Genomic DNA, 144,179 nt, shown 5'->3' on the forward strand with positions numbered 1-144,179 from the left:
ACCAATGTTCACTTAGTGGAACTGCAGTTGTCCCCAGACAGGAGGCTGCTACTTTTCCAAAATCTATTATTGACAACAACAACAACAAAAAAGGTGGTTTGTTAAAATATACAAATAGCTAAACTTTATATAGCCACGACCCTCTTGCAGCACTGCTCTAAGCCTTTTCTTGCTCTGAAATAGCTTCTATTGTTACCACCATTGTAGAGAAAACAGATGCCAGACGTTGTTGTGGAAGGACCACGGAAACTGACTAGGAAATTGACTTGGAAGTTTAGGACTTAAAGGTTCTTCCTGTTTTGCTCCTTACATTGCCACATTTTAGTTAACATACCTCCTAAAATACTGGTCCTTTCTATATTTGGAGGGACTCGTGTTGCAGTTTGAAGTGTTTTCTTGCGCTAAGCATCTGGTCAGAAGATCATGCGCGTTTTATGTCAGTTTAAGTTGTTCAGTAAGGAATGTAAATATGAGCAAACAGTTATCTGATTAAATAGAAAACCTAGAAGAAAAATCACCTATGAGAAAGTCAAGAAAATGTGAACTCTGGATTTGTGGCTATTTTCAGAATATTAATTTTTTGGTATTTAATGGCATTGTGAATATATTTATTTTTAAAAATTCCTTGTCTTCTACAGATACATATACGGTAATTAAAAAATGATATGATGTATAGATTTTACTTCAAAATAATTCAGAGGAAGAAGGAATGTATATAAATGAAGTGGGAGTATAAATGAAACAAAACTGGCTGTGGCCAGGTGTGGTGGCTCATGCCTGTAATCCCAGCACTTTGGGAGACCGAGGCAGGTGGATCACCTGAGGTCAGGAGTTCAAGACCAGCCTGGCCAACGTGGTGAAACATCATCTCTACTAAAAATACAACAGTTAGCCGGATGTGGTGCCGGGTGCCTGTAATCCCAGCTACTTGGGAGGCTGAGGCAGGAGAATCGCTTGAACCTGAGAGGCAGAATTTGCAGTGAGCCAAGATCATGCCACTGCACTCCAGCCTGGGCGACTACAGCAAAATCCCACCTTTAAAAACAAACAAACAAAACAAAAACAAAAACAAAAAAACTGTCCATGCCATGAATGAAAAATTGTTGATGATGTGTATATGTAGGGCAATTATATTATTTTTCTCAACTTTTTTTACATCTGAAACTTTTTATTGAACACATGCACACGTCCCTTGATAAGTGGGGCTGCTTCCCCATTACTCTCTCAGTAGCCCTTCTGATTTTCACTTCATCTTCATTCTTAGAGACTCTGGATTTTTTTTTTTTTTTTTTTTTTTGGCAAGTTCAAGTATGTCTTGATCTATGCAAGGACTATCCAGCATGTCTACCTACTCAGCCATATTATCAGAAACAGAAAAAGTGTCCAGATTCTTGTCTTGTCCTGTTAAGATTTTTAAAATTCCAAGAACAATCACCTTCTACTAGACACTCTGATGTTGGAAGACAAAGCATATTTCGTAAGTGGCATGATTTCTGTGCTCAAGTTTAGAACAAAGCCACAGATTTCAACAACCCAAAAATAACTTAACTGGACTCACCAAATTTAGAAAGATGGAGATTATTTTTAAAAAAGAAAACCTTAATTTACTATGTGACCTCTAAGTATCTCAGCTGAAAATTGTAAAGATAGAAAGGTAAATCAAAAGATGCAGATAATCATGCACTTAATGAAGCGCTAAATCAAAGTATTTTTGGCATATGTGAAAGAGTTTCATTTTATCACATTTTTTACTGGTACTATAGCTATTTGCAAGTACATATAAAACTACAGTGTTACATATAAACTACCAAAAAGCAACTTTTAAAAAAAAATTATTATTATTATACTTTAAGTTTTAGGGTACATGTGCACAAAGTGCAGGTTAGTTCCATATGTATACATGTGCCATGTTGGTGTGCTGCACCCATTCACTCATCATTTAGCATTAGGTATATCTCCTAATGCTATCCCTCCCCCTCCCCCCACCCCACAACAGGCCCGGGTGTGTGATGTTCCCCTTCCTGTGTCCATGTGTTCTCATTCTTCAATTCCCACCTATGAGTGAGAACATGAGGTGTTTGTTTTTTTGTCCTTGTGATAGTTTGCTGAGAATGATGGTTTCCAGTTTCATCCATGTCCCTACAAAGAACGTGAACTCATCGTTTTTTATGGCTGCATAGTATTCCGTGGTGTATATGTGCCACATTTTCTTAATCCAGTCTATCATTGTTAGACATTTGGGTTGGTTCCAAGTCTTTGCTATTGTGAATAGTGCCACAATAAACATATGTGTGCATGTGTCTTTATAGCAGCATGATTTATAGTCCTTTGGGTATATACCCAGTAATGGGATGGCTGGGTCAAATGGTATTTCTAGTTCTAGATCCCTGAGGAATTGCCACACCGACTTCCACAATGGTTGAACTAGTTTACAATCCCACCAACAGTGTAAAAGTGTTCCTATTTCTCCACATCCTCTTCAGCACCTGTTGTTTCCTGACTTTTTAATGATCGCCATTCTAACTGGTGTGAGATGGTATCTCATTGTGGTTTTGATTTGCATTTCTCTGATGGCCAGTGATGATGAGCATTTTTTCATGTGCTTTTTGGCTGCATAAATGTCTTCTTTTGAGAAGTGTCTGTTCATATCCTTTGCCCACTTTTTGATGGGGTTGCTTGTATTTTTCTTGTAAATTTGTTGGAGTTCATTGTAGATTCTGGATATTAGCCCTTTGTGAGATGAGTAGGTCGCGAAAATTTTCTCCCATTTTGTCAAAAAACAGCTTTTTAAGAAATGAGACTAATCTAGCAACTTTATTGAGAGGACGTGAAGTGTTTGGTTAGGAATGGTGCAATTGGTGGTGGTTGTGGACATGTGAGATGTAAGATGCCTCAACTTCCAACGTTGTTCAGAAGCAATCCAGCTTTCTGAATTATTCTTATGAATTCTGGATTTGAAACAGTAACTTCCCAAATGGCAGGGGCTTTCAGCAGAGAGGAACCTGGAGGGACCCTGTCCCTGACACCTTCTGGGTTGTTAGCTCCAGATCAAAAGAACTCCTGATTTGGAAAAAGCTTCTTGAAAAGAAGAGGGGAGGTGACCTTGGTGAAGCCTCTGGGGACATGAGCTATTTTTGGGGCTTTTGGCAGGAAAAGAGCTTTTGAAAACGGAGATAAGGCATGGTATTAAAAAGGCTTACATTGGAGAAAGAAGTCATAAAACTCCATACAGTTAGGGCAATAGTTTTGTTTTTTACTAGGACAGCATCAGTTTATTGGATTATTTATATAACATAAGCAAGGTCTCTTTTTTAACAATTAACAACTGGATTTTGTTTTCTACTATAGGTGCAGTTTATCATTCTGAATCCAAAGCCAAGGAATATAAACATGTATGCAAACGAGCTTGTCAGAGGGTGTGAACACAATGTGTGTGATCTATGCTTTTCAGTTTTGAACATAAAGCAGTGGCTCTGAGCGCGACCCGGAGGGCGACGCCGCGGCCGCAGCCATGGGTGCTGGGCCTGCAGGGGCGCGGGGGGGAGGGGGGCGCTAGGACCTGCGGGGCCGGGCGGGAGAGAGGGCTGCCGGGACCGGCCCTAGACACTGAGCCGCGGTGGGATCCCCGCCGGCTCTGCGAGGCCCTGCGAGCGCCAGGGAGGCGCCTCGAGGGAGCCGGGCAGCCGCCGGCCACTTCAGGGGGGCCCGCCACTTCTGGGCGGTCGAAAGAGCCTTGGGGGCACATCTCGGGGTGCGGTGACCCGCCCGGCGCATTTCGGGGGTCGGGGCGCATTTGCCAGGGGACATCTGGAGCCCGGCCCTGCTTCTGTCGGGCTCCAGGGTACCCCTGGATGGCTGCGCTGTGCCCTCGCCGGCCGCCCGGGCGCCACAGCGGCTGAGTTCGCCGGGATCGCCGGGCCGCCGCCGCCCTTGCCACCCGCTGCATGCTCGGCGCCCGGGCCGCGCCCACCTGGACGCACTGGGCCCCCTGGTCCCCTACGTGCCGCCGCCGCCGCTGCCCTCTATGTTCTACGTGGGCCTGTTCTCCGGTACTACGCCTTCCTCATGGAGTACATCGTCCTCAACGTGGGCCGCGTCTTCCTGTCCGAGGACATGGACCAGGCGCTCGTGGACCTCGGCGTGCTCTCCGACCCCGGCTCGGGCCTTTACGATGCTGACTCGGAGCTCGACGTCTTTGATGGGTACTTGGAGTAGGGTCTCGACTGCCGTTCCCCTCTTCCCTCCACGATCCGCAACCCACGCCCTGGACCAGCCGCCCAGATCATGCCGCCGCAGCTGGTTGGGGGCACCATCTGGACGGGGATGGTTCCCTAGGAGGAGACCCTCCCCTGCCTCCGAGGCCTGCCTGCTCCCCTCAAAAGCTTCGTGCCAACAGAGAGGTTCCTGTTTGGACCCAGGAGAGTGGAAGAGAGATTGGGACTGAGTGCTGAGGTTGGGAAGGCACCTGCTCCCACAGAAGGGGGAACGCAAGGGGCGTCCCAAGACCTCATCTGCCTGCAGCGTCACACCGATGGCCTGGCCTTGGCTTCTGATTATTTGCAACTGCCATGGATGTTTACAGGAACCCAGCCAGAGTTTGCCTCCCTGCACTTCATCCCAGAGGCACCTGCTTCCCCCACTTCACCTTCGGAGAGGACACTTCAAACTGCGGACACACGCAGAAGCAACTCCCAGCTCCGTTTGATGTGAGTTGAGCCTTCAGGCCAGCTGGGTTTAGCCCGAGGCTGGTCTTAGATGCAGCGACTGTTTCAGGGAGTGACTCAGAAGAAAAAGAAGCTGAGGAAGCTGTTGGGGGGCTGAGGATGGGATTCTCGCTTCTTCATTTCAGGTTACTCGTTCTTCAGCAAGTTGGCAAAACAGATATCATGCTGGTGAGTGCCACGTTACTCCCCTGGCTGGAAATGCTTTTCTGAAAGTATGAGTGTTGTGCCTACTTAATTCTGATAAACCTGTTTAAGCAATACTTAGGAGGCTGACTTATTTGGATTAAAAAAAATGTATGCAACTCCAAAAAAAAAAAAATTCAACATTTAAAAGTTTCATTTCTAGGGCAGTCTTCCGGTTTGGACTACAAAATTATTTTGCTTGTTTTTGTAGGGGATCGTTTTGTGTTGTTTTGTGTCTTTCTCCACATGATGCTTAGCTCTTTCCCCAGTTCCCAGATTAAGGTCTGTATTTTTATAATTGTGGGCATACAATCGTATCTCTTTTAATCTTTGCAACGATGTTGAACTTCTGTAGACAGAAGGATAGAGAAAACAGCTTGAAGGCAGTCAGTGTGTTTTTCCATGAAAGGAAAAAAATAAATAAATAAATTAAAATGGGTGCTTTTTTAAGAGAGATTGTCCTATACTTTTTCATTCTGTTTTTCATCACGTAGTTTGTATCATAGCAAGTTCATTGTCATTCCAGAGTTCAGCTTTGCCCTTGTACTCAGTTGTGCTTTTTTCCCATTGGTTTTTGAGGTTTTGCTAAATTGTTGAATATTTAATGTGGGGACAGGAATGGACTCAGAAGAAATGTTTTTTATTTTGATTCTTACTAGTCTTGTAGGCAAACCTTCCATTACTTTTTATGCAAATACAATCTAGTTGAATATTGTATATCAAGTAAATATGCGTCTCTCTCTGCTCTTTTCATTGATATTTACATAACATTAAAGAGATTATACTTTATCAGAGATTCAAGCTTTTTCTTATGAATGAAGCCCTATAAATAAGAATATTTTGTTACAGGGATTTTGTTCTTTCGAAATTTATAATAATAAAGCTAAAGGTTCTCTAAGCTGTTTTATATTTTTTCTTATTTTTCAAAGTGAAATTTTTCTATCATCTGAAAATAAATTTTATATAACTATAGTCCTAGAAATCTAATACATTTGAATTGTATATTTAGCCTCTTTAATATTTCCAATGAATACACTTCTTAAAAGTTTAATTAGGAATACAGTTCTTAGTTTTTGAGCTTTCTCTTTGTTGACTAAATTGAAATGTTAATAATTCATTTATAAATGACTTTTCCTTCTCTCTCTTTTCCTCTCCTAATTTATGCTCAAGGCCAGGTGATTTTATAGACCTTTATTCTGTGTAGTTTATATTACAAAATAATATGTTACATCTTGATTTAGAATTTACATTATAGTATCCAAAATGTTTTTGTCAAATGTGTGCTTTTATCCTCAGATTCTGGCGCCCCTGTGACTCAGAGTCACTTCTTTTTAGGTATGGAGAGTATTAACTGGGGGAGGAGAAATGATTCGTTTGAGATTTAGTTATCTATATAAAAGACGAATTGTCAGGATATTTGAACCAAACTGGGTCATACAATTTCTGTGGCTATTTTGAATAGCCTTACAATGAATTAAGCTTACTAAATTCCTCGTACTTTTCATTTAATAGCTAGATGTTATTGTTTTAATTTGAAGAATATTAAGTGAGCCATATTACCAATTAACCTGAATATAAACACTTGCTTGTTTTTAATCTGAGTAGTTTATGTCTTAAAAGTATGGAATGGAACTAGGGGTCAATTTTTATTAATCTAAGTGTCTCCCATACTTCTTTAAGCTTTTGGAAAGTTTGGGAAGTTGTGATTTTGCAATGAATAATCTCTCCCCTTGGTTTCATAGGCAATTGAAAAGCTGCAGGCCGGTGCTCTTGCAACTGACGCGGTCACTGCAGCACTGGTGGAACTTGAGGTATTTCTTTAATCTGTTTTATTGAAAATATTTGTGAGTTTATCTTTATTGTTTTTAAATGACATGAAACTGTTGAGTTAGTCAACCATAAATTATATGACCAGTGTTGCCCACCAATATTAGCACAGTTATGAAGAAGCCTATGATATTGTTGTTTTCATTGGTGACTTTTCTGAGTAATATAAAAGTTGGTTAAATTCCTTTCTTTTCTTGATTTTTTTTTTTTGTGAGATTCATGAATACAAAAGTTAGTGATTGGATACTGAAGTTTCTTATTTTCAGTAGGAAAATCCTTGAAGTTAACCCCCAAAGAGTGATGTATGTTCTGTTGTTTAAAAATAAATTCCAACTGTCTATAAGTGCCTAAAGTAGAAGGGGAAGATTCTTCGCGAACCTAACAGTTAGATATATACCCAGAAATTGTGTGCTGTGAAGTGTGCCTTGTCCCAGTGTTACGGTTAGGTTTGTCCCCAGTTTACTGTGGACATCGAATAATTGAGTGGGGAGGCTCTCACGTTTGCCATAATTTTTTATACTCTAGAGTGAGGTCCTCTCAGTTCTCTTGATTTGGACCCTTGATGAATTTGTGCAGGGGATATTGAGGTCTTCAGAAGATTGACTTGCTGCTCAAACTTGGAGAAGATAGATTTGTATCTATCAGTTGAGAGGATTATCGTGAAAAATATTTTTCTGGTTGAGAATACTCCTTAGGGAATCAAGTAAGACATGATGACGAAACAATGATGAGTTTGAGGGAGGAGATGATAGTTAAAGGTGACATTTCCAGGTTGACTGGGTTGTGGCCCTTGTATGCAGGCTGTCATACCAAGGCACGCACCCTTTCATGCCTTTCCTTGTGAAAATTGCCCAGGTGTTTACCAAAAGTCCTAGCCGTGTTTTCTGTATATTCTCATGCTTAATTGTGGACCTGAGCTTTTGATCATGCTTTGTAGATTTTAATTTCTCTTGGTAATGTCAGATTGGTCCTAATGTAGTCAAGGAAGGTGAAAGTATATGGTGGGCACCTAGTTCTATTGAATCTTACATGGGGATGTGTGATGCCCTCCTAATATGACTGATACATTTCATGCCAGCTCTACCAGTCATTAGCCATGTGTCCATGGGTGTGGCACAGTCTGTCCTTGACTCAGTTTCCCTATTTATGAGGCTAATAATTCCCACTTCACAGAGTTGTGAAGATTAACTGAGTTCATATATGACTAATACAGGACAGTCTCTTAAAACAGTGTGTGGCACGTAGTAAGCACCCATAACTGTTAGCAATTATTACAGTTATGAGATGCTTTGGAAGTGGTATGTATGAGATGAATATTTATGGTAACTATTAATGACAAGTTTTACAGCATCAAAGAAAGGTTAATTATATGTTGAGGATCAGAGGAGAAAAATGACATAAGAAAGAAGATAGATGTATTTACCACCAAATGTTACCTTTACTCAAAACAGACACACAAAGAGGGCTTCATCTAACTTAACTAATTCCATTGTTAGTTGAAAATTACTTGCATGGAGTCAGCATAGGTTTGGGAAAGAAGGTTATTGAGTAGCTGGAGAATATACTAGAATGGCAACCATGAATGCAAAACTGAATAAAATTAAGTTTCTCTTTTTATCTTAGAATAACTTTAATTTTCCTAAGTCATACTTATATATCATGTTTAATATTTCATTCTATTTTCCCCTAGTGTTGAATCTGACTTTTAAGGGGTTTACTTATTTATACTTAAAAATGATAAGAATACATTCTGAAATAATGAGTTTCTCCTGAGTAAGTGGACTTATAGTTTTGGGTAACTTGTGTTTTTTTAAGAGTGTGGATATGAATTTAAAGGAAAAAAATTTCTTGTTCTATTATTTTTGATTGGAATAAGTCATAAGGATAATGGTAGCATAGAATTCTTCCCCAAGTGACTTTAGTGCATCCCACACCTCAACTTTTAGTTATTTTATTTTATATATATGTATATTTTTGAGATGGATTCTCACTCTGTAGCCCAAGCTGGAGTGCAGTGGTGCGATCTTGGCTCACTGCAACCTCTGCCTCCCAGGCTGAAGTGATTCTTGTGCCTCAGCTTCCCATGTAGCTGGGACTACAGGCATGCACCACCACACCCAGCTAATTTTTGTATTTTTTTTTTTTTTTTAGTAGAGATGGGGTTTCACCATGTTGACCAAGGTGGTCTTGAACTCCTGAGCTCAGGTGATCCACCTACCTCGGCCTCCCAAAGTGCTGCGATTACAGGTGTGAGCCACTGTGCCTGGCCTCAACTTTTGATTATTAAATTTGTGGAAGAATTTCAATTATCTTTAACAATTAACTTTTCTATGGACTCTTTGATTGAAATATATGTTAATAGTTTAAGGTTAAGCTTACACTAACAGGAAGAATTTTCCTAAATCTTAAGAATTATGTTGGAAATCATGCTTATACTGCCCCCTGCAGTTTCTCTCACCTTGAATAATTGTGATTCATTACCTTAAAACAGGATAGGTTTTCAGATGGACTTCAGTTGGGGAAGTATTGTAATAGCTTGGGTCAATGGAAAGATGTAAGAAGATTGGATTCTAATATTTCTGTACTTAGAGAAATGTAAGTAGCAGTACTGAGTCCTTTCAGAATACTGAAAAGTGCTGAGAAAAATTCTGTAGAGCCTTATTAATAATGCATTATGTTTAATTTGAGAATAAACACTTATCTTTAGTTTTGGTCAGTCTATTCAGTTAAGTCATGTCTGGATTATTGAACAGATGCAAACAGTCATTGTTCTTTTCTCTTTAGACTTCGGGATATACTTTTTGATTTAAAAAATGATGTTCTTGCCACTGAGCTTAAGGAAACAATACATAAACATATTTTTAAAACTTGCCCATTATATTATTACTGAGGCAGATATTGAAATTGATATGGATTCCTTAAATACCAATTGTGGATTGAAATGACTGAAATGTTTTAATGGTCTTTATTGCCTAGAAAGAGTATCTGGCTGTATATTTTAAAAATGTGATAATTTGTATTTTCCCAAATAGTGAAAAGTATACTGATCTTAACTCCATGCAGTGGAGGAGGAAGAGACAAGGCAAAAGAAATATGTGTGTGTGTGTATAGTAGTGTGTTCCACGCACACTAAAGGGAATTATGCAAACATATCATTTTTTAGCTTTTCTTAGAGACTGATAATTTTGTGTGGTTTTATTTTTCTTTACCACCACTACAGACAAGTGATGTCATCTTAAGACTGTCACTTCTGGACAACAGAATGAGGTGTTTTCTTCATTTAAGTAAAGGAGGGGCAGGTGCAAAAGTTCCTATCTATTAAATTGACCACCTTCTCTGTTTAGAGTTTTGGGAGGGAAGGTGGCTGCTTCTGTATGAGAGGTTTTCTGCAGTGTGGAAATGCAAATGATATTACTCCAAAGTATATTTTGTTTATCTTCAAAATGTAGGGAAGGAAATGGAAAGGTCAGTTTATAGATCATATTTTAATGATTTATTGGTAAGTTGATTCATTCCTGTTGTTTCATATAGCTTTTTTGAGATTATCTTAATAACTGATGAGAAAGTGAGTTCTGTTCACTGGATGGCATAACTCTGGTTTCACTCACAGCAGAGAAGATTAATATTGTGAAAGAATTTGGTCTTCATATTTGGGACTATACATTTGGATGCCAGTTGCTTTTTTGGCTGCTTTTGAAATAGTTTTGGATCAAGTAGTGACAGTGGATTTAAGATTCCAGACCATAATTTTGCATATTTCACATGGTAAAACTTCTAATGTGAATTTCTTTTTGAGAAAATTGGATATAGAACTGGGTGAGTCATGATGCTACCATTTTCTTAGGATTGTTTCTAAAGTAGAAAGTGTTTCATGGATTCTGATAGAAAATGAACTATTTATAAAATACTGCCTGAAGCTCCTTTTGCACAATGGTGTTTTTCTTAAAAAGTACAAAGACCTGGTTTAAAAAAGTCTAATGAGTAATAATAGGTGAAATATGAATGACAGACTTTTGGAAGGTAATTGATAATCTTTTGTGAGAAAACTGATGAATTTCGCAGAGGTTTCAAAGATCTTGTTGTAACCTTTGAGAAGTTTTGGTTAATTCATTCTGAAAACTGATTATTTTGGTAGGTAGAATACCGTGTATTAAGAATAGTGATAGGGGCCGGGCACAGTGGCTCACGCCTGTAATCCCAGCACTTTGGGAGACCGAAGCGGACGCATCACGAGGTCAGGAGATCAAGACCAGCCTGGCCAATATGGTGAAACCCCGTCTCTAATAAAAATACAAAAATTAGCCGGGCATGGTGGCGCGTTCCTGTAATCCCAGCTAGTTGGGAGGCTGAGGCAGAAGAATTGCTTGAACTGGGACCCAGGAGGCAGAGGTTGCAGTGAGCTGAGACTGCACTGAGACTGCGCCACTGCACTCCAGCCTGGGCTACGGACTGAGACTCCGTCTAAAAGAAAAAAAAAAAAAGAATAGTGATAGGAATAGCTTTTACGTTTTATGTAGTAAAAGGCAAATTATACAGGTTCCTTTGTTAAAAATCTTTTGTTGAACTTCTGTTATTAAAAATGGACTGTGAAGTTTTTTATTCACTTAATTCATGCTTTAAAGCTCCCTATGGTCAGGGGAGATGCTAATTCATGGTTAAAACTCGTTTCTTGTCCAAATGCTTTAGTGTTTATAAGGCAGATTATATTGGGCCAAGTTTTTAGTCATTCTGTTGAAAACAGTTCATCGTCTTTGGATCTCTGTGTAATACAAATATTGCTTGCTTGTAAACTCTAGGGAAGTCCTTTAAGAATAACTTGTTCAAATGACTGATATTTTGGTATGTAAGAGAAAGAAAGTAGGTATTTTCATTATATATTTATATTATTATATATAATACTGTTACACATTTGTCTGTATCTTTGTTGTTATTGTTGAGACAGATTCTTGCTCTGTCGCCCAGGCTGGAGTGCAGTGGTATGATCTCGGCTCACTGCAATCGCTACCTCCCAGGTTCAAACGATTTTCATGCCTCAGCCTCCTGAGTAGTTGGGACTACAGGTGTGCGCCACCACACCTGGCTAATTTTTTTGTGTTTTTAGTAGAGACGGGGTTTTGCCACGTTGCCCAGGCTGGCCTCAAGCTCCTGGCCTCAAGTGATCCATCTGCCTTGGCCTCCCAAAGTGCTGGGATGACAGGTGTGAGCCACCGTGCCCAGCCAGGTCTGCATTTCTTTAAGGCAGGGATCTCCAGAATGGGAATGTTGGTCACACTTGAGTAGTTCATTGTGAGTGGACCGCAGCCCAGGCCTCTTGTGCAGCTGCAGGAATAGGCCATATTCTCTTCCCTGGGCTTTATACTTCCGGCTGGAATTGTCTGTGTGCCTCGGGGATAGAAGAAACTTCTAAGGCCTGGCAGTCCTTGAAATGCCTAGTGGTCATGGAGATGGTGTGGCTTCCTGATGGCATATGGGCATACCTAGGATGGAAGGGGACATTGGAAAGAGCTGATACATTTCCCTTTTCCCTCACCAAACTTATAACAAGTTTTCTTGTGAGCAGATGCTTAACCACACCCTGCTCCCTACTGTACTTCAGTCATTTGGTTTTTATTGCAAAAAAGGAGGGGCATCTACTTTAAGGTCGTTTCTGTGATTTGGGAAGTTTAAAATTATTTAAATAAAGGAGCATCTCGTTTCCTGTACGTTTTTATTTTTGTAGAAATTATGTTTTCATAAGCAGAGTGGTCCCTTGCTCTTTCCCCAGCACCCCCTGCCCCCCAGTAGAGCTGACCACACTGGAAAGACAGCTTGATGCATTTAGCTCACATTTACGTAAGTGCTCATTAACTATAATGTGGCTGGTGAGTCTAATTTTAGACCTACCACCCTTGAAAATCTCATTTTTCTCTTCCATTGATAATATCTTTTATTCTCTGTAAGGGGAGTGGGATGTGTTTCTGTGTATGTGAAGTAGAAGATTTACCTTTTTTCTTTTGTAGTACTTACAATGTTTTCATTGCATGAAATTTGAGTTTTGACCTTAGGTGCTCTTTTTTCCTTTTTTTTTTTCTTAACTTGGTATTATTGATGATTTCAAAGATCCTATTTTGCCTGTCTGTTTAGCAGTATTCCCAGTGGTGCCTCAGTATTTCTGTGTATTCCAGCTGTTTATGGAGTCTTTATGTTTCTCTGCATTTTTTATTTTTTGAGGTGTACACACACAGTTATGCTTCATGGAGTTGCATCCAGCCAAGTATCCATGTTCTTCTTGTGAAGAGGCAGAGAAAATCACCTCTCCCAAGAATTTCCACCTTCTGAACAAGGGAAATGTATCCTGAAGAGCTGTACGTAGATGGGAGGCAACTTGTTTGCTTGTTCTGCTGCTAGAGCATTGATTTAATTAGAAGACAGGCTGTGGGTGGCCATGTGCAGACAAAGAAGCACCAGACAGAGCCCGTTTAGCCTGGGACAGTAAGAGTAAGTTAACTCTTTTTAAAACACTTTTTTGAGTACTGATGCTGATTCTTGCCTTCAGTACTAAGGGGCAACTTGTAACTTACTGTTTGTGTTTACACATAGATACATCTGTTCTTTTTCTGGGACCCTAGAAATGACACATGCTCTCTAGCACAAAGTACCTGCGCAATGGAAAAACAGTGATTTCTTCCCCAACCACCCTTTTTTTTTTTTAAGAATAAAAAGAAAATGGAATCAATGATTACATTCTAGATTAATTTTACACTGTAGCAAACCCAGTGTTAGCGTTTGACCAAGTCAAAACACTTAAGTATAGAGCTTGTCATGCTTTTACTTTGTAGTAATGGGAACATGAGAAACGATTTTAGCCTTTTCCAGCCATTTCTTGATAAGGTATTTGGGTCTCATCAGATATATTCATCCTGGCCGAACCTAGTAGAAGAGAGGGTCCAAGATCAGACCTAGCAGTTCCTGAGGAGCATGGAACTCTATATGTGTGCCCTTGTTTTTCTCTGGGAGTTGTTACTCTCAAAAATATACTTCATTTTGGAATTCAGTTTTGAGCTACCTAAAGCCACATATGGTAGTGTGGTGGAGTTAGTGGAAATCCTGTGTTTTTGACTATGTGGAAGCAATTTAGACTTTTGGATTTTTGAGTGTAAAATATCTTCTAGTCCTATATTAATAGGGATATTACACAAAAGGGATTTAATTAGATTCATTGGTCCTAGGATTTATAGTGTTGTGATTTTTGAATCTGTGTGTGTGTGTGTGTGTGTGTATTTGTGTTTGTTTGGATCTCTATCATTTGTGGCATCAGGTTTATACCTTAGCATCTACTGTTTTGGTTTGTTTTGCTCTTGGTAATGAAGGAAGTAGGCTAAAAAGATTTTTCTATGTTTGGAAAATCACAGGCTGGTATGATGGTGTTTAATTTCAAAGACTACCTTTTGATTTTAAGTTTTTTTCCATCTCTCAAACCCACCCCTTTATTCAGAATCTGGAAAAGAATGAGGAAGAAACTTAAGTTACATAATTTTTAAGATTCTCGGCCTGGCACGGTGGCTCACACCTGTAATCCCAGCACTTTGGGAGGCCGAGACGGGCAGATCACGAGGTTAGGAGATCGAGACCATCCTGGCTAACATGGTGAAACCCTGTCTCTATTAAAAGTACAAAAAATTAGCCAGGTGTGGTGGCGGGTGCCTGAAGTCCCAGCTACTTGGGAGGCTGAGGCAGGAGAATGGCATGAACCCAGGAGGTGGAGCTTGCAGTGAGCCGAGATCGCGCCACTGCATTCCAGCCTGGGCGACAGAGCGAGACTCCGTCTCAAAACAAAACAAAACAAAACAAACAAAAAACCAGATTCTCATCAAGATTCTAAATCTTGCTCTCCTCTCTTTCTTTCTCTTTCATGTGTTCATTACCTAAGTGTTAGAATAATGAAGGATTGTACCTCACTATAGAAATCAGCTTAAAGTTGAATCTTAGACATACCAATTGACAAAAGTTCTTTGGCCATTCCCATTGCCAGGCAGTTTTTACTGGCAGTCATTCTCACTCAGGGTCCAGCCTCCTGCATGGTGTACACATTTCCTGACAGCTCATGACACGCATGTACTGTAACACAGGACATCAACACTATAACACATTCATAGTGGGGAATTGATTTATGTTTCCTTTCTCTGGAGTATGTGCAAATGTAAGCATATTTTCTAGTGGGTTGGAAGTCTTTTTATTAAAAAAACCTTAGTAGAGGACTTAAAAGTTACTAGTATCCCTCTTTCCTCTCCAGTTCTGACCATGTCATTTGATAAAAGGATGGTTTAAATTATTATAATCCCATGGTCTGTTAGGTTCTTCTTGAGTGATATTTCCATATTATTGTCAATATGGTTAAAAGGTATAATTATTTAGGTTGAAGGGAAGTATACGTAGAGGTATACAGCAGATAGTAGCCTCTAGCTGAGATCCCAAGGAGAAAATTCTGTTACTGGGAAAGGGTGATTATGTGTTTATTTAGCAAACACAAAGTGTTTACCATGTGCCGGGCACTCTTTAAGCACTTTACAAATATTGGCTCATTAGTTTTCACAAGTGCCCTGAGATGGGTACTGTTGTTAGCCCTATTTGATGAGGATACTGATGCACGGAGTGGTTAAGTAATTTCCTCAAGGTCACATAGCTAGGAAGTGTTGGAGCCAGAAATGGAATCCTGCTGCCGTGACCCACTCAGTCAATTTTTTTTTTTTTTGAGACCGAGTCTTGCTCTATTGCCCAGGCTGCAGTGCAGTGGTGCAATCTCGGCTCACTGCAACCTCCGCCTCCTGGGTTCAGATGATTCTTCTGCCTCAGCCTCCCCAGTAGCTGGGACTACAGGCTCCTACCATTACACTGGCTAATTTTTGTATTTTTAGTAGAGATGGGGTTTCTCCAAGTTGGCCAGACTGGTCTTGAACTCCTGACCTCAGGTGAGCCGCCTGCCTCGGCCTCCCAAAGTGCTGGGATTACAGGCCTTAGCCACTGCTCCCGGCCCCTCATTCAGTTTAATCAACAAATGAACAGCGTCACTGAAGATCCCTCAAACTCAGTGATGAACACATCTGAAAAAGTTAAAGAAAATTAAGTTCAAAGAAGAAACTTTTCATTGTCACCATTGTCCGTGAATGTAGTGATCTAAAAATTCTCTTTATCATTGTGCTTTAAATAGTGATTTAGTTTTGATCTTTAAATGTCAATAGACTATTGATATTTTGATCTTTAAATATCAAATATGTATAGATATGTGAATATTGGAAAGAAAACATGAATAGTCACTTTTACAGTTCGGGTTTTTGTCTTAAAATTTTGTTGTAATTTCTCTTCCTAATCTTAGATCTGTTTGAGAAGATGGTGCCTGTGTCAGTACAGCAGTCTTTGGCTGCCTGTGATCAGAGGAAAGCCGATTTGTTAAGAGATCAATTGCTCAGATGAGAGAAGCCACCACTTTGGCAAATGGGTAGGTAGAGCTTAATTTTAGAGCCTAAAGTTTTCCGTTTGGTTGTTCTTTAGTTTATGAACATTTTAGTTTCTGAGCTTAGAGCTAAATGCCAAGAGTATATAAAATGGAAAATGTAGACACACACTTACAACTATTTTTGGTGGACACTGTATTTATGAAGCTCTAGCAAATATAGTTGGAAGAAATTATAGAAACAAGGTGAGGATATTTGACTAAAAATTTGTATTTTAAGAGATATTTATTTGGGGGAAATGAGAAGTAGAAATGAACTCAGATACATGGTACGTTTAGTGTTCTGAACCAATTTTTGTTTCTGATGGATTGAATACTAAGAAAATAATTCATTGGTTGAAAAAAATTTTAGGTATATTTTGCAGACACAAAATACACCTATTCTAAGTACACAGTTCAATTATTATTATATGTGTATATATATATGTGTGTGTGTGTATATATATATTTTTGTTGGTTTTGTTTTGTTTTTTGGGACAGGGTCTTATTGTCACCAGGCTGGAGTGCAGTGGTGTAAACATTAAACATGGCTCACTGCAGTCTCAACCTTCTGGGCTCAGGTGATCCTCCTGCCTCAGCCTCCTGTGTAGCTGAGGCCACAGGTGCAAGCCACCGCACCTGGCTAATTTTTTCATTTTTTTATAGAGACGAGATCTCGCTTTGTTGCCCAGGCTGGTCTTGAACTCCTGGGCTCCTAGTCTTGAACTCCTGGGGTCAAGTGATCCTCTTGCCTTGACCTCCCAAAGTGCTGGGATTACAGGCATGAGCCACCATGCCTGGCTATTTAGTTAGTTTTGATAAATGTATGTACCCATGTAACCGGCACTATGATTAAGATAGAGAACATTACTGTTACCCTAAAAAAATTCTCTCATGCCCCTTTCCCAGTCCTTCTTCTCCTGGCCCCTGGCCACTATTGATCTGCTCCCTGTCTTAAGTTTAGTTTTACTTTTTATACAATTTAAAATACATGTAATCATTCTAGCATATACATATACAGTACTTACAGTATGTACAGTATATACTTAGAATGTGTTTTGCTTTTTTTCACTTAGTTACTGTTTTTGAGATTCATCTATATTATGTGTATCAGTTTGAGTCTTTTCTATGGCTGAGCAGTATTCCATTTTATGGTTATGGAGTAGTATTCCATTTTATGGTTATAGAGCAGTTTGTTAACTCTTTCACCTGTTAATGGACGTTTCAGTTTCTATGAACATTCGTGTATAAATCTTCATGTGGACATATTTTAGTTCTCTTGGGTAAATACTTAGGAGTGGAATTGTTAGGTTGTGTGGTTAGCATATTTAATTTTACATGAAATTGCCAGGTTGTTTTCCAAAGTGGTTGTTCCATTTTATATCCTATCTGCACCGTTTGAGAAATACAGTTGTTCTGCATCCTCACCAATACTTGGTACCGTCAGTCTTTTTAGTTTTAGCTGCTTTAGTGTGTGTGTAGCAGAATCTCACTGTGATTTAATTTGCATTCTCCTAATTACTAATGATACTGAACAGCTTTTCATGTGCTTACTAGCCATTCATATCTTTTCTGTAAAGTGTCTATTGAAATCTTTTTCTCGGTTTTTAAAACTTGAGTTTTCTTAATATTTAAAGAGTTCTTTACATATTTTGGAGGCAAGTCCTTTGTCAGATACGTACAATTGAGAATATAGTTTACCCTGAACAACATAGGGGTTATGGGTGCTGACCCCCCTGCACAGTCAAATCTGCATATAACTTCTGAGTCCCCAAAACTTAACTACTAATAGCCTGCTGTTGACCAGAAGCCTTACCGATAACATAAACAGTCAATTAACACATATTTTGTATATGTATTGTATAGTATATTCTTATAATAAATAAGCTAGAGAAAAAATGCTATTAAGAAAATCATAAGGAAGAGAAAATATATTTACTGTGATTAAATGGAAGTGGATCGTCATAAAGGTCTTCGTCCTTGTCTATTTCATGTTTGAGTAGGCTGAGGAAGAGGAGGAAGGAGGGTTGGTCTTGCTGTCTTAGAGGTGGCAAAGGTGAAAGAGGTGAAAGTCCACATATACATGGACTCACGTAGCTCAAATCTGTGTTGTTCAGGGGCCAGCTGTATTTCTCTCGTGGTTGGCTTGCCTTTTCATGTTTTTAGTTTTGATTAATGCATGGATTTTACCATCATTTTTCTTGAACAAGAAAGGAATGTAAGTTTACTCTAGCATATGATAAACAGGCAGTCTGAGATTTTACAGAGCTTCTTTTCTGAGGAGTTCATTGTATTCCATCATTTCATTTACCTTTTTTCTTTACATAGTAGGTAGGGATATGTACCTCCCTTCCCCATCATGTAAATGAAATAACTGAGGAATCGTTATTGTGCTACAAAACCGAGAACAGATGAAGATTCTGTCATGAAGACTTAGATCATCTATCTTCTGTTGACATTTTGCCTAGATGATGTGAAATTATAATTATTGATTCTGTTGAAAGAGAGCAAAAAAGAAAAAAATAACTATTTTGTGTATTGTTTCTGACTCGTTAGAGATGCTGTAACAATCAAAAGTATAAAAGACTGCTTTTTTAGGATAGAATTTTTGACTTTTAATTACTTAGACTGAAAGAAGTTTGAACTGTAAGCCAACGATACCTAATATATTTTAATGCGGTCATAATTTTTCGGCTTTTTTTTTTTTTTTCCAGACGGAGTCTTACTCTGTCGCCCAGGCTGGAGTGCAGTGGTGAGATCTCGGCTCACTGCAACCTTCGTCTCCTGGCTTCAGGTGATTCTTGTGACTCAGCCTCCCAAGTAGCTGGGATTATAGGTGCTCACCACTACGCCTGACTAATTTTTGTATTTTTAGTAGAGATGGGGTTTCACTGTGTTGGCCAGGCTGGTCTCGAATTCCTGACCTCAGGTGATCCGCCCGCCTTGGCCTCCCAAGTGCTGGGATTACAGGTGTGAGCCACTGCACCAGCCTATTTTTTGGCTTTTAATTCTGAATTGTGAACTTAATTTTTTAATGATTTTGGTTTAATTGTATCAATCACTGATTTTTTTGTTTTTCTGTTAATCTTTGCTTTGTTTTTCATTGATAGGGCTTATCCAGTTTTTCTGGGTGCTAACTCCATTACTGTTGATTTGGTTATAGAAGATTAAATTAAATAAAATAAATATTGATGAGTTAAATTGTTTTAGACTTCAATATAACATAGTATCTCATTTTTTCAGGGTGCTAGCTTCCCTTAATCTTCCAGCAGCAATTGAAGATGTGTCTGGAGACACTGTACCTCAGTCTATATTGACTAAATCCAGATCTGTGATTGAACAGGGAGGCATCCAGACTGTTGATCAGTTGATTAAAGAACTGCCTGAATTGCTGCAATGAAATAGAGAAATCCTAGATGAGGTATGTTTTATAAGATTTGCTTTTCAAGTATAAACACTGTGATCCCTTGATGTCCAGCAGGGATTGGGAGTGGAGACTTCCTCATGCTAGTGCTCACAGTGTAGTTAGTATTCATCACTTTGGTGAATTTACTGTGGCCCAGAGCCTTCTCTTTAGCATAAGAGAAATTCTGGTTGAGTGAGAATGGGTTTCATTTTTATCTTAAGGGTAAGTAAGTACACGTTAATGAAACTCAAATGACCACTGTGTAAAACTAGTATACTATGAGAAATCAACTATCATACAAACTGTTCAGTCTTTGTAATTATTGATTTATTTTATACATAGCGTGTAGCAAGATTTTTCTTTTTAGTTTGTCTTAACCTGGAAGGTTAAACCCTTTAATTTATCCCTAATTTCTTGAAATATATTAAATATATTTATTTTCTATTATTTATCTTATAATTCCAATGTCTGTAGTTTCTGTGGGTTTGATTCTATGATTTGTAATTTTTGCTGATTCTTGCTTATGGTGGCTTGTTTTCTCTTGTGTTCAGTTTTTTTGTTACTGTTTTTTAAAACTTTAAAAAATAGTTTCAGATTTACAGAGACTTTGCAAATTTAGTGTAGAAAGTTCCTGTATATTTTTCACCTAGCTTCCCTGAAAGTTAAAATCTTACGTGGTCATGGCACATTTGTTAAAACTAGGAAATTGACATTGGTACAGTATTATTACTCCGATTTTACCAGTTATTCCACCAATGTTCCTCCTTCTGTTCCAAGATCCAGTACAGAATACTGAATTGCATTTAGTGTTCAGTGAGTTTTGATTGTGCATTCATATTTCCTGTAATTTATTTGTGGGAATTCATTGAGATCTGGGTTTAAGGTGAATTCTAGAAAGAATTTGTGTTTGCTTCTGCCATAAAAAGGCATTATATACCTGGCACCTCCTCAAACTTAAGGTTTTTTCCTTTCTTTTATAATCTTTTAATTATAGTAGTAATTTATCTTAGGACTTTGTGTCACACAAATAGTGTGGTTTCTAGTCCCAAGTTCAGGCTTTTGATCAGGAATCTCAGATAATACTTCTTTTTTTTTTCTTCTTTTTTCTTTAGAGCCAAGGTCCAGACAGGCATGTTTTCTTCTGTAGGGCAGTTTTCTGTTTTAAAAATTCATCCACTGAGAATCATCTATTTGGAAGTATACCAGTTTGAGTGTGGAGAGTGCTTTTGATCTGACCTCTCACCTTTTATTGTCCCTACCTATGTTTCTTGTTGACTTTTCATGTTCTAAATTCACAATGCAAGTCAATGGTGAACTACACAGCTGGTGAACTATGGATGGTGGGCCAGTGCTGGCTTGTGGCCTTCTTTTGTGTGGTTCACTAGTTAAGGATAATTTTAATTTTTTTTAGAGCATTGTCAAAAAGAAGAATTCTATGTGCCATAGACTGTGGCCCACAAAGCCTAAAATATTTACTTTGTGGTGTTTGACAGAAGTTTGCTATTCTTTGTCCTAAGCTATCAGGGATTGTCATATATTGTTGGTGCTAGCACTGTGTCTACTGGTAGATTAGTATTTTCTTGTGTTTCTGGCCCTCTACTATCCTGTCATCTTATCTACACATTAAAAGGCATTTAAAAATATATTAAACATAATTTTCTGTTTGTTGTATTGGAATGAAAGTCTAAATCTTTTATTTTTTAATGTAATTGATCAGTTTTTCCCCTTTGTTTATGGCTTCTATTTATCTATTTTAATCTTAAAACTTTCTTCAAATTGATATATGGATGTAAATAGTCTCTTATGTATTCTTCCTTTTTTTTTTTTTTTTTACTGAGAAAGGTGATAGCTAATTCAGCCTTAAATTTATAAGACTTTTTGTTAAATGCATTATAACTTAGATGTCTGCAAGAAAAAAGTCGATTTATATTCTAACCTAGTATTCCCATCTCACCAAATTCTCCCTTATATTGTGTATGAACATTTATTAAATGCATTAAATTTTTTAATCCAGAAATGACATTTCAGGGTTCTTTTTGCTTCCTTTTAAAGTCATTAAGGTTGTTGGATGAAGAAGAAGCAACCGATAATGATTTATGAGCAAAATTTAAGGAACGCTGGCAAAGGACATCATCCAATGAACTGTATAAGCCTTTAAGAGCAGGTAAAAATGTGTATAAATGACCTTCATTTGAATAAATTCCCAATTTGGACCCACATTTTTACTTGATTAAATTAGACTCGGTTGTAAATTCGTTTTTACTGAAACTGTTTTTCCTCAGTTTTAGTATAAAGATTAAAAAAGTTCACAAAAGTAATCTGCCAATTGTCAGAAGTACAGATTCTTAAGAACGGTATAAAGGGAAAAGTTAAAATGGTCCTCCAACTTTCATTCTATGTTCCAAGCTCTGTGCATATTTTATTTTATTTATTTTTTTTGAGACAAGGTTTCGCTCTGTCACTTAGGCTGGAGTGCAGTGGCAGGATCACAGCTCGCTGCAGCCCCAACCTCCAGGGCTCAGGCAGTCCTTCTACCTCAGCCTCCTGAGTAGCTGACACCGTAGACATGTGCCTACCACGCCTGGCTAATTTTTGTATTTTTTGCAGAGATGGGGTTTTACCATGTTGCCCTGGCTTGTCTTGAACTCCTGGGCTCAAGTGATCCACCTGCTTCCACTTCCCAAAGTGATGAGATTACAGGCTTGAATCACCATGCCTGGCCCCTGCGCATATTTTAAAAACATAAATGAGAGCATATTACATTTGTGGCTTTGTAATTTTTTTTTTCATTTAGTAGTGAATCCTGGGTGGTAAAAAAAAATGAGCTTTAAGTTATTTTGAGGCCAAATTTATGCTTCTTAAGACTTTGATTATGAAGATTTTGTGCTTGCTGAGATAAATGCTGTCTTCATGGTGGCTGGAGATTAGTTTTATTTGTCTTTGTAAAAAGTTTGTATATTATTGAGATTTTTCTAAAAATCTTTTTTTTTTTTTAAGTCACATTGCTCTTTTGAGAGAGGAATACTTTTTTTTTTTTTTTTTTGAGACGGAGTCTCGCTCTGTCGCCCAGGCTGGAGTGCAGTGGCGCGATCTCGGCTCACTGCAAGCTCCGCCTCCCGGGTTCACGCCATTCTCCTGCCTCAGCCTCCCGAGTAGCTGGGACTACAGGCGCCCGCTACCACGCCCGGCTAATTTTTTGTATTTTTAGTAGAGACGGGGTTTCACCGTGTTAGCCAAGATGGTCTCGATCTCCTGACCTCGTGATCCGCCCGCCTCGGCCTCCCAAAGTGCTGGGATTACAGGCGTGAGCCACCGCGCCCGGCCGAGAGAGGAATACTTTTAAAATAAATGGACCAATTTTTGGAGAGAATGATTTCTTCCTACATTCATGAGTTGTAGGAAAAGATTAATATTAATTAGCTTTTATTTGGCAGATAGTAACCACCAAATGTATTTTAAGGTATAGCTATGCTTTTGATTTTATAAGTGATTTTGTCATCTTTCCAAAAATGAGAACGCAAAGACTGTTAGGAGGTGTTTTTATAATTAAGTGAATTGGGGTCTAGAGAAGGGGAAGATAAGTAAAGTTGGAGACTAGAACTCAACATATAACCAGCCCATACACGTTGCTGTTAGAATCACTTCTGTGCTCTGCAAACTTTTATTTTCTCCCAGAGGGAACCAGCTTTAGAACAGTTTTAGATAAAGCTGTGCAAGCAGATGGACAAGTGAAAGAATGTTACCCATCTCATCGTGACCCCATCGTGCTTTTGTGTAAGCCAGAGCCTGAGCTGAATGCTGCCATCCCTTCTGCTAATCCAGCAAAGACCATGCAGGGCAGTGAGGTGAGAAGGGCACTTTGATGTGGGTTGTCATCTGCTTAAGAAAACCACATTCAAGCCATTTTATATAATGAACTGCCAATTCCTTATTGTCATCTTTAAAAAAATGCAGAAATAAATTGGGGTTGTTATATTTAAAGTAGTATATAGACTGTGTAATAGGAAATTATACTAATATTAACTATCCTGTAATAGTCACTTCCATTTATTGAATGCCCCTTTTTGAACTAAATTTTAGATACTTCATAGGTCAACAGTATTTAATTTGGGTTTTATAAAAGAGAGAAGCTTGGAAGTATAGAAATTTCCTGAAATGAAAGGACTGCGTATGGCCAGATACACAAATTCTTTATTTCTTCCATTGTTCTCTACTCCCTTCCACCTTGTTTCCCTGGGACGACCTTTGAAGGGAAGATTGGCAAGGCGTGCGTGTTAATAAATGGATAGCTCCGTCATGGTGTTTCTACTGATGCCAGGAAAGAGAAAATTGAATAGTAGGGCATCTGATTTGGAAAGTCCTAAGAGAAAGTGCAAGTCTAATTTAATGGCCTATCACGGGGAGGTAGGGTAAGTTAGTAGGAAAAGATAGAGGTCCCAAATCTCTGCACAGGAAAACAAGCCAAAGGGCAAGAAATACTGCTGAAAACTTCTTGAAAAAAGTGAATTTCCTGGGATAGTAAGTTCTGAAAAGTATGAGTTTTGTTTCTTATTTGTCTTTCCACAGAAGCATTTTATATATTTCATATATGTATTCCAAGACCTACTGGATATCTGCTCTGTGTAAGGCACTACGGTAGGTACATTGGAAAATTAACATACAAATTATACACAGGCTTTACCCTCAATTTATGATCCATTGTGGAATATTAGTCATGTACAAGGATGACTGTAATATAGGGAAGAAGTTTAAAAATGTCACAGGGAAAGTATAGAAGTATGTTATGAGGATTTAGATGAAGTACTTAAATTTCAATAATTTGGAGTAGTTCTCTTCAGAGGCTTCTTAAGAGATTGGCACATTATGAGAACAGAGTGGATAGGCAGAAAAAGTAAACGTGTAGGATCGGAGAAGGGCTGAGTAGTGGCTGTGTCTAGAGAGTTATCCGAGGCACAGAGGATCTGCAAACACAGCTTTACTCCTCATTTCTCATGACAGAAGGTTTATAGACATGTTGAGAATGGCTGGAATCTGCTTGTTTGTTTATTTATTCACCAAGTGTTTGAAGGCCTGCTATTCCAGAGCAGTGCTGAGTACCTTGGTCCCTAACATAAAGAGACAAAAAACTGCTGTGGGTTACCTTTAGTGTAGGGTAAATGCACAGGTACCAGGCACCTCTCAAAGGGAAGAGAAGGCTACGTAGTTGAATGTGCATTGAACCCGAATCTAACGGGGGAACCCAGTGGAACAGGGAATGTGAGTTGTTGCTTTGAGGACATAGCGGAGAAAAGGGAGGTGGTCAGAAGATTAACCTGCGAGCAACAAAGAACCCGAAGAAGAAACTGTAGACCCTTGGAAGAGCAATACATTCTGGTACCTTTTTTATTTTAGAAAAAGATCTCTGTTTAGTACTCTCTTTGTATTCTTTTTGGTGTCTTGTACATGACTCAGAATTATGTGGCTTTTGTCCTTTGATTCTTCTGCTTTCAGTAGAAAAGTAAAAATGGTTTGTGCTAAGCAAAATCTGCATTGGTATGCACTGATTTGTTGATATTTTATTCAGTTGTATCAGTTTTATTAATCCTTACTTGTGTTACACAGGAGAAAGGAACTTCTATAGTCAATATGAAGTAATTTTTTGGAAGCTAGATTTCTTGATGGGGTAACCACAAAAATTTCAGTACTCTCTATATATTCGGTTGTCATGTGCCTTAATCAAATAAGGCAAGCATCAGGTTTATCAGAGCTATGTCAGATGGTTGTCGTAATAGTTGATGACGCATTTTAGCCAGAATTTTTATGATAAAAACTCAGTTTTTTTATTGCTGATTAGAGTGATGCAATGTACATGTTTTATTAAAAAGTCCAAGTTTGATGGTAGGGCTGTTTTTTCTTTTATTGTGAAGTAGCCTACTTTCTAGTTACTTATTTTCAGTCTCTTTGGGCATCTGATTTTAGATATTGAGATACTCTGAAAAATTTTGCAGACTAGTGGTCATTTGTATTTAAAGATTTTTGTATTAAATACCTAGGATCACTGCTTGTGATTGGTTGCCTATGATCTACTGTGGCCTGAAGTCTGGTCTGTGGTTGGCTGGCCAAGCCTTGGCCCTAATGTATATGGGGCTGAGTCTAGCCAGGGGAAGGAACATCTATTTTTTTGCACAAGGATGATGTTCAATTATACTCAAAGTGTTACATCTGCTGGGAGTAGTGGAGGGGGTACCTTTGAAAAAAAAAAAGCCCTTTATCTCCTTAGAGGTAGAGCGTAAAGAGAACTGTTTAAAACTGTGTGCCCTCCCAGAGGAGTGCCTTTTTTGGATTCACAGACTAGTGGAGGATCTGCAAACACAGCTTTTACTCCTGATTTCTCATGACAGAAAGTTTATAGACATGTTGAGAATGGCTGGAATATGTTTATTTATTTACTCACCAAGTGTTTTTTGAAGGCCTACTATTCCAGAACTGTGCTGAGTACCGTGGTCCCTAACATAAAGAGACAAAAAACTGCTCTAGGTTACCTTTAGTGTAGGGTAAATGCATCAAGTTTCTGCATTCCTTGCTGTAGACATAGTTGCTTATTTGCCTTTTCTGAAAATAAAATGACAAGGTTATAAAAGTAAAATAGAAGATTTCGTTGAGGGCATTTCTTTCTTTCTTTCTTTCTTTTTTTTGAGACGGAGTCTCGCTCTGTCACCCAGGCTGGAGTGCAGTGGCGCAATCTTGGCTCACTGCAACCTCTGCCTCCTGGGTTCAAGCAATTCTCCTGCCTCAGCCTCCCGAGTAGCTGGGACTGTAGGCATGCGCTACTATGCCCAGCTAATTTTTGTATGTTTAGTAGAGACAGGGTTTCACCATGTTGCCCAGGATGGTCTCGATCTCTTGACCTCGTGATCCGCCTGCCTTGGCCTCCCAAAGTGCTGGGATTACAGGCATGAGCCACCGCGCCCGGCCCATTGAGGGCATTTCTTATGTCTCATATTGTACTTGGTGCTGTTAAATGCCACAGAGGGTTTTAAATCTAAAACTCGGGTCAGGAACCTGTGGCTTGTGGGCCGAATCCTCTGCCTCTTCTCTTTGTATGGCCTGGGAGCCAGGAATGAGTTTTACATTTTTTAAATATCAAACTCTGCTTTCTACTTCATTTTTTAAATGGCTAAAAAAAAGTCAAACGAATGTTTTAATATGTGGGCATTATATAAAATTCAGATTTCAGTGTTAATACATTTTTGTTGAAACATAGCTGCGCTCATTCATTTGCACATTGTCTTTCACACTGCAAAGCAGAGTTAAAGAGTTGCAACAGAGACTGTGGCCTACTGAGGCAAAAATATTTTCTGTTTGGTCCTTTACCAAAAAAGTTTGTAAGTTCCTGATCTGAAAGACAAAGTATTGACAACCTAGGTGATGCCGTTCCTGCCATTCTGTTTGACCTCATCTCCTGTTCTGCCTTTTGTTTACTATGCTTCAGCCAGAGTGGCCTTTTTTTCTTTCCTTTGATCCTGCCAAGCTTGTGCCTGCCACAGGACTGTTAGACATTTGCATTTCCTTCTGTGCAGGGCTTTCTTCTCATTTCCGTGGCTATTACCTCTTTTTCATTAGTCTCATGTCACCTCTTCTCCATCTTTGTCATTGTCTACCCACATTATTCTATTTTTGTGTATTTGTTTAATCCTCCCCTTTGCATATTTATTTAATCCTCTCTGGTCTGCAAATGAAGGAAAAGACTGTTTTTGTTAGTAGTTGTGTCCATAGCATCTAGAATGGTCCCAAAACAAAAAGCATTTGTTTGAATGATCATCGCTGGCAGCCTTAACTTAATAAAGGGACACATTTAATTGCAGTTGAAAGATAGCTGGAGCTGTGTATAAGAAATAAATACGCTAGGATTCTAATTATTTATATACTTTGATAACATGTTAAACCTCAAATTTGAATTTATAAGAAAATTTAGGCAGTGGTTTTCTTATTATCATGGTCATTCATTTGTGGAAGCAGTTTAATTCATTTTCTACTTCATTTACTCTGTTAAAATGAGGCGAGTGTCATATAATCTGAAATATGTTAAACTAGTGCACTGCATATGAATTTTTTAAAAAAGATGTTCGTAATATAAGGGATCTCTATCTTTGTGTGGTAGTCCACAAGTTTGTTCATAAATTCGTTGTTTGAAATGGCATTTTTTTCCCCAGAAAGTTAGAATTATTGCATTTTTGAATATCACAGGATTTGTTAACTATTTGGCCCTCTGTATCAGTCTGGTTAGAAAGCTTCTGTATCAGTCTGGTTGGATACCATGGAAGTTGCGGTTAGCTTTTCTTCCTAATCTAGGTAATATGATTGAATACTTACCCTTTGTTAGAAGTTATGTTGAGCACTTTATATAGGTTATCTCAGTCTTCACAACAGTCCTGAAATAGGTACTATTATGCCCATTTTGCAGCTGCGAAAATTGAGTTTTCTAAGTAGTAACCTGTCCTTGATTGCACAGTCACTAAGCCCATTATGGTCTCTAAGGGAGTATAGTCAGAGTTGAAGTGTTTTTAATTTTCTATGTAATTCCGTTTTTTCTGTGTAATTACGTTTCACTTTGATAGACCATTAGTTCATTTGTTTCCATATTCAAGTTTTGACTTAATCTTGTTTTCTGAGTGTGTAAAAAATGTTCATGATTCAAAAGGTACATGCAGAGTAAGCCTCATTCCTTTTCCCTCTACTTCTTTCCTGTATACTTCCTGTAAGTAACCAAATCCGTTAGTTTCTGGTTTGTCCTTACTGATTTTCTTTTTGCAAGAACAACAACAAACAAAAAACCCAACCCCCCCCAAAATTATGCATACATATGTATACATATGTACATATTATGTAAGTGTATATTTATTTTCTGATTTTCCTTCTGTCTTACTCAAATTGCAGCACACTATATATGCTTTTGTACCCTTTTTTTCTCATTGAATAATATGTCCTGGAAGTCACTTGGAAGGAAACTTTTATTCACATCGTCTGATATCAAGTTCTACTAGGTCTTTAAACAGACTTTGTCATATCCACCCACGTATGATTCTTTCTCCTCCTCCTTCCTTTTAGAGTTTCTGTGGTTTGATGCTTTCTAGACTCTAGGAATCATATTTCTTTCTCTTTCCACAGCCTTCTCCCCTGTACCCTCTTCTTTCTCTCCCTCCCTTTCTCCTTCCCTTCCCCCTTCCTTCCTCTCTTCTCCCCCTCCCCTTTCTCTTCCTTTCCTTTCCTTCCATTTTAAAATTAGGATGTTTAGAAGATATGGATGTAAACGAGGCCAAAAAGGAAATTCGCCTACATTTAGCAGAAACCTCGAGTCTCTGGTCTTCACAAAGGGATGTTACTTTGGACGTTCCTATCAAGGAGTTAACTAAGACTGTGGAAGAAAGAGTAGGGTAGGAATTTTTAGAAACAGGCAGTTGGTAGGGGGATCATGGGAACTGGAATTGCTGCTGGTAATGAGAAAGACAGGGGTGGAGACAGGGCTCATGATGTCCTCTTCTTCCTTTGTCTTTCCCCCAGTTTTCTTTCCATGAGCATCATTGGGGCAAGCAGAATAGGGAGATTGGGTTGATGTTCTTGGTGGTCCTGCAAAGTATGAAGAGATGAGTGAAAGGGGCAGCTTGAAAGTGCTCATTAGAAGGCACTTGAACACTATGAATATAAAGGGGTATTTATGAATCAGGTGGGTATAGGTCAGAGAGTGTCTTGACTGAATACAAGAGATAAATCTCTGTTTTGTTTTTGTATTTTGTTTTGAGACAGGGTTTCTCTCTGTCACCCAGGCTGGAGTGCAGTGGCGTGATCATGGCTCACTGCAGCCTTGACCCCCTGGGCTGAAGCAATCCTCCTGCCTCAGCCTCTGGAGTAGCTGTGACTGCAGGTGCACACCATTGCACCCAACTAATTTTTTTTAATGTAGAAATGGGGTCTCACTTTGTTGCCTAGGCTGGTCTCGAACTCCTAGGCTCAGGTGATCCTCCTAAAGTGCTGGGACTGCAGGCATGAACCTCTACATCTGGCCTAAAACTCTTAATGCTATGAAGAGAGGCACAAGAACCCTCTTTCCTTTTCCTCTCCCGGTGTATAAAATAAATGTGGTATATACCTTTATATCTGTGTCTTTCTCTATTTCTTTCTCCATCTACCATGCTTGCTTCATAACTATCTCTATTTCTATCTTCACCTCTATTTCTCTATATCTCTATCTCTCAGTCTCTCTAGGCAAAATAGGATATCTACTCACCTAGCAAAATCATACCTTCCCCTGCTTCACAGCCATGATTGGGAGGGAGTAGAGTGTAGAGTGGCTAAGAGATTGGTTTTGGAACTAGTCAGACTTAGGTCTCAAATTTCACCTCTGCCCCTTAGTAACTGTATAACCATGTCACTTAATTTTTTTGAGACTCGTTATCCCTATCTTTGGAAGAGAGGTCATAAATATATATACCCCATGGGGTATTGTAAGGAATACATAAAATTATATTTCTGAAGTGTTTAGCATGGTGCCTAACACATAAGAGTTCAGTAAATTGTAGCTGTTGGCTATTGTTATTAATGCTGCTTTTGTTTTAATATGAGTCAACTGAAGATACAATGTCTATCTATATAAACCTGACATTCAATTTATATTTGGCTCTCTGAGAACTCATCTCTCTCTCAGCCTGAATGAACCTTTATATATTATTTCCTTCTTGAAATTGGCTTTTTTTTTTCAGTTAAACTAAAGTGTCTTTTTTATTGTTTAGGTTGGAAATGTCTTAAAATCCTTGTCAAATCTTGATGAAGTAAAGAAGGAAAGAGAGGGTCGGAGAATGACTTGAAATCTGTGAATTTTGACATGACAAGCAGGTTTTTGACAGCCCTGGCTCAAGACGGTGTGATAAGTGAAGAAGCTCTTTCTGTTACTGAACTAGATCGAGTCTGTGGAGGTCTTACAACTAAAGTCCAAGAATCTCTAAAGAAACCGGAGGGACTTCTTAAAAATATTCAGGTGAAATTTATGTATTTAATAAGATCTATGTTTTAAAAATTACAGAAAAGATATGTCTGGACTAAACCTATATTCAATTAGGAAAATGACATTGGGGAATATCTGTAGTTGAGAGTAGAACTTAATACATGTATATTTTGTAAAATTAAACTTGGCACATCAGTTTTATTTGCATCTATGAAACCAAGTCACTCCATTTTTTTTTTTTTTTTTTTTTTTGAGATGGAGTCTCGCTCTGTCGTCCAGGCTGGAGTTCAGTGGTGCGATCTCGGCTCACTGCAAGCTCCACCTCCTGGGTTCACACCATTCTCCCGCCTCAGCCTCCCGAGTAGCTGGGACTACAGGCGCCCGCCACACGCCCGGCTAATTTTTTGTATTTTTAGTAGAGACGGGATTTCACCGTGTTAGCCAGGATGGTCTCGATCTCCTGACCTCCTTATCCTCCCTCCTTGGCCTCCCAAAGTGCTGGGATTACAGACGTGAGCCACCGCAGAAACAAAGTCATTTCTGTGGCTAAAATGTTGCATATTACTTAGGAGTGCTTGATACTTCTGATATTTTTCATGGTTTCAAGTTTTTAATAGCTTTGTTTTTTTTTCCATACGGGAGGAAAATCGAAATTAGTTGGAATTACTGATACCTTTAATTATACGGCTAACATACATACAGACTTCAGTCATTTTTAAAAAAAAAATGCAAACTAAATATGTTGAGAATTTTGAAGTTAGTTTTCGTGTTTACAGATAGGTAGTTTGGACTAACAAAGGTTTGAAAGTTTGCCCTTTTCATAGTTAATGTGCAAAATTAAACATATATTTCTACTCCTAAACATTGTATCTATATATGATATAAAATATTCCAAAAGGTAAAATAATTTTCATGTTATATTTTTTGCAAGTGTTATATACTAATAGAAATCTGTGATCATTATTGGTTGTTTTGACTCCTATTGGATTTTTGAAATTTTTACTTAAGAAAGATTGAAAGCATAATGAGGCTTCAAAAGAGTATACTAGGTATTTCTAGTAATTTTGCATATGTATTTAATTACATATGATTTTCATAATTGGAAAAGATCAATAAAAATGTTGTGAGCCATATTAATTTTATAAGTAAATGTAAATACATAAATCTTTATTTTAACAAGGTCTCACATCAGGAATTTTCGAAAATGAAGCAATCTAATAATGAAGCTAACTTAAGAGAAGAAGTTTTGAAGAATTTACTGCATGTGACAACTTTGTTGAACTTGTAGCTAATTCGAAGGAAGGCACAAAGGTATGAAGTACATGCAAAAGGAACCATAGCTAGCAAGTACAGACGTGAACATATAGGTTGGAAGTTAAATGGTATTTCCAGTTGAACCAAATTACTCTTTGCCTGGAATGTTAGCTTTAATGTCATTGCCTCTGCGAAGTTTGTTACAGGAGGGAGAAAGCTTAATGAAGGTGGCAACATTTCATGGGAACCTTGAAGAATGAATTGCATATTTCAACTGGCAGAAAAGGGGTACAAATATTCCAGGTAGCAGAATTAGCAGAGATGTCAATGACACCTTTTTAAGGGATAGGAAGTTGATTAATTTGATGAATTTTGAGGGGACAGGAGTAGTCAAAGCTGATTTGTGATGGAAAAGCTGGGGAGGCATGACTTTTATATTCTGTGTGGTGGTTTGCTGAGGACAGACTTGTGGCCTGCCCAAGTGTCAGAAGGCTTACTGAATATGTAAGTACTTTCTTGCCTTGTCCTTTAAAAAGTTTAGGGAATTCACTTATATTTATTTTTACCAATTTGTTTTTGAGGGAACAGTGATTTTTAAGTTTTTTCAGATGTGTAATTCCTTTTGGTACTTAACTTCATAATAATCACTGAATAAAGTTACCTTGATATAAATACAGTAGGTAAAATGTAAAACCCTCTGAAGAGAGGGTGAAAATACTGCAAAGCCTTCCAAATAGAGAGGATAGTAAAATGCCATTTTAACTTGGTTTAAAATGCTTTCTTCAAATAGATAAGCTGAGAAAACCCTCCAGAGAGCCTTTAGAAATTCTTTTAAGGGTTTCTGAAGTATGCTTGCATTTCTTTTTTTTTTTTTTATACTTTTAGGGTACATGTGCACAACGTGCAGGTTTGTTACATATGTATACATGTGCCATGTTGGTGTGCTGCACCCATTAACTCATCATTTAGCATTAGGTATATCTCCTAATGCTATCCCTCCCCCCTCCCCCCATCCCACAACAGTCCCCGGTGTGTGATGTTCCCCTTCCTGTGTCCATGTGTTCTCATTGTTCAATTCCCACCTATGAGTGAGAACGTGCGGTGTTTGGTTTTTTGTCCTTGCGATAGTTTGCTGAGAATGATGGTTTCCAGCTTCATCCATGTCCCTACAAAGGACATGAACTCATCCTTTTTTATGGCTGCATAGTATTCCATGGTGTATATGTGCCACATTTTCTTAATCCAGTCTATCATTGTTGGACATTTGGGTTGGTTCCAAGTCTTTGCTATTGTGAATAGTGCCGCAGTAAACATATGAGTGCATGTGTCTTTATAGCAGCATGATTTATAATCCTTTGGGTATATACCCAGTAATGGGATGGCTGGGTCAAATGGTATTTCTAGTTCTAGATCCCTGAGGAATCACCACACCGACTTCCACAATGGTTGAACTAGTTTACAGTCCCACCAACAGTGTAAAAGTGTTCCTATTTCTCCACATCCTCTCCAGCACCTGTTGTTTCCTGACTTTTTAATGATCGCCATTCTAACTGGTGTGAGATGGTATCTCACTGTGGTTTTGATTTGCATTTCTCTGATGGCCAGTGACGATGAGCATTTTTTCATGTGTTTTTTTGGCTGCATAAATGTCTTCTTTTGAGAAGTGTCTGTTCATATCCTTTGCCCACTTTTCGATGGGGAGTATGCTTGCATTTCTGTAGTGAATTTGAAAACCTAATCCTTCCACTTAAATAGGTTTCATGTTATTAAGCAATTGACTTTTCTCTAGGAATTAGGAAGATTTTCATGATCATGAAACTTTTAACTTGTTACATTTTTGATGATAATGTTCTGTAAAAATGATTTTATTATTTTTATTTTCTTTAGGAGTCTTAGATCATATTTAATATTAAGTTGTTGGGCCTAGTAAATTGTATGGATGTATCTCATGCAGATATCAGTTCTTCGGCTTTAACTGTCATTGACAAATTAGCTTTAGATCACATTACTCTCTGGATTAAAAAATTGTTCTTGTTCATTACTTGTATTTGTTCTTTGCTTATAGTTTTACAATGAGTTGACTGAAATCCTGGTCAGGTTCCAGAACAAATGCAGCGATATAGTTTTGGCATGGAAGACAGAAAGAGATGAACTCTTAAAGTAAGTCTGTTTTGTGTATCAAATTGTACTTAAAGAATTTTCTTTTAAAAAATCATGTGGAGACTTTTGGTGTGAACTTGGTAGTATGAGAGCAGTTTCCCTCCTTTTCTCATGGAAGAAGGAACTAGATAGAGTATTTTACAAAGCAACAAGTAGACAGCTGCAGTCTGGGAATGAAAGGATGAAAAGAAGCAGAAACTCTAGATGCAGGAAGTACAGTGAGGTCACAGAAATGATAAAACAGTTCAGGTGGCAGATCTCAGGAAGTGCCAGTAAATACAAGCAATTTATTTTGAAGTGGCAAATAGGTTCCTTACATAAAACTAGAGCTATAGAACATGGAGGAGACGGCGTGAATAGCTCAGAGAATACCAGCAAAATCACTTTCAGAGGAGGCTGCTGAGAAAGCAGGGCCGGTTAACATACGACTCATTTCCTGCTGAGTAGTCAATACGGAGTAGCACAGCGCTGATAAAAGGTGAAAAACATTAACAAAATTTAATAAAACTTCATAGATGAAGAACATTTACCAAAATAATATTGTCACAGAATAGGTGAAAATTATGAGCAAACGTCTGACCATGAACTAAACAAAAAGAACAACAACAACAAATGTAAGAAGGCAGTCATTCTAAGGCCGGGGTCCCCAGTCCTGGGGCCATGGACTGGTACTGGTTCGTGGCCTGTTAGGAACTGGGCTGCACAGCAGGAGGTGGGTGGCAGACAGGCCGGCGGCTGGGCGAGTATTACTGCCTGAGCCCCACCTCCTGTCAGGTCAGCCACAGCATTAGATTCTCATAGGAGCACAAACCCTATTGTGAACTGCCCGTGTAAGGGATCTAGGTTGTGCGTTGCTTATGAGACTCTAATGCCTGATGATCTGAGGTGGAACAGTTTCATCCTGAAATCATCTTCCGCTCCCCTGTGGAAAAATTGTCTTCCATGAGACCGGTCCCTGGTGCCAAAAAGGTTGGGGACTGCTCCTCTAAGGAACACTTGGAGCAGAAATTCCAGAACTGCAGGAATATGGTAAGAAAACAGGAAGTGGTAAGAGGTGAGGTGTCAGAATTGAGGAAAGAAGTAGAAGGAAGAATAAAACCACGACATGGGAAAGAGCACAAAGGGCGAGTAAACACCGAAGAACACACAGGAACACAGAGTAGAAATGACGAAATTAAAATGAAACCAAAGTCAAGAAAGAATGAGAAAGGATTAGACAGAAGATGGGCACAGAAGATCTAACATAGGCAAAACTGAATTTCTCTCAAAGAAGAAAAACCAGACAACAGTTATTTAACGTTCTGTAAACAGAACACTTATTTCATGATACGCAAGAACATTTTCTTAAAACAAGCGAAGGTTGTTGAAAGAGGATATCACATGGTAGGGGAAATTGATCAAGAACTGTCAGCATCAAGGCATATAAATTATTGGCCTTAAAAGGTAATGGCAGAATCCTTTAGGCAGTCAGGCAAAACAATCAAACCAGTATATAAAAAGGTGAAAAAAATTAGGCTGGCAGCTCTGTGTGCCAGAAGAGAGTGGAGTGATTGCTGTAATCTCAAGGATAGTAAATAAGAGCTAAAGAGTTTATATCATATAGTAAATACATGCTAAAGATTTTATATCCAAACTGTCCTTCGGGTACATAAAAAGCCATATATTCATTAGTAATAAATATAAAGAGCTGAAAGAGTCTTATACCGGTGACCCTTTCAGCCAACTAGATCTTTATTCATCTCTCTGTTCATGTTCATGTTCATTCACCTCTCTGCTCATGTTCATGAGAGAAGTTATTTTCTTCTACCTCTAAGAAAGAGCAGGTTAGTTGTTTTTAGAATATTTCTACTAAACCTATAAAAAGCAAATAATTAGAATGTTTTAAAAATGGTTCTAAATGTTTTAAAAAAGGTGATTTTTTTTAGATAGAGTTTTGCTCTGTCGCCCAGGCTGGAGTGCGCTGGTGCAATCTTGGCTCACTGCAACCTCCGCCTCCCGGGTTCAAGCAATTCTTCTGCCTCAGCTTCCCAAGTAGCTGGCATTACAGGTGTGCACCACCACGCCTGGCTAATTTTTGTATTTTTAGTAGAGACAGGGTTTCGCCATGTTGGCCAGGCTGGTCTCGAACTCCTGACCTCAGGTGATTGGAATTACAGGTGTGAGCCAGCCCCCGAGCCTAAAAAAAGATGAGTATTCTCCATATTAGTCTTAAAGATAAAAAAAACCTAACAAAGATTAATACAAAACAGTCTACAGACCAGTTTCAGTTATGAATATGGATGCAAAAGTCCTAAATAAAGTATTTGCCAGTAATAGTCACCAGGACGTTAAAAAATAATTATTGACCAAGGGGAGGGGGGCATTTATTCCAGTATTCAGTATTCAGTGTTTTCATGTCAAAGGAAAGATTACAGGCTTGTCTTAATAGATGAGGCAGAAGCATTTAAGAAAATGAGTGTTCTGATACTCAGTAAAATAAGAATAGATAGAAGATAGATGCTTCCGTAACATGAAAAAATATATATGTATGTGTGTGTATATATTTCTGCCCAAAACTCAGTATAGTGATTAATGGAGAAGCACTATAAGCAGTTCCCTCTGAAGTCAAGAACAGACAACAAATGTCACTGTCAGCACTATTTTTAAATACTATACTGCAGTACCAGCCAAGACAATCACATGAGAGAGAAATTTAAAAATTGGAAAGGAAGAAGTAAAACTAGCAGTATTTACAGACATTATGATTGTACAACTACTTGAAAACCCAAGAGAACCCCAAAACTCTGCAAATAATAAAATAATTATTACTGAAGTTGTTGATCATAAAAATAATTTGCAGAAATCAGTGGCTTTCATGTAAATAAACCTATAGAGGATAAGATGAAGAGACCCACTTACAGTAGCAACAAAAAGGATAAAATATATAAGTTTGTCATAATATGAGACCTATGTGAAGAAAACACTATTTCAAGGACACAAAAGAAGGCTTGAGCAAGTTAAAAAACATGTTCTTGGATAGGATGACTCAACTTCATCAAGATGTCAACTCTCAGTTAACTTATGTATCAACTGGGCGTGATGGCATGCACTTCTAGTCCCAGCTACTTGGGAGATTGAAGTGGGAGGATGGTTTGAGCCCTGGAATTCTAGGTTGTAGTGCGCTATGATTGTACCTATAAATAGCCACGGTACTCCAGTCTGGGCAACAGTGAGACCCTATCTCTAATAACAAACATAAATAAATAAACATATACGGCCGGGCGCGGTGGCTCACGCCTGTAATCCCAGCACTTTGGGAGGCCGAGGCAGGCGGATCACGAGGTCAGGAGATCGAGACCATCCTGGCTAACACGGTGAAACCCCGTCTCTACTAAAAATAAAAAAAATTAGCCGGGCGTGGTGGTGGGCGCCTGTAGTTCCAGCTACTCGGGAGGCTGAGACAGGAGAATGGTGCGAACCCGGGAGGCAGAGCTTGCAGTGAGCCAAGATGGTGCCACTGTACTCCAGCCTGGGCGACAGAGTGAGACTCCGTCTCAAAAAAAAAAAAAAAAAAAAAAAAAAAAAAAAGAAACATATGCATTCAACATGCTTTTGATTAAAAAAAATCAGCTTTTCATTTGGAATTAGACAAGTTGATCCTAAAGTTCAAGTAGAAAAAGAAACAAGGTCAGCCAGGAAAATAATAAAAAGAGTAGTGAAGGGATACTAGTTCTACCAGATACTAGTTCTACCATCTTTAATTAAAACACAGTGGTACTGGTACATGATTAGACAAAGACAGAATAGAAAATAGAAATAGATTCAAATACATATGTGAATTTAGTGTAAAAGATCTTCAACCAACCAGAAGAGGTTGTGGACAACTGCCCAGCCATTTAGAAAATAAAAGTTATCTTTATACCAGAGTAAGTTCTGAGTGGACCAAACTTGAAATTTGTAAATGAAATATAAAATGTAAAATAGAATGGAGGAGAATTCCTTAATAAAGCTGGGATGGGCAGGATCTAATAACTCCTACTTAAAATCCAGAAGCCATTAAAAAAAAGAAAAGAGTAAGTTTCTCATAGAAATATGATAAACAGAGTCAGGATATGACAAATTGGGGATCCAATATTTGAAACTTATTCGCAGGCAAAAGGCTAATTTACTTTATTTAGAAAAGAACTCCTAGAAATGAACAAGAAGAAAACCCAATAGACAACTGAGGAAAAGACGCAAACAGAATTTTGCAGACAAGGAAATACAAATAGCTCTTAAATAAATGAAAAGAAATGAATACCCTCATTCATTATAAAATACAAGTCAAAATTAGTCTGAAGTAATATTTTTCAGATTGGCAAGAATCTGAAAGTTTGTTTAAAGTCTGTTCTGGGTCTTCCACATTCATTATTCTCTACGGTCAATCACATTCCAAGGATTGTTGCCTCCAATGCATGCCTTTTTCTCAATTTTATTTTCTCCCATCAGAGTCATGCACAGATTAGCTACCAAGTGAGCTATTATAATGGCCTCCTAGCATCTAAACTCTCCTTTTTTCCAGTTGATAGTTCTGCCAGAGTTGTCTTCTTAAAGCGGAGGTTAGACCGCATTTCTCTAAGTAAATTCCAATGATACCAAAACAGTGATTCTTAATAAGAATTACAAGTAGGGAAATACAGATGGGAGAGTTTGCTTAGTAAATAAGTTCATAAAATCTAGGTTAAACAAAGTTAAATGGGGTTTGCTTTTTGCTGTTGCTTTGTTAATGTGCATTTGAAATTTCTAAAGTGGCATTACATATCCATAATCTCCCTTATCTATTTGACAAAGGAATCTGGTTTGTTTAGAAGCATTTTTTCAGAACTGTGATAGGTCAACCTTTCAGAAATTCCTCATTATCAACAGTCAAATCCAGATGTATTTTCTTTGGCTCTCACAACAGGCTTAGAGGAATTTCTAGTCTGTTCTCCTGATGTTTCATTATGTGCATCTTTTGCTTAGGCCTGTTAAACCTACTCAATGTGTGTATCTTCTACTCCATGTCTTTATTCCTACTGTTGTCTTAACAGGAAATCCTTGCAACCCAATTCATAGTTTTTGTTCTTTGGAAAAATCCAAATCATGTATCATGAATACATATTTTTTCTCTATTGAGATTTGCCTGTTTTTATGTATCACAGCCAGAAGTAATCACTGCATAGTGTATTTCTGTAGAAAGGTAGAAGAGTTCTATTTTAACACAATATTTACTATACACCCAGCAAAGGTCTAGGTATTTATACATACTATTTTATTTATTCATCTCATCAACGCAATGAAGAAATATTAATAAATCCATTATATATGTTAAAAGGTAGCGACACATATATGCTACATGTGCAGGTTTTCTCAGGTATTATTAGCTAGGGAAGCTGTGTTGTAACAATCTTCAAAAACTTCTTTCTATTGTTTACATGCTATTGCACATCATTTTGTTTTCATTTCTTTTGTAGTATCTAATGTATTCTACTAAAAAAAAAAGTAGAGTAGTTGGAAAACTTGTGAAAAAAACATATGTATTACATATATACCATTCTTCATGATTCTCAAAATTTTCATCATTATTAATGTTTTGTATATATATATATTGTGTGTGTATGTATGCATGTTAGATATATAATTTAAAAGAAAACAATAAGTTGGTGGCTTATGGCAAATTGTTCCTTAAGTCCTGCATTTGAAACATAGACACTGAGTGAATCAGCACATTTGATCATCTTTTAACTACAATAGATGATTATACATTAAAAATACATTAACCATCCAAATACATCTTTTTTCTTATTTATTTATTTATGTATGTATTTATTTATTTATTTTTATTTTTTTGAGATGGAGTCTCTTTCTGTCGCCCAGGCTGGAGTGCAGTGGCGCGATCTCAGCTCACTGCAAGCTCCACCTCCCAGGTTCCCGCCATTCTCCTGCCTCAGCCTCCCGAATAGCTGGGACTACAAGCGCCCGCCACCACGCCTAGCTAATTTTTTTGTACTTTTAGTAGAGACGGGTTTTCACCATGTTAGCCAGGATGGTCTCGATCTCCTGACCTCGTGATCCGCCTGCCTTGGCCTTCCAAAGTGCTGGGATTACAGGCCTGAGCCTCGGCGCCCGGCCCAAATGCATCTTTAGGAAAATTATATTTAAGCTCTTCATGGAGACATTAAAAAACCAAGCTGCAATAATGATAAATAATTATATCATTCATTAGTAAGGAGTAAATAGCTGTTTTCTATTTGAGAAGTATTAATTGGATTGTCCATCTGTATGCAGGAACATCTGTTTTCTGACATGCTTTAATCACCATTTGTTTTGTACTTGTACCATAATTACACTTGTTTGTAATATTGAACCGAGACAATGATTAAAATCAACTTATGAATATGATTCTTTTATGCTTTTGTATTTCATTAGAAAATGTGTAATTCTGGTATGACATTTATAAGTATATATAAAAGAAAGTATTGATTAACAAAATGCCTCAACAGATTATGTCAGTAAAATGAGTGTTACATTATGCAGTCTATGTTACTATTTTGGCATTTTTAAGGAAAGTTTATTGCTTCACGGAAGCTTTTTTTTAACTGACCATCTATGAATTTTCTGTATTCTTTATGTCATTGTGATCACATGGTCATAGAAGAGACATTTTTAGATCATCAGAAGTTGACAGTTTTCAGTGTAGTGTATGTGCTTAGTATAAGATGGAATTAAGTTTGGTGTATGGGTGATTGATGAATTTTTAATCATGGATAACTGCTGTTCTATTAATGACATTTCATCAATCAACTCTTTTGGATATGGTTTATCACAAAATGTTGCTGATTTAATGTTTGTGGATTAACTGAGGTGAAAGTGATACCTGGTAGAAGTTTCATTAATACAAATTTTCCTCTCTTAGGAGTAGGATGGATTATATTATTTGTCGAAATGCCTTTGCATGTAAGTTCTTAACTGTCAGCTTTCTTGTCCTGTGAATCATATCTTTTCTGTATTTGCTGAAATAGAGACTTAACATTGTTCAATGATTTGTCCATGTCATGGAAAATGTACGCCTCTAAATGTGCGTTCCTTCCTACAAATTACAAGTTCAACATGACTTTTTTTAAGAAACAAAAAAAAAGATGGATTTCTGGTATTTTGTGGCAGGATAAGCTCCCTGTAGCCTATCTTACATGTTGATTACAACTAAAACTATGAAAAGTACAATAAGCAACTGACTGAGGAATCTGAAAAGTAAATAAAAGTAGAATTATGAGTGATAGGCAAAATCTGGAGAAGCACCCTGCAGTAGTGTGAGCTTCCATTGTTGTATTTCTTTCAATCAAAACCAAAACAAACAAACAAAACAAATACAAACCAGAAAAGAACACCACCAACAAGAAAACACTCAAGGAAAATAGATATTGTGATAGAAACAGCAGAAATGTCGAGAAAACCAGAAGGTTAGAATTATTAGAGAAAATAATATAAAAAGTAATTTTAAAGTATCTAAACAAAATTTTAAAAAGGAATTTAAAAAAATAAGCAAGGAGAAGACAATAAAAATAGGTTGATAATTCATTTGTTAGCATTTATCTATTTGGTATTTGTTGAGCATTTTATTTTAAAAAAATTTGGCTCTATTTGATTTTGGTGTATTTCTTGTATATGTATTGTAAAATTTAGTATTTATTATTATTAAATATTTTATATTGTTAAATGATAATTTATTTTTATTGATAAGAAAGATGTAGTTTTCTGGTTGTTATTTTTGTAATTTTACCTGCATTTATATTTTTCTCCATTTACTTAGATAATACCTAATGGTTCCCCACAATGAGTTGCAATTAAATTAGACTCTATGCTATTTTCACTTTCTCAGCTTCTCCTGAACTATTTGATTTTTGTGGCAGGATATTTCTTAATATTTGCCTTTGTGCCACTTAATGTTTTCATACTATTATGGGCAAATTTTGAGATTTAAAATGAACCCATTACTCTCAGCTATTATAGACGAGGCAATCAGGGAGCTAATTCCTACTTTCCCCTTTCTTTTACTCTCTCCTCCTAGTTGTTACAGTTGAATCATTTGTACATTATCAGAATCATCAGTAAAATATCTTTTTACATTTTCTACACCATGTATCCCTTAAATCTATATATGACGCATTGAATGCTTACCTCTTGCCTTACTGGTAGTATTTTACCTACTCAGAACTAGGTTGATTGAACTTTGTCCTGTGGTAAATCTCTTAATAAGAACTTTCTGTAAACAGTGTTCCCTGCAATTATGGGTGCTTATAACTGTACACTTTATAGCTGATAGATATCTTGCAAGGATAAGGATAACCATTTGCTTCTCCCTTCTCTTCTTTCTCAATATTTCCCCCCATTTTCTGGTGTTAACTTTTGCTGTGGAAAACTCTGATGCCAAAATGATTTTCTTTTTCTCTAAGTTGACTATTTTTGCTTAAGCCCTCACATAATGCTTTCTTAATCTTTAAAGTCCTAGTCCCATACACAGATATATCTTGGTGTTGAACATTCTGATAACATATATAAGCATATACTACACGGTAATGTAAATATATGTGCTTATGATGATCTATCTTGGCTTAATATAGGCAATAACTTTTTTCTAATTCTATCCTATGTTTTACAGTTTTTGGATTTTTGGACGGGGAGAGGACTTATTACATATTCTTCTCTCACTTACACCCTTTACGACCCTTACATTATTTGGGGTTCAGTCTCCCTTGTTCTCTTTACAATTTAGTTTTTTTTTTTTTTTTCTACAATGATTTTGTTTTTAAATCCTATTTCTTTCATGGATTCTGCCAGTTGCTATTGCACTTTCTGGCTATCTCTTCCCCATGCTCTTGCATTTCACTTCATGGTCTCTTTATGTTTTATTACACCCTTAAAATTTATGTTGGAATGTATAAGTGTTCATTCCTTTTTTCATCTGTTTTGTAGCAACATGTTTCTAGTTATTACAAGAGTTGATATATTCCTTTTTTATCTTTATTCTTAGAGTATTTTTATGTGAATGCTGAGAAAATTCCTTTAGTATTTCTCATATGTGAAAGTTGAATTTCCTACAGGACAAAGGAAAGGGGCTGTAGAATGTGCCCCAGCCTGCTAGCTCAAGGGCCCTCTCATCATTTGCTACAGTGACAGACTGTTGCCTCATTTTGGGGACATTATGGAGTCACTGCTCGTTTTCCATAAGAGCATAAATGATTACCAGGTAGTTGTTAATGTTTTCTCTCCTTGATACTCATACATAACTCATAGCACATATGGAAGCAACCTTCTAAATAACCATGTTTTATCTTTAAAATGTTGTTTGTGTGTAGCTGCCCATTTGTTTTGTGCTAACTGACTGCCCCTATTACCTTCAGTTGTAACAACCCATTTAAGGTAGAAACGAAGGACACTCATCTCCATGTGTTTTCAGAATTTAAATGAAAAAATAAAAAGAGGCTGATGTCACTTCCCAGTTTAACGTAGGGGTTTTATTTATTTATGTACACTCAATCAAACTATGACTATTACAAATGGTTTTACCGCTACAATAAAGACAGTTAATTCATAGCTCAATAAAAATGAAGAGTGAAAGATTAAAAAAGGAAAGCAACAATTCTAAACTATAAAATCTACTTCAAAAAGCTACATACAGCAAAGCTCAATAAATAAATTATGAAAAAAATAATATGGGATACGTTTTATGGTTTAGGAGATACCTTCCTATAAGCCAAAAACCTAAAAAAAAAAAAAATGCTAAAGGTATAGCTTGCTATAGTACGTGGTAGGAGAAATTAACATGTATAAAATCAATAACACTCACATTATGTGATAGTCTACAGCCAAAGAATAATAGAAAGCAAGTGAAATGCTTAGCATAGCTATTTAGTCTACTAAGTTAGGTTTGTGAAAATGGGAATGCCAAATGCCTTAAGGCTTACGGCAGATGCAAAAGCAAAACATCAGAGGTCAACCTAAGGATATTTTTAATATAAAATTAATGTACCTGCATTGTAAGCATTTTTTTTTTGGTATGGTAGAAAAGAAAAAATTCTTGTATTATTCTACTATAAATGTGTATTCTTTGCTCTACTGAATTTGCATGTCATTGTCAGCCTTTCACTTTGTCTTCAGCTAACAAGAACCTCTTGGGTTCATCCTTTGGAGAACCTGATATCATGGAAAATGGACTGAACTAGGAGAAGAGCCTTTGTTTAGACCACATGCTGAGGTCTAGTGGCTTCAATTAAAAATATATAAATGTGGCCGGGCACAGTGGCTCACGCCTGTAACTCCAGCACTTTGGGATTCTGAGGTGGGCAGATCACGAGGTCAGGAGTTCAAGACCAGCCTGACCAACGTGATGAAATCCCGTCTCTACTAAAAATACAAAAATTAGCTAGGCATGGTGGCACGTGCCTGTAATCCCAGCTACTCAGGAGGCTGACGCAGGAGAATCGCTTGAATCCTGGAGGCGGAAGCTGTAGTGAGCCAAGATCATGCCATTGCACTCTAGCCTGGGACGACAGAGCGAGATTCCATCTCAAAAAAAAAAAAATTATGTGTATATATATATATATATATATATATGCTTAATCTCTAAGCTTTGGAAGGAACAGCCTATCTACAGAAAAATTTAAAACTTGGTCACGGCAGGTACAGAGCTGGGCCCCATTAATTTTGTTGACATTGGGGTCAGCAGATTCTGTAAATTTTCACTATACCTCTCATATGATCTGCCGCCACACCATTCATACTCTTAACTTTATTTCTCCTCACACCAGTAAATTACTAAAACTGCCAAGTTTTTTTTTCACAAATTAATATCTTTAGCATTCTCTTCCTTCAGCCTGCAATGAAATTCTCTACTCCCCTCCCTCCTCCTTCCTCCTTGACTCCCGCTAATGCACATTTGTGTTTTGGTTTCCACACCAAATGAGCTACCTTCAATAAGCATCCCACAACTCCACAGGGAACTTTTGTTTCTCTACCTTCTGTGCTGTCGAAGCGCTTGGCTCAGAATGAGAGATCTGTCTGCATTTCAGATCTACAAATTACTCATTGTGTGACCTTGGACATATCCCTAATATTTTTGAGCCTCAGTTTCTCAAAAATTAGAATAAAGATACCAAACTCCTGGGGTTTTGTGAGAGTAAAATGAGACGATGTGTGTAAGAGACTCAGTGCAGTGTCAGTATCTACCATGTGCTATGCACTCTGCGTTTTCTTTTTTTTTTTTTTGAGACGGAGTCTCGCTCTGTCACCCAGGCTGGAGTGCAGTGGCGTGATCTCGGCTCATTGCAACCTCTGCCTCCTGGGTTCAAGAGATTCTCCCGTCTCAGCCTTCGAGTAGCTGGGACTACAGGCCCTTGCCACCACGCTTGGCTAATTTTTGTATTTTTAGTAAAGACAGCGTTTCACCATATTGGTCAGGCTGGTCTTGAACTCCTGACCTCAGGTGATCCACCCACCTCGGCATCCGAAAGTGCTGGGATTACAGGTGTGAGCCACCATGCCCGGGCCAACCCATAGCCTTTTGGTCTTCTCTCAGCCAAGGCATCCAGTGAAAATGCAACTTATTTTTCAGATTCCTCTGGAGAATTAAAAAGTCTCTCTTGCGGCTGGACACAGCAACTCACTCCTGTAATCCCAGCACTTTGGGAGGCTGAGGCAGGCAGATCACAAGGTCAGGAGATCGAGACCATCCTGGCTATGGCCAAAATGGTGAAAACTGTCTCTACTAAAAATACAGAAATTAGCTGGGTGTGGTGGCACAGGCCTGTTGTCCCAGCTACGTGGGAGGCTGAGGCAGGAGAATTGCTTGAACCCAGGAGACGGAGGTTGCAGTGGGCCAAGATTGAGCCACTGCACTTGCTTTGGTGAAAGAGCAAGACTCCGTCTCAAAAAAAAAAAAAAAAAAAAAGTCTCTTTTGCATCAAATTGCCATACTCTCTGCTCTTGGTCCTCTTTTCCATGTACTCATTCTTCAAGCATTTATTTTCTCATTGCCTGATCCAGATCATTGCAATGACCAAAAAATGTTCGGATGCTATGATTTTTGTGACATTCTTTTAGCAAGTTAATCACGATGTTGCATTCTTGAGTGTGCAAGTGTGGTGGTAAGTCAGGATGCATCTTTAAGACAAAAAGATGGGTCACGGCAGTGCCACACCACTCACGGCCACACCAGGAGAGCTGAAAGGGCAGTCACCAACGAAGATGCCTGACCCAGAAGCTGGCTGCCAGGGAGCCAAGAGCCAAGTCACTCCACAGGTGGCCAATGCCCGGGGGTGGCCCTCCACCGCCCAAGCTTATTATTATTATTATTTTGAGATGGAGTCTGGCTCTGCCTCCCAGGCTGGAGTGCAGTAGCACGATCTCGGCTCACTGCAACCTCCGCCTCTGGGGTTCAAGCGATTCTCCTGCCTCAGCCTCCCGAGTAGCTGGGACCACAGGCACGTGCCACCTCACCTGGCTAATTTTATTTTTTGAATAGACAGGGTCTTGTTATGTTGCCCAGGCTGGTCTTGAACTCCCGGGCTCAAGCAATCCTCCCACTTCAGCCTCCCAAAGTGCCAAGACTACAGGTGTGAGCCACCACACCTGGCCAAGTTCTACTTTTCTTATATTTAAAATATGAAATAGGCCGGGCACGGTGGCTCACACCTGTAATCCCAGAACTTTGGGAGGCTGAGGCGGGCAGATCACCAGAGGTCAGGAGTTCGTGACCAGCCTGGCCAACATCATGAAACCCCGTCACTACTGAAAATACAAAAATTAGCCAGGTGTGGTAGCAGATGCCTGTAATCCCAGCTACTCGGAAGGCTGAGGCACCTAAACCCGGGAGGTGGAGGTTGTAGTGAGCCGCTACCATGCCACTGCACTCCAGTCTCGGCGACGCAATGAGACTCTGTCTCAAAAAAAAAAAAAAAAAATAGATGATCTCAGTGATTTCTATTACATGAGGTCTGGAAGCACTCTGTACCTGATTGCTCCACGTTTAGTGGTGCTAAGTTCAAATAATTCAGGTGGTGAGAAACTGACTTCCGTAGGAGTGCGGGTGTGCCTGCGTGCCGCGGAAATCCCGCCTTCTGGCGCCTGCGGTTGCCCCCTGGCCTCAGCCGGTGGGCTCCCAAGTAGGAAGATAAACCGCATTGCAGGAAGCGGGAGAGTCCGGAGGAGCGGCGAAGCGCTCCTCTTCCCCATTGGCTGCGCCCACGGAGCCGCCTTGCGATTGGCCCTAAGCGCGGGTGGCGGGGGTCGGGAGAGGCGTCAGGATCCCTGGCGCCGCCTGAGCCAGCGGCTGCTAGGAGGCTGTGTCCGCAAGCCAGCGGGGCAAGGCGGCTGGGCCCTGCGCGTCAGGTCCCGGCCTGGGGCACCGGGGCTGCCAGCGTCGGAGGAGGTGCGGGCGCTGGGTTGACGGGCGGCCGAACGGGGGCCTGCGCGGACCGCCCGCGGCGCAGCCTCGGGTCTGTCTCCATGTCTAAGTGGTGGTGGCTGTGGGTTTTTCTGCAGGTGATCCTTTTGAGTAATTTGTTTCACGCAGGCGCCCTGCTGTAGGGTAAAGCGGCAGATTCATGCTGCTGTCATTTGTCGTTCAAACTGTGGGCTTCTTGGCCAGGCGCGGTGGCTCAAGCCTGTAATCCCAGCACTTTGGGAGGCCGAGGCGGGCGGATCACGAGGTCAGGAGATCGAGATCATCCTGGCTAACACGGCAAAACCCTGTCTCTACTAAAAATACAAAAAATTAGCTGGGCGTGGTGGCGGGCGCCTGCAGTCCCAGCTACTCGGGAGGCTGAGGCAGGACAATGGTGTGAACCCGGGAGGTGGAGCTTGCAGTGAGCTGAGATTCCGCCACTGCACTCAAGCCTGGGTGACAGAGGGAGACTCCATCTCAAAACAAAACAAAAAACGATGGGCTTTCTGTCATGTGTGTGTGTACCTTTTGGATTTGAGGGCAGGGGGATGACATTGTGATCTGGCCTCCTGAGAAACCAGGCACACCCTGCCTACCTTGGAAGGAGGCTTTCCCTTCCCCACCTCCCTCTCCCTCCATCTGTTCCCTCTTTCCCTCTCTCCACTTCACTCCCGTCCCCCAGCTCTTCTCTCCCATCTTTTTGTTCTCTGTCTCTCTCTCTTTTTTTTTTTTTTTTTCTGCATTAAACCTTTCCGGAGTGTCTTTGTGAAATAGTAAAAAGCGTTAGGTCTTCAACATGTATGTTTACTTGCAGGCCTGAGAACTGGGAGGAAGCTGGAGAAAAGATGCCCTCTGAATCTTTGTGTTTGGCTGCCCAGGCTCGCCTTGACACCGAATGGTTGAAAACAGATATACAGGTGGGGTCTGACATGTCTTTTTCTTGGTGTATTTCTGCTTCCATGTTTAAATTTCTCGTGTAAGGCTTTTTTTTAGGGTATGTAAGGGGAAGTCAGTTGTTTCTTGCTATATTAGAGGATCAGGTTTGTTTCCTGTAACTTAAAATGTAACAGTCTTCATGGCTGTTTTTGTAGATTGTGCAGGGCTGCCTTTTAATTAGTTTCTTGCAAGTGCAGGAAACGAGATTTATTAATAGGCAAAATTTTTTTCTTAATTATTATTACTGGTTGAGAAATCTGCTACACTCCTAACCATATCATGGTGACTGTTGTTTGTTACTGATAGTTTTTGAGCTGTTGAGTTAACTGTGGAGGGGAAAATTGGAGAAGTAAGTTGCAGTAATTATGGCCGCTAGAAACTCACTCCTTTTATGAGGTCTTTTGTTTGTGTTTCTGGAGAGAAAAGAGTTAGTTCAGTTGAGCTGTTTGTTTTGTATTTGTAAACAATACAAGGACTAAGGACAATTATGTTGAAACTGAGGTCATAATGTTGGGATCTTAAGGGCTGAAGGTTCCAAATAAATGGTATATATAGAATTCTCTCTGACTTGAAATTTTCCCTTTCCGGACCTCCAGATGCTGAGGCTAGGAGTGTCCATATGACAGTGCCTTCCATGACAGGAGTCAGCAACCTTTTTTTTTTTATACGTATCAGTAATTCATTCTCTATATTTTGAAAAGTCTTAACCTCTTCTTCCTAGCCCTCCAGTATTTGTTAATAAATTAAAACGTTTCCCAAAGTGTTGTTTGTGAAACAATAATTCTAAAAGATGCTCTAAGAAAAGCTAAGTACATGGAAAAATCCAAAGTGTATATTTTATTTATTACATTTCATGAATTTTTGTTTTTGTTTTTTCCTCTTGAGAGGGAGTCTTGCTCTGTCTCTCAGGCTGGAGTGCAGTGGCATGATCTTGGCTCACTGCAACCTCCGCCTCCTGGGTTCAAGCAGTTCTCTGCCTTAGCCTCCAGAGTAGCTAGGATTACAGGTGCCCTCCACCACGGCCAGCTAATTTTTGTATTTTTAGTAGAGACAGAGTTTCACCATATTGGCCAGGCTGGTCTTGAACTCCTGACCTCATGATCCACCCTCCTTGGCCTCCCAAAGTGCTGGGATTACAGGTGTGAGCCACTGTGCCTGGACCACATTTGATGACTTTTTTTGTCCTTTGTTCTTTTAAAAATCATGGTTAGAAAGCAGAGCATAATTGTTCTTTACGTAGAACCCAACTGATTGGGGTTTTTAGGGAGACGTTTTGACATTCAGTAAATGTTTTTGTTTTCCATTATTAAGACTATGAATTTTTTATTTTACTTTCTGAGACAGGGTCTTGCTCTGTTGCCCAGGCTGGAGTGCAGTGGCGTGATCTTGGCTCACTGCAACCTCTGCCTCCCGGGTTCAAGCAGTTCTCCTGCCTCAGCCTCCCGAGTAGCTAGCATTACAGGTGCCCGCCACCACTACCCTCCGCCTTTCAGGTTCAAGCGATCCTCTGCCTCAGCCTCCTGAGTAGCTGGGATTACAGGTGCACGCCAGCATGCCCGGCTAATTTTTGAATTTTTAGTAGAGACGAGGTTTCACCATGTTGGTCAGACTGGTCTCGAATTCCTGACCTTGTGATCCACCCGCCTCGGTCTCCCAAAGTGCTGGGATTACAGGCGTGAGCCACATTTTTAGTAGAGATGGGGTATCACTATGTTGGCCAGGCTGCTCTGGAACTCCTGACCTCAAGTGATCCCCTCACCTCGGCTTCCCAAAGTGCTAGGATTACAGATGTGAGCTACCACGCCTAGCCGTATTTTGTATTTTTAGTAGAGATGGGGTTTTGCTGTGTTGGCCAAGCTGGTCTTGATCTCCTGGGTGCAAGTGATCCTCCCACACTGGCCTCTTAAAGTGCTGGGATTACAGGCGTGAGCCACCACACCTGGCCAATGGGAGGTCTTGCTTCCCTTCTCTGCAGCATTCCATAAGCAATGTGTTTGGGTAGTATGTGTTCGATTTTCTCTATGTATACTTTGAACCCTACAGTAGTGAAAGGAAGAGTAGACAACTTTGAAGTTGATGTGGTGTGGTCTTTGAGCTGGTGGTGCTAATTACTCTTGGTTGTTTTCATGGCCTCCAGTGACTTCATCCTGCTTTTGCTGTTGTAAAGTGTTGTAATTTATGCTCCTGAGAATAACTCTTGAGGTGTACTTAGGGTTCTTGTCTGCTTCCTGGTGACTGTCGAAGCTTTTCATCTTGAAGAAGGGAGATGAGCAGTGTTCCAGTATACTGAGTTTAAAATTAAGAATGTTGCATTTTTTTAATGTGTAAAATTTATAGCCAGCTGTAGGGTAGGGGTGGCCTACTTTCTCTAAAGGGCCAGAAAGTAAATATTTTAAGGTCTCAGTGGACCCTATGGTCTCTGTCATAGCCATGAGACCTTGCAGATTTAGTGCCAAAGTAGCCACAGACAATACCACGTCAGCGGGCAGGGGACGTTCATTCTGGAAAGTGTATTTATGGACACCAAAAGATGAAGTCCACAGAATGTTTGCAAGTCACAAAATACTGTTTTTCTTTTGATTGTTTTTCAGTTATTAAAAAATATAAAATACAGTGGCCGGGCGTGGTGGCTCACACCTGTAATCCCAGCACTTTTAGAGGCTGAGGCAGGCGGATCACCTGAGGTCAGGAGTTCGAGACCAGCCTGGCCAACATGGTGAAACCCCATCTCTACTAAAAACAAAAAATTAGCCGGGCATGGTGATGCACGCCTGTAATCCCAGCTCCTCGGAGGCTGAGGCAGGAGAATCACTTGAACCTGGGAGAATCGCTTGAGCCTGGGAGGCAGAGGTTGTGATGAGCCAAGACTCTGTCTCAAAAGAACAACAAAAGTAAAATACTTACTTCTGCGTTCAGACCATACACAAAGAGGCTGTGGGCTGGGTTTGGCCCCTGGGCTGTGGTTAGTGACCCCAAACACACACACACATACACACACGTAGGGCAGAGTCTGGCATTTAGAGCCAGCACCTGTGTTCTCACCTGAGCTGTGTTTCTGGCCGGGTTCTGCTGTGTATTCTGTGACCCAAGATGTCTATCTACCTTGGTAAACTGGAGACAACAAAGCCTGCCTCCTTCAAGGTTGTTTGTAAAGATTTAAAAGGGTAATGTATTGTTGTTAGGTCAGATGCTTTGCATAGTACATGTTAGGTTATTTTCACTTTTTTTTTTTTTTTTTTTTTTTTTTTTTTGAGACAGAGTCCTACTCTGTTGTACAGGCTGGAGTCCAGTGGCGAGATTCCAGCTCACTGCAACCTCTGCCTCCCAGGTTCAAGCAATTCTCCTGCCTCAGCCTCTCGAGCTGCTGGGATTACAGGTGGCTGCCACCATGCCGGGCCAATTTTGATATTTTTAGTAGAGATCAGGTTTCACCATGTTGGCCAGGCCGGTCTCAAACTCCTGACCTCAAGTGATCCGCCCACCTCGGCCTCCCAACGTGGTGGGATTACAGGCGTGAGCCACCGCATCTGGCCCATTTTCACTTTCCATTAGCTGCTTTTTTCCCCCATTCATTTCCTACCTTTCTGTGTATGATTTCTGAATTAAATGTATTTCATGTCTTAACCTTCTGAATTGTTTGTCCTCTCATTTTCCATGCTGTTAAGGAAAATAAGAGGCTAAGTGAGACGTATTAAATTTGCATGTAGTTTCTCAGATCAGGATAAATGCTCACCTGTTGCAGAACGGGACTCGGCTCTTGCTTCACCCAGGATGCCTTTCCTAGTTCCTTCCTAGAGTGGGGCTGCACCCTACTCCAGCCCTCCAGACCCAGCTCCCTGCTCTGACATGATTCCACCAGACTGTATTCCAGCTGTTCTCCCTGGACCTAGATAGTTTCCTTCTTCTTCTTTTTTTTTTTTTTTTTTTTTTTTCCCTGAGATGAAGTCTCACTCGGTGGTCCAGGCTGGAGTGCAATGGTGTGATCTCAGCTCACTGCAACCTCCGCCTTCCAGAGTCAAGCCATTCTCCTGCCTCAGCCTCCCAAGTAGCTGGGATTACAGGCATGTGCCACCAAGCCTGGGTAATTTTTGTATTTTTAGTAGAGACAGGGTTTCACCATGTTGGCCAGGCTGGTGTCGAACTCCTGACCTTGTGATCCACCCGCCTCGGCCTCCCAAAGTGCTGGGATTACAGGTGTGAGCCACCACACCCACCCAGCCAACATATTTTTATTAAAAAACTTATATGAAATTTATTTTATTGTGGTATGTAGTTCAGTAAATTTTGACCTCTATAGATTCATGTAACCCCCATCATCATCAGGATGGAGAATTTTCTTCACCCCAAAAGCTCCCTTGTGCTGCTCCTTTTTATCACGTGTTCCCTGGTCTCATACCATGGCAACCACGGATCTGTTCTCCATCAGTATAGAGTATTCTTTTTGAGAATGTCATGTGAGTGGAACCATATTTTAAGTAACGTTTTGAAACCATCTTCATTTACTCCCAGTTATATGTTTGAGATTTATCTGCTGTTCTGTGTATTAATAGTTGTTTTTATTGCTGATTAGTATTTCATCATTTGGATGTACCACATGGTGTTTATCCATTCTGCCATTGTAGGACCTTGTGGTTGTTTCCATTTTTCTTTCCCAATTGTAATCCTGCTGTGAGCATTTCTCTACAGATTTTATGTGAATATAGTTTCCATTTCCCTAGGATAAAGACCTAGTAGTGTGAAAGTTGGGTCATGCGCTGAACTGTTTTCCGAAGTGGCTGTTTTAGTTTGCATTCCCACTGGCAATCTGTGACGTTTCTGTTGCTCTGTGTCTTTGTTAGCACTTGGTGTTATCAGTGTTTTTTAGTTGAGCCATTCTAACAAGTCTAGTGGGATCTCATTGTGGTTTTAATTTGCACTTCCGTAATGGCTAAGAATGCTGAATATCATGTTCTTCTTTGCCACTCTTGTATCCTCTGTGAAGTTTCTGTTCAGATCTTTTGCACAGAAAAAGCTGTATCATGGAACCAGTAAAATAACCAAGGAGAGATTGATTAAAGTTCTGTTTATAACCCTAGAAGATTCCTTCCCTAGGGATATGGGATGGCTGAACATAGGACACTGACACTGGACAGATGAAATAGCAGTTTATTAGTCACGCATGCTCACAGCCCTGGGGTGGGGGACACCGCATGCCATTCAGTTAATGATGTGTGTTGTAACTTTTCGGGGAGGGACATTCGCAGAGACTAATGGTATGACATTCTGAAAAGCGGTGACAGATTTAAAAATTTTTTAATTCTGCAGATGATAGTGTCGAACCAAGTGGAACAAAGAAAGAAGATCTGAATGACAAAGAGAAAAAAGATGAAGACGAAACTCCTGCACCTGTATATAGGGCCAAGTCAATTCTGGAGACCTGGGTGTGGGTCAAGCAACCAGGTAATCTTCTGAGTTTTGACACTTTGGAAAGCTTGATCTGACGCTCCTTTTCTAAATAACTTGGATGGATTATTCGTATTTTTTGGTAACAATTTTAAAAAATGTAATTAAAAAAATTTAAATATCGTGGTAAAATATACATACCGTAAAACTTGCCATTTTAATCATTTTTATGTGTACAGTTCATTGGCATTAAGTATATTCACATTATTGCCCAGCCATCACCACCATCCATCTCTACAACTTTTGCCCTTTCTCTAACTGAAACTCCGTATCCATGAAACACTAACTCCTTCTGTCCCCAGGCAACCACCATTCTACTTTTGTCTCAGAATTTGACTACTCAAGGTGTCTCCTATAAGGGGAATCATACAGTATTTGTCCTTTTGTGACTGGGTTATTGAACTTCTTAGGTGTTTGGGGTTCATCCGCATGTGTCAGAATTTTCTTTTAAAGGCTCAATGCTATTCCATTATATATGTAAGCCACATGTTATCCCTTCATCAGTGGGCAATCAGGTTGCTTTCATCTCTTGACTGTTGTGAGTAATGCTGCTATGAACATTGGTTTATGAGTGTCTTGAGTGTCTGCTTTTAATTCTTTGTGTCTATACCTAGGAGTGGAATTGGTCAATAATGTGGAATGCTTACATATTTATTTTTTTTGAGATGGCATCTCGCTCTGTCGCCCAGGCTGGAGTGCAGTGGCGCCGTCTCAGCTCACAGCAAGCTCCGCCTCTCGGGTTCACGCAATTCTCCTGCCTCAGCTTCCTGAGTAGCTGGGACTACAGGAGCCCGCCACCATGCCTGGCTAATTTTTTTGTATTTTTAGTAGAGACTGGGTTTCACCGTGTTAGCCATGATGGTCTCCATCTCCTGACCTCGTGATCCACCCGCCTCAGCCTCCCAAATTGCTGGGATTACAGGTGTGAGCCACCGCACCTGGCCAATAATGTGGTAGTTAGATTTATGTTTAACTTATTATTGTTGTTTTTGAGATTGGGTCTCACTCTGTCGCTCAGGCTGGAATGTGTTGATGTAATCATAGCTTACTGCAGCCTTGAACTCCTGGGCTCAAGTGACCTTCTTGCCTCAGCCTCTCAAGTAGCTAGGACTAGAGGCTCAGGGAATTTCTCATCTTCTCTCTACTGCCTCTGAGTTGGAGATGTCAGAGGGAGCCATGGCCCACTGTAAAGTAACACAATGTCCCCACCCACAGGGTTAGAACCCCTCTTCTGGTGGCAGCTCTGAGGGGAGCAGTCACATGTGGAGAGTGCAGGGCTCTGTGTCCAGCTGGGGGAAGGAGGTTACCAAGGGGATTGACCCCCCTCTGGCCAGGTGGCTGCCTTCTGACACACCAGTCTCTCTCTCTAGCACGGTGGCCCCTACACACCCAGCCTGTCAAACCTACAGCCCTCGGGAAGGCTTTGGCCAAATCCATGAGTGGCTCCCTCTGTTAAGAAGGAAGCACAGCTGAAGCATGAGGAGGGCAGTAGAGTGTGTATGCTCCGCCGCGTCTCCCCACAGTCTGACCAGAAGGAAGGGGCCTTTCAGCCAGGCTCGCCCAGGCTGGGGTTGGAGTGTCAGTATCAAGCCAATGTCTTCTTGCTTAATGAGTGAGCCCAGGTGCTCCCGTGCAGCTGCCACCGTAGTGAGGGTGAACCGGCAGGAGGCTCCACGGCACTTTCAGGCTCAGGCTGCCTGGTGAGATCTACTCTGTGGGCTCTGTAGGCTGGTAGAGGCTTCCAGGAGGAGGAGGGGATGCAGCCACCAGTCCCCACTCCTGGGAGTCATATTTCTGAAAGCTTGGGTATACAGTAAATATTAGGCTGTGGGCTGGTTTATCTATGGATTTGATGTGGGAGGGTTATAGGTACAAGCAGTTTAAAGATGGAAATTTTGAGAGAACCCTTAGTGCTGGGTAAGGCAAGCAGGCTTGTCAAAGCAGCTCTTTTGGGGAGGCCAGAATCCTGTACCAATGTCCTCAGCACGTTCATCAGCTGCTGGGGGAGTGCCGGACAGGATGAAAGCACAGGAGAACTTTCTGGATGATAAAATGTTCCATATCTTCAAAGGAGGTGGGTTACATGGGTAATGCATTTGTTAAAAGTCATCAAAATGTAAACCAGATCTGTGCATTTCACGGAATATAAATTATACCTCAAATTAGAAACATTTTTAAAAAGACAGATGGGCTGGATGCAGTGGCACACGCCTGTAATCCCAGCACTTGGGGAGGCCGAGGCGGGTAGATCACCTGAGTCAGGAGCTCGAGACCAGCCTGGACAACATGGTGAAATCCCGTCTCTACTAAAAATATAAAAATTAGCCAGGGGTGGTGGCATATGCGTGTAATCCCAGCTACTTGGGAGGCTGAGGCAGGAGAATTGCTTGAACCCAGGAGGTGGAGGTTACAATGAGCAGAGATTGCACCACTGCACTAGAGCCTGGGCAACAGAGTGAGACTCCATCTCAAAAAAAAAAAAAAAAAAAAAAAAAAAAAAAAAAAAGGGGGGTTTTCAACATTCATTAAAGGCAGAGTAGCTTGTTATAGATTAGCCTCCCCACAGGAACAGTTAGAAAAACTGGACAAAAATGTGTCCCCCCTTCCCCCCACCATCAAAAACAATTGTTGGAAGGTAATTGGAGACCTCAGCCAGGACTTGAGTGACCAGGCCTAGGAGGTGATCCTGACAGTCTGTAGTGCTTTCCCACATTTGGTGATCGGTCAACAGTAGAGGGCTAAGAGGCTAAGAAACTTGAGTATGAAGTGATAGTTAAGAGGCTGGAGAGCCTAGCTGAATGTTTGGCACTCTCACAGGGCTGAAATGACCTAATGAGAATTTGGGCCCAGTAAGGAGATGAGACCTTGGTGGGGATCCTGGAAGGGCCACCCCTAAGAGTCCAAAAGAATAAAAAATAGACCAGCTGTCACAAAAACTAAAACCTGCTTTGAGCCAGCTTAGTCCCAAACTAGATGAAGGCGATCTGCTTGAATGCCAATTGTGTGCCATAAAGTCAAAGTCAGTACTCTCTGAAGGCAGATAAAACTTTACTAGGCATGCCATAAGACAAGACAACACAAGACAAAAGGAGAAAACAAACAAAAAAAACAACAGAAACATACATAGATATTAGAGTCCTCAGGTAGAATTTTTTTTTTTTTTTTTTTTTTTGAAATGGGAGTTTCACTCTGTCACCCAGCCTGGAGTGCAGTGGTGTGATCTCGGCTCACTGCAACCTCAACCTCCCACGTAGCTGGGATTGGTGATCCACCCGCCTAGGCCTCCCAAAGTGGTGTGATTACAGGTGCAGGCCACCGTGCCCGGCCAGTATTTTGCCACAATTTAAAATAAATTTTCTTTTTTTCAAGTTTGTTCTCAGACTATATTCACAAGGTCACATGGTGGCTTACACTTCTGTAGGCCTTGTTGACCGTTCTTTTTAGATATTGATGATCTTGATCTTTTTCTTGTCTCCTCCGTAGAAGAATGGGATGCAGGAGGTGCTGCCTAAGCCTGGGCGCTCCTGGGCGTTCTTCATTCCAGGGGGCAGCTGCATGATCTGCTGTGCAGTGCGGTTGTCATGGGAATAACCCTTCCCGGCCTCTCGTGCAGGCTCCAGGCTGCCAGGGTGGCTCATATCAGAAGGATATTTGGAGGGAGGGAGGCAGGGCTCTGAGCACCGCTCCTCCTGCATCTTCTCCTCCTGCTCTCCCATCCTCTCCTTCTTCTCCCGCCTCTTCTCCACCTGCCCCCGGATCTTCTCCTCTTCCTCCTGCATCTTCTCATACTCATCCCACAGCCTCTCCTCCTTGAATTGCAGCCTCTCCACCTGCTTCCACATCTGCTCCTCCTGCTCCCCCATCTGCTCCTCCTGCTTCCTCATCTGCTCCTCCTGCTTCCTCATCTGCTCCTCCTGCTCCCCCATCTGCTCCTCCTGCTTCCTCATCTGCTCCTCCTGCTTCCGCATCTGCTCCTCCTGCTTCCCCATCTGCTCCTCCTGTTTCCGCATCTGCTCCTCCTGCTTCAGCATCTGCTCCTCCTGCTTCCGCATCTGCTCCTCCTGCTCCCCCATCTGCTCCTCCTGCTTCCGCATCTGCTCCTCCTGCTTCCGCATCTGCTCCTCCTGCTTCCGCATCTGCTGCTCCTGCTCCCGCATCTGCTGCTCCTGGTCCCGCAGCCTCTGCTCCTGCTTCCGCATCTGCTGCTCCTGGTCCCGCAGCCTCTGCTCCTGTCTCCACATCTTCTCCTCGTGCTTCTGTAGCTTCTCCTGATCCCGTAGCTCCTCCTCCTGCCTCCACATCTTCTCCTGCAAAGTGTTGGTTTGAACCTCAAAAGGAAATAGAGTCATAAGCTAGGTATATAAATGTAATCTATAAAATAACGGTTTTCATCTATGATTCTTTAAAAAGAAATTTTAAGCCGTAACCCTGAGGTTCTGATTTCCCAGGCATGGTCCCAATTTGTAGATTTTTAGCACACTCTAGAGGATTCTGTGGTGGGACCAGAACAAGGACCCAAATTTTCCAGCTCTTGGCTGGAGCCTCCCCACACCCTGCATGATCCCTAGACCATGGTCCCAGCCGGATGGGGCTCCCACAACCCCTGGGGCTGCAGCCGCTCACCTGTGGCAGCGGGATTTTGTCCGTCTCCAGTTTCCTTTTTATCTCTTTGATGTGGAGCTGGATCTCAGACTTTTCAGTTTCTACCAGTCGAAGTTTTTCTTGTAGTTCGGCATTTTTCTCCTTCAGCTCCTCATTGGTTATGCTATGGCCAGAGGCAGTAGAGAAAGGAATGAACGAAGAACAGAAAGGACCGCTTTGGTGATCGACCCTCTACCCTCACCCCACAACCACAGAACCGTGGCATTGGAAGGGACCCCAGGAATTGAAAGTCCCAGGTGGCAGGCCAGAGAGAAGACATGAGTTGCCTGAGGCTACCCCATGAGTCAGTGGCACAGCCGTCACTGGAGCTTCCCTGCGCATACGTAAACCTGTATGACCCCCTACCATGCTCACCTGGACCCACCACCTCCCAGCACACCACCCACGCTAAGGGCTCTCAGACCTCCCATCCCCTCCTCCCCCATCCTACATGTTCCTGAACAGCTCCAGACTCATGGCTTCCCTCTCCTTTGTTAACTCCTCGATGTACTGCAAATAGAGAAAGGTCAAGTCAGGATACAGCAGGCAGAGGAGCAGCCGGACGACCAGTAACGACAGCTACACTGATACTCCACAGTAACACTTGCTCCCTCTCAGTTACACCCAACATGTTCTCAAGGCGTTTCCAAACCCATGGTGTCATTTGTTTTTCTTTTCTTTTTTTTTTTTTTTTTGAGATGGAGTTTCGCTCTTGTTGCCCAGGCTGGAGTGCAATGGCGCAATCTCACCCCACCGCAACTTCCGCCTCCCGGCTTCAAGCGATTCTTCTGCCTCAGCCTCCTAAGTAGCTGGGATTACAGGCATGTGCCACTGCACCTGGCTCTCACTTGTTTTTCAGAGAACTCAGTAAGGGTGGAAGGGACAGGGAAAGAGACTGAATTGATAGCTGGCTAACAGGGGCCCAGAGAGATCAGATAATTTTGCTATTGCTATTACTGTTATTACTACCACTGTTGGAACCTTTATTGAGTGCTTCACCAGGCACTAAGCTAACAATCCCATTTAATCCTCACAACCACCACAGGAGACAGTTATCATTATCACCTCTATTGTGTAGATGCAAAACATGGGGTATTAAAGGTTAAGTGCTTGCCTAAGATAACTTAGAGCTGGGATTTCAACACCCAGGTATATCTGATTCTCTAAACCCATTCTTTTGGTTGGGGGTAGGGGCACAGATAAGGAGGAGGAAATTAATCCTTTGTTGATTTTTGAAAGAATGATACATTGGCATAGTCCAAACCTCAGAAGGTACAGAAGGGAAATATCTTCCCCCAACACTGTTCCTCTCTCCTGAGTTTTTTATGAATCCTTACAAACATGTTTTATGTATATTACCATAATACGTACGTACACACACACACACACACACGTACATGTGTTCCCTCTCTCTACACAAATGGTAACATACTAAAGATACTCTTCTGTACCTCCATGGTACAAGTACCCTCAACTCCGCCTAGGATTTGACCAAGGCCACAGCCAAGTATGGGTGGGGTGGGCACTTGGCCTCCGAGCTCTGTGTCCAGTGCTCGCTCCCCACAGCGCCCCACAACTCATCCACAGCAGCTGACTCAGCCCCAACCTGCCTCTAACAACCACGCACAAAAGCAGCAAGAAATGGCCCATGCTGTCTTCTGGGCAGGACACTGCATCCTGCAGAAGGGACCTTTAGGCTCATTCCTCCATCTGCGAAGCTGGGCTCCCAGGGGACCGGGTAGGTGGTTGGACTCACCCTGTCCGCCCTCTCGTGCTCTGCGGACATAGCAGAGAGAGCCCGCTGTAACTCTCCTGCAAAGTGCCAGGAATGATGCAGGCGGCCTGCCAGATCCTTGGAATCTTCTGGAATGAGAGAGGTTGAGCTGCAGCCCAAAGGCCTGTGAAAGTGCCAGGTTGAAGGATGACGGGGTGCCCAGATTCCCACCTTCAAATTTCCTGGCAGTATCCTGGCTGTAATGGAGCGCTGTTTCCAGTTCAGTTTTCTGACACATAAGGATTCGTATGGTATGATCCTGGGCCTTTGGGAGACAAGACAAGCAAGTGCTGAAAGAGAAGCAAAGAAACCTTCTCCAGAGGACAGGAGGGAACTTCACACCCTCCACTCACCTCTAGCTGCCTCGTTAGGGCTTGCTGATGTTGGTGGCTTGCCTTATTTTCCTATAGAAAAGAAGAGGAAGACAGAGCTCTTCCTAGAGGGAGGCAGAGATGGCACAGCAAGAGACATGCCCCCAGAATGGCACCACTGTCCCAGGACAGGCCCACCCATGGGACCAGGTTATCAGGGACCCTGTGGGGATGGGGTGGAAGCTGGGAGGTGAGCCTTCCTCCCCAGGCTGGGAGTAGGCGAGACGAGACTGGGGCCTCTACATCCGAGTGCCCCCCAAACCCAGTGGTCATGTCGTGAGCAAAGAAAGAAACCATGTTACCTCTTTCAGCTGAGCTCGGTTCTGTTGTTTCTGTGGGGAGAGTCAAAGGAAGGTGACTGAGGGTGGCCCCTCGACTCTATTCCCCAGGCCAGGAAGCGGTAGGCAGGGGTCAGGAATGGATTTTAAGGGCAAAGTTCTTAGACCCAATGGGAACACGAACTGGTCAACTTTCCTTAACGCCCAAAGAAAAAGGATTTGGGTCTTTGTTGGCTTTTGCCCACAGCCACAGAACTGAAAGTCTGAAACTAGATTCTCTGGAAAAGACAGTAACATAAACCTTCCGACATAAGAGTGTGAGAAAAGCCCACCCTTCTGCTAGCTTGTGATGTAGAAAGATGTGTTCATTCAACAAGCATTGAGCAAGCACATAGGGGCCGGAGACGGTTCTTCACTGCTGGGATATAGGACGGAAAAGGCAGACAGGAGCCCTTGGCCCCAAGGTTTCCATTCTAGTGAATCTTTAAATGTCAGACTCTCAGAGCAAACAGAAACCTCTGATACTCTAACTCTACCTCCTCAGGAAACGGAAGCCCAAAGAGGAGAGGAGTTTACAGCAGGCCCTGGACTAGGGATTAACACAAAAACAACAACAACAAATCTGATTTAAACTTTACACATGTAAGTAAAACATTACCACCCCTATTTTACAGATGTGAAAAGAGAGATCCAAAGAACTCGAACAATTTTCCCTAAGCCGTGTCCCTCGCAGATGGAGAGAGAGGTAGGACTCAAACCCAGAATTCTTAACCAGTACCCGGCAGTTGTTCCTTCCACAATCTTAACAGTTACCCTCTACCCCCCCCCTTATGCCTCCTGTCCTCAGGAGACCGGCCAGCCAAGACTTACATCCTCAGGTGAATGGCAACCCCCAGAAGTGGTTGTCTCAGGGTTAGTGCCATTACTTATTTTCTTCTTTTTGGTGTCGGTTGCTCCAGTACCAACACCAGCACTGTTCCACTGATGATAGTCTGGGAACTGTGGAAAAGAGGAGCAGTGATACTCATGAGAACTACAAGCTCCTACAGTCACTTTACAGTTTATACAAAATACTCTCATAGATGATCTGATTTAATGCCACCAACGACTGTACGAGGTGTTGTCGCAATCACTTAGTGACTGAGAGGGATTGATACCATGGCTAAAAGAAAGGCAATAATGGAACTGAAACTCAGTCTTCTGACTCTGAGCTCTGGGGTGTTGCCACAAATCAGCAGCTGCCAGAGACCAAAACCAGAGGCAGAGGTAGAAAAGTAAAAAGTAGGCAGGAAGGTGTACACTGTGTGGTTTACAGTCATACATCCTCTTAGAGTCATGTATCCTCAGGGCAGAAGGCAGCCTTTCTGTTAAATGTGGGAATTAAACAGAAAGAGGACAACCCAAGCCGCATTTCAGAGAGAAGTCTTGTATACTCTTTGAAATCGATGTGACTATCATCCCTAAGAACATTAATGTTTTGTGTCTCCCACAAGAATCAAGGAAAACTGATGCTTCAGAAAGATGCCCCATATGTATCCTGTGGCACTCAAAGTACCCCAGGTTGAGATGAGATGAGGAAGATTCAAGTTGTCAAGTCCAGTTTCCGAAGATCTCTTGCACAGAAGATGAGCAAATCTCACTTCAAAGATCACTGAGTGATGGGCACTCTGGTCCCAGAACCATGGAGAATTCAAATATGAAGTGGAGAACTTAGAAAAAACTGTTAAAGTCTCTCTGGAGAGTAGAAGCCTGGGAGAAAACCAAACCAAACCCATTATCCCATCAGTGCTGTGCCCAAGTTGCCTCTTTGAGATTGGCGTGGGGTCACAGGGTTGGGACCCAGGTACTTGGAGACGTGAGCCCAAAGAGCCCAGGGAAGTCAGGCTTGGGGCAGCGGTAGGTGAGGGCCGAGTATGGAGTGGGGAGCCCCAGGAGTCACCTGCCCAAAGTCACCCTGGGGTGACTGGTGAGGGCAGGTGCTGGGGCATCCGGTTCCTTGGGAACGTGAGCCCGAAGCGCCCAGGGAGATCCGTTTTTGGACAATAGGAGGTGAGGGCAGAGTACAAAGCAGGGAGCCCCACGAGTCACCGGCTGAAAGTCACCCTGGGGTGACCGGTGAGGGCAGGGGCAGGACTGCTGAGGGGTTGGGGCTGACACGAGATTTTGGTTGGGGGAGCCCAGAGGCATTGCGGGGGCCCGGCCCCGTGTGCCTCTGGAGTGACACGGATTCTGGCAGCTGTTCTGCCATCAGAGGGGACCTGGGGCTGGGTTGGGGTTGGGGTACTGCAATCTGATGCATTTTACCTTTTTCTTGGTCCCAGCCAATTTTCTTTGTTGGGTTTTTTTGGACATCATGGGGTGGGGAGGGTGGTGGGGTTGGGGTCACATTGGCGTGATCCAGGCGAGGACAGTGATATGCCTCCAGTCACGTACCACACAGCTATGTGACTGAGCCACAGGAGGCGTCACCAGGGCTGCACTAGAATGCGGAAAAGGGGCGTGGCCTTAATGCTCCAAGCCCATTGGTCAATGAGAAAGATGAAAGGGAAAGGAGGCGGGGCCAGGCAGCTGCGTGTCATGAAGGTCCTGTGATGTCACAAGGAAAGCCGCCCATGGAACTGCTGTCCCCGCACACTCTGGGAGAGGGGCGGGGCTGGCTTTCACTTTCTAAACTTTAAAACTTTATCACCTTAGTTGAGGTACAAATTCTGTTGTAATGGAAAATTTACAGCGTGCTTAATGATTAGTAAAGCAGATTATATTATCCAACATTCCAATAAGATAAAATAATCACAGTGATTTCTCTTTTTTGGAAAAAGTTTCTCTTATTCTCCTACATTATTGTTAAGTTTTTTTTTTTTTTAAACTAGAGATATGTCTAATATATTTAAAAACACAAAGCTTTTGAGGTGGGTGTGGTGGCTCATGCCTGTAATCCCAGCACATTGGTAGGCTGAGATGGGCATATCACCTGGGATCAGGAGTCAAGACCAAAATTTTAGTATTTTAGTGTGTATTTTAGTATGTATTTTAGTATTTAATACATCATTTAGGGCTACATGTAGCCACAGAAAGAATAAATCTGATTCAGTGACAAAGAAATATAGATTTCATTTTTGTCACTTAAAACGTGCAGAGGAAGGCAGTCCAGGGTTCTTTTCAGTTTCCTGATACTTCCTTAGCCTGGTTTCTATTCTTGTGGTCACAATGTGGCTGCTGTTTTTCCAGGCCTTGGATTGCCTTCCAAGGAGGGAAAGATGAAAGGTCAAAAGGCTGAGTTTGTCTCTTTTTAGCTGAAAAACATAGATTTCTCAAAAGTTGTAAAATTATACTGCAATTCAATTTTCATCCTTTTTTTTTTTTTTTTTTTTTGAAACGCAGTCTTGCTCTGTTGCCAGGCTGGAGTGCAGTGGCACAATCTCGGCTCACTGTCACAATGTCCGCCTCCATGGTTCAAGCGATTCTCCTGCCTCAGCCTCCCTAATAGCTAGGAATACAGGCGCATGACACCACGCCCGACTCATTTCTTTTTGTATTTTTAGTAGAGACGAGATTTCACCATGTTGGCCAGGCTGGTTTTGACCTCCAGACCTTGTGATCCGCCCGCCTCTGCCTCCCAAAGTGCTGGGATTAGAGGCATGAGCCACCGCGCCTGGCCTGCAATTTTCATCTTTTGGCTGCAAATAAGTTATGTCACTATTCTCAGCTGGGGGAGTGTTTAACTCACATGTTGCTTCCTCTCTGTTACACAGGTTTTAAGATTTATGAATAGGTACTGAATTGTATCAATTGCTTTTTTCTTTCTTGATTGAGCAGTGTTTTTTCTTATCTTTTTATGTTGATAAAGTAACTTAACAGTGATTGGCTTTTGAATGTTGAACATTGCATTTCTGGAATTAAATCAACTTTGTTGTGATAAATGATTAATACCATATTATATATGGTTGAGATGGGCTTGCTCCTAGTTCATTTGGTAGTTTTGTACTTACGTTCACAAGAGAAAGTGGAGTCTAAGTTTTTCTGTGTTTTTTTTTTGCCACGGAGTCTCGCCCTGTTGTCCAGGCTGGAATGCAGTGGCATGATCTCGGCTCATTGCAAGCTCCGCCTTCCGGGTTCACGCCATTCTCCTGCTTCAGCCTCCCGAGTAGCTGGGACTATAGGCGCCCACCACCACCCCTGGCTAATTTATTGTATTTTTTTTAGTAGAGACGGGGTTTCACCGTGTTAGCCAGGATGGTCTCGATCTCCTGACCTCGTGATCCACCCGCCTCAGCCTCCCAAAGTGCTGGGATTACAGGCGTGAGCCACTGCACCCAGACTTGTGAGGTTTTAATATGAAGTATTAAAGCTATGCTGGTTAGACAATTTGAGAAATGTTTCTTCTCCTATTTCTGACAGAGTTTATGTAAGATGTGTGCTATTTCTTCCTTAAGCATTTGGAAAGAATTCACTTATTAAGCCATGTGAGACTGTAGTTTTCTTTATAAGGTGTTTAATTACAGGTTCAATTACATATATATGAATATTCATTTAGGTAACCTGTGTTTGCTGAATCAATTTGTTCATTTTATCTAAAATTTCAAAGTTGTTCTATTATTCATTTATCTTTTTAATACTTATAAGGTCTGCGGTTAGAATTTGTGCCTTTTGTCTGGTTTGTTAATCAATCTTGCTGGGGGCCATCAATTTTATCAGTGTTTCAAAAAAGCAAACTTTGATTTTATTCATCCCTTTACCATACTGAAAATGTTTTGCTTAATTTCCAAACTTATACTTCCACTGTGATTAAATATTTGTATAACTAAAACTCTTTGGAATTTGTGTCTTCTCAATGATTAAAAATATGATTAATTTTTATAAATATTGCTTCTGCACTTGAAAAGGATATGTATTCTGCATGTTGAGCGTAGTGTACCACGTATCTCAATTAGATGGAGCGTGTTAAATGCATCCTTTAAAGATTCTATTTCCTTACTGATGTTTGTCTGTTTATTTTCCAGTGGCTGAGACACAGATATGAAACTTTCCCACAATGATCATCAACTTATTTCTTTTTTTTCATTTGTTAAGCTTGTTCTGTGTGTTTTAAGGTTAAGTTACCAGGCATAAACACATTTAGAATTCCTTTTTCTCCCTTCTGGTTGCACCCTTTTATCATGAGGAAATACCCTCTTTATCTCTCACATAGCTCTTTTGTTAAGAGTTTTTTTTAATATGTAAGAGAAAATAAAGTCTTGGAACCACCAAACCTGTTATGCTAAGGGAGACGTTAAGTTTGGGAGCTGAGTCATGCAACACTGCCATTCTTTCTCCCCAAAGAGATAGCTGCCATTTCACAACCCTGTGTGATGGCATTAGACATAAGCCAGGTCCCCACTACCACAAAAGGCCACATACCTCTCCATATGGCCCCCCTCACAAATCGCTCACAGGGATGTTCCTTACTGGCCCCTGAATCTTTCAGGATCCATGTCCCCCTATAAAATAAGCATATGCCCATTGTAACCGTGGCTCTGCAACCTCAGTTCAAGATGTAAAACTGAGTTCTATTCAATCTGACACTGACAATGTTGATTACAGGCTTATCTTCCCAGGTACAGAACAAGAACATGAGATCAATCACTCTTCCACCTACCCTGAGATGGCTGCATAATTGACTCTTTCCTTCCTCTTTTCAGATGTTTACCTTATCTTATGTAAAATGAAGATTTACTGAGCACTAATTAGAGCTTCCTAAGAATGTAACCACCGCTTCACTGCCTGCTCCCCCTCCCTTTCTTCTCTCCTGCCTGCCTTCTCCCCTACATACTGAGTTCCCAAAACCCTCTTTGGAAAGCACAGGTCACAGGCGTTTCTCTGGCTTGTGTTTTTTCTGGGGATATCATCAAATTTTGGCTGAACAAAGCTCTGTTGATGGAGGCACTTGCCTCAGTCGGTCACTCATTTTTTGATTAACAGATATAAATACAGTTACCCCTGTTTTTATTTACTTAGTCTTTGCTTTGTCAGTTCTTTGACTCTCAATTTTTCTTTTTTAAAAATAAATCTTATTGTGTATATTTAAGGCTTACAACATGATGTTAAGGGTTATATATAGATTCTAAAAAGATTCCTATACTGAAAGAAATTAACACACCAATCATTTCACATAGTTCCCCATTTCCTTGTTGCTTTTGTGGCAAGAGCAGTTGAAATCTACTCATTTAGCATGAATTTCACATGCATAACAATTTTGTTCCCTGCAGTCCTCATGTCATCCATTACATCTCTAGACTTGTTCATCCTTCATACCTGCTACTTTGTGTCCTTTGGCCTCCATGTCCCCAATTCCTCCCCTCTCCCACCTCCCCTGGTAAAGAATGTTTTGCTCTCTATCTCTGTAGATTTATTTATTTACATTTTTACATCCCACATATAAATGGGTTTATGGAATATTTGTTTTTCTGTGTGTGCTTTATTTCACTTAGCATGACGTCCTCCAGCCTCATCCATCTTGTGGCAAATGGCAAGACCTTGTTTGTTTCAGGGCTGAATAATATTCCATTGTGTGCGTGTGCCACAGTCTGTTTATCCATTTATCCATTGATGGACACTTAGATTGTTTCCATATCTTGGCTATTGTGGTTAGGACTGCAATGAACATGAGAATACAGGTAACTTTACAAAGTAATGATTTCATTTCCTTTGGGTGTATGCTCAGAAGAGGGATTGCTGAGTCATATGGTAGTTCTATTTTTAATTTCTCTAGAAATCTTCATACTCTTTTCCAGAATGACTGTATCAATGTACATTCTCATCAACAGTATGCAAAAGTTCCTATTTCGCCACACCCTTGCCAACATTTATCTTTTGACTTTTTGATAATAGTCATAAGGGGTGTGAGGTGGCATCTCAATGGGTTTGATGTGCATTTCCCTAATGATTTACAATGCGAAACACCTTTCAGATACCCACTTGCTATTTTCATGTTTTGTTTAAAGAAATGTCTATTCAAGTTTTTTAAAAACATTTTAAAAATTAGGTTATTTGTTTTGAGTTGTATTAATTCTTTATACATTTTGGATTTTTTTTTTTTTTTTTTTTTGAGACAGGGTCTTGCTCTGTTACACAGACTGGAGTACAGTGGCACAATCACAGCTTACTTGACCTTCTGGGTTCAAACACTCCGCCATCTCAGCCTCCCAAGTAGTTGTGACTACAGGCGCACACCACCATGCCTGGCTAAGTTCTAAATTTTTTGTTAAGACTATGTTGCCAGACCTGGACTCAAACTCCTGGGCTCAAGTGATCCTCCTACCTCAGCTTCTGAAAGTGCTGGGATTAAGGAGTGAGCCACTGCACCGGGCTAAATGTCGGATATGGCTGGGTGTAGTGGCTCACACTTGTAATCTCAGCACTTTGGAGGCCAAGGTGCTTGGATCACTTGTGGTCAGGGGTTCGAGACCAGCCTGGCCAATATGGTGAAACCCCATAATGGAGTTTCGGCTTCTTTAACTGGGAAATGGGGATCATGACCATCCCTGTCAAGCAGGAGAGGAGATGGGCTGATGTGTATTGTGAGGCCCAACATAGTGAAACCCCGTTTCTACTAAAAATACAAAAATTAGCCAGGCATGGCGGTGGGCACCTGATATCCCAGCTACTCGGGAGGCTGAGGCAGGAGAATTGCTTGAACCCAGGAGGCGGAGGTTGCAGTGAGCCAAGATTGCACCATTGCACTCCTGTGTGGGCAACAGAGTAAGACTTCGTCTCATTAGAAAAAAAAAAAAAGAATATTCACTTCAGTAAATGGTGAGACCAGCTTTGCAAAGATGACAGTGAGAGAAGTCTAGCATGGCTGACTCCATCTTGCTTCCAGTCTCACGGGCCTGCTGTCTTTGCTCATTCCTGGGCATAGGCCAAATCAGCCATGGGAGAAATGTAGTTCATAGTCTAACGTTGCCATTTCCAGTCCTCGGGGGTCACCTCTTTCCACTCCACGCTTAGTTATCAATTTGTTACTCTGCCTTAAAATGTACCTTTTTTTTTTTTTTTTGTAATCTGAGCTACTCAGGAGACTGAGGCAGGAGAATCGGTTGAACCTGGGATGCGGAGGTTGCAGTGAGCTGAGATCACACCATTGCACTCCAGCCTGGGCAACAGAATGAAACTGTGTCTCATAAAACAAATATAACATGAAATGGTAACGTCTTTCTTTAAAACCAAAGAAAATATGCAAGGCGGATGTCTTCTTGTCACTTCGCACAGTCTACTGCCATAGCGCCTGAGCCCCAGACCCCAAACTCACTGTCCTGCTCGGGGACCCCCAGACCACAGTGAACATTACGAGTACCCCAAGTACTCTCCTATCCTCACCTCGCTCCTGCAGTAAATGGCTAAATGAATAACTCAGAAGTGAAGCCAAAAAGAAAAAGAAAATGCACATGGGGAACAGGAGAGGAGAGCAGAGGCCACAGTGTGGAGGCCTGGGCTGATACACTGCAAAGAGATCTTTGGGGCTCCGAAGAGATCTTTGAGGCTCCAGGTCTCATGAGTGGGGGCCAGGTTCCCTAGAGAAACCCTTCTTGGCTAGGGCTGGGGAGCCCACCAGAGTGACCCAATCAGTTCTCAGGGCCTGTGATGGGGCCAGATGGTTTTGAGAAGCCGGTGTTCAGCTCCATCCTAAAGAGCACTCATGCACGTTGGGGAGGAGGGCGGGGGTGCACAGCTCTGACCTGAGTCAGACCCACCTCAGGACTGAGCCCAGCAGAAGGAGGCCCAGAGTCACTGACCATAAAAGGAGCAGATGCCTCCCCCGTGTTGGTTGAGATGAGTCTTGGGCATCAACTCTAATAATTTCTAACTGCACCTAGAAATACTGATTCACACAGCAACTAGTAAATAATAGCCTTTTAGAGCTAAAAAAAAAAAAAGCCTTGTATGATTTATTATGAATTAACATATGCATTTTACACAAACTAGAGGCACCATGGTGGGCCAGCAGCAGCCTGTTAGGGGCCACAGCAAGGAGATTGGATTTCCTCAAGTGCAATGGGAGTTACTGGCTAGGCTTTAAGGTTTTAGCCACAGGAAAGATGAATGTATTTCAGAGCAACGTGGGTGGATTCAAAGTGAGGTTTAGAACTAGATCCATTAATTTTTTTTTTTTTTAGACGGAGTCTGACTCTTATTGCCCAGGCTGGAGTGCAGTGGTGCTATCTCGGCTCACTGCAACCACTGCCACCCGGGTTCAAGGGATTCTCCTACCTCAGCCTCCCGAGTAGCTGGGATTACAGGCACCTGCCATTGTGTCTGGCTAATTTTTGTATTTTTAGTAGAGACGGGGTTTCACCATCTTGGCCAGGCTGGTCTTCAACTCCTGACCTCATGATCCACCCACCTTGGCCTCCCAAACTGCTGAATTTTTTATCTGAAAAATCTCCCACCGGGCGCGGTGGCTCACGCCTGTAATCCCAGCACTTTGGGAGGCCAAGGCGGGCAGATCATGAGGTCAGGAGATCGAGACCATCCTGGCAAACGCAGTGAAACCCCGTCTCTACTAAAAACATAAAAAATTAGCCGGGCATGGTGGCGGGCGCCTATAGTCCCAGCTACTTGGGAGGCTGAGGCAGGAGAATGGCGTGAATCCGGGAGGTGGAGCTTGCAGTGAGCCAAGATCGCGCCACTGCACTGCAGCCTGGGCAACAGAGCGAGACTCCATCTCAAAAAACAAAAAAAAAAAAGAAAAGAAAAAAAGAAAAATCTCCCCTCTCCAAAAATCTCCCAGCATTTCTACAGAAGTCTCTACCTAGGTAAGGAGAAGAAACAATTCTTGACTGGGTACAGTGGCTCACGCCTGTAATCCCAGCACTTTGGGAGGCCGAAGCTGGTGGATCACGAAGTCAGTAGTTCAAGACCAGCCTGGCCGAGATGGTGAAACCCTGTCTCTACTAAAAATACAAAAAAATTCGCCAGGCGTGGTGGCAGGCGTCTGTAATCCCAGCTACTTGGGAGGCTGAAGCAGAGAATTGGTTGAACCCATGAAGCGTAGGTTGCAGTGAGCCAAGATCACGCCACTGCACTCCAGCCTGGGTGACAGAGCAAGACTCCATCTCAAAACATAAGACGGAAAAAAAATTTTTAAGGAGCTGAAAAGTGAACTGATTTCCTCATTTCTCCTTGCAAGGAATCAATTGATAGCCCAAAATTGAAACCCAGAGTTAAAATAAACGTAACTCCCACCCTCTTAGTGTTTCTCACTTTTTTTTTTTTTTTTTGAGACAGGGTCTCACTTCTGTTGCCCAGGCTGGAGTGCAGTGGCGTGATCATGGCTCACTGTAGCCTCAACTTCTGGGGTCAAGCGATCCTCCCATAGCCTCCTGAGTAGCTGGGACTACAAGCACATGTCACCATGCCTGGCTAATTTTTGTATTTTTTTGCAGAGATGGGGTTTCATCATGTTGCCCAGGCTGATCTCAAACTCCTGGGCTCAAGTGATCTGCTGGCCTTGGCCTCCCAAAGTACTGGGATTATAGGCAAGAGCCACTGTACCTGGCCTACTAACTTTAATTTTAGGTGTATCTTTTAGGAAGTAATATCTCATGGCAAAATAATGTTTGTCATTCAGTAGTTACTGTAGTTTCATTTCAGTTTTTCTTTTGTTAAATTCAAGCAAAATATAGTTTTATGTTTTTAATTAAAATCCCATATGTGTTTCCCCATCCGATAAAATATGCCGGTCATTTAACCTATGTACTCACATGGAAAAATGTCTGGGGTGGAGTTCTTTTTTTTTCTTTTTTTTTGAGACGGAGTCTCACTCCGTCGCCCAGGCTGGAGAGCAGTGGTGCCATCTCGGCTCACTGCAAGCTCCGCCTCCCGGGTTCACGCCATTCTCCTGCCTCAGCCTCCTGAGTAGCTGGGACTACAGGCGCCCTCCACCATGCCCGGCTAATTTTTTGTATTTTTAGTAGAGACCGGGTTTCATCGTGTTAGCTAGGATGGTCTCGATCTCTTGACCTCCTGATCCGTCCACCTGACCTCCGGATCCGTCCGCCTCCGCCTCCCAAAGTGCTGGGATTACAGTCATGAGCCACCTCCCCGGCCCTATTTTATATTTCTTCACAAAATAATAATGCTGTATGCAAAGCTGCCAAAAGGTTTATACTTTTCGTTTGTTTTTGAGACAATCTTGCTCTGTTGCCCAGGCTGGAGTGCAGTGGTGCAATAACAGCTCACTGCAACCTCCACCTCAAGCCATCCTCCCACCTCTGCCTCCAGAGTATCTGGGGTTGGAGGTAAAAGCCACCACGCCCCGCTAATTAATTTTTTTCTTTTTTTGGTAGAGACGGGTCTCGCTACGTTGCCCAGGCTGGTCTTGAACGTCTGAGCTCAAGCGAGCCTCCCACCTCGGCCCCCAAAGTACTGGGATTATAGGTGTGAGCCACTGTGCCCAGCTTGTAGCATCGTTTATAGACAACAAAACCTGGCAGCAACCGGCCAGGCGCGGTGGTCCACGCCTGTAATCCCAGCACTTTGGGAGGCAGAGCGGACGGATCACCTGAGGTCAGGAGTTCAAGACCAGCCTGGCCAAGATGGTGAAACCGCGTCTCTACTCAAAATACAAAAATTAACCCGGGCGTGGTGGCAGACGCCTGTAATTCTAGATACTCGGAGGCTGAGGCCGAGAATCGCTTGAATCCGGGAGGCGGAAGGTTGCAGTGAGCCGAGATCGCGCCATTGCACTCCAGCCTGGGCGACAGAGCGAGACTCTGTCTCAAAAAAACAAACCAACCTGGTAGCTACCTAACACCCAACAATGGCTGAATGGTTAGACAAATTATTATACTGTCATTAGAATAATCATATTTATGTACCGATACAGAAACTGATATAAAATAAAAAGGAAATTTCGTATATTGTAATTGGAAACATGTAAAAGTATGTATACATTATGGGAAAACACCTAAAATACTAATAATTAGGTGAGGGTTGTGGAATTGAGTCACTTTAAAAAATATTTTTTTCCAAAAAAAAATAAAATAAAATAAATTTTTCCTATTTTTCAAGCTTGTAATTTTGTTGTTGTTTCTTTTTCTTTTTTTTTTTTTTTTTTGAGACGGAGTCTCGCTCTGTCGCCCAGGCTCGAGTGCAGTTGTGTGATCTCCGCTCACTGCAAGCTCTGCCTCCCGGGTTCACACCCTTCTCCTGGCTCAGCCTCCCGAGTAGCTGGGACTACAGGCCTCCGCCACCACGCCCAGCTAATTTTTTGTATTTTTAGTAGAGACGGGGTTTCACTGTGTTAGCCAGGATGGTCTCGATCTCCTGACCTTGTGATCCACCCGCCTCGGCCTCCCGAAGTGCTGGGATTACAGGCGTGAGCCACCGCGCCCGGCTTGTTGTAGTTTATTAAAACGAGGAAACTAGACTATGGGATCACAAGCCCAGAGCCCCGCGTAGCTGACTCTAGCACCAAGGGCGGAAGAGAAACGCCCAGCGCCAGGGCTCTCCTTCGATCTCTGCAGCGGCGCGCCGGGCTTCGCGCTCCGGTGAGTTGGGCCGGCCTCCGCTGGAGGCTCTTCGGGGACCGCTGCCCGCGGGTGCGTCCTGCCGCGCTCCGCTGCCCGGATATTGCAGAGGACACCACTCAGAAAGTATGCGTGTTTCTCCGCCCTGGAAACTTAACCAGGAGTCCTGCATTTCCATTTGCGAAATCCGGGAACCCCCGCCCCACCCAGCGCCTCACCGGCCCCTCACTGCCGCCGCGTCCGGCGCCACTGCTGTCCCCGCAGCCTAAGGCGCCGGTCCCTGGCACCCCCGTCCCGCCCCTCTTCCTGCTCCTCCCCCACCCGTCCCCCTCCCCTCCCCCGCCCGCGCCTCCCGGTCACCCCCCATCCCGCCCCGCGGGGCGCGGCGCGCAGGCGCAGGCTCGGAGGGCGGGCGCGGGCGGAATGGGGACTGCAGCTGCGGCGGCGGCGGCGGCGGCGGCGGCCGGGGAGGGGGCGCGTAGCCCGAGCCCCGCCGCCGTGTCGCTCGGCCTGGGCGTGGCCGTCGTGTCGAGCCTGGTGAACGGGTCCACGTTCGTGCTACAGAAGAAGGGCATCGTGCGTGCCAAGCGGCGAGGTAGGGCGGGCGGCAGGCGGCAGGCGGCGGGCGGGTGGGGGAGGCGGGCGGCGGAGAAGGCGGTCGCAGGTGGGGGCGCCCGGGTCGGGGCAGGGGACGGGGTCGGGGCCCGGGCCCAGGCTGGGGGAAGGCTGCGCGGGCGGGTGCTCCCCGCGGCGTGCCCAGCTGCCGCCGCGTCCTGGCGCTCGGGCCCGGGAGCGGCCCAGGAATCACAGGTGCGTCCTGAGCGTCCGGCTTCGCCGACGCCACGGCTTTTCTCCGTTCTCAGCGGCTGGAGCGGCTTGCTTTGGTGTGCAGGCTTCCCCGGCTGACTTTTTCCCTCGGTCCAAGACCTGCCCCGCGCCGCCCGGCAGCCCTCGCCGTGGCCCGCAACCCGCGGCCGGGAGCCTCCTGCGGACGCGGTGCTGGGGTGCTCAAGCCCGGCGCCCGCCTGGAAGCGCCGCTTCAGCCGATGCGCGGCCCGCTCCTAGGGTACGCTCGGTAGAGCAAGACCTGGGATTTCCAGTCCCCCGCAGGGGCCTCGCGGGTGCAAAAGGAAGACCCGGGCGGGCTCTCAGGGCTGTGCGTTCCTGGGGTGCTCTTACGGAGCCCGCTGCGCCTTAGACCTGCACCAAATGAATACAAGTGATCTTCAGTATGGAGAACACGCGCGGCAGATCCAAAACCAAGCCCTGGACGGGCCAAGGCCACTTCCCAGGTGGATGTGCCGCAGCACCGCACTCCGTAGTGCTCTGCGGGGTAGAGCTCTCTGCCAGTGTCGTTTGTGCTGGGAGGCCCCGGACGGGACTGGTTCGCCAATGCAGGACGTGGCAGGCTGTGAAACAGTCCGTTTCCATTGCTTCCAGAGGGACTGAGAAAGTCTTGTGGTTCTTGGCCATACTCTTAGAAGAAGAATATTAAGAGCTCTCTGGGAAGGATGTGGCCCCCGACTCTTGGGTTGTGAGAGAAAGTGAACTCGTAATAATTTACATTGCGGAATGCAGGTGAAACTTTCTCTGAGTGAGCCAGGCGTTGGCTTCAGAGAAGAGATAAAGGGCCCGACAGTCTCGAATGAAAATATAAAATCATGGATAATTTAAGGAATTTAGCTTTAAAGTGAAAGCATAGTGGTCTCCCATACAATTTAAATAGAATTAAATAAAACCAAGTATGATTTTCCAGGGATGCAGATGTGTCTGTCTCTAAGGCACACAGATACACACACACCGCAGCCACACTTCAGGGAGCATCTGTCCGTGTGACAGGCCCCAGGACTGGGTGAGATGGTCAACGCGCGTGACCTTATAAATAGGATGGCCTGAGAAAGCACCTCACCTCCCCAATCCACGGCCCTAGCGTAAGCATGAGGAAAACACCACACAAACCGGAGTAGAAGAACATCTTGCGGCCGGGCGCGGTGGCTGGTGCCTGTAGTCCCAGCACTTTGGGAGGCCGAGGCGGGCGGGTCACAAGGTCAGGAGATCTAGACCATCCTGGCTAACACGACGAAACCCCATCTCTACTAAAAATACAAAAAATTATCCCGGTGTGGTGGCACGCACCTGTAGTACCAGCTACTTGAGAGGCTGAGGCAGGAGAATCTCTTGAACCCGGGAGACAGAGGTTGCAGTGAGCCGGGATCCGCCACTGCACTCAGCCTGGGCGGCAGAGCAAGACTCCATCTCAAAAAAAAAAAAAAAAAAAAAACAACAAAAAAAAAACAACATCTTGCAGTACACCTGACCAGTCCTCTGTGAAGGTCATGGAATCTGAAAGCACGTCACAACCAGGAGGAGCCTAAGAACACGTAAACACCAGATGTAAGACATTAGGGAAAAACGAAGGAAAGCTGAATACGAGCTTTAGTTAGTTTTCTAAAAAGTTGAGGAAAACTGTGTTATTTCAACCCAGGTCATGTGGCTCAAAGGAATTGGTGAATAGGAAAATAAACAAGCGAGCAGCCTTTTAAAAAAAACATGATAAGCTGGGTGCAGTGGCTCACACCTGTAATCCCAGCTACTCGGGAGGCTGAGGCAGGAGAATTGCTTGAACCCAGGAGGGGGAGGTTGCAGTGAGCCAAAATTGTGCCATTGCACTCCAACCCGAGCGAGAAGAACAAGACTCTGTCTTAAAAAAAAAAAAAAAAAATACTGTTTCTTATACCTATATACTATGCTTTCATTCATTTATTTGTTTTTTATTATGATTTTTTTTTGAGACGGAGTTTCGCTCTTGTTGCCCAGGCTGGAGTGCAATGGCGCGATCTTGGCTCACTGAACCTCTGCCTCCCGGGTTCAAGCGATTCGTCTGCCACAGCCTCCCGAGCTGGGATTACAGGCACGTGCCACCACATCTGGCTAATTTTGTGTTTTTACTGGAGATGGGGTTTCATCATGTTGGCCAAGATGGTCCCGAACTCCAGACCTCAGGTGATCTGCCCACCTCAGTCTCCCAAAATGCTGGGATTACAGGCGTGAGCCACCAACACTCGGCCTATATTATGGTTTTAAATTAATCAAAGTGAACTTGTGATTTTCATTATTTATTTTAAGCCCCAGACATTGCATGGTGTTAGGCTTTAGCTCATGACTCTTCAGAGCTTCCCGTCCAGGAGGCCATTAGCACCTCAGTTCTTCCCGGTCTGGACCCAAGGTCCTTTCCATCCCTGTGAGCCACCCATCAAAGTGAGCTGAGAGACCAGCCGGTGGGGCAGAGTCACTTATGGCTGAGAGGAATTGTTTTGGGATTTGGTTAGTAAGTAGGAGAGAAAAGGAGAAGAAAACTTGTATGGGGGTTGAGCACCTCCCGCCGAAGAAGGCGAGGGAGGCATGGAGGTGTCTTACACTAGGGAACATTTCCGAGTCATGTGGCACCAAAGTATGTTACCAGTGGGGAATCCATGTGGGACTGCAACAACCTCAATTCTTGCTTCCTCAGAAGAAAGAATTTGGCTGAGGGGCATAAAGCAGAAGGAGACCTAGGCAAGTTTTAGAGCAGGAATGAAAGTTTTTTTTTGGAGATGGAGTCTAGCTCTGTCACCCAGGCTGGAGTGCAGTGGCGCGATCTTGGCTCATTGCAGCCCCCGCCTCCTAGGCTCAAGGAATTCTCCTGTCTTAGGCTCCCGAGTAGCTGGGATTACAGGTACACGCTACCATGTCCAGCTAATTTTTGTATTTTAGCAGAGACGGGGTTTCACCATGTTGGCCAGGCTGTTATTGAACTCCTGACCTCAGATGATCTGCCCGCCTTGGCCTCCCAAAGTGGTGGGATTACAGGTCTGAGCCACCATGCCCTGTCAAAAGTTTATTTAAAAGCTTTAGAACAGGAACGAAAGGAAGTAAAGTAGACTTTGAAGAGGGCCAAGCTGGCAACTTGAGAGATCAGAGGCCTTCATTAATTTCATACTTCCCCAGTGACCACCCAGTGCCACTGATTCAGGCTAGCTGTGTTACTCATGGTGGTAGAGGATAGACATAGAGTCTTGTTTCAATGTCTGCTTTGATTTGTTCAACAGATACTGATGAAGCTTTTTTTGTTTTTGTTTTGTTTTTGAGATGGAGTCTTGCTCTGTCACCAGTCTCGATCTCCTGACCTTGTGATCCTCCCGCCTCGGCCTCCCAAAGTGCTTTTTTTTTTTTTTTTTTTGAGACGGAGTTTTGCTTTTGTTGCCCAGGCTGGAGTGCAATGGTGCAATCTCACTGCAACTTCCACCTCCCGGGTTCAAGCGATTCTCCTGCCTCAGCCTCCCGAGTAGTTGGGTTATAGGCATGCACCACCACGCCTGGCTAATTTTGTGTTTTTAGTAGAGACAGGTTTCTCCATATTGGTCAGGCTGGTCTCGAACTTCCAACCTCAGGTGATCCACCCACCTTGACCTCCCAAAGTGCTGGGATTACAGGCGTGAGCCACCATGCCTGGCCTTGATGAAGCTCTTGTAATGCACCAGGCATTGTGTAGGTGTTGAGAATACAGCAGTTTTAAAATCTACTCACCATAAAATCCTTTCCTACATCTGTTGCAAGCAGCAGAATTGACCAGTATAAAATGACAGAAATAGAGGATGAGGGAGGAGAGGGGAGATACGCAAGCACCAGAGAATGAAGTTCTTGCTTTAAGGGAGACCTAGCGTGACGTTCCTTATGCTGGAAAAAGTTGTGTCTTACTGAAATTTTAAGCTTTAAAATTTTTTAAATTTTTGGATGGATTTAGGGGTACAAATGCAGTTATGTTATATGGTTATATTGCACAGTGGTGAAGTCTGGGCTTTTAATGTAACATCACCTGAATATAATATTTCATCGCTCCCACCCTTCCCTTCAGGTTAACCCAGCTAGCCTGTATCAGTGGCACTGGGTGGTCACTGGCGAAGTATGAAATTAATGAAGGCACTTGATCTCTCAAGTTACCCGCTTGGCCCTCTTCCAAGTCTACTTTACTTCCTTTCATTCCTGTTCATTTGGAGTTTCCAATGTCTGTTATTCCACTCTGTATGTCTGAAAGTCAAAAACCGCATGTTCTCACTTATAAGTGGAAGCTAAACAATGAAAGTTTAAACTCTAAATGAATTGCCAGGTGGTAGCATTTCTAGATTTGAGATTCTAGATAGTCTCATCTTCAGGGGAGTCAAGTTCTGGTGACAGTCCTACTGAGGGATTTGAGGCATGGCTTCCTCTTTCACTTTTTTTTTTTTTTTGAGACAGAGTCTTGCTCTGTTGCCCAGGCTGGAGTGCAGTGGTGCCATCTCGGCTCACTGTAATCTCTGCTTCCCAGGTTCAAGCGATTCTCCTGCCTCAGCCTCCCCAGTAGCTGGCATTACAGGCGTCCGCCACCACACCTGGCTAATTTTTGTATTTTGAGTACAGGCGGGGTTTCACCATATTGGCCAGGCTGGTCTTGATCCACCCGCCTCGACCTCCCAAAGTGCTGGGATTACAGATGTGAGCCACCGCACCTGGCCCTCTTTCACTTTTAAAGGAACTTCCCAGAGAATCAGCCAGATACACAGTACAACTCCCAGTAGTCCAGGGAGCGTCGTCTACAGCATAGGCTCGGATGGGACGGCCTGCCTTCTTTGCCATGCTTTTGGATGACATAGTCCAGGGAGCGTCCTCTACAGCATAGGCTCGGATGGGGCCGCCTGCCTTCTTTGCCATGCTTTTGGAAGACATAGTCCAGGGAGCGTGCTCTACAGCATAGGCTCGGATGGGGCTGCCTACAAACTTCTTTGCTATGCTTTTGGATGACATGCTGTGGGAAGCAGGCAGGGAGGCAGGTGGGTCGTGTTCAGTGTCAGAGCCCCATTGAAGCAGGGCTTATGGAAGAGAAACATTCACAGGATGTGAATGTTTGTGGAAAGCCCATGGCAACATTAGAATAGCAGTGCCTTCACTCAGCAGGTGCAGCAGAGGCTGAGTGTGCCTGGGTGGGTGAGGATGGGCCCAAAGTCAGGCTGCGCAGGAGAGCTGCCATTGAGGGGTTCGCATGGCTGCCCTGGGACAGGCTTCCTGGGGACAGTCTCAGGAAAGCTGTGTGTTTAGAATTTGTTGGAGGCTTTTTTTTTTTTTTTTTGAGACGGAGTCTCCCTCTGTTGCCCAGGCTGCAGTGCAGTGGCATGATCTCCACTCACTGCAAGCTCCGCCTCCCAGGTTCACGCCATTTTCCTGCCTCAGCCTCCCAAATAGCTGGGACTACAGATGCCTGCCACCACACCCGGCTAATTTTTTGTATTTTTAGTAGAGACGGGGTTTCACCATGTTAGCCAGAATGGTCTCGATCTCCTGACCTCGTGATCTGCCTTCTTCGGCCTCCCAATGTGCTGGGCTCCCACTGTGCCCAGCCTGGAGGCTTTTAAGAATTGGGTGGGGGCCAGGCATGGTGGCTCACACCTGTAATCCCAGCACTTTAGGAGGCCGAGGCAGGTGGATCGCCTGAGGTCAGGTGTTTGAGACCAGCCTGGCCAGCATGGTGAAACCCCGTCTGTACTAAAAATACAGAAATTGTCCGGGTGTGGTGGTGGGCACCTGTAATCCCAGCTACTCGGGAGGCTGAGGCAGGAGAATTGCTTGAACCTGGGAGGCGGAAGTTTCAGTGAGGCTAGATTGCGCCATTGCACTCCAGCCTCGGCAACAAGAGCAAAAACTCCATCTAAAAAAAAAACAAAAAAAAAAGAATTGGGTTGGTAGCGGGAGGCACAGGTTACAGTGGCCAAGATCGCACCACTGCACTCCAGCCTGGGCAACGGAGTGAGACTCTGTCTCAAAAATCCCGGGCGCGCGGTGGCTCATGCCTATAATCACAGCACTTTGGGACACCAAGGTGGGCAGATCACCTGAGGTCAGGAGTTCAAGATCAGCCTGGCCAACATGATGAAACCCCATCTCTACAAAAATACAAAAATTAGCCGGGCGTGGTGGCACATGCCTGTAGTCCCAGCCACTTGGGAGGCTGAGGCATGAAAATTGCCTGAACCTGGGATGCAGAGGTTGCAGTGAGCTGAGATCGCACCACTGCACTCCACTTCACGCCAGCCAGGCTACGGAGTGAGACTGTGTCTCAAAAAAAAAAAAAAAAAAAAAGAGAATACATGGTATTGTTGCTAAGTATAGTCATTCTGCCCTGCTGTCAAACATTAGAGCTTCTTTTTTTTTATTTTTTTGAGAGGGAGTCTCGCTCCATCTCCCAGGCTGGAGTGCAGTGGCGTGATCTTGGCTCACTGCAACCTCCACCTACCAGGTTCAAGGGATCCTCCTGCCTCAGCCTCCCGAGTAGCTGGGACTACAGGTGTCCGCCACCATGCCCGGCTAATTTTCCTATTTTTAGTAGAGACAGGGTTTCACCGTGTTGGCCAGCCTGGTCTCGAACTCCTGACCTCAAGTGTTCTGCCTGTTTTCGGCCTTCCAACTTATGTTTAAGTCTTTAGTCTATCTTGAGTTGACTTTTGTGTATGGTGACACATAGGGGTCCGGTTTTATTTTTCTGCACATGGCTATTAAGTTTTCCTAGCTACATTATTGAAAAGTATATCCTTTCCCCAGTGTATGTTCTTGGTGGCTTTGTTGAGGATCAATGGGAGTAAATATGTAGATTTATTTCTGGGTTCTTTATTCTGTCCCATTGGTCTGTGTGTCTTTTTATACAAATGCCAGGCTATTTTGGTTACTCTAGGCTTATAATTTGTTTTGAAGTCAGGAGGTGTGTTGCCTTCAGCATTGTTCTTTTTGCTCAGGATTGCTTTGGATATTTGGGCTCTTTTTTGGCTTCATATGAATTTTTTTTTTTCTATTTCCCTGAAAAATGTTGCTGTTATATTGACAGGGATTGCATTGAATCTCATAGCATTATCTGCAACAACCTAGCAACCAGGTGTCATCAACTGAAGGATGATAGCAAAAGTCAGTTCTCACACATGCTGCAACATGGAGGACATTGTGCTGAGCGAAACAAGCCAATCACAAATGACAAAGCCGGTGATTCCGCTTATGTGAGGCACCCACTGCAGTGACATTCATAGAGACAGGAAGTAGAATGGTGGTTCCAGGGGTGGGGGGAGGGGAAATATGGGAGTTGGTGTTTATGGGTACAAAGCTTCAGTGTGTGAAGATGGAGTGTGGAGATGGATGGTGGTGATGGCTGCACAGCAGTGTCAGTGTACTTCACAGGACTGAGCTGAACACTTCAAAATGGTTAAGATGATAAAGTTTATGTTATGTATATTTTACCAAAATAAAACATGCTTTTCGGATTTTATAGACTCCTCCCTGAGAGGAGTGCTGCCTGCAGTGCAGCCATGCTGTGGAGATGTGGAGGGGAAGGGAGTTGTCTCGTGAGAGTGGAAACTGAGATCCAGGCATCCCATTTCGAGTCCCCAAGCCTTCCACACTCGCACTGGCTCTGGGGTGGATGTATTCTTTCTCATTGCCTTTCCTGTCATACCCACGCTCCTCATACCTGGGCACACTCCCGTCCCTAGGTGGAGACAGAACGAGGTTAGTTCTGCTGCTTCTGGGGACCCTCCGGACCCTGACATGAGGTCATTGCCCCTTGTGTGTCTCCCTGGTGCATGTCCTCAGCACCCCCGGCCCTCTCCTGTCCCCTGACCCTGAGGGATGATGGCCTATTCACTCATCTGCATTCCCCCCCATCCCAGCTCTTCCAGGGCTGTCACGTGTCCACTGGGAGGAATGGGCTGGACACTGAGCAGAGGCATCTAACTGGCCACGGGGAGCCGCAGAGTGAGGATGGCGAACCTGAGCCTTTTATTTTATGAAAGGATTTCGGAGCTGTCTTCAGGTGCCTTGGAGCTGACCTTACTTACGTCCTACTAAGCAACAGAATCTAGAGTTACTGCCAGCTCTGATCTTTATCTGACCCTGAGAGGAGATCACTGATATAGGCATGGTGAGAAGGGTGTGAGAGTCGGGAGTCTTTGAATGGCTCGCAGCCTGTGCTTGGTTTCCTTAATGCTGTTTCCATCAGAAAAGGAGATAAAGGAGGGCTGCTGCGTACCGAAGCCCCATGGTGTCCCAGACTCATGCCATGTTGTGATTCTGTGGTGGACTGGGCTCAGCTGGGCGACTCTCCAGCAGCTGCAAGCAGATGGTGGCTGGGGCTGGAGTCAACTCAGTGCCGGACAGGACTGGGCAGCCATGCAGATGGCATCTTCACTCGAGTTTGGGGTAGCTGGACAGCTGAGGGCTTGCTGAGCATTGCTGTCTCTGCTCTCCCTTCCTCTATCCCTGTGGCTTCTTCACACAGGGCTCCCTTGGATGCCCTTACAGCTGCTGGTCTCTGGGAAGCCAGACCCCTTCCATGGTGTGTGGCTTTCCCTTGGCAAAGCCTCCTAAGGACCACGGTGGAAGCTTGGTGGATCCTTGTAGTGCTGCTTCTGCCACATCTCTTGGCTTGCTCTGGCCGCTCAAGTGCAGTGTGGGAGGGGATGTATAAGGATGTGAATGCCAGGGGCAAGATACAGAAGAGGAGGTTCAGATTTGCAGAGATCCTCACACGTGCCTGGTCACACAACTGGTGGTGCCGGAATGTGAACACAGCTGGGGCTGATTTTGGTATTGTTCTCTCACCCTGCCCCCTGTAGGGTGGTTAGGGGGAAGATAGATAAATCCACCTACAGATAAGGCATTTTTTTTTTAGACAGGGTCTTTTTCCGTCGCCCAGGCTGGAGTACATTGGCGTGATCTTGGCTCACTGCAGCTTCGACCTCCTGGGCTCAAGTGATCCTCCCACCCCAGCCTCCCGAGTAGCACCACCTCCGCATCTGGCTAATTTTTGTATTTTTTTTTTTTTTAGAGACAAGATCTTGCTATGTTGTCCAGGCCGGTCTTGAACTCCTGGGGCTCAAGTGGTCCTCCACCTCAGCCTCCCAAAGTGCTGGGATTACATGTGTGAGCCACCATGCATGGCCCCAGATAAGGCTTTTCTAGGAGGGACTTAACTCTTTATTTAGAAAAAGCCGGTACTCTGATGCTGGGCAAACAGAAATTCATTTTCATTTTCTTATGATAGAAGCAGGAAGACATCACCAATGTAAATTTCTACATGAAACCAACAATCCTTGGTCTTACTGAATTGCTGTTGGACAGAATATATTTTGCCCTCAAAAATATTTATAGTATAAATGTAATTTATATTTATATTTTCAGTTCTTTTTTTTTCTTTTTTCTTTTTTTAGAGATAGGGTCTTGTTATGTTGATCAGGCTGGTCTCCCACTCCTGGCCTCAAGTGATCCTCCCATCTTAGCCTTCCAAACTACTAGGATTCCAGGCGTGAGCCACTACACCCAGCTATTTTCAGTTCTTTAATTAAGCCCTTAATGAATACCAATTCCTTTTTTGTTTTAACCATGAGGGACTAGAAAAGATCACTTTCAGAAAGGAAATGTTCAGTCTCACACTCCTACTCTGCAGCCAGGAGCCTGTGAATGTAAACGGTCCCTTTTAGATGTTGCCAGGGCTGATCTGAGAGGCCGTGTCCCCGACCCATGCAGGGACAGGGTTGCCTGACTCGTGCCCAGCCGGGGCTCTTTACTGTGATATAATTATTCAGCAGAGTATATCTTGAGTTTCCAGAACCTAGGCTTAGTCATGTTTTTAAAAAGCATTTTTTCCTGATTGTAGAATACATAGTCATTGTTTAAAATCTGGAAAGTACAGAAAATGGTGGTTCGGAAAGTGGAACTTACTCATCTCTCCACCTGGAGGTGGCTGCTATTACAATTGAGGTTTCTTTCTTTCTTTTTTTTTTAGATAAAGTCTCGCTCTGTCACCCAGGCTGGAGTGCAGTGGCGCGATCTCAGCTCACTGCAACTTCCGCCTCCCAGGTTCAAGCGATTCTTGTGCCTCAGCCTCCCGAGTAGCTGGGATTACATGTGAACACCACCATGCCCAGCTAGTATATTTGGGTTTTTTTCCTTTGGACGGAGTCTCGCTCTGTCGCCCAGGCTGGAGTGCAGTGGTGTGATCTCTGCTCACTGCAAGCTCTGTCTCCCGGGTTCACACCATTCTCCTGCCTCAGCCTCCCAAGTAGCTGGGACTACAGGCGCCCGCCATCACACCCGGCTAATTGTTTTTTGTACATTGAGTAGAGACGGGGTTTCACCATGTTGGCCAGGATGGTCTCGATCTCCTGACCTCGTGATCCACCCGCCTCGGCCTCCCAAAGTGCTGGGATTACAGGCGTGAGTCACCGCGCCTGGCTTTTTTTTTTTTTTTTTTTTTTTTTTTGAGATGGAGTTTTGCTCGTTTCCCAGGCCAGAGTGCAATGGTGCAATCTCGGCACACCGCAACTTCCACCTCCCGTTCAAGCAGTTCTCCTGCCTCAGCCTCCCAAGTAGCTGGGATTATAGGCATGCGCCACCACGCCTGGCTAATTTTGTATTTTTAGTAGAGTTGAGTTTTCACTATATTGGCTAGGCTGGTCTTGAACTCCTGACCTCACGTGATCCGCCCACCTCGGCCTCCCAAAGTATTGGGATTACAGCAGGCATGAGCCACCGCTCCTGGCCATATATTTCTTTCTAGTCACATTCAGTAATTATATTTCAAACCCAGGCTGGAGTGCAGTGGCACAATCTCGGCTCACTGCAAGCTCCGCCTCCTAGGTTCATGCCATTCTCCTGCCTCAGCCTCCCCAGCAGCTGGGACCACAGGCACCTGCCACTACGCCCGGCTAATTTCTTTTTGTATTTTTAGTAGAGACGGGGTTTCACCGTGTTGGCCAGGATGGTCTCGATCTCCTCACCTTGTGATCCCCCCGCCTCAGCCTCCTAAAATGCTGGGATTACAGGCGTGAGCCACCGCGCCCGGCCTCAAAACTGATTCTTAATGAAAAAATCCTATGCACAAAACATATGTTAACACCACCTATCAGATGTTCTAAGAAACATATATGCTAAAAATCTTTTTTTTTGGAGACAGAATCTTGCTGTGTCGCCCAGGCTGGAGTGCAGTGGCGCGATCTCAGCTCACTGCAGGCTCCGCTTCCCGGGTTCACACCATTCTCCTGCCTCAGCCTCCCGAGTAGCTGGGACTACAGGCGCCCGCCACCATGCCCAGCTAATTTTTTGTATTTTAAGTAGAGATGGGGTTTCACCGTGTTGGCCAGGATGGTCTTGATCTCCTGACCTTGTGATCTGCCTGCCTCGGCCTCCCTAAGTGCTGGGATTACAGGCATGAGCCACTGCGCCTGGCCTATCCTAAAAATCTTAAAAAAAAAACCAGCAGGGTGCACTGGCTCATGTCTGTAATCCCAGCACCTTGGGAGGCTGAGACGGGCGGATCACGAGGTCAGGAGATCGAGACCATCCTGGCCAACACGGTGAATCCCCGTCTCTACTAAAAATACAAAAAATTAGTCGGGTGCCTGTAGTCCCAGCTACTCGGGAGGCTGAGGCAGGAGAATGGCGTGAACCCGGGAGGCGGAACTTGCAGTGAGCCGAGATCGTGCCACTGCACTCCAGCCTGGGCGACAGAGCGAGACTCCGTCTCAAAAAAAAAAAAACAAAAACAAAAAAAAACCTCTTTATTGTGGTAAATATCAAATATGTTCAAAGTAGAGGAAGTAGTTAATTAATCCCATGTACATATCACCCTTGGTTAACCATGATCATTTCTCACCCATACACTGTGGGTGGCAATGTAAATTAGTTCAACCCCTGTGGAAAACAGGATGGAGATTTTTCAAAGAACTAAAAATAGATCTACCATTCAACCCAGCAGTCCCAGTACTGGGTGTCTACTCAAAGGAAAATAAATAGTTTTATCAAAAAGACACATGCACTTGTATGTTTACTGTGGCACTACTTACAATAGCAGTGTCATGGAATTAACCTAAGTGTCCACCGACAGTTGACCAGATAAAGAAAATGTGACACATATACACATATGGAATACTATGCAGCCATAAAAAGAACAAGATCACGTCCTTCACAGCAACATGGATGGAGCTGGAGGCCATTATCCTAACTCACAGAAAATGAAATACCACATGTTCTTACTTATATGTGGGAGCTAAACACATAGACATAAAGATGAATATAATAGTTTGTAATCCCAGTAATCTGCCGAGGTGGGCAGATCACTTCAGCCCAGGAGTTCAAGACCAGCCTGGGCAACATGGCGAAACCTCATCTCTACAAAAAATACAAAAATTGGCCGGCCAGCGCAGTGGCTCACACCTGTAATCCCAGCACTTTGGGAGGCCAAAGTGGGCAGATCACGAGGTCAGGAGATCGAGACCATCCTGGCTAACACGGTGAAACCCCGTCTCTACTAAAAATACAAAAAATTAGCCAGGTGTGGCGGCAGGCGCCTGTAGTCCCAGCTACTCGGGAGGCTGAGTCAGGAGAATGGCGTGAACCCAGGAGGCGGAGGTTGCAGTGAGCCGAGATCGCACCATTGCACTCCAGCCTGGGCGACAGAGCAAGACTCTGTCTCAAAAAAAAAAAATTAGACGAGTGTGGTGGTGCACCTGTAATCTCAGCTACTGGGGAGGCTGAGATAGGAGGATGGCTTGAACCCAGGAGGTTGAGGCTTCAGGGAGCCAAGATCGCACCACTGCACTCCAGCCTGGGAGACAGAATGAGACCCTGTCTCAAAAAAAAAAAAAAAAAAAAAAGGGAAAGAAAAGATGATGTAATAGACACTGGGGACTGCTAGAGGGGGAGGGTAGAAGACTGGGGTGAGGGCTGAAAAATTACCTGTTGGGTACTATGTGCACTATTTGGGTGATGAGTTCACTAGAAGCCCAAACCCCAGCATTGCACAATATACGCAAAGAACAAACCTGCACATGGTCCCTTGAATTACTCAACCGCAACAACAACAAATCATCCTTCCTCGGCAATTTCGCTTTAACTATACCCCAGTGCCAACCCCACCCACACCCCTGTAGGATTTTTTTGAAATAGATCCCAAGCAAATTACCATTTCATCTGCATATTGCCACGAGTCTTTCTTTGTTAAACGTAATACCTTTATTGCACCAGAAAATTAAGAATAATTTTTTAATGTTCTCACATGTCTGGTTAGTGTTTAAATTTCTGTGATTATCTTACAAGTTTTGCCCAGTTCATCTTTTAGAATCAGGATGCAGTTAAGACCTATACGTTGGGTGGTACAGCTCTTTATCATGTAATTTAAAAAATGAGGCAGTGGGCTGGGCGTGGTGGCTGACGCCTATAATCCCAACACTCTGGGAGGCTGAGGTGAGTGTATCACCTGAGGTCAGGAGCTCGAGGCCAGCCTGACCAACGTGGTGAAACCCCGTCTCCACTAAAAATACAAAATTGGCACTGGGCATGGTGGCTCACGCCTGTAATCCCAGCACTTTGGGAGGCCGAGGTGGGCATATCACAAGGTCGGGAGATTGAGACCATCCTGGCTAACACAGTGAAACCCCGTCTCTACTAAAAATACAAAAAAAATTTAGCTGGACGTGGTGGCAGGCACCTGTAGTCCCAGCTACTTGGGAGGCTGAGGCAGGAGAATGGCGTGAACCCGGGAGGCGGAGCTTGCAGTGAGCCGAGATCACGCCACTGCACTCCAGCCTGGGCGACAGAGCGAGACTCCGTCTCAAAAAAAAAAAAAAAAACAAAATTAGCCTGGTGTGATGTCGCATGCCTGTAGTCCCAGCTACTCGGGAGGCTGAGGTTGCAGGGAGCCGAGATCACGCCACTGCACTCCAGCTTGGGTGACAAGAGTAAAACTCCAGCTCAAGAAAAAAAAAAAAAAAAAAAAAAAGAGGCAGTATACACTGAGCCCACCCCATGTGTGCCAGTTTATGTCCTGTGGTTGTGTTCAGTCTGTCGTGAGCTTGTCCCCCTGTTAGATGTTCTTTGCAAACATATTCAGGGCTGCATGAATGTTACCGTTCTACTTTTACAGGGCATGGACATTTCCAGTTCCTTACCAGTGCACATGGCTGAGAGCTCATTATCCTAGATTTTTCTGTTCACATCAGCAGAGCACGCTAGTACAGGTATAATACTTGACATCTACCCGTCATGTATCAAGGAGTCGGCCAGCTTGGCTTCTCAGGCCTCAGGGTGCGTGGGGGCAGTGTTGATCCCTGTGGTGGGGGAAAGGATGAGAGAAATTGCCTCTAGTTAAGGCAGAGAGGAAGAGGGTGCTCTGTAGGGGCAGATAACACTTCTAGTGACTTTTGTTTTTTTTTTTGAGAGACAGAGTCTTGCTCTGTCACCCAGGCTGGAGTGCAGTGGCATGATCTCGGCTCACTGCAACTTCCACCTCCCGGGGTTCAAGCAGTTCTCCTGCCTCAGCCTCCCGAGTAGCTAGGACTACAGGCACCCACCACAGCGCCCAGCTAATTTTTGTATTTTTAGTAGAGACAGGGTTTCACCATATTGGCCAGGGTGGTCTCGAACTCCTGACCTTGTGATCCATATGCCTTGGCCTCCTAAAGTGTTAGGATTACAGGCGTAAGCCACTGCGCCTGGCTGTGACTTTTTATGTGTTTGTATTCACTGAGGACTGTGTACACTGATGATTCTCAGTAAATATTTGATAGATGGAATAAAGAAATAGAATACAGATACTTCACTGAGCTTCCCTGGAGGGATGATGGAGAGGAAGAAGCATGTGTTAATATGTGCTGTACTCTTAATTTCCATTTGAAACAGGGAATGACATTTCCCATAGAAACTGCAAGAAACTTCATTACAGTGGTTGTATTAGGGTCAGCATTGTGTGGGCTAACCCAGAAATTTAACTTTTTAAATTAAAAAAATTAAGGGTCGGGCACGGTGGCTCATGCCCGTAATCCCAGCACTTTGGGAGGCCGAGGCAGGCAGATCACGAGGTCAGGAGTTCGAGACCAGCCTGACCAACATGGTGAAGCCCTGTCTCTACTAAAAATACAAAAATTAGCCAGGCGTGGTGGCACATGCCTATAATCACAGCTACTTGGGAGACTAAGGCAGGAAAATCACTTGAACCCGGGAAGTGGAGGTTGTGGTGAGCCGAGATCACGCCACTGCACTTCAGCCTGGGCGACAGAGTGAGACTCTGTCTCAAAAAAAAAAAAAAGAAAAAAAATTTAAACCACTTTATTGGGGTATGATTTATCAATCATAAAAAGCTGTGCATGTTTAATGTACACACCTCCATGAGTGCACGAATAAGTGTGCTACCTGTGAAATCCTCACCACCAAGAAATTTAACTGTCATTTATCAACTATTTCTTTTTTAAGTATTGGGGTATAATTACATAGAACAAGCTGCACAGATCTTAAAGGTACAGTTTGATGAGTTTTGACAAATGAATATGCCTGTGTAACCAACAGCCCAGTGAAGAAATTGATTGTTGCTGCCACCCTAGAAAGTTCCCTGGTGCCCCATCCCCCATACCAAGGTGCCTACTTTTCTGGTGCCCATCTGCATAGGTTGAATTAATTTTGTCTGTTCCCATGCTTCATATAAGTGGAATTATATAGTATGTATTCTCTTACGTCTGCTTTTTTTGCTGGACATAGTTTGAAGATTCATCGTGATGTGGGTATCAGCAATATGTTCCTTATTATTGCTGAGTAGTGTTGTGTTGTTTGAGTATACCAGTTTACATATCCATTCTCCTGTTGATGAACTTTTTTTTTTTGGGTGGGTGGTGACAGAGACTCTTGCTCTGTCGCCCATGCTGGAGTGCAGTGGTGCGATCTTGGCTCACTGTAACCTCTGCCTACCGGGTTCAAGCGATTCTCCTGCCTCAGCCTCTCCAGTAGCTGGGATTATAGGCACCCGTCACCATGCCTGGCTACGTTTTGTATTTTTAGTAGAGATGGGATTTCACTATGTTGGCCAGGCTGGTCTCAAACTCCTGACCGCAGGTGATCCACTCACCTCGGCCTCCCAAAGTGCTGGGATTATAGGCATGAGCCACCACATCTGGCTGGGTTCCCAAAGTGCTGGGATTATAGGCATGAGCCACCACGCCTAGCTGGGTTCTACCGTATTATTGACTGGTAAGAGTGTGTGTGTGTATATGTATGTATGTATTACGTATGTATATACATACTCACACATATATACACATATATTAACCATACAGATATATATCTGGATACAAGTTTTTGTCAGATACGGGGATTGGAAATATTTTCTCTGTGGCTTGCCTTTTCATTTTCTTAAAAGTGCCTTTTTTTTTTTTTTTTTTTTGAGACGGAGTCTCACTCTGTTGCGTAGGCTGGAGTGCAGTGGCGTGATCTTGGCTCACTGCAACCTCTGCCCCCCCTGGTTCAAGTGATTCTCCTGCCTCAGCCTCCTGAGTAGCTGGGATTACAGGCACCTGCTACCGGGCCGGCTAATTTTTTTTTTTTTTTTTTGAGATGGAGTCTTGCTCTGTCGCCCAGGCTGGAGTGTAGTGGCGTGATCTCGGCTCACTGCAGACTCTGCCTCCCAAGTTCATGCCATTCTCCTGCCTCAGGCTCCCGAGTAGCTGGGACTACAGGCACCCGCCACCACACCTGGCTAATTTTTTGTATTTTTAGTAGAGACGGGGTTTCACTGTGTTAGCCAGGATGATCTCGATCTCCTGACCTTGTGATCTGCCCGCCTCGGCCTCCGAAAGTGCTGGGATTACAGGCGTGAGCCACCGTGCCCGGCCTTGTTTTTGTTTTTTTGAGACAGGGTCTCACTCTGTTGCCCAGGCTGGAATGCAGTGGTGTGATCTTGGTTCACTGCAACCTCTGCCTCCCTAGTTCGAGCGATTCTCCTGCGTCAGTGTCATGAGTAGCTGGGATTACAGGCATGAACCACCACATCCAGCTAATTTTTTAAATTTTTAGTAGAGACGGGGTTTCATCATGTTGGCCAGGCTGGTCTCAAACTCCTGACCCCCGGTGATCCACCCACCTCAGCCTCCCAAAGTGCAGGGATTACAGGTGTGAGCCACCACACCCAGCTGGGCCCGGCTAATTTTTGTATTTTTAGTAGAGAAAGGGTTTCACCATCTTGGCCAGGCTGGTCTTGAACTCCTGACCTCATGATCCACCCGCCCCGGCCTCCTAAAGTGCTAGGATTACAGTCATGAGCCACTGCGCCTGGCCTAAAAGTTCCTCTTGAAGAGCACGAATGTTTAGTTTTGTTGAAGTCTAATTTGTCTGTTTTTTTTTCCTATCTGGTTGGTGCTTTTGATTTCTGCCTGAGAAATCTTTGTCTCTCCTCAGGTCACAATGGCATCTTCTTGTGTGTTCTTAGAGCTTCACAGCTTTAGTGTTTACCGTTAGGTCCGTAAGCCACGTTGAGTTACAGGATGGTCTGAGGCATGAATTAAACTTCAGCGTTTTCTCCACAACATCCAGTTGGTCCAGCACCATTTGTTGAGGAGACTTTTCCATGGAATTGTACTGGTGCTTCATTCAGTCTGTGACCTGGCTGTACATGTATGGACCGATTTCTGAACTCTATTCCGTTGTGTTTGTCTATCCTTATGCCAGTACCATACTGTCTTGATTATATAGTTTTATAGTAAATTTTTTTTTTTTAAGACGGAGTCCGCTCTGTCGCCCAGGCTGGAGTGCAGTGGCGCAATCTTGGCTCACTGCAAGCTCCGCCTCCTGGGTTCATGCCATTCTCCTGCCTCAGCCTCCCGAGTGAGTAGCTGGGACTACAGGCACCTGCCACCATGCCCAGCTAATTTTTGGCATTTTTAGTAGAGACAGGATTTCACTGTGTTAGCCAGGATGGTCTCAATCTCCTGATCTCGTGATCCACCTGCCTCAGCCTCCCAAAGTGCTGGGATTACAGGCATGAGCCACCATGCCCAGCCTATAGTAAATCTTAAAATTAGTATATGTCATAAAACTTTGTCTTTTTCCATAATTGCCAAACTATTTCTTAGGAAAAATAAGTTCTGCATATCTAATAACCAACAGGCAAAAGAACTTCAAATATTAAGTCCATGAGTTAAGTTGGTGCACAGCAGTGCTCAGTTAATGTCTCAGAAGGCAGTTAATGCCTTCATCTAGCTGTGCTGGTGTCAGGAAAGAATATTTATTTATTCTTAGTCCTTCTTAGAGAACTCTGTAGGACCGGGCGCGGTGGCTCACGCCTGTAATCCCAGCACTTTGGGAGGCCGAGGTGAGCAGATCACCTGAGGTCAGGAGTACAAGACCATCCTGACCAATATGGTGAAACCCTGTCTCTACTAAAAATACAAAAATTAGCTGGGTGTGGTGGCGCAGCCTGTAATGCCAGCTACTCAGGAGGCTGAGGCAGGAGAACTGTTTGAACCCAGGAGTCAGAGGTTGCAGTGAGCAGAGATCACACCAGTGCACTCCAGCCTGGGCAAGAGAGTGAGACTCTGTCTCAAAAAGGAAAAGAAAAAGAAAACTGTAAAAACTATGTTACATCTTTTTTATACATTAATTTACAAAGAACTAGTTATCCACTCTTGCTTGGCTTTTATCAGCAACTTCTGTTGTTGATGTTAGAAGCACACATAAGTGGAAGCAATCTTTTTGTGGAATAATTAGAAGGTAAATACATTGGATGCCCATCTATATTTTTATACTATAAAGCTGTATTTTATTTATTTATTTTTTACTTATTTATTTATTTATTTTGGGACGGAGTCTCACTCTGTCGCCCAGGCTGGAGTGCAGTGGCACGATCTCGGCTCACTGCAAGCTCCGCCTTCTGGGTTCACACCATTCTCCTGCCTCAGCCTCCCGAGTAGCTAGGACTACAGGCGCCCGCCACCACACCCAGCTAATTTTTTGTATTTTTAGGAGAGACGGGGTTTCACCGTGTTAGCCAGGATGGTCTTGATCTCCTGACCTCGTGATCCGCCCGCCTCGGCCTCCCAAAGTGCCGGGATTACAGGCGTGAGCCACCACGCCCGGCCTAAAGCTGTATTTTAAGGACATTTCCGACACATTTATAACTAAATGGAAGGTCTAAAGCCACATGCCCCTGGTTGGACAGCATCACTGTCAGTTGATACTGTCATCCTGACAAGGCTCTTTTGTGTTTGCACAAACACTTCTTTGTTTTATAGTTTAGCTGTTATAAACAGCTATGCAACTCTCAGCACCCAGGGTTTCCAATGAGAGGAAAACCAATGGAACTTAGCGATCATGTCCTCTGCAGCCCACACCTAGGAGTGGGGGAGGAGGCGTGAGTGTGGCAAGACAAACGGCATCCTCTGCATCCTTCAGTGCTGCAGCTCCCTATTGTTGCTGAGGCTGGAGGACCTGCAGATTAATAGAGGACCGTCATCAACTGGGAAGAGGAGAAGCTTGGGCATAGATACCTACTGAGAGTGCTGGCTAATGAGCTTTCGGAACAACAGTGCTTAGGGGCAGCAATGCTTAGGGTGAAACTGTGAAGAAACCCAGTTGTTTTAGATATCCTCACAGATATCTGTATGATGGGCCAAGGGCTAATATGGAATGCAGGCTCCTAGGAGCTCCTGGCTAAAGAAGGAGGAGGGAAAATGGAGCAGCCAGCTCAGTGAGGAAGCTGGGCACACAGCCATGCACTTCCTTCAGGGCAGAACAGAGGGGACACTCCTGGACCGAGGCTCTCAGGGACCATGTGCAGGACCTTCACTTTTGTTTATGGGTAGGGGTATGGGACAGGTACCTGGATGGAGAAAAACCTGACTTGCTTAATGTCTGTGGATGCAGAAAAATTTTGCCTAATACTGGTTTAAAAGGTGAGGGTGACCTGAACACCTTTTGATTTGTGCAAATCCAGGCTCTTGATGGAGAGTACAAGTTGCAGGGCCTGAAATGCTTGGAACTGAACTGGACCCTTTGGGAAAAGAACAAAAACCATTTTGTTCACTTTGCCATTCCTGTGTACCTGGTATTCCAGGTTCCTCCTAATTTTGTGACTTTTGACATTTTATAAACTGCCAAAAACATATACTATGTGATGATCAATGTTGGGATAACCATAGCAGTGAAAGGGGGGCGTCTATGGGCCTCATTGCACTGGTCACTGTCATCCTTGGACCAGCTTTCACTGTAGGAGGGTCACACAGTCCAGCTGCTGTAGCAGGAATCCCATGACTTCACAAAACGTCCTGACCAAACCATGTTCATTACAATAAAAGGACAGCTGGATGTGGTGGCCCACGCCTGTAATCCCAGCTACTTGGGAGGCTGAGGCAGGAGACTCACTTGAACCTGGGAGATGGAGGTTGCAGTGAACTGAGAGACCATGCCACTACACCCCAGCCTGGGCAACAGAGTGAGACCCTGTCTCAAAAAGAAAAAAAAAATCTAAAAACCCAATAAAAACGAAATCAAAAGTTGGTTCTTTGAAAAGAACAATGAAATTGACAAACCTTTAGCTAGACTGACCAAGCAAAAAAGAAGAATCAAATTACTAAAATCAGGAATGAAAAAGGAGATATTTTCTGTATGCCCTTAGGATAATTTCCACAGAGTTTAAATTCACTTTTGTGTGTGTGTGTGTGTGTATGTGTGTGATGGAGTCTCTCTCTGTCGCCCAGGCTGGAGTGCAGTTGCACAGTCTCGGCTTACGGCAAGCTCTGCCTCCCAGGTTCATGCCATTTTCCTGCCTCAGCCTCCCAAGTAGCTGGGACTACAGGCGCCCACCACCATGCCCAGCTAATTTTTTTTTGTATTTTTTTTAGTAGAGACGGGGTTTCACTGTGTTAGCCAGGATGGTCTCGGTCTCCTGACCTTGTGATCCACCAACTTCGGCCTCGCAAAGTGCTGGGATTACAGGCATGAGCCACTGCACCCGGCCCACTTTTTAAAGTACTTTATTTATTAGTTATGGTGGTTTTGTTGGGAAACTGGTCCACAGACTTTTCACACTAGTATTCTGGACCTGATGACCTTTCACTCAAGTATTCGGCATGCATTTTGGGATAGCCACTTTGATTAGCACATTTAGAAATCTAACATTGATTCTGCATTAATAGCTGACTCTCCTACAGTGCCCACCATGGGACATTCTTAAGCTTCGCTAAACTTTCTGCTTCATAGGACACCCTGGGTCCTGTTTGTATTAGATACACTGAGAGGGACACCAGACAGGAGCCCCAGTGGTGCCAGGCTGTCTTCTCCAGTGGAGCCTGGCAGCAGAGGTAGGGCATGGCTCAGGGCTGGGAGACAGCCACAGCAGGCAGGTGGCACAACTGATGCTGGGGACTTTGACCACTTGGCTAAGCCAGTGTCCATCAGGCTTATCTATAAAGATAACTTTTTCTGTTCGTAATTAATAAGAAAAACCCATGGAGGTGACTCAGTAAATTTTCATTCGCTTGTTTTAGTATCCGTTAATGATTCTTGCCTAAATCAGTTTTTACTGTGATGTGATCAAATAGCAATATTCTTTTCTTTTCTTTTCTTTTTTTTTTTTGAGACAGGGTCTCACTCTATCACCCAGGCTGGAATGAAGTGGCATGATCATGGCTAACTGCAGCCTCATCCTCCTGGGCTCAAGCGATTCTTCTGTCTCAGCCTCCTGGGCTCAAGCGATTCTTCTGTCTCAGCCTCCTGAATAGCTGGGACCACAGGCATGCACCACCACACCCAGCTAATTTTAAAATTTTTTGTAGAGATAGAGTCTTGCTATGTTGCCCAGGCTGACCTTGAACTCCTAGGCTCAAGTGATCATCCTGCCTCAGCCTTCCAAAATGCTGGCATTACAGGTGTGAGCCGCCGGGCCCAGCCCCCATTTCATTTTGTAAGTACTTTTTGTAATACTTGTAGCTCTGCTGCTCCATTAAGCAGGCTAGCAGGCTATGTGTCTTATACCAAATTGTGGTTTTACTACTGAGAATAAAAACAACTAGAATTAGTTACTGTGGCTGGGCACAGTGATTCACTCCTGTAATCACAGCACTTTGGGAGGCTGAGGTGGGTGGATCACTTGAAGCCAGGAATTGAAGACCAGCCTGGCCAATATAGCAAAACCCCCTCTCTACTAAAAATACAAAAATTAGCCGCACGTGGTGGTGCACGCCTGTAATCCCAGCTACTTGGGAGGCTGAAGCATGAGAATCGCTTGAACCCAGGAGGCAGAGGTTGTAGTGAGCCAAGATCGTGCCACTGCACTCCAGCCTCAGCGACAGAGTGAGACTTCATCTCAAAAAAAGAAAAAGGAAAAAAGAATTCATTACTGTAATCTGCAGTTAACAACAAAAAATCTCCTCAAAAAATGCTTAGCAGGCCAGGCGTGCTGCACACCTGTAATCCAGCAGTTTGGGAGTCTGAGGCAGGTGGATCACCTGAGGTCAGGAGTTCGAGACCAGCCTGACCAATTTGGTGAAACCCCGTCTCTACTAAAAATTCAAAAATTAGCCAGGCGTGGTGGCATGCTCCTGTAGTCTCAGCTACTCGGGAGGCTGAGACAGGAGAATTGTTTGAACCCGGAAAGTGGAGGTTTCAGTGAGTCAACATCGCGCCAGTGCATTCCAGCCTGGGTGACAGAGTGAGACTCTGTCTCAAAAAAAAAAAAAAAAAAAAAAAGGCCAGGCGCGGTGGCTCACACCTGTAATCCCAGCACTTTGGGAGGCCGAGGTGGGCGGATCACCTGAGATCGGGAGTTCGAGACCAGCCTGACCAACGTGGAGAAACCTTGTCTCTACTAAAAAAAAATACAAAATTAGCCGGGCATGGTGGCACATGCCTGTAATCCCAGCTACTAGGGAGGGTGAGGCAGGAGAATCGCTTGAACCTGGGAGGAGGCGGAGGTTGTGGTGAGCCGACATCGCGCCATTGCACTCCAGCCTGGGCAACAAGAGTGAAACTCTGCCTCAAAAAAAAAAAGTGCTTAGGAGCGTTTTGCCATATCTGAAGGACAAACCTGTCTCAAAGGTTGGGAGACCTCTCACCATACACACCTGTCAAGAGGCAGGGGGAGGGAGGAAGGTGCTGGGGCTCCGCCTGCCCTGCATGGGATGGGTGGGGTAACCTGAGAGGATGCCAGCAAGTCTCAGGTCAAATGTCAGAGCATCAGGTGAGTGTAAGGATGTGGTGCCCGCATGGCTGAAAGAAGAGTCGTATCAGAAGAGTTATAAATAATGAAAATTGAGTGACTTGTTTAAGCAGGAAGTCAAACCCTATGATAATAAAATTCTTATATAAATGGACTACAGTAAATGCATGAGAGAGTTGGACTTTAAAGACTCAAACCCTTTTGAGATAAAAATAAAACTCCATCAAAGGAATATCTGTCTTTGTGGTAGCTTGTTGGGTGAAAGAAAACTGATGTATAAAGATTTCATTTCCTTATTTGGGTCAGCCTGTGTTGGTTGCAAAAAATATCTTGACTTTGCCACTTTCGGTGGTCTCTAATGCTGCCATTTATAGATGAAAGATTCTCTTTAGGGTGAATAAACAGTATGACATTCATTCTTTTCAATTTTAGTTTTCATGTCAAAAGTTTCTCGCTTGTAAACCTCTTCCTGATATACGTAGCTGGTAAACCCACTTTCCTGACATTTTTTATCTCATTTTTTATAGGTACTTCCTATTTAACAGACATTGTGTGGTGGGCTGGCACAATCGCAAGTAAGTAGCCTGTGTGGCGAAGTCTGGTCTTTTCCTTTCTTAGAATCCATCACTGGTCTGGGCAGGGCTGGAGCGGCTGGACTAGGGTGGCTCTGTTCTTTGGAAGAGGGTGTCGCGTGGCCTCTCCCCAGGCCCTAAGCGTGCCTTTCAGTTCAGATGTCCCTGCCTCCCCAGGGCACTCTCCCTGCTCCCCTTCCTCCCAGGATGAGAGTGCAGAAGGACAAGTTAGGAGCTGGTGGAGGCCCCTGCTGCCCATGATTAGCCGTGAATTCAGTCCAGGCCGATCTGTCCTGGGCCCGAAGAAATTAAAACAGCTCCTGCTTACTCATGTAGTCGGGCTGTTGGCATTTGGTGAAATTCCATGTTAGGCTGCCTTGTTTTTCTCAGCACAGTTGGTTTAGCAGAGAGTTTCATGAGTCAAAGATCAGGTCATGTGCTATAATGTAAAGATAAATAATATTATTAGAGTTCAGAACTCTAAATGTATTATAAAGGACAATTGTCTTTGAAATTCAGAAATACTATGTTTGGCCAGGCATGGTGGCTCACGCCTGTAATCCCAGCACTTTGGGAGGCTGAGACAGGTGGATTGTTTGAGCCCAGGAGTTCAAGACCAGCCTGGGAAACATGGCAAAAACCTGTCTGTACAAAAACAAAAGTTACCTGGGCATGGTGGGATGCACCTGTTTTCAAAGCTATTTGGAGGCTGAGGTGGGAGGATTGCTTGAGCCTGGGAGGTGGAGGCTGCAGTGAGCCAAGATCACGCCAGTGCACTCCAGCCTGGGTGACAGAGTGAGACTCTGTCTCAAAAGAAAAAAAAGAAACATCATGTACTTTGTCACATTTGTCTTTTAATGCGACATTACGTGGCAATACCAATTCTGTTCCTTGAAGAGCTCCTCTTTAAGCTCCATCTGGGTGATGTCCCTGCTGCAGTCTTGTGCGGCAGTACTGTATCCTCTTGCTATGCCAGTGGCCTGTCACCGTGGCCAGCTGCCTATGCCAGAGTAGGTCCCAGGCCACTAGAGGGTGCACAGGAAGTTCTGCCTGATTTGTGTGAAAACAAGGATGTGTTAAGAGAGCGGAGATATGCCCAGTGCTGCGCCCATTTCAGTCACTGCTGGTTAGGTTCGGCATTTCCATGGAGGGCTGAACCTACTCACCTGACTGATGGGACCAGTGAAGGTGTGGTTCCTGACCCCTGACCCCTTAAATGTGCAGATGACACCCCAGATGTGATTCTTCACAAGTAATGCGAATGAAGTAGCCCTTTCAGGGCAGAGCCTAGCGTAATTCAACTCTGATCAGTGCTGGAAGAGAGCTCTGTAATTGCAAGTAGTATCCTTGTGATTTTCTTGACAGTGGCTGTTGGCCAGATTGGAAACTTCCTGGCTTACACGGCGGTCCCCACGGTCCTGGTAACTCCCCTGGGCGCCCTTGGAGTACCGTTCGGGTGAGAGCCAAGATTGTGTTTGGTATTTAATGTGTAGTGTAGATATAACAACTTTTCATTTTAAATGTTTCTGTTAAAGTAATAAGAGCAAAGTTGTAATAGAAGATAGATCTTCCGGCTGGGCACGGTGGCTCACGCCTGTAATCCCAGCACTTTGGGAGGCCAAGGAGGGTGAATTATTTGAGGTCAGGAGTTCAAGACCAGCCTGGCCAACATGGTGAAACCCTGTCTCTACTAACAATACGAAAAATTAGCCGGGCATGGTGGCGACCACCTGTAGTCCTAGCTACTCGGGAGGGTGAGACACAAGAATTGCTTGAACCTGGGGGGCGGAGGTTGCAGTGAGTTGAGATGGCACCACAGCACTCCAGCCTGGGAGACAGAGCGAGACTCTGCCTTAAAAAAAAAAAGAAGATAGATCTTCAGTACTCTACTCTATATCGTTTAATTTTATCCCTTCAAATGTAGTTCTGGGTAGTATTAACCCTTTTCTTAGATATTTAGTATATTTGAAACTCTAACTCATTTTTCCTGCCTATCAGTGAATCTGATGCTCTCATTCTCCTGGTCATTGTCCTGGAGTATATCTTAGAGACTAGAGAGTCTTCTGACACCTTGGCAAGTTATTCTGAGAACTCATTAAGCAAAATGACTCAGTTGGTGTTTTATTGGGGTGCTTAGCATTCCTTGCTGGATGCCGGACAGTCCCCACCTCAGCCCAGGAAATTACAGAGGTTGGGATGAATAATACATGGCATCAATGGATGTGAAATAGGATTTATGACTGACGCAGTCAACAGCACATGGATTTTCTTAGGAGAAGGTCCCGGGTTTGGTTCTGAGTGAGACGAGTGAGGGGGACCTTTGGCTTTTTATTGTAGTTAGGTGGCGGGGTGGGCTGGGGGGCGGTTTGCATGCTTAGGCCGGGCTGGCATGAATTGAAGTTTTTGCCCATGCCAAGGGACCGAGGACTCTGGGAACTGAGGACTCCAGGGACCCAGTGTGTGCGCAGGCTTCTTTTTAAATTTTAATTTCATTTTTTATTATTAATTTTTTTAATTTTATTTCTCCATTTTAAATCATCTTTTTAATTGATACACATGAGTAGGCTTCCTATCAGGTTGCCCAGTTGTGGGGCAAAGGGGAAAGGCGGGGAATGGGAACTTGAGGGCTGCAAGCCATCAAACATTGCAGCTGGACTCTCTATTTACTTACTGCGAAAATGATTTATGAGATACTTATTAAATAACATATATCTTTGTGTGAACCTATTTATATTCTGATTTGTCTTTGAAGAAATCATTAGAAATAAAAATAGGGTAGAAGAGAAATAAAATCCAAGTTTCTAACTCATGGATACATTGGTTTTCTGCTGTATTCCAGACAGATGCCCAAATCCTTGCAGAGAAGTGTGTCCATGATGGATGTATTGAAGTTTACACCTTAGAGTCACGTAGGCATTAAGGTTCTGTGACCTAAATACCATGTTTTTCACATGCGACGCCTTGAGAATGTGTGTGTGGCACATTTCTCTCGTGAACACATACACTGCTATCGTGTGTGGCTTGGCGTCCCTTTGTGTTTCGGGTGGCTCTGAGGCGCTGGGAGGGCAAGAGTGTTCTCACTTTGGGAAACACTCCTCCAGCTTCTGCGACCCGTCCCCCTGAAAGATAATCAGGCAGATAAACAACCTGACCTGGTGATCTTGGCACATGGCACATTGAATGCACATAATACTAAAATGTTTTGCTCAGTTAATTTCCTTAGAACTGTTCTCATGCACTTTGATGATTAAGTCACTTCACCAGAAATGTTCACTGCTCCACATCTGCAGGTGTAATTCACTGTAGGAACCATGTCAGATGGTGTTCTGGATAAAAAGCCTGTCTTCAACTTGGAATCCCAGTAAGACCTTTTCTTTTAAACAGAATAAAACTAAAATTAATTTGGAAAAAAACAATCAAAGATGATTATCAAAGTGTGCATATATGTATGTATATATGGGTTTTTTTGGTTTTTTTTTTTTTTTTTGAGACGGAGTCTCGCTCTGTCGCCCCAGGCTGGAGTGCAGTGGCACAATCTCGGCTCACTGCAAGCTCTACCTGCTGGGTTCATGCCCGGCTAATTTTTTTTGTATTTTTAGTAGAGACGGGGTTTGACCGTGTTGGCCGGGATGGTCTTGATCTCCTGACCTCATGATCCGCCCGCCGTCCTCCCAGAGTGCTGGGATTACAGGCCTGAGCCACCACGCCTGGCCAATATGTATGTATATATGTATATTTTAAAAGCAGTTCTGTTCTTGATAATGGGATGGGGTTGCTGGAATTACATAGAAACAGAAATGAAAAGAATGTGGCACTGGAAAAATAAGTCTGTGTAGCAGTGAATAGAATAGAGAGCCCCCAAATAGGTTCACTTCTTTCTGTAATAGTGTAATGTATGATAAAGTAATCATCTGAACATGCTGTGTTTAGAAAGAGGTTTAAAAAACTTTTGGGAAATATTTTCAAATTACAGAAAGGAAACAGGATTAAGTATAACCAAAGTAATGTCCATCTCCCCTTACCCAGACACACCTGCTGCTAACATCTACCCACTTGCCTCATCATACACTTTCTCCGTATCTGGGTATCTCAGTCTCAGCACTGTTGATGCTTGAAGCCAGATAACTCTTTGTTGAGGGAGCCATTCTGTGCATTGTGAGGTGTTTAGCAGCATCCTGGCCTTCACCTCCCAGATGCCAGTAGCACTCAACCTCCCCAAAATGTCTCCAGACATTGGCAGATGTCCCCTGCGGGGCAAACCACCCCTGGTCAAGAAGCACTGTTCTATATGAATGTGATGTGATTTTTTTTTCCTGTTTTTAAAAAAAAAAATCAATTTTAGCATAAGTTATGATTCTTTACCCCTGAACACATCAATTAGTATTTTCTAAGACTAGAGATATTCAGATTCTCTCCAAGTAACCACAGTACAGTGATCAATTTCGATAAATTTAACCTTGTTATGATACATGTATCAAATCAACCTCCATATTCCAATTCTGACAATTGACCTGTTATGCCATTATTTGATGTCATTATCTTTTATACCATTATTTTTCTTCTAGTACAAGATCTAGGCCAGGTGCAGTGTGATTCATGCTTGTAATCCCAGCACTTTGGGAGGCCAAGGCAGGTGGATCATTTCAACCCAGGGAGACCAGCCTGGCCAGCATGGCAAAACCCTGTCTCTACTAAAAATACAAAAATTATCCAGGTGTGGTGGCACACACCTGTAATCCCAGCTACTTGGGTGGCTGAGACACAAGAATTGCTTGAAGCTGAGAGGCAGAGACTGCAGTGAATTGACATCGAACCACTGCTCCAGCCTGGGTGACAGAGCAAAACTGTGTCCCTCCCCCGCCCCCAAAAAAAACAAAGATAAAGAAAAGATAAAGCTCATTAAAAAAACAACTATGAACTAATTCTCTTATGAATATAGATGGAGAAATTTTGAACAAAATACTAACCAGTTGGATCCAGCAATATATAAAAAGGATTATACAAGTGGGATTTATTCCAGGAATGCAAAGTAGATTTAGCATTGAAAATAAATTAGTGTAATATACCACAGCAATAGAATAATCACCATGTGATCATCTCAAAAGACACACAAAAATTATGTGGTACAATTCAATACTCTTTCATGACGAAAACTCTCAATATGCTAGGCATAGAAAATAACTTCCTAAACTGACAAAGGGCCTCTGTGAAAGTACCCCAGCTAACATCATACTTAATGGCACAAGAGTTGATGTTTTCCCCTTAAGATCAGGAAGAAAACAAGCTGCCTACTTTCACCTCATCTATTCATCATTGTACTGGATGTTATAGCCACAGCAATTAGGTAAGCAAACAAATTAAAAGACATCCATATTGGAAAGGAAAGGAAGAATTTAATTGCCTTTATTGGCAGAAGACCTGATTTTTTTTTTTTTTTTTTTTTTTTTTTTTTTTGAGACAGAGTCTCACTCTGTCGCCAGGCTAGAGTTCAGTTGTGTGATCTTGGCTCACTGCAACCTCCACCTCCCGGGTTCAAGTGATTCTCCTTCCTCAGCCTCCCAAGTAGCTGGGACTACAGGCGCGCACCACCATGCCCAGCTAATTTTTGTATTTTTAGAGACGGGGTTTCACCATGTTAGCCAGGATGGTCTTGATCTCCTGACCTTGTGGTCTGCCTGCCTCGGCCTCCCAAAGTGCTGGGATTACAGGTGTGAGCCACTGCACCCAGCCTTTTTTTTTTTTTTTTTTTTTTCTTTCAGATGGAGTCTCACTCTGTCACCCAGGCTGGAGTGCAGTGGTGTGCTGTCGGCTCACTGCAACCTCTGCCTCCTGGGTTCAAGTGATTCTCCTGCCTCAGCCTCCCGAGGAGCTTGGATTACAGGTGCCCACCACCACGCCCAGCTAATTTTTGTATTTTTAGTAGAGATGGGGTTTTGCCATGTTGGCTAGGCTAGTCTTGAACTCCTGACTTTAGGTGATCCACCCACTTTGGCCTCCCAAAGTGCTGGGATTACAGGCATGAGCCACCACACCCAGCAGAGGACCTGATCTTATACAGAGAGTCCTAAAGAATCACTAAGAAATTATTAGAACTAATAAGTTTAGCAAGGTCGATGGACACAAGATCAGTATATAAAAATTACATCTGAGGCCGGGCGCAGTGGCTCACTCCTGTAATCCCAGCACTCTGGGAGGCCGAGACGGGAAGATCACCTGAGGTCAGGAGTTCGAGACCAGCCTGGCCAACATGGTAAAACCCCATCTCTACAAAAATACAAACAAAATCAACCAGGCGTGGTGGCACATGCCTGTAGTCCCAGCTACTCAGGAGGCTGAGGCAGGAGAATCGCTTAAACCCGGGAGGTAGAGGTTACAGTGAGCCGAGATTGTGCCACTGCACTCCAGCCCAGGCAACAGAGTGAGACTCTGTCTCAAAAAAAAAAAAAAAAAAAAATTACATCTGCCAGGCACGGTGGCTCAGGCCTGTAATCCCAGCACTTTGGGAGGCTGAGGTGGGTGGATCACCTGAGGTAAGGAGTTCGAGATCAGCCTGACCAACGTGGTGAAACCCCGTCTCTCATAAAAATACAAAATTAGCCAAGCATGGTGGCGCATGCCTGTAATCCCAGCCACTCGGGAGGCTGAGGCAGGAGAATCGCTTGAACCCAGGAGGCAGAGATTGCAGTGAGCCGAGATCGGGCCATTGCACTCCAGCCTGGGCAACAAAAGCGAAACTCTGTCTCAAAAAAAAAAAAAAAAATTACGGCCGGGCACAGTAGCTGATGCCTGTAATCCCAGCACTTTGGGAGGCCCAGGCGGGTGGATCACGAGGTCAGGAGATCGAGACCATCCTGGCTAACACGGTGAAACCCCATCTCTACTAAAAGAAATACAAAAAATTAGCCGGACGTAGTGGCAGGCACCTGTAGTCCCAGCTACTCGGGAGGCTGAGGCAGGAGAATGGCGTGAACCCGGGAGGCAGAGCTTGCAGTGAGCCGAGATCGTGCCACTGTACTTCAGCCTGAGTGACAGAGAGAGACTCTCTCAAAGAAAAAAAAAAAAAATGCATCTATATACAGTAGCAGTGAGCAAACCAAAAATGAAATTAAGAAAGCAATTTCATATACAGTAGCACCAAAATGAATGAAATACTTAAGAAGAAATTTAACTGGCCAGGCACAGTGGCTTATGCCTTCAGTTCTCACACTTTGGGAGGCCCAGGCAGGTGGATCACGAAGGCCACAAACAACAGAAGGAAAATAGATAAATTCGATGTCATCAAAATTAAAAACCTTTCTGCTTAAAAGGATGCCATCAATGAATTGAAAACTTGTGGGAGAAAAAATTTCAAATTATATGTCTGATAAGGGACGTGTAGTTAGAATACATAAAAACTCTTGCCGGGCGTGGTGGCTCACGCCTGTAATCCCAGCACTTTGGGAGGCGAGGCGGGTGAATCACTTGAGGTCAGGAGTTTGAGACCAGCCTGGCCAACATGGTGAAACCCCGTCCTTACTAAAAATACAAAAATCCCCCAGGGCGTGGTGGCGGGCATCTGTAAACCCAGCTACTCGGGAGGCTGAGGCAGGAGAATTGCTTGAACCCGGGAGGCAGAGGTTGCAGTGAGTCGAGATTGCGCCACTGCACTCCAGCCTGGGTCACAGAGTGAGACTCTGTCTCAATAAATGAATGAATGAATGAATGAAAATGGCACTGTCCTCTGGTATTCCACAATGGAATAAGAGATGATTTGGCCTCGTGGCTCATACTGTCCACTTTCGTGCATGGCAACCCTTTCCCATCTTGGCATAGTCCACCTGTTGTCCAAGGCCAGTTCCAGGCCCGCTTTTTGCCCTGTGAGCCCCCTGGATTTCTGGTTTCTCCTTTTCCAGGCAGCTACTCGGTGGAGCTTCTCTATTTAACATCTAGTTGTGTATTCATGTCTTTTGTTGTTTCTTTCAGTGATGTTGCTTATTTCCCCAATGACACTGTTGGGAGCTTCTTAAGAACAGGCTATCTAGGGACAAGGATGTGAAGTGGTACAAGGGAAAAGTAGGCCGTTTAGGACCTGTGGGTGTGTCATGACCATGCTTGTATCTCTTGTTAGCTTTGTGGCCTTAGGTTCAATGCTGACCCTTTCTGAGGCTCAAGTTTCCTTATCTTTAAAATAGGTATTAAAGGAAGTAATCCGGTCCATACCTGAGCCTGGTATGCCCTCCTCACGGACGTTCCTGTTTTCTGATCGTCTTCAGCACAGACATGAGTAGAGTGAGAATGACCAGTCCTGTGACTTACTGAGGGCAAGGTGTTCCAATTCAGATTGTATACTGATAATTACACAGGGAAATAAGAGAAGAAACAAGTTAGAAGCCTGGAGATTATAGATGTTTTTGAAGAATACATTTTTTTGCATTAATAATGTGACCACTTTTTAAAAGTTTTCAGTATTAGAGGAAATAACCACCCCATACTACTTCTACTACTGCAATTACTATTAGCATTTTTATTTTTTCTTTTGTTTGTGCATTTTTCACTTAATTTATTTTGTTTTTATCATGCATTACTTATAATTATTTTGACAGTTTTTGTACCCTACTTTTCCATGTAGCATAGATATTAGTATTTTCGATTGGTTCCTTTTATAAGTAAGGAAGCATTACTTTTATTTTTGGTCAGTCATAAAACTTTTTATACTCTGGTGTATTTTATATGTGCTGACATAGTAATATAGTGGTGTAAGTGGTGTAAGTTAATGTGTATCATTAACTACGTAGTGGTTATACATGGAATTGGTGTGAAAATCCTGGCCAGGCATGGTGGCTCACACCTATAATTCCAGCACTTTGGGAGGCCAAGGCAAGAGGATCGTTTGAGCCCAGGAGTTTGAGACTTGCCTGGGCAATCTAGTGAGACCCAGTCTCTACACAAAATTTTTAAAAATTAGCTGGGTGTGGTGGCATGCACCTGTAGTCCCAGCTACTCCAGTGGCTGAGGTAGGAGGATCACTTGAGCCCAGGAGTTCAAGCTTGTGGTGAGCTGTGATTGCACCACTGCACTCCAGCCTGGGCAACAGAGTGGGAGGTGGTCTCTTAAAGGGAAAAAAAGAAGAAAAAGAAAATGGTTTTCCTAGATAAAATATCTGCTGTTAGAAGAAAGGTCAGGTAGTTTGGTTTAAACTTTAATGATTTCTCTTTTTTCAATAAAGGTCCATTTTAGCTTCCTATCTCCTGAAGGAAAAGCTCAACATCTTGGGCAAGTTGGGGTGCCTGCTAAGCTGTGCAGGCTCCGTCGTGCTGATTATCCACTCCCCAAAGTCTGAGAGTGTGACGACTCAGGCTGAGCTGGAGGAGAAGCTGACCAATCCAGGTAATTCCTTTCTAGCAGCACTGCCAAGAAAGTTTGCAGTAGGAGTCCCAACTTTTTTAACCACGTCTTCAAATTGGACGCTTCCTGGCAGGGCAGAGGAACCATGTGTCCACCCTGATCTGTTACTGTAGATCTGTGTTCTCTGGGAACGTGCATCAGTGGGCTGTGCTCGCAGGCTAGCCCTCTGCCCTCACCCTCCCGCCTGATCCTCAGGCCCTGCGGGGAGCCTCCGTGGCCTGGTATTCCTTCGGGTTCTCTTCTGGGGCCTTGTGCATGGGCGCCTTCCCTTCCCACAGTGGCTCCCCTTGGGCCACCCTCCCAAGTCTGACTGCCACCCGCCCCTCCCCACATACCTTTCCTGGTGTACCCTGCCCACTCTATCTCCACCTCAGCACTTCACTCCCTCCAGCGTGAAGCTCTGTGAGAACAAAGACCTGGCATCTCTTAAGTTTAGATTCCTCATATAGCCCTGTTTATATATCTTTTGACATAATTTCTTTTCTTTTTTTTTTTTTTGGAGACAGTCTCGCTCTGTCACCCAGGCTGGAGTGCAGTGGCGCGATCTCAGCTCACTGCGAGCTCCGCCATTCTTCTGCCTCAGCCTCCTGAGTAGCCGGGGACTACAGGCGCCTGCCACCATGCCCGGCTAATTTTTTTTGTATTTTTAGTAGAGACGGGATTTCATCATGTTAGCCAGGATGGTCTTGATCTCCTGACCTCGTGATCCGCCCACCTCGCCCTTCCAAAGTGCTGGGATTACAGGCGTGAGCCACCATGCCCGTCCTTTTTTTATTTTGATAAAGGCATTAAAAACTACTATCTACAGGATTACAACAGACTTAAAGTATAGATTTCACTTTAAGTAGACCACCCTGTGTTGCTTACCAACAAGTTTAGGCAGGTTCCAGCACAAAACTGCCTCTACATCAGTTTGCTGGTTTACATGTCCACACTCGCTGGTTTGCATGTCCATACTCGCTGGTTTGCATGTCCACACTCCCTGGTTTTCATATCCACACTCGCTGGTTTTCTTGTCCACACTCGGTGGTTTGCATGTCCACACTCGCTGGTTTTCTTGTCCACACTGGCTGGTTTGCATGTCCACACTCGCTGGTTTTCTTGTCCACACTTGCTGGTTTGCATGTCCACACCCTGGTTTGCATGTCCACACCCTGGTTTGCATGTCCACACTCGCTGCTTTGCATGTCCACACTTGCTGCTTTGCATGTCCACACTCGCTGCTTTGCATGTTCACACCCTGGTTTGCATGTCCACTCCTAGTTTGCATGTCCACACTCGCTGGTTTTCTTGTCCACACTCACTGGTTTTCTTGTCCACACTCGCTGGTCTGCATGTCCACACTCGTTGGTTTTCATGGCCACACTCACTGGTTTGCATGTCCACACTCGCTGGTTTGCATGTCCACACCCTGGTTTGCATGTCCACACTCGCTGGTTTTCTTGTCCACACTCACTGGTTTTCATGTCCACACTCGCTGGTTTTCATGTCCACACTCGCTGCTTTGCATGTTCACACCCTGGTTTGCATGTCCATACCTAGTTTGCATGTCCACACTCACTGGTTTGCATGTCCACACTCGCTGGTTTGCATGTCCACACTCGCTGGTTTTCTTGTCCACACTCGCTGCTTTTCATGTTAACACCTAGTTTGCATGTCCACACTCACTGGTTTGCATGTCCACACTCGCTGGTTTGCATGTCCACACTCGCTGGTTTTCTTGTCCACACTCGCTGGTTTTCATGTTAATACCTAGTTTGCATGTCCACACTCGCTGGTTTTCTCATCCACACTCACTGGTTTGCATGTCCACACCCTGGTTTCCATGTTCACACCCTGGTTTGCATGTCCACACCCTGGTTTGCATGTCCACACCCTGGTTTGCATGTCCACACTCGCTGGTTTGCATGTTAACACCTAGTTTGCATGTCCACACTCACTGGTTTTCTTGTCCACACTCGCCGGTTTTCTTGTCCACACTCGCTGGTTTGCATGTCCACACCCTGGTTTGCATGTCCACACTTGCTGGTTTGCATAGCCAGCAGTTCCCAGCCCTCTCAGGTCCATTTGTGATGTTGGAATGGATTTCATGGAAAACACAACCTCCTTATACACACAAGTTCAAACCATCAATTTAATGCCCTAACTGTAATGTAAAGGAGAAATACCAGGACAATACTTTAAAACAAAACATCCATTTCAATATGTAAATGCTCAGGTCCCACTATAAGAGAAGACCTATTGAAGCTGGCCGACCCCACACCTTGTGAGGAGTGGTTGAGAATCTGGTAGCTGCAGATATAGACTGACGTGGGGGTGTAATGTTATTGACTTGGACACTTGAGGTCTTGCCATCAACAAAATGATCCTCAGATGGAGCATAACTCTTAATGAAGTTTTGATCAAAGAACAATCCTCCCTCAATTTACATGGAAGTGACATGTCTGAAAAATTCAGCGTATATTAAATCCATGCAAAAATTACTTTGTTTCATACATAAAATAGTTTCTAGGCTCTGATTATTATAGGCATATTTTTCAGTTACAAGTCTAAGGAGACATTCAGCAGTTGTGGCGAGAATGGGATGATTTTTGATGGGGGTGGGGGTTGCTGTCTGCACATGCCTCTGCCCACTGGATGCAGCCCCCAATCATTGCAAAACCCACAAACACCCCCACAGCTTAAAGGCCTGCCTCCTGTCCCCTGCCTTACCCCTGCCCCCTGGATTCCCAGGTGCTTTTTTGAAACCTCGGAGCATCTCCATTCACTTGTATTGTTAAGAGAATGGTTCTAGGCCGGGCACAGTGGCTCACGCCTGTAATCCCAACACTTCGGGAGGCCGAGGACGGCGGATCACCTAAGGTCAGGAGTTCAAGACCAGCCTGGCCAACATGACGAAACCCCGTCTCTACTAAAAATATAATAGCCAGGCGTGGTGGCGGGTGCTTATGTATTCCCAGCTACTCAGGAGGCTGAAGCAGGAGAATCGCTTGAACCTGGGAGGTGGAGGTTGCAGTGAGCAGAGATCGTGCTATTGCAATCCAGCCTGGGCAACAAAGAGCAAAACTCCATCTCAAAAAAACAAAACAAACAACAAGAAAAAAAGAGAACGGTTCCGATAGAGGACCATGTAAACATTTAGGAGCTGTAAATGGTTTTTTTTTTTTTTTTTTTTTTTTGAGACGGACTCTTGCTCTGTCGCCCAGGCTGGAGTGCAGTGGTGTGATCTCGGCTCACTGCAACCTCCGCCTCCCGGGTTCAAGCGATTCTCCTGCCTCAGCCTCCTGAGTAGCTGGGATTACTGGTGCATGCCACCACGCCCGGCTAATTTTTGGTATTTTTAGTGGAGAACAGGGTTTCACCGAGTTAGCCAGGATGGTCTTGATCTCCTGATCGGCCCACCTCGGCCTCCCAAAGTGCTGGGATTACAGGTGTGAGCCATTGTGCCCTTCTGTAAATGTTTTTTTTTTTTTTTTTTTTTTGAGATGGAGTCTTGCTGTGTCACCCAGGCTGGAGTACAGTGGTGCGATCTCGGCTCACTGCAACCTCCACCCCCTAGGTTCAAGTGATTCTCCTGCCTCAGCCTCCCGAGTAGCTGGGATTACAGGCGCGCTGTAATTTTTGTACTTTTAGTAGAGACGGGGTTTCACCATCTTGGCCAGGCTGGTCTTGAACTCCTGACCTCATGATCCACCCGCCTTGGCCCCCCAAAGTGCTGGGATTACAGGCATGAGCCACCGTGTCTGGCTAACCCGGCTGTAAATGTTTTAACAGTGAAAATGATGGGAATACTTTTGTGGAATGAAATCAGTGGGTCTGGTAAATTCAAGCCAGAGCCCACATGCCCCCCAGGGCTGTGCCGCAGTAGAGGCCGGTGGCGGGTGGGGGCCCGGGTGCTGCCCCAGTCCACCTCCTGGGTTGCGGCTGCTAGGCGGTGCCTCCGGGTGACTGTGTGCTGTCTGTGTTCCAGTGTTTGTGGGCTACCTGTGCATCGTGCTGCTCATGCTGCTGCTGCTCATCTTCTGGATCGCGCCGGCCCATGGGCCCACCAACATCATGGTCTACATCAGCATCTGCTCCTTGCTGGGCAGTTTCACCGTGCCTTCCACCAAGGGCATCGGGCTGGCGGCCCAAGACATCTTGCATAACAACCCGTCCAGTCAGAGAGCCCTCTGCCTGTGCCTGGTGCTCCTGGCCGTGCTCGGCTGCAGCATCATCGTCCAGTTCAGGTACATCAACAAGGCGCTGGAGTGCTTCGACTCCTCGGTGTTCGGGGCCATCTACTACGTCGTGTTTACCACGCTGGTCCTGCTGGCCTCAGCCATCCTCTTCCGGGAGTGGAGCAATGTGGGCCTGGTGGACTTCTTGGGGATGGCCTGTGGATTCACGACCGTCTCCGTGGGGATTGTCCTTATACAGGTGTTCAAAGAGTTCAATTTCAACCTTGGGGAGATGAACAAATCTAATATGAAAACAGACTAGATTGCAATAGGAGCTTGGATGGTTCGAGGAACAGGCATTGGAGGTGGTTTCTGGCCCTGATTGGATGTGAAGTAGAAGAGGTCCTCGATCATGGTGTTAGAATTGACTGGATAGTAACAGGTGGTCTGGTGGACAGCGGGGAGCATGGCTCAGCACCAGAGCAGAGGCCCAGCCAGCCCTCTGCAGCCCAAAGGTCCCCAACGGTTGCCTGGCACCATCTCTCTCTGATGAGACGAATCTCATTTTCATTTCCATTAACCTGGAAGCTTTCATGAATATTCTCTTCTTTTAAAACATTTTAACATTATTTAAACAGAAAAAGATGGGCTCTTTCTGGTTAGTTGTTACAGGATAGCAGAGATATTTTTACTTAGATTACTTTGGGAATGAGAGATTGTTGTCTTGAACTCTGGCACTGTACAGTGAATGTGTCTGTAGTTGTGTTAGTTTGCATTAAGCATGTATAACATTCAAGTATGTCATCCAAATAAGAGGCATATACATTGAATTGTTTTTAATCCTCTGACAAGTTGACTCTTCGACCCCCCACCCCCACCCAAGACATTTTAATAGTAAATAGAGAGAGAGAGAAGAGTTAATGAACATGAGGTAGTGTTCCACTGGCAGGATGACTTTTCAATAGCTCAAATCAATTTCAGTGCCTTTATCACTTGAATTATTAACTTAATTTAACTCTTAATGTGTATATGTTCTTAGATTAGAATAATGCAACTTCGAGTATGCTTTAATATTTCAATATTCAAGTTACAAATGTATAAGGCAGTTAGAAATAATACAGTCACATGTCAATGATAGGGAAACATTCTGAGAAATGCATTGTAAGGTGACTTTATTGTGTGAACATCATGGAGTGCACTTACACAAACCTAGATGGGACACCTATGACCCACCCAGGCCAGATGGTACAGCCTGTTGCTCCTGGGTCACACACCTGTACAGCATGTGACTGCACTGAATACCGCAGGCAATTGTAACACAGTGGTGAGTATTTGTGTTTACAAACATAGGAAAGGTACAGTAAAACTATGGTATTATAATCTTATGGGACCACCGTCATGTAAGTGGTATGTCTTTGACAGAAACATGGTTACGTGGTTCATGACTGTATATTCACTGGAAGATAGTCAAGACTAAAGACACATTAGAGCAAATTGACCCCTAAATCAATTGTCCAATTAAAGACAGTTGATTTAAGTAGCATGAGGTATTATTTTATTTGTATTCAATCTGTGTTACCTGGGATCCAGTATCAAATATATCCACATTCTTTATCAGCAAGCATTCATGGCCATTCAGAAGAAATAAATTAGGTAACTTGATAATAAGGCTAAGTGGGAGAGTACCTGTTCAATAGCTCATATATCGAGTACCCTGTCATACAGGAACAAGTTAAAGGACACAATTGAGGTTAGGCTAGCTTCTACAAATTGCAATACACAGTTTTTGAAAGATTTTCTAACAAAAAGCCAATAAATGTAGCCATCTCCTTGTTGTTTGCGATGGCAGAGCATCCTAGAGTTCCTCAGCTAACCTCTCATTATGTCTTAAATGCAAAAGAGCCATTAATTATGCCAGTATTTGAATCAAAGAGGTCATTCTCTGTCTATAGTGTTCCCATCCATGTGTTCCAAATGGGAGCAAAGCATGAAGTGATGCACATATTTCACCACGGTATCATGTACTTCATGGCCAGTGTTTTATCTCAGCAGGGAACTATGCCAAGTTGAAAGATGGGGTTGGGTAAAGTAGATTAGGTGAAGTAGAACATAAAATTGAATAGTACCCAATTAAAGTTCCTCAGTAAGAAAAAAAAATGTGTTTTTGTAGGCAAAAAGAACATTTCTAAAGTCTCAAGGAATAGCTTCCTAAAGTGTTGAGTAAAGAGGCTAAATAAAATGAGACTAGTTTAATATAGAGAGAAAAATACCTTATGGAGTAAAAGTGTACGTGATGATCATGAGTTGTCAGTGATTTGTGAACTGAGAGCAGCAACAACATTATTTTTAAAAAATCTTAAATCCTCTCTTAATGGATAGTTAACAAATGCTCAAAGTCCATTACTCTTTTTATTGGCTCTTGCAGGTTTTGTTTTTTATCATCAGTGCTTTTAGGAATGCAGGCCTTAACTTACTGAACTGAACTTTCTGAAAACGTAATGTAGCAGTATCAATATACTTTTGGGCATAAAAATAGTTTCCTAGGTAAGGGGTGTGAGATATTCAAAGAATACGTGTGGCTAATAAGTGTAATGAGAAAGTTCATGTGTCACATGAAAATGATCACGTTTGTGTTGCTACAGCTTTCGTGGGAAATTTAGTTTAAAGGCAGCTCTTGGTGTACCTTAGTATATTTTAATCCACAATTATACCATTGATACTGAGAGGTGATACCCGATGATCTTCTCTATAATATTCTTAGAGTAAAACAAAATCTCAAAAGTATTAATAGCTCTTCTACCCTTGAAGGTGACTGGTCCTGGGACAGTTAGAATCTTTCAGGTTTACCTCTGTTCAGCAGATATTTCAGTAGGATACATAGCTTTTCTTCCAGTGAAACAAAGTTCATATCATCCATTGTTTTTCAAGCACGTGACACTAGCCTCAAAGTAAATGACATGACCAGTGGTTGAACAGTCTAATTTTCAAATTTAATATAGAGCATATAACTTCTGATTTAATAGTATTTATTTTAAAAAGTTATGTTTTCATCATTCATTTGAAAATGAAAAAAAAAAAGCCCCAAAGTGAGAACTTTGGGGGAGGGCCTAGAACATGGATAGATCTCTTAGTGGTCTTTCCAAAAGTACATGTACTTGAAATATTTTCATTATCATAGTATTCTTTGAAAAAAAAGATGCTTACTGTATACTTGTTTTCAAGCATCCTCTAAAATCAAAGGTTTTGATCACAATATGCAGATTTCTCTTGATAGATACTTAAATAGGCCATTTCTCTCCTCTTCTTGGGCAATGCCTTGTTTTCTCCTCTGAATATCTGCATTTGAAAAGATTGCTTCCTGTTCTGCTCACTGATCAAAGGTAGGGCCAATTAAGGATTCTAACCCTAACCCAGCACCACAAAGCCCCCCTGGAGCATCTTCCCGGCTGGCAGGACCATGCCATCTCTGTTGGAGAAGGTGCTGGGGAGGGAAGTCCTTCCAGTGCCACATGGAGTGAGGCCCTGCCCATGCTGGGGACTTTGGGGAGGAATCTGGTATTCTGGTGGCCTTGCCCAGCTCTCATTGAGATCTTTTCCTATCAGAATGTTAGCGAAATATACTTCGCAGCTCTTTGTTCAGCAATAAGGAATATTCTTTCAATTCCTGCTCTTCAAGCCGCTTTACTACACCCGGTTGTCTTTCCAGAAGTTCATCCCAGCGGTGATATGTTGGTGTTTGTTCTTCTTTGGATTTCGCATCTGTTTTCTGGTAGAAGTGAGCACTGTTCACTTGTGCAGCCGTCTTATTTTCCTTCTTCCTAGATGACTCAGCTCTTTGTAAATGTTGTGCTCAACTTCTAGGGGCCAGTTCTAGACTTTGGAGATGCAGTGTCTCCCAGGTGTGCATGGACGCCTGGTCCGTGGAAACAGGTGTGATGGGCACAGGCTGCTGCCCTTCTGTCTGGTCGGGGGATTCCTCTTCTTCAAGCTGCTCAGCTAACCCAGAAGAAGAGAGAGAGTACTCCGGTGGTTCCCAGAGCCCCTCCCATTGTGCCGCTCCGACTTGACACCTGCTCGATGCTGACTTAGGCTTCCTGCCACCAAGCAGGAAACTAGAAAGAGAACATCTCAGTGCAAGGTCTGTTCCCAACGGCATGGATTAGCTTCCATGTTCTGAAGTTGTCCTTTTCATGGTGTCTGACACCGAGGGCGTTGTTCGTCCATCAGGCGGGATTGGATGGAGTCTTGGTGTTCTGCCTTCTCAGGGACCAAAAATGTATCATTGACTCCTTAACAGTGACCTTCTTCCCAAGGACATATCCGTGTTCATTTTTCATAGGCTTTACTCATATTCATAGGTAGATTCTGTTAATGTGAGTTGGAAAGAAAAGACCACTGTGTACACCAGTCACACCACAAGACAGTTCATCATATAAAATACCTCAATTTTTTGTATTCCTCATTTCCACCTCACAATTGTACTGGTGATGAATTTTAAGGGTCTGTCCTTTAGCTTATAGGTGATGTTTCACATCTGGCCAGATTCTTATACCTCCATTGTATACTTGAAAAGGTTCAGAATTACAGGAACAGCAGTGAGAATTTGGCCCACTACCACGACTCATTTGTTTCATTCACATTCCTCACGCGCAACAACATAATTATATTTTAAGAAAATGTAACTTTGTTACATCAAAATATGTTGTCTAGTAAAAAGTTGATATTCAGTAGAACAAGGATCATGTAAATAAACATCTATTTCACATGTACCCAAAAGCATTTAAAAAGCAGAATCCAGGGCCCGGAGCATGAGCCAGGGAGGAGGATGTTTTTCTTCTTTTCTCTATTTTTCCCTAAATTGTGCAAACATAGGTGAGTCTCTTAACCTTTCTGTGCCTCAGTTTTTCTACCTCTAAAGGGGTGGGATGGTTCTTCAAATTGTTTCTAAAACACCGGCACTTTCAGCAGTGTTCTGGTGGCCTGAGATGAGAGCACCGTGTTCAGAAGTGCCTGGGAGTGGCACAGTGGAAATTCCGCTTGCACGGACCGTGGAGTCTGCTCAGGACCATGCTGTAGGACACACAGCCTCATGCGCTGAGAAAGCAAAGGAAGTGCTGGGTGTAAAGTTTGCATGATTCCATGAAGCTTTAGTTTTCCTTTTTTTGTTTTAAAAGAAAGGGTTTTATATGTTCTATTGTAAAATATGGAAATTAAACAGGGACTTCAGAAAGCCGCACAGAAAGATCACCTTCCGACGGTGTGATGGGCTCCTGACATTCGGCCGAGGTCTGTATTCTGAAAAAGATTTAATGGCCTGTGAAACACGTGGATTCTGTTGCACTGGATTTGTAATAAATGATGCTGAACTTCCTGCTTCCAAGCAGCTCAACCCTAATGCTGAACTGACACCAGGCGAATGTCAGGGCTCCCAAACCACTAGTGCCAAAGGGTCATGTTGAAAAGTTCAGAATATTTATTTGTCAGAATATAATAATTGCCCCCCACCTTAGTATTTTTGCACTTTACAGAAATTTAGATACTGTTTTTCAGTGGCTTGAGCGTTTTGCCTTTTCAAAGGATAACTATTATTTTATTGAAAATGGAATATAATCATGAGAGGAAGAAGATGTAAAAAATGTCAAATGTTGATTGGTTGTGTAAAAGTTTTGTCATAGACATGTATTGGGGAGCTTCCAATTAGCATACATAGACACATGTGTCAGTGGCCAAGACCTGCTTATATTTTGCTTTATAGATGTAGTCATAGCATGTTGTTATTGCCTCATGTAAATAAAAAGGCTATTAAGTTTTCCAGTAATATTTATTAATCTGTATGTGTTTTAAAATAAAATAACATTTCTAGCTGAACATTTGTTGATTTTTTTTTCCCTTTACTTGAAATGCTCATGTAGTCTCAGGTTCCAGATCATCCCAGTTCCTCCCATTTTTCCTATTCTCTTTTTAGAAATGAGTAGCCTAGGCTGGGTGCAGTGGCTCATGCCTGTAATCGCAGCACTTTAGGGGGCTGAGGTGGGTGGAACACTTGAGGCCAGGAGTTTGAGACCAGCCTGGTCAACATGGTAAAACCCCATCTCTACTAAAAAATAACAAAAATTAGACAGGCATGGTGGTGCACATCTGTAGTCCCAGCTACTCAGCAGGCTGAAGCAGGAGAATCACTTGAACTTGGGAGGTAGAGGTTGCAGTGACCGAGATCACAGCACTGCACTCCAGCCTGGACAACAGAGCGAGACTCCATCTCAAAAAAAAAAGACAGAAATGACTAGCCTCTAGATCTCTATAACAATGTATAAAATGTCTACCTGTGGGCCAGGTGTGGTGGCTCACACCTGTAATCCCAGTGCTTTGGGAGGCTGAGGCGGGCGGATCACCTGAGGTCGGGAGTTTGAGAGTAGCCTGACCAACATGGAGAAACCCTGTCTCTGCTAAAAATACAAAATTAGCCAGAGGTGGTGGTGCATGCCTGTAATCCCAGCTACTCAGGAGGCCGAGGCAGGAGAATCACTTGAACCTGAGACGCAGAGGTTGCAGTGAGCCGAGATCACACCATTGCACTCCAGCCTGGGCAACAAGAGCAAAACTCCGTCTCAAAAACAAAACAAAACAAAACAAAAAAGGCCAGGTGCGGTGGCTCACGCCTGTAATCCCAGCACTTCAGGAGGCCAAGGCAGGCAGATCACGAGGTCGGGAGTTTGAGACCAGCCTGGCCAACATGGTGAAACCCCGTCTCTACTAAAAATACAAAAATTAGTTGTGCATGGTGGTGTGTGCCTGTAATCCCAGCTACTCCAGAGGCTGAGGCAGGAGAATCACTTAAACCCGGGAGGTGGAGGTTGCAGGGAGCCGAGATCGCGCCACTGCACTCTAGCCTGGACGACAAGAGCGAAACTCCATCTTGGAAAAAAAAAGAAAAAGAAAAAGAAAACGTCTACCTGTGCATCTACCTTAGGGAGCAAATCCATGATGTATGCAGAAATTCCCTGTCCTGCGACTGTCTCTTGATCCAATGAAGTGATAGTATTAAATAAAACCAGCTCTATTTTAATATGTTAGTACCTTTGACATGTTTTTGAGTTGTATAACATATCATTTTACATTTTTAGCCCATAGAAAATGAGACAATTATAACACATTTTCATACTTCAAGCATCATTAGAAATCTTGTTGATCTTCTTTAGTGTCCTATAATTTTCTTTGTTTTGGTTTTTTTTTTTTTTTTTTTTTTTTTTGAGAGACAGGGTCTCACTCTCTTACAGTCATAGCTCACTGCAGCCTAGAACTGCTGGGCTCAAGCGACCCTCCTGCGTCAGCCTCCCTGGTAGCTAGGACTACAGGCCTGTGCCTCCACACCTGGGTAATTTTTTAATTTTTTTGTAGAGACAGGGTCTAGTTATGTTGCTCAGACTGGTGTCCTATAAGTTATTTTATCAAATGAGAAAAAATGAGTAAGATTTTTTTCTTAGTCTCTATCCCAAAAGATTTAATTATTCACATTTTGATCAAAGTATACTTATACAGAAAACAAGAACAAACATTTTATGAAATCAGCAAATGCATCTATGGATAACTCCAGATAGGTTTTTGGGGCTGTGAAGTGTATTAATGCCAAATTCTGCTGTCATTGAACAAAAGCTTGCATTGGTTGGTTACTACTATAGAGTAGTTTGTGCTAGCTGCTAGCCAAGCCTTCCCTGCAAGGGACTTGTTCTAGAATTTCTGTGTTGCTTAGTTACATCCATCCCATCCATCTGATGACCCTTCGTTTTGACATTGTCAGCATGTTTGTTGTAGTATTAGTCACACTTGCTTGTTCACCATTAGTTTGAATCTCACATGATAGTTTTAAAAAGGTTTTTAGTTGGAGGGGTGAGACACAGACAAGAAACAGATATAAAAGATCTAGGTACCTCTGCAGCCAGGCACAGTGGCTCACGCCTGTAATCCCAGCACTTTCAGAGGCCAAGGCCGGTGGATTACCTGAGGTCAGGGGTTTGAGACCAGCCTGACCAACATGGAGAAACCCCCGTCTCTACTAAAAATACATAATTAGCTGAGCGTGGTGGTGCACGCCTGTAATCCCAGCTATTCGGGAGGCTGAGGCAGGAGAATTGCTTGAACCCGGGAGGCAGAGGTTGCGGTGAGCTGAGATCGCGCCATTGCACTCCAGCCTGGGCAGCAAGAGCGAAACTCCGTCTAAAAAAAAAAAAAAGATCTAGGTACCACTCTATTACCAGTCCAAAGAGGACAGGATTCATTCCAGCCGAGCACATGAGAAAGAGGTGTGGAACTGGATGGTGGCAAGCAGGACAGCGGTGGTGGTGACCAAGTAAACATAACGAGTGTGAAAATCACTGAGATGATGGACCAGAGGGTGGAGAGAAGGTCAGACCAGGTTGCTCATCTATAACACTGAATCTGTTTTATTTTTGACAAAGACATTGGGGGGATCCCAGCATCTTCTCCTTCCCTTAATTTGGCATACTTACTGTGTTTTTTATTACGGCTCTTCACAAGTTACATACCTTGTAGCTTAAAACAACACACGCGTATCATCTTACAATTCTGGAGGTTAGAAGTTCCACACAAGCTTTGCTGGGCTAAAATCAAGGTGCAGACAGGATTACTTCCCTCTGGAGGCTCCTGGGAAGAGTCTCATCCCTGCTCTTTCGGTTTCTAGAGGCCGCCTTTGTAACTTGCCTCGTGGGTCCTTCCTCCATCTTTGAAGCCAGCAATGTCATCTCTCTCGCCACTCATCCGTCATCATAGCTTACTCTCTGACTCTGACACTCCTGTCACCCTCTTGGAAGGACCTTCATGACTGCTTTGGGCCCACATGGACAATCCAGGGTCAGCTCCCTCTCTCAAGATCCTTAGTTGCCTCTGCAGAGCCCCTTTTGCCATGGAAGGTGGCACAGTCACAGGTTACAAGGTGAGGACGTGGATATCTTTGGGCTTTCTGCTTACCACATCCACTTACCATTTTACCAAGTGAGGCAGTTCACAAAAGCCAAGTCCTGGCTTTTAATCACTATCCCACTGTTCTACCTCAATTCACCTTGAGTTATTCCTATATTTTTCAGAAAGTTTCTCCCTGCTCACCCCCAACAAATGTTTTGGAAAATGCCCTACTACATTTGTAGGTCATTGATGGCCTTGAATAAACTAAATAATATTAATTGAAAAATATTCATATAATAGAAATGCTTTAAAATGGCAGGGAATTATTGGGGAACCTGCCCCGATAGTCACGTAGGTTCTTTTCTATTTTCCCTAAGCATCAGCCGGTTTGAGAAATAAAGGGACAGAGTACAAAAGAGAGAAATTTTAAAGCTGGGCATCCGGGGGAGACATCACATGTTAGTAGGTTCTGTGATGCCCCCCAAGCCACAAAACCAGCAAGTTTTTATTAGGGACTTTCAAAAGGGGAGGGAGTGTGCGAATAGGTGTGGGTCACAGACATCAAGTACTTTACAAGGTAATAGAATATCACAAGGCAAATGGAGGCAGGGCGAGATCACAGGACCACAGGACGGGGCAAAATTAAAATTGCTAATGAAGTTTCGGGCACCATTGTCATTGATAATATCAGGATACAGGGTTTTGAGAGCAACCGCTCTGACCAAAATTTATTAGGCAGGAATTTCTTCTTCCTAATAAGCCTGGGAGCACTATGGGAGACTGGGGTCTGTTTCACCCCTGCAGTCTACAGACCATAAAAGACGGCCATGCCCAGGGGGGCCAGTTTAGAGACCCACCCCCAGGCATGTATTCTCTTTCCCAGGGATGTTCCTTGCTGAGAAAAAGAATTCAGCGATATTTCTCCCATTTGCTTTTGAAAGAAGAGAAATATGGCTCTGTACTGCTGGGCTCACTGGTGGTCAGAGTTTAAGGTTAGCTCTCTTATTCCCTGAACAATTGTTGTTATCCTGTTCTTTTTTCAAGGTGCCCAGATTTCATATTGTTCAAACACACATGCTCTACAATTTGTGCAGTTAACTCAATTATCACAGGGTCCTGAGGCGACATACGTCCTCCTCGGCTTACGAGATGACAGGATTAAGAGATTAAAGTAAAGACAGGCATAGGAAATCACAAGAATATTGATTGGGGAAGTGATAAGTGTCCATGAAATCTTCACAATTTATGTTTAGAGATTGCAGTAAAGACAAGCATAAGAAATTATAAAAGTATTAATTTGGGGAACTAATAAATGTCCATGAAATCTTCACAATCCACATTCTTCTGCCATGGCTTCAGTCGGTCCCTCCCTTTGGGGGTCCCTGACTTCCCGCAACAGGGAATGCCACTATTCATTTTGGAAGGACAAAGGGCAATTTTAACTAGTGATAGGGGTTGAGGTAAAGAAAAAATGATCATCTGCTTTGCTGTTTTGATGCTTCTGTTGTAACAAAACCAAAACATACAAGAGTAATTGGGGAACAATTTATACATAAGAAAACTATTTGATTTCCTAATACATGATTTTTAAAAATACTGTTTTAAAGCTGTTGAAGTCTTGTCATTGTTACAGAAGCACAGGCCAGACTTCTTGCTTCTGTGCTTCTGTAACAATGACAAGATTTCAACAGCTTTATTGGGGTATAATTGACATATAATAAACTGCACATATATAAAATGTGTGATTTGGTAAGTTTTGACAAGTGTCTTATGATGAAAACATTGCCATAAACAAAACACCGAACATCCCCATCACGCCAAAGTTTCTTTTTGACCCACTGTAATCCCTTCACCCTCCTTGCCTCCTCTACTCCTAGGGGTCCATTCATCTGCTTTCTGTAACTATACATGGGCTTCCATTTCCTAGGCTTTTATATAAATGTGATCGTTGAGTACACATTGTTTTTTTGGTCTGCTTGTTTCACTTACTAATTATTTTGAGACTCAGCTATGTTAAGGCATGTATCAATAGTTCATCCCCCCGCCTTTTTTTTTTTTTTTTTTTTGAGGCTTTTTTTTTAGGAGTTTTGCTCTTGTTCCCCAGGCTGGAGTGCAATGGTGCGATCTCAGCTCACTGCAAGCTCCGCCTCCTGGGTTCCCGCTCTTCTCCTGTCTCAGCCTCCCGAGTAGCTGGTACTATAGGTGCCGCCACCACCACACCCGGCTAATTTTTGTATTTTTAGTAGAGACGGGGTTTCATGGTGTTAGCCGGGATGGTCTCAATTTCCTAACCTCGTGATCCGCCCATCTCGGCCTCCCAAAGGGCTGGGATTACAGGTGTGAGCCACCGCACCCGGCCTGCAAGTATTTTTATGGATACATTTCTGTTGAGTAAATACTCAGGAGTAGAACTGCCAGGTCATTTGGTCGGTGTATGTTTAACTTTTTAAGAAACTGTCAACCAATTTTCCAAGGAAATTGTCCCATTTTACAATTCCACCAGTAGTGTATGAGAAGGAGTTACAGTTTTAAAACTTTAAAAATATCTCATGACAACTGCTTGAACACTCAGAGTATACAAGATGTACAACATCACGGGCTGGAGAAGTGATGTGGGCATGTAAGAAGCCTGCAGCATATTAGCAAGGTATATACAGACTTATAAAGACAATGCACTGTGCAGTGTCAGGGGAGGTGTCCGGTGGGAGGTCCAGATAATGACAGAAAGCTGATTAGATGAGGTGGAGCTCCAGCTGGCAGAAAGGAGTGACAAGCAAATTTGTTCGTTAGGTTAAATTAACATACCGACACCTAAGCATTCCTGTTCATATGAACAAACCACTACTTTATTACTCATCTGCCTCCTAGAGCAGCAGTCCCCAACCCTTTTGGTACCAAGGACTGATTTCATAGAAGACAATTTTTCCACAGACGTTGGGAAGGGGGGCGCGGGGAGGATGTTTTCGGGGTGAAAGTGTCCCACCTCAGATCATCAGGCATTATTTAGATTCTCATAAGGAGCGTGCAACCTAGATCCCTCGCATGCACAGTTCACAATAGGGTTCGCACTCCTGGGTCCCCAACCCAGGGGGTTGGGGATCTCTGTCCTAGAGGTATTTGTTGGCATCTGTATCAGTTAGTTATTGCTACATACCAATCTACCCCAAAATAAGTGGCTCAGACAATAGTAATTTATCCTTCCTCATGTGTTTATGGGTTAATGGGGCAGTTTTGGTCAGTGGCTGGTCTCAGTGTTAGTCAGCCAGCATTTACCTAGGTGGATTTGCTGCTTGCCTTGCCCCATGTGGTCCCCTCCTCCAGCAGGCTAGTCCAGGCATCATAATTTAGGCTGGAACTGCCACATGTTCTTGGCCAAAGCCCAAGGCCAGTACAGATTCAGGAAATAGAGGGGAGCTGCAAAGTCACTGCAAAATGTGTGGGAAATTGGAGCCATTTTTCATCAATCTACCACATCACCTGAGACCAACTTGTCAACCATCTTTCAATATTCAATGGAATTCCTTATCTGAGAGTGTCATCTAGCCAAAACATGGCTGAGACCAAAGAAAGTAATAGATCCTCTGAGCCAGTTCTGAGATGCAAGTAATAGGTCCTCTGAGCCAGTTTTAAGATGATTGCTAGGCTCACGGCAGATTAAAAGCTTTAAAATTAGAAGCTGCATAGTGACCTAAACCAAAACCAGAGTGGTCAGGGGCTGTGTATACAGTCTAGAACACAACAGTCCAATAGGATTAGAGCCTGAAAAGGACAAATGATATTTGGTGTTTTGTTTCAATAAGTGCATAATTCATTTTATAAAGATCCTCACCCCACATGATTTGAATTTCATATAACAGTGTTTTTGTGTCTAGTCGCAACCTGGAACAACATTCCTAAGGGACTCTACACCTGCAACCAAGGAATCATTGATTTACTAGGAGATCTAACTCTAGCTGGCTACTCTTTGCTTCTTACAAATGAGCTCTGTCTTTGACTACTTTTGCAGAAACCACGTTGGTGGATCCCAAGGAATTTCTCCTTTCCAGGAGGAGCCAAGGCAGGATAGCCTAACAGTTAGTTTCCTATACATCTCATGAAAAATAAATCTGCGCTTTGGGAGGCTGAGGCAGGTGAATCACGAGGTCAAGAGATCGAGACCATCCTGGCCAACATGGTGAAACCCTGTCTCTACTAAAAATGCAAAAATTGGCTGGGCGTGGTGGCTCACACCTGTAATCCCAGCACTTTGGGAGGCTGAGGCGGGCGGATCACGAGGTCAGGAGTTCGAAACCAGCCTGGCCAACATGGTGAAACCCCATCTCTACTAAAAATACAAAAATTAGCTGGGCGTGGTGGTGTGCACCTGTAATCCCAGCTACTGGGGAGGCTGAGGCAGGAGAATGGCTTCATTGAACCCAGGAGGCAGAGGTTGCAGTGAGCCGAGATCGTGTCACTGCGCTCCAGCCTGGGTGACAAGCAAGACTCCGTCTTAAAAAAAAAAAAAAAAAATTAGCCGGGTGTGGTGGCGCGCGCCTACAGTCCCAGCTATTCGGGAGGCTGAGGCAGGAGAATCGCTTGAACCGGGGAGGCGGAATTTGCAGTGAGCCGAGATCGTGCCGCTGCACTCCAGTCTGGCGACAGAGCGAGACTCTGTCTCAAAATCAATCATTCAATCAATCTGCTCTCAGTGTCTCGAGGCGGGCTTTCACCAACGTCAACCTCACATCTATTCCGCGACCGGGTCAGTAAGGAAGGGCCCAGCGGTCGTCGAACTACCACAGCTATTTCGGCCCCGCCCCGTCCCGCCCCCAGCTTTGGACCCACCCTTTCCCCCGCCTCTTGCCCTCTTTGGAGCTCTGTTCCCCTTTGGCATCGCCCGGGGACACCAATTAAATGCAGCTTCACACTGTGACTGCCCCTGGGAACCCTCGTTTTATTTTATTTATTTATTTATTTTTGAGAAGGAGTCTCGCTCTGTCGCCCAGGTGGAGTGCAGTGGCTGATCTCGGCTCACTGCAACCTCCGCCTCCCGAGTTCAAGCGATTCCCCTGCCTCAGCCTCTGGAGTAGCTGAGATTACAGGCGCGCACCAACACGTGCAGCTAATTTTTGTATTTTTAGTAGAGATGCGGTTTCCCCATGTTGGTCACGTTGGTCTCGAACTCCTGACCTCGTGATCCGCCCGCCTCGGCCTCCCAAAGTGCTGTGATTACAGGTGTGAGCCACCGCGGCCGGCCGGAACCCTCATTTATTCTATTTTTTTTTGAGACGGAGTCTCGCTCTGTCGCCCAGGCTGGAGTGCAGTGGCGGGATCTCCGCTCACTGCAAGCTCCGCCTCCCGGGTTCGCGCCCTTCTCCTGCCTCAGTGGCCCGAGTAGCTGGGACTACAAGCACCCGCCACCACGCCCGGCTAATTTTTTGTATTTTTAGTAGGGGCGGGGTTTCACCGTGTTAGCCAGGATGGTCTCGATCTCCTGACCTCGGGATCCGCCCGCCTTGGTCTCCCAAAGTGCTGGGATTACAGGCGTGAGCCACAGCGCCGGGCCCGGAATCCTCGTTTTAAATAAGGGCCACGCCGGAGTTTGATTTTGAACTGATCGGCCAACGCCACCTGGCAGCATACTGTACTGCTTAACTACCCTTCCAGCTTCGTCCCTCGCCAGGTCCCGCCTGGATCCTGCGCCCCGCCCCCGTCCCCGCCCCCGTCCCCGCCCCCGTCCCCGCACGCTACGCGCCCCGCCCTCCGCGCTCAGCCGACTGGGGCCTTGTAAAGGAACCGGAACCCGGCGGGAGAGAGCCCCGGGGGCGGGGTGTATGTGGTGCGGCACTGCGCGTGCGCGCGAGGCCTCTTGCGTCATTTAGCCGCGCCTAGGTTTTCCGGCGCCGGCCCTAGGTCCCGGCAGCGGTGGTGACGGCGGTGCCGGAGGTTGTCCTTGGCAGGTTTTCCTCGGCGCTTTTCCATGGAGGAGGCGGTGCGAACGGCTTCAGCCCCGAATGCTCGCATCTCCCACTGGACGGCGACGAAGGCGGTGGCCGTGCGAGCGCAGGACTGGGCGGCCTGTGTGGGGGTGTGAGCCGCGGTGCCCCAGGCTGCGCCGGCGAGGGGAAGCCGCGCGGCCGGCCGGCCGACTAGGGTGAGGTCGCCACTCCTTCCTTTCAGGCAAGCGCGAAGGGGCTGACTTGGTGGCGAGCCAGCCCGCCTTGTGTCGGAGAAGGGTTCTTCGGGCAACTTTCCTTTCCGGGTGTTCTGAAGCGGTTTTCCTGTAATCCTCAGTGAGGAAACCCACCGTGAATCGGATTGCCGTTCAGTCCCACGGAAGCCTGGCTCGTTGGCCATGTCGGGGACGCATGTTCATTAAGTTCATTAAAATAATTTCATTTGTCTTGGTGAGTTTTAGAAGGTGGCTTCAGCTGCTGCGGGGATCCTAACTGACAGTTAAACAAGCCTTAGAAGTCTGCTGTGACGTTTTGAGCCTGGCTGTTTTAATTTCGTTTTATAAAATCACGGAATCCTATTTCCCTCTCTATACAATTGCGCAAAACTGTGTGTTTAGTTTGGTGTTTGTGCCTCCTTAATTTCTTTTCTAGGTTGTTAGTTCATTTAATACAGGACTGCATGTTAAGTTCTGTTTCTAGAAATCCTGTGTATAGCCATGTGCCCGGTTAATACTTTTTTTTGTAAGAGGAAATATCAGAGTCGAGAGTTTCCATTCCAGTAAGCTGCCTGTCGAAGCAGTAGTTGTGCTCGATTGAGTAGGTTTTATGTTGATTGGTTGGCAAAATGAGTATGAAGGCTAGTAACCAAATTATAAAACGTACTTAGTAACTTTAAGTCTTTTGCCTACTTCTGTGTTTTCTTCTTTCTAGGCTGGAGCTACTCGGCCAGGGTTTAAGACTTTAAATGAGAATAAAGGGTGGTATTTACGAGGAAATGAGAGTGAATAAGTCATCTCTAACCTCTCCCAGCCTTTTTTTCATAAGAGAGACCATATTAAACTTACATGTAAGTTAAAATTGTAATTTATAACTAATATTGTTGCATAGTTAGGGTTGGAGATTTAGGTTCTGTATAAGTACAGTACTGCTTTGAAAAATTATTAGCCAAGTGAGAGGTTGGAAAAAATTAAATCTAACATGTATTTAATTTTTCTGAGCCAAGGTCTTGCTCTGTCCCCAGGCTAGACGGTGCAATCTGGGCTCACTGCAACTTCCGCCTCCCGGGCTCAAGTGCTCCTCCCACCTCAGCCTCCCCAGCAGCTGGGACCACAGACGTGCGGCACCATGCCTGGCTAATTTTTGTATTTTTTTTAGAACCGGGGTTTCACCATGTTACACCGGCTGGTCTCCTAATCCTGGACTTAAGCGATCCAACCACCTTGGCCTCCAAAGTGCGGGGATTACAGGTGTGAGCCACCGAGCTGGGCCTAAGCTAACTTAGATAGCAGTGGAAACCAGGTAGTAAAGATTTCGTAGAAAACTAAGAGCTCTATATATAGTTTTTTTGTTTTTTTTTTTTTGTTTTTTTTTTTTTTTTTTTTTTTGAGATGGAATCTTGCTCTGTCACTCGGGCTGGAGTGCAGTGGCACGATCTCTGCTCACTGCAACCTCCGCCTCCTGGGTTCAAGCGGTTCTCCTGCCTCAGCCTCCGGAGTAGCTGGGATTACAGGCGCCGGCGACCACGCCCAGCTAATTTTTGTATTTTTAGTAGAGACGGGGGTTTCACCTTGTTGGCCAGGCTGGTCTCTAACTCCTGACCTCAGGTGATCCGCCCTCCTCGACCCCCCAAATTGCTGGGATTACAGGCGTGAGCCACCGCGCCCGACCTAAGAGCTCTAAAGTGTTAATGTAATGTGGGCAGCCGGGTGTAGAAGTAAAGTCCCTTTCTATGTGGTCCTCTGCATGTGACTCTTTTTTACCCCTGGGAGGTTTCCTTAGCTGTAAAGTGATACCTTCATCTTATTGCGTAGAAGAGAAATGAGTAGAAATGATGCATGGAATAGTGCCTAGGGAGGTGTTCAGTAAGTGGTAGCTATTGTTAGGGAGAGATAATAAAAAGAATTTCACATGTTTTCAGAATGTTTTTAATAGGTAAATATGGTTTACTCATATTTAAAACACATGACTTTGAATATTACATTTTTTTCATAGATGGTGTAAGCTTCATTTAAACTCTGATTTATTTGATTGCTATACATTGTGATATTGAACAGAAAGATAAGACTTCTGCAGAGAATAAAAGGTGGGGTGGGGGTGGGAGAGGAAATGGGAGATTTAGGTCACAGGATACAAAGTAGCAGATATTCAGGATGTACAACTTGAGAACTACAGCTAATGAAATTGTATTAGAGATTTTCCTTCAATGAGTAGATTTTAGCTGCTTTTGTCATAAAAAAGTAACTACATGAGATGATAGATATGTTGATTTGCTCTACTGTGGTAACTGTGTTAGTATCTGTATGTTTCCCATAACATAAATCTCAAATATACACAATTTGCAAAGATTTATCTGTGTTGTAGAATTAAATACACCCCTCAGACTAGATTAGAGCATGCTTAAACATTTCTGCATATCTATTTGTTTTATGTAAATGAAGTTGAAACAGAACTACTTAAATAGTTCTGTAATGGCTCCAGATGAAAATAAATTATGATCTGGCCAAATAAATGGGTTGCAGATCTGTTCCTTGCCTTTTGGGTTTGTGTATGGCCCATAGGGTCCCACGTGATCTGACGCTCACCTTTTTTTTTCTTCTGAGATGCAGTTTTGCTCTTGTTGCCCAGGCTAGAGTGCAGCTGTGCGATCTCGGCTCACTGCAACCTCCGCCCTCCAGTTTCTAGCAATTCTCCTGCCTCAGCCTCCCGAGTAGCTGGGATTACAGGCGCCCGCCACCATGCCTGGCTGATTTTTGTATTTTTAGTAGAGTCGGGGTTTCACCATGTTGGTCAGGCTGGTCTCGAACTCCTGACCTCATGATCCACCCGCCTCGACCTCCCAAAGTGCTGGGATTATAGGCGTGAGCCACCGCGCCCGGCCGGACACTTGCTTTTTCACGCTAATGTATCTCACCTTCCCTCACTCAAGGTCAGCCACAGTGGCCTTTGTTTAGGAAACTGCACACCCGCTCATACCTCAGAGCCCCTGCACTTGCTTCTCTCTCCTTTGTACTTTTCAAAAAGCTCTTTGAAGCTTCTACTCAAGTGTTACTGCTCAGCAAGGCCTCCTAACTACGGCCATTAAAATAGAATCCCCCAACTCAACTCCCCAGTGCCCTTCACATGTTTTATTTTTTACCATAACATTTGCCACTTTTCCAGAATAATGTCTTTATTTCGTTTATTATTTCGCCCTACCTCTAGCAGGAGATACCCCATGTGGGCTGTTGTACCCCTGCTCCTAGAATATTGTACATGCTCAGTAAACGTTGGTTGGTTGAGTAAATGATATAAGCAAGCCACATGTTCACTGCGAGCCACAGTGAAGGCAATACTAGTTAAGTACCAAAGTAACCGTAACAGAGGGGTAGTTAGTGTCAACCAAATATGGAGGAGGAAAGGTAGGAGCAGGTTAGAATAGCAGCAGAGTGCTGACCGGGGTAGAACACAGGATGTGTGAAATATGGTATGGGGAAATAAGATCTAGGCCGGGCGCGGTGGCTTACGCCTGTAATCCCAGCACTTTGGGAGGCTGAGGTGGGTGGATCACAAGGTCAGGAGATCGAGACCATCCTGGCTAACACGGTGAAACCCCATCTCTACTAAAAAAAAAACCCAAAATATTGGCCAGGCACGGTAACTCACGCCTGTAATCCCAGCACTTTGGGAGGCCGAGGCAGGAGGATCACCCGAGGTCAGGAGTTCAAGACCAGCCTGACCAACATGGCGAAACCCCATCTCTACTAAAAATACAAAAATTAGCTGGGCGTGGTTGCAGGCACCTGTAATCCCAGATACTCAGGAGGCTGAGGCAGGAGAATCACTTGAACCTGGGAGGCAGAGGTTGCAGTGAGCCAAGATTGCGCCAGCGCACTCCAGCCTGGGGGATAGAGCGAGACTCTGCATCCAAAAAATAAAAAAATGCAAAAAATTTGCCTAGTGTAGTGGTGGGCGCCTGTAGTCCCAGCTACTCGGGAGGCAGAGGCAGGAGAATGGCATGAACCCGGGAGGCGGAGCTTGCAGTGAGCAGAGATTGCGTCACTGCACTCCAGCCTGGGCAACAGAGTGAGACTCTGTCTCAAAAAAAAAAAAGAGATCTAAAAGGTAGGTTTGGAACAAATGATGCAGGGTCTTTGTTACTAGTTTACACAATTTGGTCTTCTTGCTACAAACAGGGGTCGTGATTCCAAATTCTTCAGCAGAAGGCTGAGATTGGCAGAGATGAGGAGGCCTGGATTATAGTTCTGCTTCTGCTACCTCAGCTGTGTGACGTGTTACTTAACATCTCTGGACTTGGGCCAGGTGCGGTGGCTCACGCCTGTAATCCCAGCACTTTAGGAGGCCAAGGCTGTTGGATCACGAGGTCAGGAGATCGAGACCATCCTGGCTAACATGGTGAAACCCCCGTCTCTACTAAAAATACAAAAAAATTAGCCATGCATGCTGGTGGGCGCCTGTAGTCCCAGCTACTCAGGAGGCTGAGACAGGAGATTGGCGTGAACCCGGGAGGCGGAGCTTGCAGTGAGCCGAGATAGCGCCACTGCACTCCAGCCTGGGGGACAGAGCGAGACTCCATCTAAAAAAAAAAAAAAAAAATCTCTGGACCTGGTTCCTCATTGTGGGCCCTTACCACATATCTTTTTAATTAAGCCTTTGTTGAAATGTCAAAAGTGCTGTGAAAAGTTTAAGGCTGTCTATGCACTTCAGTTGGTGTAATTTTTTCAATTTTTTCCTTTTTTTTTTTTGAGACGGAGTCTCGCCCTGTGGCCCAGGCTGGAGTGCAGTGGTGCAGTCTTGGCTCACTGCAACCTCCGCCTCCCAGGTTCAATAGATTCTCCTTCCTTAGCCTCACCAGTAGCTGGGATTACAGGCACCCGCCCTCATGCCAAATACAAAAAAATAATTTTTATGTTTTTGTAGAGATGGGGTTTCACCAGGTTGGCCAGGTATGTTTTGTAGAGATGGGGTTTCACCATGTTGGCCAGGCTGGTCTCGAACTCCTGGCCTCAGGTGATCTCCCACCTCGGCCTCCCAAGGTGCTGGGGTTACAGGTGTGAGCCGCCGTGCTCGGCCCAGTTGGTGTAATTTTTAAAGTTTGCTAACTTTGGTGATTGTGTTGCCTACTGATAATCATTTTGCAAAGCAGGTCCTAGTTTAGGTTTTCCTTATTAGAATACTAGTCCATTTTTGCCTGTTTCTTAAATCATGTGTTTTCCACATTTTTTAAGAAAGTGGACTAATTTCATAATTTTCTTTTATTTGAGATGTATTTATTCCATTTTTGACATGCTTTATGTTTAATGAAAGTTCACATTACAAATATTAGTAAAATCAATTGTGAAAATTGAACTTGTTGGCCGGGAGTGGTGGTTCACTCCTGTAATCCCAGCACTTTGGGAGGCCAAGGTGGGCAGATCACAAAGTCAGGAGTTCGAGACCAGCCTGGCCAACATAGTGAAACCCCGTCTCTACTACAAAAAATTAGCCGGATGTGGCAGTACACGTCTGTAATCCCAGCTATGCGGGAGGCTGAGGCAGGAGAATCGCTTGAACCCGGGAGACGGAGGTTGCAGTGAGCCGAGATGGCGCCATCGCACTCCAGCCCGGGCGACAGTGCGAGACTGCGACTCAAAAAAAAAAAAAAAAAGAGTTTGTTAAAATGTAGAGAGAACAAGCAGAACAAAAAAATTAGCTAGGTGTGGTGGTAATACGCCTGTGGTCCTGTTGATTTGAGCAGCTGAGGTCGGAGATCACTGCAACCCAGGCATTTGAGACAGCAGTGAGTGATGATCGCGCCACTGCACTCCAGCCTGGGAAGCAGAGTGAGACACTGTCAAAAACCACAACAACAACAACAACAACAACGCCCTTCCCCTCCCACACACAGAGAGAATAAGCAGAAAATCATAAGACTCTTTAAAAGTGTTTTAAACGTCAGTAGGTTATTTTTGGAATTTTTAATTCTCTTAGTCGTGGAGTCCTTGAGGATAGGCCCTTTGATCATCTTTACAACTTCAATGCCTGGCAGATAATAGCTGCTCAGTGTTTGTTGAGCAATGGTCACAGTTCGGATTACTCCCGAGTCCCCCTAAGTAAACTGGGCAGGTGAACCACATGGAGCTTGTCATCTGTGGTTTGGGAACCTAGTTGAGGTGAAATTTAGAAAATTTTACTGTTTATCTGTCTTTAATACTGGCCCTGCCTCATGGCTAATTCTTAAGAATAAAAAATATCTCTGTTGCAGGCTCTCCCGGCTGTGATAGACCTTCAGTTACAGAGAGAGGGAGCAGAGTGGGACCAGGTCTGAGAATAGTGAAGCAACTCATTCCTTTCAGGACATTCCCTCTGATGTCCTATTTTCAAACTGTAAGTCAGAATGAGATCACTTATTTTCTTGGTGGCAGAAGGCTGCTTTATAATTTGAAGGCTTGCAAATTGTATGCTGCTTGTCATCCCCCAGCCCTCCACACATACACCCTGGTACAGTTCCATGCATGAACAAACAACCAGATCACCTTATTTGGTGATATGCCTCATTCTAGAAAGATTTGTAAATCAAATTTGCTACCGTAAATGAGTGCCTTTTGTGGGGAAACCACCACAGAAAACCTAAGTAATTGTTTTTAAGGAACTTAAAGAGAGTTTACCTTGAAGATAGAACAGTAATTGAGAATTAAATAGTAAAGAAGAGAAAATGCCTGTGGGCTGGAGTTAATTGCAGAAGTCTTTGTAGCACAGCTTAAGGTGTACCCTGGCCTTGAGTGGAGAGCAGGCTTTGGGTTGCAGGAGGAGGAGGAGGGGAGGGCCTGTCTGAGGGTGTCAGGTTTCTGTGTTAGGAAATGAAGTGGGCAGGAGAGGGGTGCCTGGCCAGGGGGACTCTCGAAAGCCATATGCACATGATGGACCCAGCTGGTCAGAAAAGGCCTTCTCTCTGCTTTTTGTGTTTGAAATTTCCCATAACACATAAATTAAAAGGGAAAGGGGAAAATAGATTTTAAATAGCATCATGAAACTTTATGTAAAATAAATATGGAGAAAATCTCATATGATAGCCTTAGTAAGGTTAGGAATAATGTTCATTGGCCTTAGGATTAAATGAGTAAAATTCCATTATATGTATTGTTTTAATCACCTCTTCACCTTGTCAGTGGGAGAGGGATTTCCATCCCACAGTACTGACACTGGACAGACGAGATGGACGGAAGTTTCTTAGTCTTTCGCTTAGGATAGAACGGAGAACCAGGGGCTGTGGGAGGCAAGGCTGTGGTAACGAGAGTGGCTGTGGTTCCTGCAGAAAGACTAATAATTGCTTTCAGAATTCCTTGGGCTGGCAGGGCAGTGGGGCCTACTCCTCAGGCATAAGCAGCAACTGTACCTGTGCCTGGTCACTGTGATGAGAATTGTTTGGCATCTTGGGGAGGGAAGCTTGCCCTGAGGCCATTAAAAGCTCCTGGTTTTTACCAGATGTCAAGGCAACATGTAATACTGGCTCTTAATGTTAGACCTTACACCACATGTATGTAACTTGCATTTAGTGAAAGTTAACATTAAGTGTTAGTAAATATTAGTAAATTAAGTAGTTACAAATCAATTATTTGAAAGGTTCATGATACAAGTAAAATCTGGGCAGGATGCAGTGGGTGACACTTGTAATCTACCACTTTGGGAGGCCGAGGCAGGCAGATCGCTTGAGCTCAGGAGTTTGGGACCAGCCTGGACAACATGGTGAAACTCCGTATCGACAAAAAATACCAAAATTAGCCAGGTGGTGTAGTGTTGCACACTTATGGTCCCAGCTACTTGAGAGGCTGAGGTGGGAGGATCACTTGAGCCTGGGAAGTCGAGGTTGCAGTGAACCATGATTGTGCCACTGCACTCCAGCCTGGGTGACAGAATGAGACCCTGTCTCCAAGATAATAATAATAATAATAATTATTATTATTATTATTATTATTTAAATTTGGATTTGTGAGTCTATTGTTTTTTGTTTTTGTTGTTGTTGTTTTTTTTTGTTTGTTTGAGACTGAGTTTCGCTCTTGTTGCCCAGGCTGGAGTGCAATGGTGTAATCTTGGCTCACCACAAGCTCTGCCTCCCGGGTTCAAGCGATTCTCCTGCCTCAGCCTCCCAAGTAGCTAAGATTACAGGCATGTGCCACCATGCCCTGCTAATTTTTTTGTATTTTTAGTAGAGACAGGGTTTCTCCATGTTGGTCAGGCTGGTCTCGAACTCCTGACCTCAGGTGATCTGCCCGCTTCTTCCTCCCAAAGTGCTGGGATTACAGGCCTAAGCCACCGCGCCCGGCCTTGTGAGTCTATTGTTATACTGGGATTAGAACTGTAGATAAACCTGACTTTTTTCTGGATATCATCTTTATTGGTAAGAAGGTTCAATTTTATTGCTTACAGAATATTCAGACTATAAATTTGATTTGTTCCATTACCATAGAACTTAAAGTATAGAGTGAGCAATACAGCTGTCAAGTAGTCACTTCCACAGCAGTAGAACTTGCATGATAATTAAGAACATTGCTTCATGAAGACAAAGATTAAAGGAGGATGATGATTCTTTTTTTTTTTCCGAGACGGAGTCTTGCTCTGTCACCTAGGGTGGAATGCAGTGGGGTGATCTCGGCTTACTGCAACCTCCGCCTTCTGGCTTCAAGCAGTTCTCCTGCCTCAGCCTCCCAAGTAGCTATGATTACAGGAACCCGCCACTGCGCCAGCTAATTTTTGTATTTTTAGTAGAGATGGGGTTTCACCATGTTGGCAAGGATGGTCTCGAAATCCTGACCTCGTGGTCTGCCCACCTCGGCCTCCCAAAGTGTTGGGATTACAGGCGTGAGCCACCGTGCCCGGCAGATGATTTTTATGTCAGATGATCTTTTTTATTTTATCTTATTTTTATTTTTTTGAGACAGAGTTTCTATCTTGTTGCCCAGGCTGGAATGCAATGGCACTATCTCAACTCACCACAACCTCTGCCTCCCTGGTTGAGGCAATTCTCCTGCCTCAGCCTCCCAGGTAGCTGGGATTACAGGCATGTGCCACCACGCCCAGCTAATTTTTGTATTTTTAGTAGAGACGGGGTTTCTACCTGTTGGTCAGGCTGGTCTCCAACTCCCGATCTCAGGTGATCCGCCCACCTCGGCCTCCCAAAGTGCTGGGATTACAGGCGTGAGCCACCATGCCTGGTCGATGATTTTTATGTTGGATGATCTTAAGGAATGCTTTCATTGAAGTGAGGTGACCCTGACTCATGAGAAGGATATACCTGCCAGGAGGGCTGAAGCGTTTGGGTAGCTCGGTTTCTCACTCCCATTTTCCTAGTCCGTATAACCATTGTCCTTGCATTTTCACTTCCATCTAGTACTGCCACTTGCTAGCATATTGGATAAATGATTATGGTTCTCAAGTTTAAAAGCTATAAAACATCGGTTACATTTTAGGATGCCAATCTAAATGATGCAGTAGTTTTCTGTGTATTAATGGCTGCTCTGTTTGTTTGTTTGAGACCAGGCATAACTATGTTGCCCAGGCTAAACTTGAACTCCTGGTTTCAAGCAATCCTTCTGCCTCGGCCTCCTGGTGTGTACCACTGTATCTGGCTGTTTTTAAGGGCTAATTATGAATTATTCCATTTGGCTGGGGTGGTGGCTCATGGCTGTAATCCTAGCACTTTTTGAAGGCTGAGATGGGCGGATCACTCGAGGTCAGGAGTTCCAGACCAGCCTGGCCAACATAGTGAAACTCCATCTCTACTAAAAATACAAAAACTAGCTGGGCATGGCAGCATGTGCCTGTAGTCCCAGCTACTCAGAGGCTGAGGCAGGAGAATCACTTGAACCTCGGCAGTAGAGGTTGCAGTGAGCCGAGATCATGCTACTGCACTCTAGCCTGGGTGACAGAGCAAGATTCTGTCTCAAAAAAAAAAAAAAAAAATTACTCCATTCATCCATATTCACCCAGAAAACACACATTAAGACCTATTTTGAGACTACCAGATAGCTATGTGCATAGGCTAAAAGGGCGAATATCATGCAGGAGCCCAGGAGCTTACAGTCTGATGCAGGAGACTGGCTGATAAACACAGATAAACAAGCCATGCAGGATGCAGTGGGAACAGTGTAAGCACACTTGCTTTTTGTTGCAATCTTACAGTGTGTAGAAATGATGATTGTCCCTGACATCTTGTTTCAAGTTCTCCTACCTTGTCTTTAAATGTGTTTACATCTCTGTAATTTATTTTTACTGTCAATGAGACTCACCTATCTAGAATTATTTCATAGATATGCTGAAGTTAACTTGAGGCTTGAGATGACCAGTATTTGGCACATAAAGTGGGTAATACCTTAGATTGTTTAGCTTCTTTGTTTTTATGTATATATCTGTTAATGTGGTGACTCATCCAAGATCACACCTCCAGCTGGAAGCAAGACGGGGTCTCCAAACTCCCCACCTAAGACTTTTCTCATGGAATCATCTTGCCTTACGAATGGCACAGAGGGACTAGGGGTACTTTTCCAAATCTGTTAAGGGAGAGGTCAGTTTTGGAAGGCTTTCGGGTAGACAGTCTCATCCATGAGATTATGACTGATACTTAGAAGAACTCAGCACCTTTTTGACTTGAGTGTTTTCTTTCAGTGTTTCAGTATTTTTTTTTTTTGAGATAGAGTCTCGCTCTGTCGCCCAGGCTGGAGTGCAGTGGCGCGATCTCGGCTCACTGCAAGCTCCCCGTCCCAGGTTCACGCCATTCTCCCGCCTCAGCCTCCCAAGTAGCTGGGACTACAGGCGCCTGCCACCACTTCCGGCTAATTTTGTTTTTGTATTTTTAGTAGAGATGGGGTTTCACCGTGTTAGCCAGGATGACTCGATCTCCTGACCTTGTGATCCACCAGCCTCAGCCTCCCAAAGTGCTGGGATTACATGTGTGAGCCACCGCGCCCGACCCAGTGTTTCAGTATTATTTTGTCTTAGGTTGTGGGGTGACCTGGCTTTTGGGACTTGCTGGTGGTTTCTACCTTGGCATCCTTGTACCTTTTGAGCACTAAAGGTTGTATTTTAAAAACGTTAATATGGAAATGTTCAGAAATACACAAAAGCAGATATAGTAATACAATGAGTCCCTGTGTACCCATCACCCAGCTTTTACCCATCACTGAATCCCCATTTTCTACAGAAAATTTTTGGTTTTTCAAAAATCAGGGTGGAAACTTCATACTTGCAGTAAGCCTGTTTGTGTGTGTGAGTTAGCTATCTCAGTGGCATAGAGGAATGAGCACTTAGATCATGCTCACAGTTCTGTGAGTCACTGGGACAATTTTGTTCTGTACCCTTCACTCTGTTGTGATCAGGACATGCACTTCCTGTGGCTATGGCAGGGTGCGAAGGGGCAAGCAGAAGTAAGAGAGGCCTCTAGGTGTAGACTCAGAACTGGCACTCTGTTCCTTACACCTCCCTCCCATTGGCCAAAGCAAGCTTGATGGCCGAGCGGCAAATCAGGGGTGAGGGAGAATAGTCTTCTCATTGAATCATACAGGAACGATAATGGACCTTAACGGGCAAATCAAAAACATTGGACTTTTTCATTTCTTGGGAGTAATATCAACTCAGTGTGATAATGTCGTGTTTACCATTATTGCAGTCTCCCTGCAGTAATGTTATCACTCCTTATTTAACTATCTCTTGTCTGTCTTCCTTGTGAAGCTAGAGAGCTTAGCATAATAAACGCTTAGCACATAATATCCAGTAAATACTGTTTGAATGGATGGATAAAGTAATTGAGGGGCTAGGTGGACAGGGAGTTTAAGTTGCTTTGGTTAAAAGCCAGTGTCTCATAACTTGAAGAACGGAAAAACATGGCTAGTTAGGGTCCTGACTGAATTGCAGATTAGTTTTGGAACTCAGAAGTTAAATTGTGGGACTAAAAATCCCAAGATGTGCTAGAAAGCTGGTCTGGCAGTTAGAACCAATCATAAACCTTGTTGCTAAAAACTATTTTTTCTCTGCTATCCACACTGTGCTTTAGTTCATCTGTCAACTGAGTTTATGAGTTGGCCATTTGGAAAAACAATTGCAGTCTTTGGTAAGCCTCTGCTTCCTGTCTGGCCTCGAGGATTGAGCCCTCCAGATACCATGGTCCTCATGTTCTCCAAAGGCCACCGGTACCATACTGCACGCCCCAGCAGACACCTCTCTGCAAGAATTGTTACCCTCTGATAAATAATGTGAAATCTGCCTTCTCTCAGCACATCCCTGAATAGGCTAAATAAATAAATTAGCATATGCTTATGTGCACCTATTGCTAAGAAGAAAATGTATGGGTGAGAAAATTTTGAGTTTCTTTGTATAGATTATTCAAAAGGACACATTTGAGAACCTGATAAATGTATTTCCAAACTAGATTTGTATATTGTTATGCCTAATTTTTTCTGCAGAATTTTTTTTTCTTATCAGAAAGTTTTATTAAGGCTAGAAACATTTTTTTGAAAATATGGGATCAGAGTTTATGAAATCAGTTTAAACTTGGTTTTATAGCATGATCCTATCTTTTGCCATAATTTGAAGAAATATACAGGTTGGTGCTAAATTTAAATAATAAATATTATCAATATTAGTAATGGAGCTATTTTTTCTTTAGGAGAAGAGAAATGGAGTAAAATTTTGAATTGCATGTGAGCTGTCATGAGCATTCTGTGAAAACCACATTTTATTTTTTATTGTTTAGGTTTGAAGACTGCTTCATTCTGCCTCTAGTACCAGCGGTTTCTCTGTTCTGTGATCAATGTGATTCACAGGAACTCCTTAAGTAACAAACGAAATGAGCCAGGGGCGTGGAAAATATGACTTCTATATTGGTCTGGGATTGGCTATGAGCTCCAGCATTTTCATTGGAGGAAGTTTCATTTTGAAAAAAAAAGGCCTCCTTCGACTTGCCAGGAAAGGCTCTATGAGAGCAGGTAGGTTATGCCTTATGTGACTTTGAAGTGACCTCAGTGTCTACCTACATGCACAGGTTCTTTGTACAAGACCACATCTTCATTCCTCATGAGTGTATTTGAAACTTTGAATTGTTCAAGAGTTCCAAATGTTTACAAAGTTGATGTTTGGTTATTCATATTGAGAAAAGAAGTGAGAAGATGTCATAATTAGTTAACTACTCAGTCCTGCAGTTATCATCAAAATGGAAACAGGGACCAATGCCCAAGTAATATCCAACCTTTTCTTTAAATTTTGATATGTCTGCAGGGAAGGAAATAAGAGTCCATGGTTAGGCCGGGCGTGGTGGCTCATGCCTGTAATCCCAGCACTTTGGGAGGCTGAGGCGGGTGGATCACCTGAGGTCAGGAGTTCGAGACCAGCCTGGCCAACATGGTGAAACCCCATCTCTACTGAAAATACAAAAATTAGCCGGGCATGGTGGCCTGGCCTATAGTCCCAGCTACTCAGGAGGATGAGGCAGGAGAATCGCTTGAACCCGGGAGGCAGAGGTTGCAGTGAGCCAAAATGGCACCACTGCACTCCAGCCTGGGTGACAGAGTGAGACTCCGTCTAAAAAAAAAAAAAAAAAAAAACCATGGTTAAAATCAGAATTTATTAAAGGCTGGGATCTTTTGTCCATGATAGTAGACGTTCTGACTTTGAACTTTGACATTTTGGCAGGAAGGAAAGACAGGGCTTCCCCAGCTTGAAGAGTATCCAGTTTAGTGAACTTCGGCTGGTGTAGGTTGTTTCTCTAGAAATCACTGACAAGTCACAAGACCCTGCGGGGTAATCAGGATGATTGGCCCTGCCCTGACTCCTCTATCAGGGACACTCGTGGTAGCTCCCGGTGTTAAGTGGTGTTACGGTCACATTCCATCATTCTATCCTGGCTTCATTTTTAGACCTGATTGGACCTTATGAGGAGAGCTGCCTTGGCAGGAAACAGTACCACCCTTCTGTCTTCCCTGTGCCATCTCTGTGGCTAAACCTAATTCAGCAGTCAGAAAAACATGAAATGATAGCCTCTATGGGGTTCAGTGGACAGAGGAGAAACTGTCAGCATCTACTGCTTGTTCCCCTAGTCCCTGATGCTTGGTCCTAAGAGGTGCTCTCACTGTTCATGATGGATATGCTTGTAAAGGATTCATTCACCTTGGCAAGATAATCATTAAGAAATTGTCAGAGAAATCCCGAGTCATGCAGAAACCTTTATTTAAAGGAGTAACTGAGATATTTAAAAATCTGTCATTACTAATAGTTATAATTTATACAAGAGTCTTACAGTCTTCCAAAGATGTGAAATATTTCTTCATTCACAGGTCAAGGTGGCCATGCATATCTTAAGGAATGGTTGTGGTGGGCTGGACTGCTGTCAAGTATGTATAAAGAACATTGCAAGAAAAATATGATAGCTGTATATTAAAATATTTGCATATGGTATTATAGCCTCATTACTAGCAAGTTTTAAAGGTTTAAACTTTCTTTTTTTTTTTTCTTTTTTTTTTTTGAGACAGAGTCTCACTCTGTCACCCAGGCTGGAGTGCAGTGGCGTGATCTTGGCTCAGTGCAACCTCCGCCTCCTGGATTCAAGCGATTCTCCTGCCTCAGCCTCCCGAGTAGTTGGGATTACAGGCGTGCCACCACCACGCCCAGCTAATTTTTTGTATTTTTAGTAGAGACGGGGTTTCACTGTGTTGGTCAGGCTGGTCTCGAACTCCTGACCTCAGGTGATTCACCTGCCTTGCCCTCCCAAAGTGCTGGGATTACGGGCGTGAGCCACCGCACCCGGCCTACTTTTTTCATTTTTGTGAGTACTTAGTAGGTACTTACAGGGTACATGAGATACTTTGATAAAGGCATGCAATTCATAATAATTGCATTATGGTATCCATGGGTTATCCATCCCCTCAACAATTTATCCTTTGCGGGACAAACAATCCAGTTAGTCCTTTTTTTTTGTTTTTGAGATGGAATCTTGCTCTGTCGCCAGGCTGTAATGCAGTGGCCCATCTCGGCTCACTGCAGCCTTCGCCTCCCGGGTTCAAGCGATTATCCTGCCTCATCCTCCTGAGTAGCTGAGACTACTGGTGCGCACCACTATGCCCAGCTAATTTTTGTATTTTTAGTAGAGACGGATTCACACGTTGGCCAGGCTGGTCTCGATCTCTTGACCTCGTGATCCGCCCACCTTGGCCTCCCAAAGTGCTGGGATTACAGGCGTGAGCCACCATGCCCTGCCGTTATTTATTTATTTATTTTTTGAGACACAGTCTTGCTCTGTTGCCAGGCTGGAGTGTAGTGGCACCATCTTGGCTCACTGCAACCTCTGCCTCCTGGGTTGAAGCGATTCTCCTGCCTCATCCTCCTGAGTAGCTGGACTACAGGTGTGCGCCACCAAGCCCAGCTAATTTTTGTATTTTTAGTAGGGAAGGGGTTTCACCATGTTGCCCAAGATGGTCTCGATCTCCTGACCTTGTGATCTGTCTGCCTCAGCCTCCCAAAGTGCTGGGATTACAGGTGTGAGCCACCGTGCCTGGCCTCTTAGTTATTTTTAAATGTACAATTAAATTATTATTGGGCCGGGCGCGGTGGCTCACACCTGTAATCCCAGCACTTTGGGAGGCCAAGGCGGGTGGATCACTTGAGGTCAAGAGTTCAAGACCAGCCTGGCCAACATGGTGAAACCCCGTCTCTACTAAAAATAGCAAAAATTAGCCGGGCGTGGTGGCAGGCGCCTGTAATCACAGCTACTCGGGAGGCTGAGGCCCGAGAATCGCTTGAAACTGGGAGGTGGAGGTTGCAGTGAGCTGATAACTGCACCACTGCACTCCAGCCTGGGTGATAGAGTGAGACTCAGTCTCAAAAAACAAAACAAAAAAAATTATTATTGACTGTAGTCACCCTGTTGTGCTATCAAATACTTGATGTTATTCACCAGGTATTCAAGTCTTTCTATTTGTCGTACCCTCATAGTGCATTTAAATGGAACGACAAGGCTTTTTTTTACCCATCTGATTAAAACATGTTAGCCTGTGCATGTTTAAAATTTCTGCTCAATTTAAGGTAATTTTGAAAGTTAAGAGGAGAATTCTGTTTTAATTTGTTGCCCCTCCATTTGTTCTCATTCCAAATTAAAAAGAGGTATGTATTTGATAAGACTTACCAAATAAAAATACAAAAAATCACCATGCCTATTTTGGTAATAATTTTTAAAAAGGCATGTGGAAAACAATTATTCTGGGCCGGGCGTGGTGGCTCATGCCTGTAATCCCAGCACTTTGGGAGCCCGAGGTGGGTGGATCACCTGAGGTCAGGAGTGAGACCAGCCTGACCAACATGGAGAAACCTCGTCTCTAGTAAAAAAAAAAAAAAAACAAAAGAATTAGCTGGGCATGGTGGTGCATGCCTGTAATCCCAGCTACTCGGGAGGCTGAGGCAGGAGAATCGCTTGGACCTGAAAGGCGGAGGTTACAGTGAGCTGAGATTGTGCCGTTGCACTCCATCCTGGGCAACAAGAGTGAAACTGTCTCAAAAAAAAAAAAAATATTCTGAAGACACTGAGCCTTGACTGACTGTTCAGTCAACAAATACTTATTGATCATGTCTTGTATGCCAGGCATTGTTCTAGGTGCTGGAGATACATCAGTGAGAGGAAAAGACTGAAAAATCTCCACCCACATGAAGCTTACATTCTAGGTGGGAGACATTAAACAAGATAAAGAAGTTAAGATGTGTTTATGTGCCTGTGCGTGATGATAAATGGGAAGGAGAAGGAGTGAAGTCGGAAGGAGTGTTGTGAAATGGAGGATAGATAGGTTTATTAATTAGGATGTTAGATCTGCAGCCAGGGCCAGCCTCGCTGAAAGGTATTTGGGTAGAAGATGTAAAGGAAGCGAGTGATCTGCCCATATGATATTTGGGGGAGAAACCCTTGAAGCAGGAGGAAACTGTAACTGTGAAGGCCACGAGCGGGGAGCATGCCAGGCCAATTAACGTGTGATACATAGCCCTCAGTGACTCCCCTCCTGGTATTCACACCTTTCTCTAATCCCCTTTCACAGTGAATTAGTGCAGTTCAAAACGGTGCGATCCAAGAATACCACAGAAGTGATGATGTGTGTCTTCTGAGGTGAAGCTGAGAGAGGCATTGCAGCTTTTTCCTGATTCCTTGGATTGCTCACTTTGAGGGAAGCCAGCTGCTGTGCTCTGAGGACACTCAGGCAGCCGTGGAGAGCTCCCCAGGCTCTCACTGTGCCAGGACCTACTTGCCAGTCCTGTGAGTGAGCTACCTTGGCTCACCTGTTGTGTATTAAAAAATACACAACAATAGTCAGTTGGAAGGGAAAAAATGGATGAAGAGTTCTAAGGTTCTGGCATTATCCAGAAGGAAATAAAGCTAAATATTAATATTAGACTTCACAGGTTAAGCATACACGTAATTTCTAGAGTATTCAGTTAAAAAAAAAGAAGATCGTGTATAATTTCCTAATTAGTTAAAAAGCTTTCTCCAAGCTTTTTTTTTTTTCTTTTTAAGAAGTCAGTCATACATAAATAGAAATTAGATAGTAGAGAGTATCCTGGATAAAAAGATATTTGAGACAT

General features: G+C 43.7%; 3 protein-coding genes and 1 pseudogene across 53 annotated transcripts in view; 3 read left to right on the forward strand and 1 right to left on the reverse strand.

Moving 5' to 3' along the window:
• The first annotated feature begins 3,852 nt into the window (after positions 1–3,852).
• On the forward strand, positions 3,853–65,855 carry LOC104002214 (dexamethasone-induced protein-like; annotated as a pseudogene).
• On the reverse strand, positions 56,973–63,325 carry LOC100615492 (golgin subfamily A member 6-like protein 2). Its single transcript, NM_001328295.1, is given in 9 exon segments — positions 56,973–57,825; positions 57,828–58,145; positions 58,441–58,582; positions 58,910–58,968; positions 60,215–60,321; positions 60,404–60,497; positions 60,586–60,636; positions 60,906–60,935; positions 63,186–63,325. Coding segments are annotated over 9 exon segments (1,071 nt in total). The 5' UTR covers positions 63,237–63,325; the 3' UTR covers positions 56,973–57,606.
• Positions 65,856–73,307: 7,452 nt separating the features above from the next.
• Positions 73,308–117,393, forward strand: NIPA1 (NIPA magnesium transporter 1). 2 transcript variants are annotated; one of them, XM_063794652.1, is made up of 5 exons: positions 73,308–73,408; positions 97,937–97,984; positions 99,347–99,437; positions 107,187–107,347; positions 111,336–117,393. In XM_063794652.1, coding segments are annotated over exons 2-5 (765 nt in total). In that variant the 5' UTR covers positions 73,308–73,408; positions 97,937–97,983; the 3' UTR covers positions 111,848–117,393. The 2 variants fall into 2 exon arrangements, with proteins under 2 accessions (XP_063650722.1, XP_016783250.2); XM_016927761.4 differs by lacking the exon at positions 73,308–73,408 and adding an exon at positions 73,790–73,982.
• Positions 117,394–125,364: 7,971 nt separating this feature from the next.
• The window catches only part of NIPA2 (NIPA magnesium transporter 2), a 30,051-nt gene continuing 11,236 nt past the window's right edge, over positions 125,365–144,179 (forward strand). The window contains exons 1-8 of one of the 50 annotated variants that reach the window (XM_063794645.1): positions 126,319–126,577; positions 127,311–127,446; positions 130,772–130,959; positions 132,841–132,962; positions 138,622–138,916; positions 139,321–139,552; positions 140,897–140,953; positions 143,194–143,273. In XM_063794645.1, coding sequence (XP_063650715.1) covers positions 140,925–140,953; positions 143,194–143,273 — 109 coding nt within the window. In that variant the 5' untranslated portion in view covers positions 126,319–126,577; positions 127,311–127,446; positions 130,772–130,959; ... (2 more) ...; positions 139,321–139,552; positions 140,897–140,924. Of the gene's footprint in view, positions 126,831–127,310; positions 127,447–130,771; positions 130,992–132,840; positions 132,963–138,621; positions 138,917–139,320; positions 139,553–140,896; positions 140,954–143,193; positions 143,274–144,179 lie in introns of all 50 variants that reach the window. The other 49 variants (XM_063794642.1, XM_063794624.1, XM_063794627.1 and 46 more) reach the window with 49 other exon arrangements.

Source organism: Pan troglodytes, chromosome 16 (genome assembly GCF_028858775.2).
Source record: "Pan troglodytes isolate AG18354 chromosome 16, NHGRI_mPanTro3-v2.0_pri, whole genome shotgun sequence".
NCBI lineage: Eukaryota > Metazoa > Chordata > Mammalia > Primates > Hominidae > Pan > Pan troglodytes.

Excerpts from the sequence above, each read along its gene's own strand:
- NIPA1 (XM_016927761.4), top strand. The coding sequence starts at position 73,811 with ATGGGGACTGCAGCTGCGGCGGCGGCGGCGGCGGCGGCGGCCGGGGAG. Across the intron at positions 73,983-97,936 it reads CGTGCGTGCCAAGCGGCGAG|GTACTTCCTATTTAACAGAC; the intron begins GTAGGGCGGGCG and ends CATTTTTTATAG. Across the intron at positions 107,348-111,335 it reads GGAGAAGCTGACCAATCCAG|TGTTTGTGGGCTACCTGTGC; the intron begins GTAATTCCTTTC and ends TCTGTGTTCCAG.